General features: G+C 38.1%; 1 protein-coding gene and 1 long non-coding RNA gene across 6 annotated transcripts; one reads left to right on the top strand and one right to left on the bottom strand.

Moving 5' to 3' along the window:
* Positions 1 to 18,386: 18,386 nt before the first annotated feature.
* On the top strand, positions 18,387 to 21,256 carry LOC134809615 (uncharacterized). The gene is made up of 2 exons (XR_010155842.1): positions 18,387 to 18,505; positions 18,843 to 21,256. It is a non-coding gene; the product is annotated as an uncharacterized LOC134809615 (long non-coding RNA).
* A 57,364-nt stretch (positions 21,257 to 78,620) lies between these two features.
* On the bottom strand, positions 78,621 to 130,496 carry TSC22D2 (TSC22 domain family member 2). 5 transcript variants are annotated; one of them, XR_001713727.4, is made up of 5 exons: positions 127,423 to 129,812; positions 115,618 to 115,689; positions 100,362 to 100,518; positions 81,619 to 81,670; positions 78,621 to 80,366 (listed from the first exon to the last, which is right to left on the bottom strand). XR_001713727.4 is itself a non-coding variant. In XM_016942154.4 (4 exons), the coding sequence occupies exons 1-4, from the start codon at positions 129,378 to 129,380 to the stop codon at positions 80,106 to 80,108; spliced, it is 2,343 nt and encodes a 780-aa protein (XP_016797643.1). In that variant the 5' UTR covers positions 129,381 to 129,804; the 3' UTR covers positions 78,621 to 80,105. The 5 variants fall into 5 exon arrangements, 3 of the variants coding, with proteins under 3 accessions (XP_016797643.1, XP_009444956.2, XP_016797644.2); XR_001713728.4 differs by lacking the exon at positions 115,618 to 115,689 and having other exon boundaries at positions 127,423 to 130,496; XM_016942154.4 differs by lacking the exon at positions 100,362 to 100,518 and having other exon boundaries at positions 127,423 to 129,804.
* Between the last annotated feature and the right edge of the window lie 1,075 nt (positions 130,497 to 131,571).

The following is a 131,571-nucleotide window of genomic DNA, read 5'->3' as shown; positions in this document are numbered from 1 at the left end:
GCCCCATCCTAGGGTATAGGACGGTACAAGGACACCACACCAGTGCACCCTTCTCTGTGCCAGACCCATGCAAACCAGGCGAGTATACTCCAAACCAAATCCAGTCCCTGAGTAGAGATAGCTTGTTCTCACAAAGGAATTCCCCACTGTGAGTCCACACCATTTTGACTATCATTTAGGATGTGGTGTGGCTGCCAAACCAAGTCTCACATTGGGCAAAGGAGACTCCAGCACCCTTTTGGGAAAGTGTCATCCATGGAGCCACACAGAGCACCCTACTCAGCACATTTAGCTTCTGGCACCCAGAAGTGCCATGAGACCAGGGTAAACCACCAAGACGCTGCAACTTTGTTTTCTGTTTGACATGTGCAGCACCAATAAACGCACAACTGCAGATCCTAAAGCACAAATACATTCGGGATTGAGATAGATTGTAATTGCAGATAAAGCCTAAATCATAAAGGTGATTTTACAGTGGGAGTATCCAAGCATGTTTCTGCCTAGCTCCAGCCCTAGTTACTGGTGCACAACCTGCCTGTTAATTACTCGTGGATTAAGTGGAGAAGAAATGTACCACAGACAATGAATGTCATCCGGAAAGTCATTTGTTCTTTCTTGAGAATAGTATAAAGATGTTTTTCAAGGCCAGATTCTTTTCTTTTTGTAAACATCCCACTAAAATTCATCTATGTTGCCAAATACACACAGGGAAAGCTGACCCAGCAGAGTTTAATACTCAGCCTGATTTTGTCCAGGCGCGGTGGCTCAATCCTATATACTCCCAGCACTTGGGGAGGCCAAGGCAGGTGGGTTGCTTGAGCTCAGGAGTTCGAGACCAGCCTGGGCAATATGATGAAACCCTGTCTCCACAAAAAATACAAAAATTAGCTGGGCTTGGTAGTGTGTGCCTGTGGTCCCAGCTACTCGGGAGGCTGAGATGGGAGGATTGCTTGAGCCCTGGAGGCAGAGATTGCAATGAGCTGAGATCACACCACTTCACTCCAGCCTGGGCAATGGAGCCAGAACCTGTCAAAAACAAAACAACAACAACAACAACAAAACTCAAACAAAAACAAAAACTCAGCCTGATCTAATCTGCTACTCAGAGTGTAGGTTGAGGACCAGCAGTAACCTGGAAGCTTGATAGAAATGCAGTGTCTCAGACACCCCACCAAAGGCCCACTGAATCAGAATCTGCATTTTCACAGGATCCTCAGGTGATCTATCTGCAAACAAAACTTTGAGAAGTATTGAAAAGGGCCCTGAGTTCTGGTTCCAGCTCTGGCACTAACTAGTTCCATAGTCTTGCATCCCAAAACCTCCTTGAGCTTCATTCATTTCACTTGAGGAAAACGAAACACCCACCTGCCTCATACAGTGAAGTCTAATGATGGTAAAATCACTTTGAAAAATTAGAAATATTCTATGCAAATAAGATACCACTGACTTTGTGAGCTGCAAAACCAATAGAGCTTTGATAGGGTGAAGGACCTTCCTGACTAAAAACAAAAAGAAATCATAGCCTTCATATTGATATTTGGCTTGGCTGAAAGTCACCTACCATTCTAGGATCACTAGCTATTTGTAGATCTCAAATTGTACTTTTACCTTTCCAAAGTTTTGCCTTCCAAATGGCTTCTCAAACTGTATAGGACTATGCATCATATTCTGCTATGTAGCTTCCGCTAAAAAATGTTTTGCATGTAGCAGGTTGAGAGCATATTGGCCTCAAAGATTACTCTTCCACACTAGTTAGCCCTGCTTTAGATGCTCCTATGACACCCCTTTTGTTACCTTACATCAAAATTGCCATCAGTGGGAAGTGCGGTGATTGTACCTACAGGTAATGCCATCCTGGACATGAAAAAGGCACTCGGCAAATATATAGGCTCTTAAAACTTGTCCTTGAAAAGTTGAATTCCCATTAAAAGAAAACAGAAAAATGTTTAGAGAAAATATATGGAATTTGGCCTGGATGTGGTGGCTTATGTCTTTAATCCCAGCACTTTGGGAGCCAAGGTGGGAGGATTGCTCAAGCCCAGGAGTTTGAGACCAGTCTGGGCAATGTAGTGAGACCCCATCTCTATAAAAAATAAAATCTTAGCCAAATGTGGTGGCTCATGCTTGTAGTCCCAGCTACCTGGGAGGCTGAAGTGGAAAGATCGCTTGGGAGGTCAAGGCTGCAGTGAGCTGAGATCACACTACTGCACTCCAGCCTGGGTCACAAAGTGAGACTCTGTCTCAAAATAAGTAAACAAAATGGAATTTGATTTTATACCTTCCTCATTTTCAAATAAACTTAGATTTACAGAAAGGTTGCAAAGATAGCATAGAAAGTTCCTGTATATCCTTTACTCCACTTCCCCTAATATTAACATCTTATTATATCCATGGTATATTTTTCAAAACCAAGAAATTAACAGTACAGCAATAATAGTTTAACTAACTTAGGACTGTATTTGGATTTCACCAATATTCCACTAATGACCCTTTTCTGTTTCTGGATTCCCTCAAAGTTACCACACTTCAATGTAGCCTTCAGTCTTTTTGTTTGTTTGTTTGTTTTTGTTTTTGGGGGTTTTTTTGAGAGTGTCTCTTTCTGTCACCCAGGCTGGAGTACAGTGGTGCGATCATTGCTCACTGCAGCCTAGAACTCCTGGCCTCAAGTGATCCTCCTGCCTCGGTGTCCCAAAGTGCTGGGATTACAGGCATGAGCCACTGCACCTGGCCCTCTTTTTTGTTTGTTTGTTTTTTAGTAATGAGCAAATTGTGCCTCATATCAGATATCAGATAAAAATTCAGTATGCTAGATTTTTAAATATTTTAATTATAAAAGGTTCAAATATACATGAAATAACATGAGATGTCTACATGTCATTATCAATATGCCACAGTTGTTAAAATTTTGCCATATTTGCTTCAAATCTCTTTTTAAAAATATAAACAAAATGTTACAGGTAGGATGAAAATACCCCTTATTTGCCCCCTAAAGTCAATGTAGGCTATTTACATATTTTTCTGATACTTTTAGAATACATGTATACATTTATAAATAAAACATACCCTTGAACACTTTTAAGATTTAAAGAGGTGGTATCAAACTGTACATTGTCGTATGAAACTTTACACTCAACATCATTTTGAGGTTTCTTCAGTGGATCTGTTTCATTCATTTGAATTGCTTTATAGAGTATACTTTTTATAAATAAGCCACATTTGTTTATCTAACTTCCTTATGAGGGATACTGAAGTTGTTTCCACTTGTTCCCACTTGTTTGCAATGTGGGTTGTAATGAATATGGGTGTTTATATTAATATATTTTCTCCTTGTTTAACTGTATACAGAATTTCTCTAGTCTGGAATTTGGAATGTCTGGGCATGAGGTACGTACATCTTCAAATGTATGAGGTATGGTGAAATTGCTATCCAAAAGAGGGTACAAAAAACATTGTTTCCACTAACAATGTGCAAGAGTTCCTCTATCCTCAAGTGCTTGCTAAAATTTCATTTTATCAGATATTAACTTTTGCCCATCTAATAAGAAGGTAAAGTTGCCTCACTGTTTTAATATGCATTCTCTGATTACTAGTAAGGTTGAGTAACTTTTCAAGTGCTGGCTCTGAAGCCTGGATTTGTATCTGTTTTCTGTCACTTTGTATCTATATGACCTTGGGCAATCTAAGCCTCAGTTTCCTCAACTATAAAATAAAGATTAAATGAGCTTATATATGTGAAACACATAGAAATGAGACTGTTGTAACAAGATGCCCTGGATTCATCTGAGATATTTCCTTCTCTAAACTTGGAATCAGCCTTTTTTCCCAGGAGTTCTGGTTCTTTTTATCAGGATATGGTATTTAGAGATTTCAACCTGGACTCTAGGGGAGTCCATTGCAGCTGTGTTGTTACTGCTTCTAAGACTTTTAGTGAACATAGCTTATAAAATATGTATTTTTAAGAGAAAATTTATGCTGTTATTTATACTGGTATAATTTATACCGATATTTCCAATTCAAATGTACGACTATAGGTTTTCATTTATGTCTTTAATTTTATGTTTGTATCCCTTTAAAAAAAAGTTTTTTTAAAGAGACAGAGTCTTGCTTTGTCACCCAGGCATGTTTAGTGGAGTAGCTCACGGAAGCCTCAAACTGCTGGGCTCAAGTGATCCTCCTGCGTAAGCCTCCTGAATAGCTAGGACTACAGGTACTCGTCACCATGGCTGGCTAATTGTTTGTACTTTGTTGTAGAGACAGGGTGTCACTATGTTGACCAGGCTGGTCTCAAACTCCTGGGCTCAAGTGATCTTCCCACCTCGGCCTCCCAAAGTGCTGGGATTACAAACAGCCCCTTTGCCCAGCCTTCCTTCCTGTCTTTCAACAATGTTTTGTAGTTTTCAGAATGTAAGTTTTGTTCTTGTTAAATTTATTTCTAAGTACATTATTCTTTTTGATTCCATTGTAAGTGGAATTTTTTCCTTAATTTTATTTTCTTTTTGCTCACTGCTACTGTATAGACATTCAGTTGTTTTTGTATATTGATCTTGTACCCTGCAACCTTGTAGAGCTCATTTACTAGTGCTAATAGTTGTTTAGTGAATTAGGATTTTCCACACACAAGATTGATCTGCAAATAGAGATAGTTTTACTTCTTTCCTTTCCAGTCTGAATGCCTTTTCTTTCATTTACTTGTCTAATTACCCTGGTCAGAATTAGCCTCCAGTACAATATTGAATAGACGTGGCAACAGTGGGCTGGGTGCGGTAGCTCACGCCGGTAATCCCAGCACTTTGGGAAGTCAAGGTAGGTGGATCACCTGAGGTCCGGAGTTCGAGACCAGCCTGGCCAACATGGTGAAACCCCGTCTCTACAAAACATACAAAAATTAGCCAGGCGTGGTGGTGCACACCTGTAATCCCAGCTACTTGGGAGGCTGAGAGGAGAATTGATTGTACCTGGGAGGCAGAGGTTGCAGTGACTGGAGATCTTGCCACTGCACTCCAGCCTGGGCAAAAAAAAAAAAAAAAAAAAAAAAAAAAAGCGGCAACAGTAGACATCTTTGTTTTCTTCTGGATCTTAACAAGAACAAGAAAACATTCAGTTGTTTACCATGAAGTATGATGTTAGTTGTGAGTTTTTTGTAGATGCCCTTTTTCAGGTAGAGATTTTGGTTTGCTAGTATCTCTGTAGAATTTTTACATTTATGTTCGTAAGAGATCTTGGTGTAGTTTTCATTTCTTGTTGTGTAGGTTTTGTTATCAGGGTAATACTGGCTTCGTAGAATAAGTCGGGAGTTGTTCTCTTTGGTTTCCTGGAAAAGCTTGTGAAGAATTGCCATGAATTCTTTGTATGTTTTGTAGAATTCACCAATAAAGCCATCTGGGCCTAGGCTTTTCTTTGTGGATAGTTGTTTTGTTACAAATTCAATTTCTTTTTTTCCCCACCTTTAGACAGGGTCTTCCTCTGTAACCTAGGCTGGAGTGCAGTGGCACGATCATGACTCACTGCAGCCTTGACCTCCTGGGCTCAAGCAATCCTCCTGTCTCAGCCTCCCAAGTACCTGGGACTACAAGTGTATGTCACCACGCCCAGCTAATTATTTACTTTTTGTTTTGTAGAGATGGGGCCTCGCTATATTGCCCACACTGGTCTCAAACTCTTGGGCTCAAGTGATCCTCCCACCTCAGACTCCCAAAGTGCTGGAGTTACAGGTGTGAGCCACTGTGCCCACCCACAAATTCAATTTCTTTACTTGTTAGAGGTCTGTTCAGATTTTTGGTTTCTTCTTGATTCAGTGTTAGTAGTTTGTGTCTTTTTAGAAATTTGTTCATTTTGTCTGTTATCTGCTTGGCATACAGTTGTTCACAATATTCCTTTATAATCATTATTATTTTGTAACATTAATGGTAACATTTCCTCTTTCATTTGAGCCTTCTCTCTTTTTCTTGGTTAATCTAGCTAAAGGTTTGTCAACTTTGTTGCTCTTTTAAAAGAACCAACTTTCAGGTTTATTAATTCTCTCTATTGTTTTTCTGTACTCAATTTCTTCAATTTCTGCTCTATAGCCCTTGGTATTCTTGACTTGCCTGTGCTGGCATGGAACCTTTGCTATATGAATGGGCAGGAGTGATGGGGATTGGACCCAGTATTCTCAGTAGATTCTGTATCCCACGAGTGGGGGCTGGGTAGAAGAAGGGGGCTCCCACCTTTCGGCTACACCACCCAGAACTTAGCCTTTGCAACAGGTAGCTGGGAAAGGAGGAGAAATGGAGACATGCTGCCCTGATGGGAAGATACTGCAGCCCTCTAGATGGGAGGTGAGGGCAGAGGGAGCCCTGTGTTCTTGGCTGTGTCTACCTGGAGTAGGGTTCCCATCACTCTGAATATGGAAGGGGAAGGAAATTGGTCATGACTCAAATGCCATAGACCCTTACCATTCCTAACTAGTTTTAGTAGGTTTTCTTTTCTTTTCTTTTCTTTTTGAGATGGAGTCTCACTCAGTCACCCAGGCTGGAGTGCAAGTGGCATCATCTTGGTTCACTGCAACCTCCTCCTCCTGGGTTCAAGCGATTCTCCTGCCTCAGCCTCCTGAGTAGCTGGGACTATAGGAATGCACCACCTCGCCCAGCCAATTTTTGTATTTTTTAGTAGAGATGGGGTTCCCCCATGTTGGCCAAGCTGGTCTTGAACTCCTGACCTCTCAGGTGATCTGCCTGCCTCGGCCTTCCAAAGTGCTGGGATTACAGGCATGAGTCACAATGCCCAGCCAGTTTTAGTAGGTTTTCTCGAATAAATGTTTCTTCATTTGCTGTATGGCCTTAAGACCATTTCTAGAGAATTTAAATTTTGTTTTTTAATGATTTTCACCAGTTTCATTGTGGAGTGGGTCCATGGAGGTCCTCAGGTTGCCATGCCAGAAAGAGAATCTCAGTGGTTGCTTTTATATTTTTAATTCAGTTTAGTAACTATATATTATATTTTCTTGGTTTTAATATCAAATCTATTAAACCAGGTATATTCAGAGAAATCTAGTTCTTATTTCTTGTTTTCTTTCTTTGAGACAGGGTCTTACTCTGTTGCCCTGGGTGGAGTGCAGTGGCATGATCACAGCTCACTACAGGCAGCTTCTACCTCTTGGGCTCAGGTGATCCTCCCACCTCAGCCTCTTGGGTAGCTGGGATTATAGATGTGTGCCACCATGCCGGGCTAATTTTTTGTAATTTTTTTGTGTGTGCTGAGATGGGGTTTCACCATGTTGCCAGGTTGGTCTCCAACTCCTGGGCTCAAGCGAAATGTCCACCTCAGCCTCCCAAATTGCTGGGATTACAGGTGTGAACCACCGTGCCTGCCTTCAGTTCCTATTCTTGTTCTTTCTACTTTCTTGTCTCTTCCTATTGATAAGGTTACAATATTTTGTGAGATTAATATGGCATAACATTCACCCTTTTAAAGTGTACATTTCAATGGTTTTTAGTATATTTTACAAAGCTATGCAACCATCATTACTACCAAATTTCAGAATACTTCATTTCCCCAGAAATAAACTTTGTATCTATCACTCCCTTCCCCATACCTATTGATGTTCATTGCTCCTCCCCGTTCCCCTAACCTCTAGCAACCACAGAATCTACTTTCTCTCTAGATTTGCCTACTCTGGACTTTTCATATAAATGGAATAATACAGTATGTGACCTTTTGTGATTGACTTCTTTTACTTAACATAATGTTTTCAAGGCTCATTCATTTTAGAGCATGAATCAGTACTTCATTCTTTTTGATATGTTTCCCCATTCATCAGTTGATGGACATGTGGATTGTTTCCATTTGGGGGCTATTATGCATAATGTTGCCATGAACATTCATGTACAAGTTTTTGTGTTGGACATATGTGATTTCTTTTTTCTCTTGGGTATGTACCTAGGGGAACAATTCTTGGGTTTTAGATAACCTTTTTTAAAAAGGCTTTCTTTTATGCTTTTATTAAGAGATAGATAATAGAGATAGGGATATATAAATATTCACTTTCTTAGATAAATGGTAGGATTGCACAGATACCCTTTTCTTTATCTTGCTTTCTCCACTTAAAATATATCCTGGAAACCAAAATCAAAAAATATATATCCTGGGCATCAGCCCATGTAAGTGTATAGAGATATTCCTTACTTCTTTTTATAGCTCCATGATCAGGATGTGCCATGATTTATTTAACCAGTCATTATTCATAGACATTAGTTTTACAGTCTCTTGCCATTACAAATAGAACTGAAATAAATTACCTTATGTATTATATCTTTTCATATTTGTGAAAGTGTGTTTTTAGGATAAATTCTTGGAAGTAAGATTTCTGAGCCAAAGGATAAATGCAGTTCAGTATTATCAAATTCCCTTCCATTGAGGTTATTCTGTTCTATATTCCCTTCAGCAATGTATCAGAGTGACGGTATCCCTATGTGGTTACTTTTTATAATGTACTATATATGATTAAAAATAATAGGCCGGGAGTGGTGGCTCATGCCTGTCATCCCAGCACTTTGGGAGGCCAAGATGGGTGGATCACGAGATCAGGAGATCGAGACCATCCTGGCCAAAATGATGAAACCCCGTCTCTACCAAAAATACAAAAATTAGGTGGGCGTGGTGGTGCGTGCCTGTAATCCCAGCTACTCGGGAGGCTGAGGCAGGAGAATCGCTTGAATCCAGGAGGCAGAGGTTGCAGTGAGCTGAGATCGCACCACTGCACTCCAGCCTGGCGACAGAGCAAGACTCCATCTCAAAATAATAATAATAATGATAATAATAATAATTTAAAAAGTGTATTCTCTAGTTTTTGGTGCCAGTTCTGTGTTTGTTTCTTTGTTCAAGTTGTTAATTATGTTGTTTACATCTAGATTCTTATCAGTTTTTTACTTTTTGATAGAGATTTATGGACTTGTAAATTTCTTCCAATATTTCTGTATATTTTTCTTTAAATATTTTGAGGCTCTGTTAGGTATATTCAAATTTAGAGATATCTCTCTGATAGATTATTTCTTTTTCATTATGTAACATCCATCCGAATCTCTAATAGTGCTTTTTCACTTACAGTCTATTATATTTGATATTACGGTTACATATAATCTTTAGTGTATATATATATATAGATAGATATATGCACACACACAGATATGTATATACTCAAATACATAGTTGGTCCTCCATATCTGTGTGCATCTGTGAATTCAACCCTCCAAAGATTGAAAATATTCAGAACAAAATTCCATAAAGTTTCAAAAGGCAAAACTTGAACTTACCATGCCTAGTACTGTGTTGAATTTACATGAATGAAATGATATGCAGGCATTGTGTTAGATGTTGTAAGTTATCTAAAGATGATTTAAAGTATATGGGAGAATGCCATATACTTTATTATATATTCTATATATACATATATTGAATATATATCAGGTTATATTCAAATATTGTGCCATTTTATATAAGGGACTTGAGCATCCACAGATTTTTGTATTTGCCAGGGTCCTGGAACCAATCTATGGATACCTAGGGCAACTGTATACATTCAAACATACTGAAAAATACATATTCAAATATATATTTATATATTCAAATAATATGTGTAATAAATATATGTATTCACCTTTCTTTTGGATGCAGTTTGCATCCAAAAGTATTTTTTTCTACTCGTTTATGTTCAATCTCTCCATGTCCTTGTGTTTTAAGTATCTAGTATAAACATGTGGATTATAATTATGTTTTTATGTAGTTTAAAAATACTGTTTAATTCATCTGCATATATTAAAATTAGTAATGTTTTGGATTTATTTTTACTATCATATTTATTGCCTTTCTGTTTACTGTACATTTTAGTTTTTATTATTTTGCTTACTTTTAACTTCCTTCTGTTGGATTGATTGGGATTTGGGATTTCCAGCATGGCATATTCTTTTTTCTTTCTTTCTTTTTTTCTTTTGAGACAGAGTCTTGCTCTGTCGCCCAGGCTGGAGTGCAGTGGCGCAATCTCGGCTCACAGAAACCTCTGCCTCCTGGGTTCAAGCGATTCTTGTGCCTCAGCCTCTCAAGTAGCTGGGATTACAGGCATGCGCCACCATGCCAGGCTAATTTTTGTATTTTTGTAGAGACAGGGTTTTGCCATGTTGGCCAGGCTGGTCTCGAACTCATGACCTCAAGTGATCCACCCACCTCAGCCTCCTGAAGTGCTGGGATTACAGGTGTGAGCCACCATGCCCGGCAACATTTTATTTACTGTAGTGTTTACCTGTGGCTCTTCTATTTCAGAAACTGGTGGTGATTAAGTTGTATTTCTTTCCTCTCTCCCACTTTAGGGATAATTTGAGAAAGTCTTAATTTGTAGAAATTAATATGAAATTGTTTTTTCATTTAGAAATCATAATTTACACTTACATAAAGTACAGAAAACTGTAGCTTACCATGTAGATTTTGGGGGGAAAATGACATTTTTATCATAATCTTTTGTACTGGAAAAATAATATATGTAATGCTTACTATCAAAAGATAGACTCTTTTGAATAACCCCATTATTGGGGAATACACGCCAAAATATTTAGGGGTAAAGACCCATGACGTATATAACTTACCCGCAAATAGTTCAGGAAAATAATTATATCCAGAGAGAAAGAGAGAGAAAATAATGAAGTGAATGGTATAAAATGTTGAATAGGTAAATCTGGGTAAAGGATAAATATGGCTGTTTTTGGTAGTTTAAAAAATTTTTTTGCAACATTTTGTAACTTTGAAATTATTTCCAAATAAAAAGTTTTAAACTCCATATTTAGCAAAGGATTACAAAAATCTCTTCTTTGTGAAATTTTTCAATCACATTATATTTTAAAAAGTGAATAAATGTTAGTATTTTTATAATGATTGGGTGCCCCCCAGTGTTCAATTTTCGCAACTACTAATCTTACAAATTCAAACCCAACTTCCTACAGCTGTATTTAGAAATGCCTTTTTGTTGATTTTTTTTTTTGTGGTGACAACGTAAGATTGTTGTTTTTTCTTGAGACACAGTCTTGCTCTGTAACATAAGGTTACGAGAAGAATGTGTATAATATCAACATTTGTAAAAAAGAAAAATAGCCACAAGCTACTAAAATATGAAACCAGACCCATGCATTATGATATCAAATGCAGATTTCTGCCTCCCCTAGGACCTTAATCAGTACACAAACTAGTTAAAACTGGGGGTTTATACATAGTCCATGATAATTATAGGGCATAGAATTATTCAAAACATCCATTTACTGGAGGTGAAGTGGTCACAGCAGGAAAACTAGCAACACATTTTCTCCTTTTTTTCTCTAAACAGCAGATGTTATTGTCTTTCATCCAAATAAATTCCTTACGACAAAAGAACAAGTAGGCTTAACATTTGTCTTAAGGTAAATCAGTATCATAAGTTGTGAAAGAAACACACAATTTTAAAACAAACATCAAAAATCAGTCTGCTTTAACAAACTTCACTCATTCTGATGATCTTTTAAGTCTTCTTCCTGGATTGTGGCTATCATCCAAATTGTGCAGCAATTCTCTGAAAAACTGGAATGTAAAATGTTGAGTTCAATTTAAATATCCCCGGTGTCTTCATCATTTCCAGTGTCATTGACTGGATTTAGGCATCCTCTCCTGGAACAGACGTAACCTGCTTTGGACAGTGGTTTGTCCTGGAAGCTCAACTTGGACCTTTAGATGTCCAGCTTTATTTGTAATGTAATGTAAAATTATGTAACTTTGTTGTCTAGTAGTCTTGCAAGCCCAGCCATATAATGTCCGAAGTCTTTATCCAAACTTTTTCTTTCAATTTCTTTTGACCAACAAAACATGTTGTTTCGGTCGGATGCGGTGGCTCATGCCTGTAATCCCAGCACTCTGGGAGGCAGAGGCAGGCAGACCACCTGAGGTCAGGAGCTCGAGACCAGCCTGGCCGAGACAGGAGACTCGCTTGAACCTGGGAGGTGGAGGTTGCAGTGAGCTGAGATTGTGCCATTGCACTCCAGCCTGGGTGACAAGAGTGAAACTCCATCTCAAACAAACAAACAAACAAACAAACAAAGCAATGTTGTTTCTAACTGTCCATTTGCCAACATGTAGATTATCTGAGCTTACTGGTCCATTCTCCTTCTCAGATTCATTCTCATTTCAGATTCATTCTTGTTCTTACCACCATACCTATTTTTACCTTTGTTCTTGGGCAGAGCTGGGTGGAGGGCTGGGTCTCTATCTCCCTCTGTGGTGTGTGGGCACAGCAGTTACAGGAGGCCTGATACTGCGTATGGGAGAACGCTGGCGCATTTGGGAGAGCGTCCATTTGAGATTTCCTTATGGTATTCTCCCCTCTGTGTTTTTCATAGTTACATGCTCTATCTCTATTCTCTCAAAAACACCTTTTAAACATAATCAGGTATATTTGATGAAGTCTAAAATGAATCTTTATTTCTACTTTCTTCTTGAACCAAAGACTGTAAAATACTTTGATTTCAATTATCTCTTCCATATTTTACATTAATGTCATCTAGTATTTTTGCCCAAATTAGCTATTATTATTGTTTTTTCTAAGCATGTGCTTTTTTTGTTTTTACGTTGCTTATCATTCCTTCTTGCATCTTATTCTTTCTGGATTCCATTTTCTTTTTCCTGAAGTACATTCCTTAGTGTTCTTTCAGCAACTATCAATGACAAGTTCTTTCATCTCTTCGCATGAAAATGTTTTAATTTGCCTTCTCTCCTGAATGAGTTGGGTATTCACTTCTAGGCTGACAATAATTTTTCCTCAGCCATGAGATGTTATTCTATTTATTTATCTATAGACAGGGTCTCACTCTGCCGCCCAGGCTGGAGTGCGGTGGCGTGATTGTGGCTCACTGCAGCCTCAACCTCCCTGGACTCAGTGATCCTCCCACCTCAGCCTTCCTAATAGCTGGGACTACAGGTGCATGCCACCACATTCGGCTAATTTTTGTATTTTTTGTAGAGATGGGATTTCATCCTGTTGCCCAGGCTGGTCTCAAGTCACCATGGTCGCCGATCAGATTATTTCCTGGCGTCTCTATTATTGCTGTTACAAAGTCAGTTATCAGTTTTATTGTCCTTTTTTTTTTTTTTTTTTTTTTTTTTTGAGACAGAGTCTTGCTCTGTCGCCAAGGCTGGAGTGCAGTGGCACAATCACAGCTCACTGCAGCCTCAACCCCCCTGGACTCAGTGATCCTCCCACCTTAGCCTCCTGAGTAGCTGGGACTACAGGTGTGTGCCACCACACCCTGCTCATTTTTGTGTTTTTAGAAGAGATGGGGTTTCACCATGTTGGCCAGGCTGGTCTTGAACTTGTGACCTCAAGTGATCTGCCCATCTCAGCCTCCCAAAGTGCTGGGATTACAGGTGTGAGCCACTGTGCCTAGCCAGTTTATTGTCCTTCTTTGTAGTATATATTTTTTCTCAGCGTCTTTAAAATGTATTAAAAGACTTTATCTTTGATTTTGGTGTTTTGAAGTTTCACTAAGTTACGTGGGACAGTAGGTCTATTTTACTTTTCTAACTTTGTGAACATAGTGATCTTTGAATCTGGGGTTTATGTCTTTCACCAAGGCTAGAAACTTTTCTGCCCTTTATCTCTTCAAATTTCTTCGTTTTTATTTCTTTGTTTTATTTTATTTTTCAGAGACAAAGTCTTTCTCTGTTGCTCTGGCTGGAGTGTATTGGCACCATCAGGGCTAACTGTAGCCTTGACCTCCCAGGCTCAGGCCATCCTCCCACCTTAGCCTCTCAAATAGCTAGGACTACAGGCTTGTGCCACCACTCCCGGTTAATTTTTAAATTTTTTTTTTGTCGAATTGGGAGTCTCATTATGTTGTCCAGGCTGGTCTTGAAGTCCTGGCCTCAAGTGATCCACAGATGCAAGCCACTGTGTGCCTAGCTCATCTCTTCAAATTTCTCTCTCTTTCCTTCCAGAATTCTCTTCTTTCCCTCCAGAATTCCTATTAAAATATGTTTAACCTTCTCGTGTTGTCTTTATGTTTCCTAATCTCTTCATTGCAATCCCTTCTTTTTATCTCTCAGCAATATTTTGGGTCATTTTCTCATCTGCCTCCTAGCTTGATAATGATCTCTTTAGTTTGGTCTAATGGGTTGTTTTGCTCGTCTTTTGTGGCTTTGAAGTTCCGATAATTCCTTTTCACTTCTAAAATTTCTTTTTTTTTTTTTTTTTTTTGAGACAGGATCTTGCTTTGTTGCCCAGGCTGGAGTGCAGTGGCACAGTCTTGGCTCACTGCAACCTCCTCCTCTCAGGTTCAAGCAATTCTCCTCCATCAGCTTCCCGAATAGCTGGGATTACAGGTGCCCGCCACCACGCCTGGCTAATTTTTGTATTTTTAGTAGAGACGGAGTTTTTTCATGTTGGCCAGGCTGGTCTCAAACTCCTGACCTCAAGTGATCCACCCACCTTGGCCTCCCAAAGTGCTGGTATTACAGGTGTGAACCATCATGCTCGGCTAACTTCTAAAATTTCGATTTGATTCCTTTTAAGATTTTTTCTGCAATCTTGCTTGTTTTTTAAATAAGGTCTTATTTTCTTTGGGTTTTCTTTTTCTTTTTTAATTATTTTTTTAATTTGGCTTTCTTCATACCAGAGGTTGTGATTTTTTTAAAAACATGTTTTTAATAATTTTAAACATAATTATTTTATTTTCTTCCAGTTTTTTTTTAATTGTCTCAAGTTTTGGTACTTGTTTACTGACTCTCACTTATGGTGGAATAATTCATTGTGCTTTAACAATTTTCTACAGTAGCCCATCTTTAGTGGGGGCTGTGTTTTCCTTGAAAATTGTCAGTGGCTTGAATTGTAGAAATATTTTTTCATAAACGGGCATTGGCTTTGCAAAGAGCCATGGGACCCAAGGATATTGCGAATCTCACATTATTTTATGTTAATTTTTCAGCCGAGGTTTGGGGGTTAAAGTTCTTGGATTCTAAAATTTTTACACCGGACTGGGTGCGGTGGCTCACGCCTGTAATCCCAACACTTTGGAAGGCTTAGGTGGGTGGATCACCTGAGGTCAGGAGTTTGAGACCAGCCTGGCCAAAATGGAGAAACCCCGTCTCTACTAAAAATACAAAAATTAGCCGGGTGTGGTGGCAGGCACCTGTAATCCCAGCTACTTGGGGGGCTGAGGCAGGAGAATCACTTGAACCCGGGAGGAAGAGGTTGCAGTGAGCTGAGATTGTGCCACTGCACTCCAGCCTGGGCAACAGAGCAAGACTCTGTCTCAAATAATAATAATAATAACAATAATTTTACACCAGATCTGAGTTGAGGTAATTAGGCCCAAAGTTTTAAAATTCAAATAAATAAATACGTTTTATTTTCTGGACTCCAAAGTCCAGAAAAGAGGAAGATAAGCTTCCTAAGCATCTTTCTGACTTGGTAGTAGATACATTTCATGCTGGTCCACTTTTTAACTCAAAGATCTCAGTTTATTCACCTTCACCTCCCTAACCTTTGTGGATTCAAGAGTTTATCTCTAGTCCCTTTGTAGCTTCTAGGACAGCCACAGGATTATCTGCTGTGCTCAGTTTTCCATTCCTTCTTCACTCTGGCACTTGGAGATTCTCCTTTATAACTTGTGAGTTTAGCTACTCAAGAGAATTATTGTTGTATTTTATTTAGCAATTCTTTGAACGTAGGGGTAGATTTTCCCAGTCCTCTTATTGAAATTGGAAGGCTTGACCTTGTTAAAGGATGATTTTCACTTTTTTTTTTTTTTTTTTGAGACAGGCAGGAATGCAGTGGCACACTCTGTCACAGTGGCACTGCTCTGTCATTCAGGCAGGAATGCAGTGGCACAATCACGGCTCACTGCAGCCCTGACCTCCAAGCAATTCTCCCCCTTCAGCCTCTTGAGTAGCTGGGACTACAGGCATGTGCCATCACATCTGGCTAATTTTTTATTTTTATTTCTATTTTTATTTTTTGTAGAGATGAAATTACCCCCAAAGGATGAAATTACCCCCAAAGGGAAAGTGGACCACTTACTTTGAGTCCCTGCCCCCTTATCCTTCCTCGCTGGCTCCCAACTTGGCTTCCTATGCAGGACTTATTTGTTCTGGCTGTTAGATCTGTTCTCAGACAACAAATTCTACCTCAATCCTTCACTTTTCACCTGAGTCATTCAGAACATCATTGGTGATGTTCAGTCACAGGGAGACAGAGAGTTTGTACGAGGGGAAAAAAATTTTTTTTTTAAAGTGAAATTAACACAGGGAATTCACTATGTTGTCCAGGCTGGTCTCAAACTCCTGGGCTCAAGTGATCCTCCCGCCTTGGCCTCCCAAAGTGCTGGAATTATAGGCACGAGTCACTGTGCCTGGCCAAGGATGATTTTCACAGAGGGGTAAAATTATGACTCTATACAGATATAAAATGAACATGTGTTAAAGATTTTATTTAAGTCATTATAAATGAAGAAATAGTAAGATGTTAAACAATGAGTTCAAAGGAGAAGTCAAAGAAGCACAAATTTATGTGGAGCAAAGCAATACTGAAATGAATTTACAAATGGATGGAGAAACTGACTTTTTCAACAGGGGGCAGAAAATTGGATCTCTAACAAAATGTCTTTGTAAACAACACTAACTTTGCATTGTTATCACTTATTGACAATTTACAGAGTTGTAAAATAATTCAAAAGCAATGGAAAGGTACAATCAGATAACCTGAAAGGTGGGTTCTAAATAGTGCTTAGTTTTCCATTTGAGATACCCAATAATCTTTTTTGCTATTTCCAAATGTTCTAACCTTGGATTTTATAGGAATTTTTCCGAGAAGACTTTGTTATATTTTTTACCTTCATAGTGAAAGAAAACAGTATTTTTTCCTCTATCTTTTGCTCAGTTGATAGAGCCAAACTTTGGAGTAGGAGTCAGGGATAAAGCAAAGGAACTATAGTCAGGTACTGTATAGTAATGTTTTGGTCAACATTTGACCACATATATGACGGTGCTCCTATAAAATTATAATGAAATTGAAAAATTCCTATTTCCTAGTGACATCATAGCTGTCATAAGCCATCGTAATGTCATAATGCAATGCTTTAACTTTTCTATGTTTATATATATTTAGATAAACAAATACTTACCATTGTGTTACAATTGCCTGCCACATTCAGTACAGCAACATGCTGTATGGGTTTATAGCCTAGAAGCAATAGGCTATACCATGTAGCCTAAGTGTGTAGTAAGCTATGTTATCTAGGTTTAGTACAGCATAAGATGTTTACATAATGGTGAAATTGTGACGTATTTCTCAGATGTTCCTGTTAAGTGACACCTGACTGCACTTTAACATCATTCTTCCCATTTTCTCCAGAAACTTCTGAGAAACTCTAAGGGGCCATTAAATGAACACTTGATTCTAGCCACTGTCAGGGAGTTACCTATTAGGTGCTTTATCTATTTATGGAAGAATTGGTGATGGGCAGTAGGGGGCTATTGTTGATTTCTGGGATATGCACAGAGTATAAATATTTTAAGGTTCTGGGAACAGAAAATCCATTCTTCATTGACCTATGCCAAACAGCTCCCTGTGAAATGCATTTTGGAAACCACTGCAGAAACTTGAAAGATGAAGTTACATTCAGGATTTTCATCTAGATTTCAAGGTTGGGCCTTATCACTTTTGTTTCTAGGAAGGAAGATTCAGCAGATTTTGCTCCTATATTATCAGAGTTCTGAAAACACTTTGGGGACACCTCTGTATGCCCAGCCCAGGGAACTCTAAAGGCATTAGAGGGATAACATGTTTTGAGATGGGATAAAAGGCAAGAGAGATGACCTCTTCCTCTAGCAGTGGGCGAGCAGCTGGCTCTGCTTTTCACTGATTTTATGGCTTTGTCTGTGAAGGAACAGCAGTGTTCCACAGAGAGGCGCTTGACTGAGACAGTTGCTGTTACTGAGCAGAAGAGAGCCAGGGGGTGCAGTAAGATGTGGAAAGCATTCTGTTTCCTCTAAATGTGGGAAGAAATGAAAAACTTACAGGGGAGAAAAGACTGATAATTTTGCTCTGAATACTTAAGTAGAATCTGAGGAGTGGAAATAATAGGTTGAAGGATATGTGCATATTATAATCAGTGTCATGTAGTTCCTGTAAATTAATTTCATAAAGCTTATATGGAAACAAGGTGACTTGGTAACATGGAAATCAATAATAAGTGAGAAGGGCAGGACATAAAATATGTGTACTGATATATACATACTAAAATGGGAAAAGAATATGAAAATATTAGCTTGGTGGATTTTTTTGTGATAGGGTTATGTGGGTGTTTTTTAAAAATGTCTAATATATTTGTTTGTTTGCTTGTTTTGAGACAAGGTCTCTGTTGCCCAGGCTGTAATGCAGTGGTGTGATCAGCTCACTGTAGCCTCTACCTCCCCAGCTCAAGCAATTTTCCCACCTCAGCCTTCGGAGTAGCTGGGACTACAGGTACCAGCCACCACACCTAAGTAATTGTTTAACTTTTTGTAGAGATGGAGTCTTGCTAAATTTCCTAGGCTAAATTGTTTCTATTTTGATTACTATGTCCATAAAAATAATTTGATAATTTTAAAAAGCGAAACTAAAGAGGAAAAACATGTGTTTGCTTATTGCTGTAATTATTAGTTGCAAGCTATCACATTTTACCTTTATGTATAACCCTGAAGTGTATTAAATAATATATGGTGTCAAATTACTTAGGTAATGGTAGGAAGCACCTACTATCCTGTGGCAAGATAATTTTTAGACTTGTTATTTGTGTTCTCTCCAAATTTCGGTTCCGTAGGGCTTTCAGGAATGTTGCAAGATTCAAAGAAGAAGCAACCACAATTCAAACGTTCTCCCGACCTCTTGTAAAAGCCGGAGAAGCGAGGAAACCCGGCATTGTTGAGGGTGGGAGAGCGGAGCTGCCAGCTGCTGGTCCCCTGGAGCTGGGGGTGGCGCGGCCGGGGTTTGGGGCGACCCTTTGGAGGAGATCGCCGGTACCCCAGCGAGGTGTGGAGGATGAGAGCGCCTTAGGACCACCGCGAACGACCACCCTGAAGAAGTCAGTGGAGGTCGTGACAGACTGCAAGCGAGACCCATTCCATTTCCATCTGTGCTGCAACAGCGGAGAAGGAGAGACGACACACGACCTAGATCACTCCGGGAGGGAGGGTCTGAATTAAGGTGATAGTCCGAGTTTGTGACCTGAGATTCATACTACAAACCCCGCGGAGAACAAGGAGGAGGACCGAGAGCTTTTTTCCCGTGCTTATGAGCTGAAGCCAGGTGTTTGAAGTGTTTGATCTTCTAGAAAGCACTTGCCCACCTAAAGTAATTGGGTACAGCTGAGGTTCTCAAACTTGAGCGTGCACCACAATCACCCGAGGGGTAATTAAAACCTGGAGTGCACTTTGGGATGCCGAGGCGGGCGGATCACGAGGTCAGGAGATAAAGACCATCCTTGGCTAACACGGTGAAACCCTGTCTCTACTAAAAATACAAAAAATTAGCCGGGCGTGGGGGCGGGCGCCTGTAGTCCCGGCTACTCGGGAGGCTGAGGTAGGAGAATGGCGTGAACCCGGGAGGCGGAGCTTGCAGTGAGCCGAGATCGCGCCATTGCACTCCAGCCTGGGCGACAAAGTGAGACTCCGTCTCAAAAGAAAAACCAAAAACAACAACAACAAAAACACCTGGAGTGCTGGGGACCCCATTCCCAGAATTTCTGATTCAGTGGGCCGGGGTTGGGGCCCGAGAATGTGCATCTCTAACAGGTTCTCAAGTGAAGCTGATGCTGCAAGTCCCGGAACGGTGCTTCGACAACTGGTGAATGCTATGCTTTTCAGATACTTTGATATCAAACTTTTGCATGGCTGCAGCTACCTAAAGTGGTGTGTCAGTTTTACCAGAGGTTACTTTTCACTTAATATTGGCTTGGTTTATTTTCAGGTTTAAGAGTGGAGTGTGTTATTAATAGATCCATTTACAAGGCTCATTTGGAGGAAGCTGTTCCAGTGCTTTCACTTACTTTATAGATGACCATAATTTTTGGAGATTTCCATGATATAATTAAAACTATGTCTTGGTCATTTGTGTGACCTCTTTCAGTTTATGAAGTTTTCATCTATGTTATCTTGTTACGGTATTGCTCTTAATGTAAATATTTTAAAATATGCCTTTGTGTCTTTTTAGCAGCACTCCCATGAGGTAGAGCGATTGTTTTGCTTTTATGGTGTTAGTCACAGATCTAGGCTTAACTTCACGTTGTTTCCCAGTGAGTATATGTGCAGGTAACATCATAAATGTTATAAAAAGGGTGTGGTTACTGAATAATGAGAGGAAAACCCAGGCAATACAAAGGAGTTTTAATTATATGACTCTTTGAGACTTCAAATACGTAGGCCTGCCCAGCTTGCTTCCTGGGAACCCTCCTTCCTGATAAGCCTTCAATTGGAAAGAGAAAGAGGCCTCAGCCATAAAGGAAAACCTTTTTAGAGGGGTTCTGAGACCTAAAGGTCCAAGTTCCGGCACTCCCTGAAGCCACAAGGTTTCTCTGCCTCAAGGTTTCTCTGAAATCAGTTAGTGACAATCGAAGGCAGTCATGAAGAGGAAAAGTTAAAAATATGCAGACTATGTGGCCCTGGAGAAGAGGAGAGAAGCATTTTGATCCAGTTTGCTTCAGTTATAGGGAAGTTCCCAAGCTAACTAGATTGGTGGGATAGCACGTTTTATTTTATCTATACAATTTTTGTTATTGTGCTTGAACTTACATAGTAAAGTGAACAAATATTCAGTGTACAACTAAATGAATTCTTTAACATAGATGTATTCACAAACATACATACTCACACTCACTCTTGTACCCACCTTCCAGATTAAGATAATAGAGCATTCCCAAAACCACAAAAGGCTGCCTTATTCCTACTCCCAGCCAATACCCCAAAAGGTAACAGCTGCTGACTCTCGCCATTGAATGGTTTTACCTGTTCTTGAACTTTGTATAAATGGAATCATACAGTATGTACTATTTTGTGTCTGGCTTCTTTCACTCAACACTATGTCTGTTAGATTCATCTACACTGTTGCATGTAGCAAGAGTTTGTTCTTTTTCACCTCCAACCTGATCACCCCATTTCCCCAGCCCCAGGAAACCATTAATCCACTTTCTCTCTATAGATCTGTCTATTCTGAAAATTTCATATAAATGGAATCACAATATTTTGTCCTTGTGACTGGCTTCTTGGCATGTTTTCAAGGTTCATGTTGTAGCCTACATTAGTACCTCATTTCCTTTTATTGCTGAAAAATATTGAGTATACCACATTTTATTTATCCATTCATCAGCTGATGGGCATTTGGGTTGTTTCCACCTTTTGGCAATTGTGAATAATGCCGCAATGGACATTTGTATACAAGTTTTTGTGTGGACAGTGGAAATATGTTTTCATTTCTCTTGGGTATATATGTAAGAGTGAAACTGCTAGATCATATGGTAACTATATTTAACTGGTTCAGGAGTTGTCAAACCATTTTCCAAAGCGTCTGCACCGTTTTACATTCCCACCTGCCAAAGCCAGTCATTAGCATTGTTTCTATAGATATTAAATTAACTAAAAGTATCCCTTATGGGAAACGAAGGGATGGGCTGAATTAAAGGAATAGGTTGGGCTAGTTAACTGCAGCAGGAGCATGTCCTTAAGGCACAGATTGCTCATGCTATTGTTTGTGGCTTAAGAATGCCTTTAAGTGGTTTTCTGCCCTGGGCAGGCCAGGTGTTCCTTGCCCTCATTCCGGTAAACCCACAACCTTCCAGCATGGGCGTTATGGCCATCATGAACATGTCATAGTGCTGCAGAGATTTTGTTTATGGCCAGTTTTGGGGCCAGTTTACAGCCAGATTTTGAGGGGCTTGTTCCCAACACCCACCAGGAGTGTATGAGGATTCCAATTTACCCACATCTTCACCAAAGCTTGTTATCTGTTTTTTTTATTTTAGCCATCCTAGAAGGTGTGAGTGGTATCTTACTGTGGTTTTGGTGTACATTTTCCTGATGGCTAATGCTGTTGAGCATCTTTTTGTTTGCTCATTGGTTATTTGCATATCTTCTTTGGAGAATGTCTCTTTAGCTCATTTGCCTGTTTTTTAAAAAATGGGTAGTTTGCCTTTTTATTATTGAATTGTAATAGTTTCTTATATATTCTAGATATAAGTCCCTTATCAAATATACAATTTGTCAAATTTTTATCTCATTCTGTGGATTTTCTCTTCACTTTATTTTTTAACTTTGATTAAATTAATTAATTCATTTAGAGACAGGGTCTTGCTCTGTTGCCCAGGCTGTAGTGCAGTGGTGCAATCATAGCTCACTGCAACCCCAAACTCCTGGGCTCAAGTGATCCTCCTGCCTTAGCCTCCCAAGTAGCTGGAACTACAGGTGTGTACCACCATACCTGGCTAACTAATCTTTTCACTTTTTTGATAGTGTCCTTTGATGCCCCAAATTTAAAAATTTTGATAATGTTTACCTTCTCTAATTTTTCTTTTGTTGTTTGTACTTTTGGCATCATATGTAACAAACCCAAAGTCATAAGATTTATGCCTATGTTTTTTTTCTAAGAGTTTTATAGTTTTAGCTCTTACATTTAGGTCTTTGTTCCATTTTTGAGTTAATTTTTGTATGTATTGTAAGGTAGAGGTCAAATTTCATTCTTCATGTGACTATCCAGTTGTCTCATCATCATTTGTTGAAGACTATTCTTTTCCCATTGAATTGTCTTGGCCCCCTGTCAAAATCAGTTGAACATCATTGTGAGAGTTTGTTTCTGGACTCTCACTTCAATTCATCTGTAGGTCTAGCTTTATGCCAGTACCACTATCTTGATTACTGTGGCTTTGTTGCTTTGTTGAAAGTTTTGAAATCAGGAAGTTTGAGTTGTCCAACTTTATTCCTTTTTTTTTTTTTTTTTTTTTTGAGACAGAGCCTCGCTGTCACCCAGGCTAGAGTGCAGTGGCACAATCTTGGCTCACTGCAACCTCCACCTCCTGGGTTCAGTGATTCTCCTGCCTCAGCCTCCTGAATAGCTGGGATTACAGCGCATGCCACCATACCCGGCTAATTTTTGTATTTTTAGGAGAGATGGGGTTTCACCATGTTAGCCATGCTGGTCTCGAACTTCTGAACTCAAGTGATCTGTCTGCCTCAGCCTCCCAAAGTGCTGGCCCAACTTTACTTTTTATCAAGATCGTTTTGGCTATTCTGGGTCCCTTGTAATTCCATATGAATTTTTCGATTTCTACAAAAAAGCCATCTTGTATTTTGACAGTGATTGCATTGAATCCATAGATCAGTTTGTGGAAACATTGCTATTTTAAATTAAATATTAAATCTTCCAATCCAAGAAAATAGGATACTTTCCATCTAACTAGGTCTTCTTTAATTTCTTTCAACAATGTTTGTGTTGAGTGTACATTTTTGTTAAATTTACTCCCAAGTATTTTATTCTTTTTGATGTACTTGTAAATGGAATTGTTTTCTCAATTTCATTTTCTGTTGGCTCAGTGCTACTCTGTAGAAATACAATTGATTTTGTATATTGATTTTGTGTCCTGCTACTTTACTGAACTTTTTAATTAGTTCCAGTAGTTTTTTAGTGGAATCTGTAGCATGTTCTACCTACAGGATCGTACTGTCTACAAATAGAGAGAGGTTTACTTCTTTCCAATCTGTATGCCTTTTACTTCCTTTTACTTCTTGCCTCACTGCTCGGAGGCTAGAACTTTCTGTGTAGTGTTGAATAGAAGTGTTGAGAGTGGACATCTTTGTCTTGTTCCTGATCTTAGGAAAATAGCGTTTGTCCTTCACCATTAAGAATGATATTAGCTGTGGGTATTTTGTAGATGTCCTTTATCAGGTTGATGAAATTCATGTTTGTTGTTGTTGTTTTTGTTTATAATCAGTTTTAGCTTGCTGAAGAAAGTCCACTTCTATTCCTAGTCTGTTGAGTGATTTTACCATGAAGAGCTGTTGAAGTTGTAAATATTCTTGTACATTACTTTTTGGGTACATATTAAGTACTCATTTCTGTTGTGGCTATAACCAGGACTGGAAATGCTGAGTCATAGGGTATGAATAAGTTTAGCTTTGGTGGACATTGTCAAACAGGTTTTTGTTTGTTTGTTTGTTTATTTCGAGACAGGGATCTGGCTCTGTCACCCAGGCTGTAGAGCAGTGGCTCGATCATGGCTCACTTCAATCTCTGCCTCTGGAGCTTGAGCCAACCTCCCACCTCAGCCTCCCAAGTAGCTATAACTACAGGCACGTGCCACCACACCCAGCTAATTTTTTTTTGTTTTTTTTTTTTTTTTTTTTTTGAGACGGAGTCTTGCTGTCTCCCAGGCTGGAGTGCAGTGGCGCGATCTCTGCTCACTGCAAGCTCCACCTCCTGGGTTCACGCCATTCTCCTGCCTCAGCCTCCCAAGTAGCTGGGACTGTAGGCGCCCACCGCCACGCCCAGCTAATTTTTGTATTTTTATGTAGAGATGGGGTTTCACCATGTTGGCCAGGCTGGTCTCGAACTCCTGACTTTGTGATCCACCCACCTCGGCCTCCCAAAGTGCTGGGATTACAGGTGTGAGCCACCATGCCCGGCTAATTTTTGTATTTTTTTGTAGAGGTGTGGTTTCACCATGTTGCCCAAGCTGGTCTCAAACTCCTGAGCTCAGGTGATCTGCCCGCCTCAGCCTCCCAAAGTGCTTGGGATTACAGGCGTGAGCCTCTGCATCTGTCAGTTTTCTAAAGTGCTTGTACTAATGAACACTCCTACCAGCATCTTATGAGATCCCCAGTTGTTTCTACAGGATGCTGCTTTATTAAACCCCTCACTAAGGGTACCATCTCCTCACCTTTGCCATAAAAAATAGGGGACAACTGCATGCCCAGCCAGCACTATGGCTACGGGCAGTGGTTCCCATACTTTCACAAATGCAGGAGTAGCAGAGTCAGCACTTCCATGGGCGCTTTGGTGGGAGCGGTTAGTAGAGTGGGGAAAATGAAGGGTTTTAATCTTTGCCAACATAAGATGTGAAAAATAACACATTTTTGTTTTCAATTTTTTAAAACTATTAATGATATTGAAACAAATTTTCATAGCTTTCTTGGTCCTTTGTATTCTGTAGTTTTTTTGTTCATGTTCTTTGCCTTTAAAAAATAAGATATTTGATTTTTTATTGGGGTTTAAAGTCATTGTTCTATTATTGTAACATTTACACATTTTTATTAATATTTTTCCAGAACCTTTGTTTATTTCGGTGGTTTTATTTTATGGATGTAGAACTGCCAGTACATTGCCAACTCCGTATGATTTTTGGCATTGGTGTCATGTTAAGAAAGGCCTTTCTCATCTAGAAATATACAAATATTCTATCTTTATCTCAGTATTCTTCTCCGTTTTTTGAGAAAGAGTCTCGCTCTGTTGCCCAGACTGGAGTGCAGTGGCTCATCTCGGCTCACTGCAACCTCCACCTCCTGGGCTCAAGCAATTCTCGTGCCTCAGCTTCCCAAGTAGCTGGACTTACAGGCACGTGCCACTACGCCAGGCTAATTTTTGTATTTTTTGTAGAGACAGGGCTTCACCATGTTGGCCCGGCTGGTCTCAAACTCCTGACCTCAAGTGATCTGCCCACCTCAGCCTCCCAAAGTGCCGGGATTATAGGTATAAGCCACTGTGCCCAGCCTAAACATTTATTCTTTAATGTATCTGAAATTTATTTTAATGCATGGTGCAAATTGGGGATTTAGTTTTATTTTTCTTTAATATGGAAAAAATATACAACAGTCTGTGAGTTTTCATTACCTTTAACAGAGACTGTTCATCTTTGCACTAAAATTGATTAAGAGATAATTGCTACAGATTTGAAAAGAGAAGTTGTACATTTTTCCTGAATAAAGTGGTGATATTTTTTCATTGTAGGAAATTTGGAAACCATAAAAATATCTAAAACCTAAAATCAAAATGAGGTAATGATACTTGCCTCGACTTCAGTCTTGTCTCAGTCCTGGCTCCACTCCTGTGTATTCCACGTGCACACTGTGGTAGCTTTCCACGACCACAATTTCATCTCTTCTTTCCTGTTATCAGGTGAATTGGTAACCCCAGGGGCTGCTGCCAATCTCAGTTTGAGTTCCTGAGAATGCAACTAATCTTAGTTAACAAAAGAATCATAGAGTTAAAGGAGATCTTGATGATTTCTTTCTATTCATCCTTTTGACTTTGTGCAGGATGATACCAACAACATTCCAGAAAAACTTCATTCTGAGCTTTTGCATTCACCCCAAATTTCTCAGATGAAATGTAAGCTTATCCCTGTTTGTCCCTTTCTCAGATCGAATACACAGCCGCTGCTCATTATCTCTTATGGGATATTCTTGCATATATTTCGAGACTTTAGCTATATTCACAGGGTCAGAGAGAGGCAGAGTGTCTTCCTATCTGTAGGACAGCAGTGGTGTCCTGAATTGACAAGGAGCATTTTCTTATTGAATTCATCTCTCCTTGTTGAAAGAATGTTATTTAGTTTGGCATTTATGAAAGCAGATGTTGAGGCAGACTACCTAGGTTTTATTTTTGTGTGGCCTCAGGCAGGTCAACCACTCTTTCTGGGCTTTTTTCTCTCAACAAAAATAAAAACATTATTATTTCTGGCCTGGTGCAGTGGCTTGAGTCTGTAATCCTAGCACTTTGGTAGGCTGAGGCAGGTGGATCACTTGAGCCCAGGAGTTCGAGACCAGCCTGGGCAATGTGGCAAAACCCCACCTCTACGAAAAATAGAAAAAATTAGCCAGGCGTGGTGGCTTGTATCTCTAGTCCCAGCTACTTGAGAGGCTGAAGTGGGAGAATCACTTGGGCCTGGGAGGGCAAGGCTGCAGTGAGCCATGATTGCAGCACTGCATACCTCAGCCTGGGTGACAGAATGAGACCCTGTCTCAACAACAAAACAAAAAAATGAAGAAGAAGAAATAAAAAAATAAAAAATAATTAATATCTACTGTCTAATAGGACTGTTTTTATTTTTTATTTATTTATTTATTTATTTTGAGACAGAGTCTCACTCTGTTGCCCAGGTTGGAGTGCAGTGGCACGATCTCAGCTCTCTGTAACCTCCACCTCCCAGATGCAAGTGATTCTCCTGCCTCAGCCTCCCAAGTAGCTAAGATTATAGGCACAAGCCACCATGCCTGACTAATTTTTGTATTTTTAGTAGAGATGGGGTTTCGCCATGTTGGCCCGGCTGGTCTTGAACTCCTGACCTCAAGTGATCTGTCTGCTTCTGCCTTCCAAAGTGCTGAGATTACAGGTGTGAGCCACGATACCTGGCCGGTATAGGACTGTTTTTAGACCCAAGTATAAAGAAAAAAAGTGTAGGGTTCTTATGTGGCACTTTGGCTTTTTGAATTAATTTTTTTGCATTTTTAAAATTATGGTAAATATATAATAATTTATCATTTTAACCATTTTTTCTTTTATCAGTCATCGTTAACTATTTTTAATTGACATGTAATAATTATACATATTTATGGAGTACAGTATGATATTTCTGTACATGTATACAATGTGTAATGAATGACCCAGGATATTTATCATATCCATCACCTCAAACATTTATCATTTATTTGTGTTGAGAAGATTTAAAATCTGTTCTTCTAGCTATTTGAAAATATATGTTGTTGTTTTATTGTAGTCACCCTATAGTGCAATAAAAACACTAGATCTTATTCCTCCTATCTATATGCGCTTTCATTTCCATCACAAAAAGCAGCTATCCTCCTTCCCTGCTCTTTCTCAGCCTCTAGTAACCATTCTTCTACCTCTACTTGTATGAGATCAACTCTTTTGGCTTCCACATAAGGGTGAGAACATGCAGTATTTACCTTTCTGTGCCTTACTTATTTGGCTTAACATAAAGCCCTCCAGGGTTATCCATGTTGCCATGAATAATGGAATGTTATTCCTTTCTAAAAAATCACTAAGTAGTATTCCATTGTGTATACATACTACATTTTCTTTACCCATTCATCTGTTGATGGACACTTATGTGGATTCCAAATCTTGGCTATTGTGAATACTGCTGCAATTAACATGGGAATGCAGATACCTCTTTGACATACTAATTTCCCTTTCTTTGGATAAATACGCAGTAGTGGGATTGCTGAATCATATAATAGTTCTATTTTTAGTTTTTTCAGAAACCGCTGTACTCTTTTCCATAATGGCTGTACTGATTTACATTCCCACCGACAGCGTATTTAAGAGTTCTCATTTCTCCTCATCCTCACCAGCATTTGTTATTTTTTAGCCACCCTAACTGGGGTGAGATAGTATCTCATTGTGGTTTTGATTTGCATTTCTGTGATAATTAGTAACGTTGAGCATTTTTTCATACAGCTATGGCCATTTGTATGTCTTCTTTTGAGAAATGTTTATTCAGCTCTTTTGTTCATTTTTTTATTAGGATTACTTCTCCTTTGCTATTAAGTTCCTTGTATTTTCTGGATATTAATCCCTTGTTAGATAAATAATTTGCAAATATTTTCTCCCATTCTACAGGTTGCCTCTTCACTTTGCTGACTGTTTTCTTTGCTGTGTGGAGGTTTTTAGTTTGATACCGCATCTGTCTATTTTTGCTTTTGTTGCCTATGTTTGTGAGGTCTTCTCCATATGATTTTTGCCTAGACCAATGTCTTGAAATATTTCCCCTGTTTTCTTAAAATATTTTCATAGTTTTGGGCCTTACATTTAAGTCTATAATCCATTTTGTGTTTATTTTTGTATATGATGAGAAACATGGGAGTCTAGTTTCATTTTTCTGCCTATCAATATCTAGTTTCCCCGGCATGATTTATTGAAGAGACTGTCCTTTCTCCAATAATGTTCTTGGTGCCTTTGTTGCAAATGAATTGGCTGTCAATACATGAACTTATTCCTGAGTTCCTTTGATCTATATGTATGTTTTTATGCCAGTAGTACGTTGTTTTGGTTAGTATAGCTTTGTAGTATATTTTGAAGACAGGTAGTTTGATGCCTCTGCTTTGTTATTTTTGCTCAGTATTGCTTTGGCTATTTGAGGTCTTCATAACTCCATATGAATTTTAGGATTTTTTTTTCTATTTTGGTGAATAATGTTACTGGTATTTTCTTAAGGATTGCACTGAATCTGTAGATTGCTTTCGGTAGTATGGTCATATTAATTCTTCCAATTAATGAACATGAAATGTCTGTCTATTTTTTGTGTCCCCTTAAATTTATTTCATCAGTATTCTGTAGTTTTTGTTGTAGAAGTCATTTACCTCCTTGCTCAAATTTATTCCTAGGCATTTTAATTTTTACAGCTATTGTAAATGGGATTGCTTTCTTGATTTCTTTTTCTGCTAGTTCATTATTTGTGTATAGAAATGATCCTGATTTTTGCATGTTGATTTTTGTATCCTGCAACTGAATTTATCAGTTCTAAAGGTTTTTGTGTGTGTGTATGTGTGGAGTCTTTAGGTTTTTCTATGAATAAGATCATGTCATTAGCAATGGTGGACAATTTGACTTCCTCTTTTCCAATGTGAATGAATGAATGCCTTCTATATCTTTCTCTTGCCTGATTGTTCTGGCTAGGCCTCCCAGTACTGTCTTGAATAATAGCATTGAAAACAGGCGTCTCTGTTTGTTCCCGTTCCTAGGGGAAAGGTGTTCAGGTTTTCCCCATATATGACCTTTCTTATGTTTAGGTATGTTCCTTTTATGCCTAATTTGTTGAAGAATTTTTATCATGAAGGGATGTTAAATTTTATCAATTTTTTTCTGCATCTGTTGAAATGATCATATCATTTTTGTTTTTTATTTTGTTGATGTGATGTATCATATTTATTGATCTGCATATGTTGAACAATTCTTGCATCCTTGGGATGAATCCCTTGTGATCATGGAGACATGATGTGTTGTATATCATTTGCTAGAATCTTGTTGAGAATTTTTGCATCTATTTTCATCAGGGATATTGGCCTGTAGTTTTCTTTTTTTGTTGTGTCTTTGTCTGGTTGGGTATCAGAGAAATAGAAATAGTGGGCTTATAGAATGTGTCAGGAAGAATTCCTTCCTCTTCAATTTTCTGGAATAGTTTGAGAAAAATTGGTTTAGTTCTGTTTATATGTTTGGCAGAATTCAGCAGTAAGGCTATCCAGTCCTGGAATTGTCTTTGATAGGAGACCTGTTATTACTGATCTAGTAATACTGATTACTCATAACTGGTCTGTTCAGGTTTTCTGTTCCAATCTTGTACATGTTCAAGAATTTATCCATTTCCATTAGATTTTTCCAGTTTGTTGGTATGTAAGTGTTCATAATAGTCTCTAATAATTTTTTGTATTTCATGATACCAGTTGTAATGCCTCTTTTTCAGTTCTGATTTTATTTGTGTTCTTTCTCTTTTTTCTTGGTTAATCTAGCTAATGGTTTACCAGTGTTATCTTTTCAAAAAATGAACTTTTTGTTTTGTTGATCTTTTGTATTTTTTAAGCCTCAATTTCATTTGTTTCTGCTCTTTTTTAATTCTTTCTACTAATTTGGGGTTTGGTTTATTCTTGCTTTTCTGGTTCTTTGAGATATATAATTAGGTGGTTTATTTGAAATCTTTCTACTTTTTTGACTTAGGCATTTACTGCTGTAAACTTTCCTCTTAATACTGCCTTTGCTATATCCTATAGGCTTTGGTATATTGTGTTTCTATTTTCATTTGTTTCAAGACATTTTTAAATTCCCTTCTTAGTTTCTTTGTTGACTCATTGGTTGTTGAGGAGCATGTTTAATTTCCATGTATTCATAAAGTTTTGAAAGTTCCACTTGTGATTGATTTCTAGTTTTATTCCATTGTGGTCAGAAAAGATACTTGGTATGCTTTCAGTTGTTTTAAATTTGTTGAGACTTGTTTTGTAGCCTAACATGTAGTCTGTCTTTGAGAATGCATCATGTGCTGATTTTTTTAAAAAAAGTATACTCTGCAGCTGTTGAATGAAATGTTCCATAAGTGTCTATTAGGTTCATTTGGTCTAAAGTGAAGTTTAAATCCAAAGTTTCTTTGTTGACTTTCTGTCTAGATGATCTGTCCAATGCTGAGAATGGGGTATTGATGTCCTCAACTAATACTGTAGTAGAGTCTATCTCCCCTGGTAGATCTAATAATATTTGGTTTTTGTATCTGGGTGCTCAAATGTTGAGTGCATATAGATTTACAGTTATATCCTCTTGCTGATTTGATCCTTTTATCATTATATGATGACTTTCTTTGTCTCTTGAAACAATTTTTGACTTAGTCTATTTTATCTGATATAGGTATAGCTACTTCTGCTAGTTTTTGATTTCTATTTGTGTGGAATATCTTTTTCCATCCCTTCACTTTCAATCTATGTGTATTTTTACAGGTGAAGTAGTTTCTGGTAGGCAATATATTGTTGGGTCATGTTTTTTAATCCATTCAGTCAGTCCATATCTTTTAAGTGGAGAATTTAATTGGTTTACATTCAAGGTTATTATTGATAGATGAAGATTTACTCATTTCATTAAAAAAATTGTTTTCTGGTTGTTTTGTATATTCTTTATTCCTTTCTTCCTCTCCTATTATTTATGATTGTGGTTTAGTGGTTTTCTGTAGTGATAAGGTTTGATTCTTTTCTCTTTCTCCTTTGTGTATCTGCTCTACCAGGGAGTTTTATACTTTTGAATGTTTTCATGATGGTGATTATTGTCTTTTTGCTTACAAATATAGGAATCCCTTGAGCATTTCTTGGAAGGCTAGTCTAGAGGTGATACATTTCCTCAGTTTTCCCTTGTCTAGTGAGGACTTTATTTCTCCTTTCTGAAAGATAGCTTTGCTGGGTATAGCTTTCTTGACTGACATTTTTTTTTTCTTTCAGCACTTTGAATATATCATCCCATTCTCTATTGGCCTGTAAGGTTTCTGCTGAGAAATCTGGTGCAAGTCCAATGGGGAGTCCCTTATATGGGACTTTTCACTTTTCTCTTGCTGTTCTTAGAATTCTCTTTATCTCAATGGGATCTAATTAAACTAACGAGCTTCTGCACAGTAAAAGAAACTATTATCAGAATGAACAGGCAACCTACAGAATGGGAGAAAATTTTTGCAATCTATCCATCTGACAAAGGGCTAATATCCAGAACCTACAAAGAACTTAAACAAACTTACAAGAAGAAAACAACCCCATCAAAAAGTGGGCAAACGATATGAACAGACACTTTTCCAAAGAAGACATTTATGTGGCAACAAACATATGAAAAAAAGCTCATCATCACTGGTCATTAGAGAAATGCAAATCAAAACCACAATGAGATACCATCTCATGCCAGTTAGAATGACGATCATTAAAAAGGAAACAACAGATGCTAGAGAGAATGTGGAGAAATAGGAACACTTTTACACTCTTGGTGGGAGTGTAAGTTAGTTCAACCATTGTGGAAGACAGTGTGGCGATTCCTCAAGGATCTAGAACCAGAAATACCATTTGACCTAGCAATCCCATTGCTGGGTATATACCCGAAGGATTATAAATCATTCTACTATAAAGACACATGCACACGTATGTTTATTGCAGCACTGTTCACAATCGCAAAGACTTGGAACCAACCCAAATGCCCATCAATGATAGATTGGATAAAGAAAATGTGGCACATATACAACATGGAATACTGTGCAGCCATAAAAAAGGATGAGTTCATGTCCTTTGTAGGGTACATGGATGAAGCTGGGAACCGTAATTCTCAGCAAACTAACACAAGAACAGAAAACCAAACACCGCATGTTCTCACTCATAAGTGGGAGTTGAACAATGAGAACACATGTACACAGGGAGGGGAACATCGCACACCGGGGCCTGTCAGGGGGTGGGGGGCTAGGGGAGGGATAACATTAGGAGAAATACCTAATGTAGATGACGTGTCGATGGGTGCAGCAAACCACCATGACACGTGTATACCTATGTAACAAATCTGCACGTTCTGCACAGGTATCCCAGAAGTTAAAGCATAATTGAAAAAATATTTAGAAACAAACAATTCTCTTTGTCTCTTTGTCTTTGACTATAATGTGCCTTGGGGAGGACATTTTCACGTTGAATCTATTTGGAAACTTTTCAGCTTCCTGAATCTACGTGTCCATACCTCTCCTAAGACTTGGGAAATTTTCAGCTAATATTTCATTAAATATGTTTTCTACACCTTTTGTATTTCTTCTCCTTCTGGCATTCCTATAATGTGAATATTTGTTCACTTAATGTTGTCCCATAAGTCCTGTAGACTTTCTTCACTGTTTTTCATTTGTTTTTTTTGGAGTTTTTTGTTTTGTTTTGTTTTTTTCTGACTGGATAATTTCAAATGACTTGTCAAGTTCAGAGATTATTTTTTCTGCTTAATCAAGTCTGTTATTGAAACTCTCTGTTTTGTTTTCTATTTTATTTTTCAGCCACACAATTTCTTTGGTTCTTTTTTATGATTTATCTTTGTTGAATTTCTCATTCATATTGTGAATTGTTTTCTTGATTTCATTGAATTTTGTATCTGTATTTTCTTGTGTCTGTTAAGTTTCCTTAGGATCATTATTTTTGCACTCCAGCCTGACCCTGACCAACAGAGTGAGACCTCATCTCAAAACAAACAAAAAAGTCATTATTTCGAATTCATTTTCTGGAAATTCATTGATTTCCTTTTCCTTGGGGTCTGTTACTAGAGAGTTATTATGTTCCTTTGGTGTGTCATATTTCCTTTTTCATGTTTCTTGCCTTTTTGCATTAGTGCCTATGCATCTGGTAGAACAATCACTTCTTCCAAACTTTTTAGAATGGCTTTTATAGAGGAAGACTCTCACCTGCAGTTGAGTCTTAGTGTGCTGATTGGGAATGGTGTGGTGACTTTGTTTCCAGGTAGGTGCAGTGGTATAGACTCTGTTCAGCTTCTTCAGCTGTGTGCAACATCAGCAATAACTGTAGGCACCTCATTTGTCTAGGCTGTAGAAGTTTGTTGTAGAGACCATAGTGGTGTAGGTTGTTGATGTCCTTAGTAGCAAGGAGTTTGGGGAATCTTTCTCTTTTCATGGGGATACGATGGAAAGACATAGCCAAGATGATCCCTTTTGGTGTCAGGTCTGACATGGCCTACAAACAGCCACAGTGGTATTGGGTTCCAGGTGCAGGTGTTTGGAACAGCTGTGGGGCCAGGGTCCTAGGCTCAGAGTCTCACAAAACTATTCTGGTACCTGGGTCTTAGGGTACAAGTTTTCTCTCTGTGGCTGTGTTGGATGTAGGTTACCCACACAGCCAGGATCTATGACTCTGGGATACCCCCTAGCAGCTCAGGTTCAGGGGGCCAGGTTATAGCTATGATTCTATCACTGGAGGGAAGCACACAGCACTGGCCTAATTCTGGGAGAGAGGTGCTCTGAAGGTTTGGGCCTGGGTAATAGGGTAAGCTACAATTTGGGAGCCTGAGCCAATAGGGTTCAGTAGCAACTTGGGTCCCAGGGGTTGAGGCACCATGTAGTGTGATGCTAGACCCTGGGGTGGTAAGGCTTGGCAGTACCCCAGACTCTATGAGGCCAAGTGCAGTGGCAACAAGTACCCACAGAATGGTGGAGCACAGCTGTTGTTTGGGATCTGGGGGCCAGGGACCATCACAACAATGACTCCACTCCCTAGGGAAAGAAGTGTCTCCGCAACTCATTCTCTAGGCTAGTCCAGCTTCAGAAAAGCAGATTACTAGATTTGGTTTTCCTGTATGGCACTGTGTCTCAGCTCAGCCACTGCTTCATTTCCTTGGAACATGGGTTACTATGTCAGGTCAGCTCCAGGATGTGCATCTGCTCAGTTCAGGTAAGGCACTAATTCTCTGGGAGTGATATGCCACTGCAGCTCAGGCCTAGGAGTGTGACTGTTCTGGGTAGCCCAGCCACCATTTCCCTGGAATGCAGGGCACTGTCCCAGCTTAGGTACCAGGATACATGACTGTTCTGGGTGGCCGTGGCACCATTTTTTGAGAGGCAGTGTACTGCTTCAACTTAGGCACCAGGGAGGTGTGGCTGTTCTGGGAAGCTAAGGCATCATTTTCCCAGGTTGCCTGGTGTTGCTTCAGCTTTAGTACAAGGGGGAAGGGTGCAGCAGTGACTAGGAGGGTTATGTGAAGTGGCTCTGCCAAAGCACTGTTTCTTAGGAGGCAGTGCGCAGCTTCAGTTTGAGTCCTGTGGGGTAAGGCACAGCAGCAACTAGGAGGAGATTTTGGAGGAGCTCTGCTAATCTACCATTTTCTCAGGTGGAGGTGCATGGCTTCAGCTCATGCCCCTAGGGATAGGGTGCAGCATCAACTGGGAAGGGCAGGTGGAGCAACTCCACCAAGACACCGTTTCACCAGGAGCGGGGACACAGCTTTAGGTCTGGCCCTGAGGGGCCAGGCACAACAGTGACTAGGGGAGGTGGCTGAAACAGCTCTGCCTCAGCACCTTTTCCCCAGGAGGGCATATGCTGTTTTAGCTGTGGTCCCTAGGTGCAGGGCACAGCAGCAGCAGCAGTGACTGTGAAGGGTGGATGGAGTAGCTCCACCAAGACACACTTCCTCCAGGAGGGAGTGTGCTACTTCAGCTCCAGACTGAGGGGGCAGGCTCCGCTACAACTATGAGAGATAGATAGACGGTTCTGACAAAGTACTGTTTTCCCAGGAGGGATTTTACAGCTTTGGCCCCAGAGGGAAGGGTGTAATAGCTGCTTGCAGCTCAGCTTGGGGATGTGAGGCCACCAGGTGAAGGTGGTTTGGTGCCTTAGTCTCAGGGATGAAGGCATGCCATGGCTACTTGTACCCAGAGCAAGTCACACTCCAACATTTGTTCATTTGCTCCAAGATAACATAGTGCAGTAGCCCTGAGGGCCACTAGGGATAGGGCACAATGTCAGCTCCTTCTCTGGGTGGGAAGCACAGCTGTGGGGACTCCAGGTGGCTCCCTCAGCTGGTCTTAGTGCTTGTGAGAACTGCAGGGGACCCCAATGGTGAAGACTTTCCATGTCCAAGGTGTTGATGGGGGCTGCTGGGATCCTCCTGCTTACCTTTTTGCCATGGGGAGAGGTTTCTCCTGGTTCTCTGCTGATGCAGCCTGACATATGTGGTGGTGGAGTCCCTTTGTTTCCTTCTATTCTCTATGTGGCTACCCTCAGTTTCAGTGCTCACTTGGTTTTTTGTCACTCCTTCGATGTTCTCTGGTGCTATTCTTAAGTTATTTTTGTTAAAATGTAGTTGTTTGTTCATTATTTTGGCTGTCTTTGTGGTGGGGATGAGTGTCAGAGGATTTCACTCTATTTTATCCCATTTTAACTATTTTTAAGGGGAAGCCTAATTTTTAAAAAATTGTGGTTAAAAAAAAAAAAAAAAAACACAAGACCGGGCATGGTGGCTCACGCCTGTAATCCCAGCACTTTGGGAGGCTGAGGCAGGTGGATCACAAGGTCAGGAGTTCAAGACCAGCCTGGCCAACATAGTGAAACCCCATCTATACTAAAAATACAAAAAATTAGCCAGGCATGGTGATGGACACCTGTAATCCCAGCTACTTAGGAGGCTGAGGCAGGAAAATCACTTGAACCCAGGAGGTGGAGGTTGCAGTGAGCTGAGATCACACCACTGCACTTCAGCCTGGGTGACAAAGTGAGACTCTGTCTCAAAAAAAAAAAACCACACACAAAATTTACCATTATAATCATTTTTAAGTGTACAGCTCAGTAGGGTTAAGCATATTCATAATTATGAGCATGTGTCAGAATGTCCTTCCTTTTTATGGCTAAATAATATTATGTATATGTAAAATATTAAGGCATCATATTCCATTGCATGTACATACCACATTTTGTTTATCCGTTGATGGATAATAGGGTTGCTTATACTTTTGATTTTTTAAAAAAATAATTTTTGCTATAAGGAATACTCTTGTGATTTGAGGACAACATTAACTTGAAGGAAAGGTAAATGGAAAAATAATTATGTGCCACTTCATGGCATTTATTTATTCTAAGCATCTACACAGTCTTAGAAGAAAGTCTCTCCCATTACATTGTGTTAGGCTTTGTGACCTTCTGATCACTTGTGTTACCCACAATTGTAATCCCCATCGTCCCCATGTTTTGTGGGAGGGACCTGGTGGGAGGTAATTGAATCATGGGGGTGTTTCTCCCATGCTGTTCTCATGACAGTGAGTGAGTCTCACGAGATCTGATGGTTTTATAAGTGTCTGGCATTTCCCCTGCTTGCATTCATTCTCTCTCCTGCCACCCTGTGAAGAGATGCCTTCTGCCATGATTGTAAGTTTCCTGAGGCCTCCACAGCCATGCAGATCTGTGAGTCAATTAAACCTCTTTTCTTTGTAAATTATCCAGTCTTAGGTATTTCTTCATAGCTGCATGAGAATGGACTAATACATGAGAACAGTACTGAAGAGAGTGAGGTGCTGCTATAAAGATACCTGAAAATGTGGAAGCAACTTTAGAACTCTGCAACAGACAGAGGTTGGAACAGTTCAAAGGGCTTAGAAGAAGACAGGAAGATGGAAAGTTTGGAACTACCTAGAGACTTGTTGAATGGCTTTGGCTAAAATGCTGATAGTGATATGGACAATGAAGTCCAGGCTGAGGTGTTCTCAGATGGAGATGAGGAACTTGTTGGGAACTGGAGTAAAGGTTACTCTTGCTATGCTTTAGCAAAGAGGCTGGTGGCATTTTGCCCCTGCCTTAGAGATCTGTGGAACTTTGAACTTGAGGGAGATGATTTAGGGTATCTGGTGAAAGAAATTTCTAAGTGGCAAAGTGTTCAAAAGGAAGCAGAGGGCAATAGTTTGGAAATTTTGCAACCCAATGAAGCAGTAGAAAAGGAAAACCCCTTTTCTGGGGAGAAATTCAAGCCAGCTGCAGAAATTTGCATAAGTAATGAGGAGCTGAATGTTAATCACCAAGACAATGGGGAAAATGTCTCAGGGCATGTCAGAGAACTTCACAACAGCCCCTCCCATCACAGGCCCAGAGTTCCAGGAGGGAAAGATGGTTTTGTGGGTCAGGCCCATGGCCCCACTGCTGCTCTGTGCAGCCTTGGGACTTGATGTCCTGCATCCCAGCCATGGCTAAAAGAGGCCAAGGCACAGCTTGGACCACTGCTTCACAGGGTGCAAGCCCCAAGCCTGGGCAGCTTCCACATGATATTGAGCCTGTGGGTGCAGAGATGTCAAGAATTGAGATTTGGGAACCTCCACCTAGATTTCAGAGGATGTATGGAAACACCTGGATGTCCAAGCAGAAGTTTGCTGGCGAGGGGGAAGCCCTCATGGAGAACCTCTGCTAGGGCAGTGAGGAAGAGAATTGTGGGGTTGGAGCCCCTACACAGAGTCCTCCAACTGGAGCACTGCCTAGTGGAGCTGTGAGAAGAAGACCACTGTCCTCCAGACCCCAGAATGGTAAGTCCACCAACAGCTTGCATTGTGCACCTGGAAAAGCTGCAGACACTCAATGCTGGCCCATGAAAATGGCTGGGATGGGGGCTGTACACTGCAAAGCCACAGAAGTGGAGCTGCCCAAGGCTGTGGGAGCCCACCTCTTGCATCAGCATGCCCTGGATGTGAGACATGGAGTCAAAGGAGATCCTTCTGGACCTTTAAGGTTTAATGAATGTGCTCTTGGATTTTGGACTTGCATAGGGCCTGTAGCTCCCCTTGTTTTGTCTAATTTCTACCAATTTTTTTTTTCGAGACAGAGTCTTAGTTTGTCACCCAAGCTGGAGTGTAGTGGCACAATCTCGGCTCATGCAACCTCTGCCTCTGGGTTCAAGTGATTCTCATGCCCCAGCCTCCCAAGTAGCTGGGATTACAGGCACCTGCCACCATGCCCAGCTAATTTTTGTATTTTTAGTAGAGACAGGGTTTCACCATGTTGGCCACGCTGGTCTTGAACTCCTGACCTCAGGTGATCCGCCCACCTCAGCCTCCCAAAGTGCTGGGATTACAGGCATGAGCTGCTGTGCCTGGCCAATTTCTCCCATTTCGAATGTACATATTAACCCAATGCCTATACCCCCACCGAATCTAGGAAGTAACTAACTTGCTTCTGATTTCACAGGCTCATAAGCAGAAGGGACTTGCCTTGTCTCAGATGAGACTTTGGACTTGAACTTTTGGGTTAATGCCAGAATGAGTTAAGACTTTGGGGGACTGTTGGAAAGGCATGATTGTGTTTTGAAATGTGAGAAAGATGAGATTTGGGAGGCGCCAGGGGCTGAAAGATATGGTTTGGCTTTGTTCCCACCCTAATCTCACCTTGAATTTTAATCCCCATAATCCTGACATGTCATGGGAGGGATCCAGTGGGAGGTAGTTGAATCATGAGGGCAGTTTTCCCCATGCTGTTCTTGTGGTGATAGTGAGTGAGTTCTCATGAGATCTGATGGTTTTATAAGTGTCTGGCATTTCCCCCTTCTGGCACTCATTCTGTCTCCTGCCACCATGTGAAGAGGTGTCTTCCGCCATAATTGTAAGTTTCCTGAGGCTTCCCCAGCCATGTGGAACTGTGAATCAATTAAACCTCTTTTCTTTCTAAATTACGCAGTCTCGGGTATTTCTTCATAGCAGCGTGAGAATGGGCTAATACAGAGAGGTTAAGTATCTTTCTCAAAGTAACATTGGAACTAAATGCCGGTGCTGGGTTATGAACTTTGGCAGTCAGTTTCAGAGCCCATGGGTTTAAATCAACCTTTATAATATGAAGTAATGTGTTTGAGGATTTGAAGTGGGTAGGCTTGCAAACATTTTGCATTTGCCTGTAGTTATAAAAACTCAGAAATGCTTAAGAAAAAAGAAATGTTGTTAATATTAAGCCAATTGTGCATTTTATCCCACGTCTATTTTCATTTACTGGCCCCCATTGGGGACCAGAATGATGAAGAATATCACCAAGTTTTTTTAATTAAAAAATTTAAAGAAGACTCGCCTCTCACAACGTGGAGTATTCTTGCATATTTTCATCTTCTACTTCCCTTTCTTTTGAATCCTCCATCAATCTTCAGTCAAAGTAGTATCTATTTCATGCACTTTGATCACCCATGAAGAAGTGGTTTATTATTATTTTTCCTCTCTGAAGAAGGGCCCTGTGTCTCTCTCTCTGCTCCACTGATGTTGTAATCTAGGCTCTTCCAAGAGCAGAAACTAAAATATTGAGAGGTTGCTGCTTAAGTGACTATACATTGAGACAAAACGAGCTCCTCTTGGATCTCCACACCTGTGACCATGACAATTTAGAACAGAAGAAAGGTCTTGAACCCATACCATGGTATTTCATCAATTCTAAGATGCCACTGATTGTAGGAAGGACCATTATTTTATATATCACTAAGAACAAAAAGGAATGTTGCCAATTAAACTATGATGCGGTGTCTTAGCTGTAATACTTATGCAGTAATTGATTATACTAACCTCTCATTGCTTTGACAATTCTTTCATCTATTCTGAAGAATTTGGCAAGATCTCCAAATATATTCAGGATGCATTTCATAGCATGTGCTATGCCAATGTTTCTCAAATTTGACAGGGCACATACATCACCTGAGCATCTTGTTAAAAAATGTTAGGTTCTGACTGCGTAGGTCTGGGGGTAGGCCTGAAATTCTGCATGTCTGATACATTTCCAGGTGGCACCGATGCTGCTGGTTGCAAACCAGTCATTGAGTAGCAAGGTGACAGGTCGGTCACCTTTTACATACATCTCCCTAACCAAATGTAGCTCCTCTTCATCTACCTGTGGGTCTCTTCCTGTCTTAGATCTCATAAACTACTTGCTTGTTGCTTTATAGAAAAACACAGGATTATAGTAATTCCTCTAACAATGAATATTTCCTTTACAAATAATCAAACTTACTTTCCACCTTTGCTAGGCCTATTCTTTGTATGCCTTTTTGTTTCAGCATTGAATTATACTGTAAAATTTTTGAAGACATTTTAAAGAGCACTTAAGCTGAACATATCCAATAGGAACAATGCACACGACTCAACAGAAGTGAAGGTATGTAAGCCAGGTGAAGTGGCTCACACCCATAATCCCAGCCTCTGGGAGGCTGAGGCAGGAGGCCAGGAGTTTGAGACCAGCCTGAGCAACATAGCAAGACCCCTGTCTCTAAAACCTAAAAAAGAAAAATAAATTAAAAATTGTAAAGTGAAGAGAATATAAACAACTATGACCAGGTTCATGAATCACAGGCAATGACATCTCTATCACAGCTACTGCCTGGCCAACAGCAAACACAAGATACCATCAGATTGTATGACTCATCCCAATTTCTCTGCAGTATTAAAATAGGAAAACGGTAGAATTGTGAAACACCGTATATTTAAAAGAGCAAGACAGTAAGAGGGCAAGAAAAGATATAAGAAACAAAACTACATAAAGTGCTTTGCATTTATTTGTTCATTCATGTTTTCTTTATTGAGTATTGACCATAGGTAAGGCAGTACATTCTGAGGTAATAGTGGTGAACAAGCAGTTCCCCAGCTCCTGCCCTCAGATACCTTACAATTCAGCAGGGAGACTGACATTAAGGAAATAGAGTCAATCCTCATTATTTGTGGATTCCAAATTTGTGAATTTGCCTTTGGGTCAGTCTACTAGGGCTGCCATAACAAAATACCACAGACTGGGTGCTTGAGCAACAGAAATATATTTTCTCACTGGGGGCTATAAGTCCAAGATTGGGGTGCTAGAAAATTTGGTTTCCAGTGAGACCTTTTTTCCCAGCTTGCCGTTGGCTGCCTTCTCACTATTGGTCATGTTGTGAAGAGGGAAGGAGAGATACAGAGACAGGAGAAGAGAGGAAAGAGGAGGGAAGGAGGGCTCTCTGGTATCTCTTTCTCTTCTTATAAGGGCACCAGTTCTATCAAATTAGGGCCCACTCTTATATAAGACTGCATTTAACTTTAATTGCCTTCTTAAAGGTCTATCTCAAAATACAGTCACATTGGGGGTTAGGGCTTTAACATATGAATTTTGGGAGGATACAGGACAGTCTATAATAGCCTGCCTGCTAAAATTTACTTGTAACCCCCGAATCAATATTTGCAGCACTTCTGTGGTCATTTATAGACATGTGCAAAGCAGCAAGAAATTTGTATTGTCTATTGCACACATTCCTGAGGCTGAACAAGGTGACTCCCTGACTTCTTATTTCGGCTCCCATATTGTAAACAAGTATTCTTTTTGTGGTCTATTATTCCCATATTTTTCTCATTTTTGTGCTTTTTGTTGGTGATTTCACAGTTTAAAATGGCCCCAAACATCGTGCTCAAGTGCTGTCTAGTGTTCCTAAGCAGAAGGGTGCAATGTGTCTTACAGATAAAACGTGTTAGATAAGCTTCATTCAGGTATGAGCTGGCCATGATTTCATTGTTAATGAATCAACAATATATATTAGGCTGGGCGCAGTGGCTCATGCCTGTAATCCCAGCACTTTGGGAGGCTGAGGCCGGTGGATCACTTGAGGTCAGGGGTTTGAGACCAGCCTGGTCAACATGCTGAAACTCCATCTCTACTAAAAATAAAAATTAGCCAGGCGTGGTGGCATATGCCTGTGGTCCCAGCTACTTGGGAGGCTGAGACATGAAAATTGCTTGAACCTGGGAGGCGAAGGTTGCTATGAGCTGCGATTGTGCCACTGCACTTCAGCCTGGGCAACAGAGCCAGACTCCATCTAAAAAAAAAAATATATATATATATATATGTATATATATATAATTTCATTATATATATATTTCATTATATGTATATGTGTGTGTGTGTATATATATATACACACATATATATATACACACATATACATATAATGAAATTCTTTAGTGGCAACACACCTAAAACAAGGTTGTGTATTGACCAGTTGATGAAAATGTGACCAGAGGTTCGCAAGATCCTAACTGTATATTTCCCCTAAAAGCAGTGGTTCAATATTTGCAACTTCATGGAACACGAACTACCAAAAATAACAATAACTGTAATTGAAATTAATTATTTAATTGCAATGTGAAGACACATTATAAGATTCTATGAGAAGGTTCTATAGAAGCATCATAAGGGTCTATATTTAATATATTCATTCAACATATTTGCAGAGTGAAAAAATACTGCATATCAGAAAAAATAATAGATGAGGGGAGAAATTAACATTGGAGTCTCATTATGCAGTATATAGCTCAAAGTGTGATAGGCTTTCATGAGTCCTGCTGGGTATTGTTTATTTGTTCATTTTTTTGTGTTTTTAACAAAATAAGATTGCTACAATAGTAGGACTTTCAAGGCTGTGAGTTTTTCAGTTCCAAATTTGGAATTTACACTAAAAACTGTGAATGCATCTGGAGTGGGGGGAGCCAGGGGACTGGAGGGCGGCAGCTTTTTGCTGTGGTGGATGAAGATAGGAGGTTAGGGAAAATACCCGCCCCTGGTAGAAAGTAAACCCAGAAATAAATTTGAAAATTAAGAAGTTTCTCTATTCTTGGTTCCTACAAGGAAGCAAAACAAAGAATGAAAGGCGTAGATCAGTTTTTAAAGTTTTTGTGATAATTACCTTTTTTCCCGTTTGAAAACATTTTCTAATTAAATAATTTGATCTCATATACATAAGGGAGGCACTGAAGTGATTATTTTTCCAGTTCCATTAAGGGCTTGTGTTCTGACTTACAACCACCAGGTGGAGACAAAACAAAACTAAAGTATTTCCCATATTTTGAGCTTTATATTGAATTTGAGCAATTCTTTAAATCAGGAGTATGGGAATTTTTTTTTTCTTTTCTCTTGTGAATAAGCCACTGACCTCACAGGGCCAAAAACTTCATAGATCAAAGATCACATACAAATTCAAAACAAGCACAATTTTTGAAGAGAGCCATAATGTGTTCAAATCAATATCTGTTAAAATTAAAACTGGGAAACATGTATCTTTTAAATAAGTTTTTAAAAAGTAAATATATTTTCATCCTGCAGGAGCCAGATTAAAAAAAATAAAATTTCCAGGTGACACTATGGCCAGTTAGAGAATGTGAAAGATGAAGTAGCGAAAAATAGGAAAAAACAAAACAACAAGGAGAAGAAAGAAAGAGGAAGAACAAAAAGCAGACACAGACACAGACAGGCATACACAGAGTGAAACACTAGTGGCTGAAGCTGGCCTAGAGTGTGAGATTGACACACAGAGACAGCTAATGTCCATGCCTGTTATGGGGCCAGCATGGTTTTGATCCTTCTTCTCCAAGTGTACTGAGGGTATCCGGGTCAACAGTCCCACAGAGCTCTTTAAAAGGCTGATTAACCTCCAACCATCCCCTTTCTGAACTGGTTCTGCTTTTATTTTCAAACTTCAAAGTTTAATTTCAAAATGAAGATTTCTCTTTCCATCAAAATTGAAAGATTTTTCCCACTCCATGTAAAGGGGGTAGGAAAACCCCTTTAAAAACTCGAGTTTCTAAAAGTTCCCTCTTTGTAACTTTAGAAATTTGGGGGTGATATAGTTAATATTCACAGGTGGTCAGGTAGCCTTATTCCTATTATTTTTTATTTGGGGGTTTCTCATTTCATAGTAGTTGGAAGTTATAATTCTAGTGGCCATATAATTGTTCTGAACCTTATTGACAATCAAACCTACTGTGTGCACGTGTGCGTGTGCTAGCAGTCACATGCCCGTGTGCCTATTTAGAGCCCTGTGAAGATGTTCTACCACAGGAACAAAGACAGAATTTCCTCTCTGGGAAGATGGGGTAACAGCAGACCCTTCTGTCTGCCTATTGAAGGATCCAAAAGTTTCAGTCACCATAGCTCATCACAAAGAGGAGGAAATGGCCCTCACTCTGCAGTTCACTTCTCATTATTTACAAGGAACTGGATGCAATGAAGTTAGGAGCAAGGTCCCAGTAATGAGCTGAACTTCTCCATGAGTCTCATTGTTCAGATGAAATGTGGGGCACAGTTTGTCATTGTAACTAGAAAGTAATTGGCGGGGGGGGGGGTATTGGAACGAGCCTGTTTTAGAAAAACTCATCTCATAGGCATTGTGAATCATTACAATTTACCACATTTGAGACTTTGGTAAAAGTATATGAAAGTTGGTAGCCTTTTGACAAAAATGTCACATTTCTTCCTATAACACTTGGGGAATTTTAAAAAATTGGAGCAAAGGCTGGGCGCGGTGGCTCATGCCTGTAATCCCAGCACTTTGGGAGGCCGAGGCAGGCGGATCATGAGGTCAGGAGATTGAGACCATCTTGGCCAACATGGTGTAACCCCATCTCTACTAAAATACAAAAAAATTAGCTGGGTGTGGTGGTGTGTGCCTGTAGTCCCAGCTACTCGGGAGGCCGAGGCAGGGGAATCGCTTGAACCCGGGAGGCGGAGGTTGTGGTGAGCCAAGATCGCGCCACTGCACTCCAGCCTGGTGACAGAGCAAGACTCCATCTCAAAAAAAAAAAAAAAAATTGAAGCAAAAAAATAAAAAGCCAACACTGTCTTGTTATTTAACAAGTACCTACTTACTTTTTAAGAGCATTAAAATTGCCTCACTGGAAGCCAGCTGTGTGACCTTGGGCTACTCATTCAACCTCTCTGGGTGTCTGAGTCTCAAAGGTGGAGCATGCAGTCCTGGGGACATGGGCAAGATGATCCATTGAGGAGCTGGAGGAAATGTTAGAAATTTTACTTATAATTTTCCGTCTAAAATGTAAGGGAAAATGTTAAGCTTTACTAATATTTGGTATATGGATTGACTGAGTACAAGTATATAATTTGTACATGTACAAATTAGGGGGTGCCTGTTCAAAAATGCTTTCCTGTTACTGGTTTATGATTATAAAATATATGGAGATTACTGACCTATATCATTCAAAGATTAAGCCAGATTTGGTGTTTTTTTTTCTTTTTTCTTTTTCTTCTTTTTTAGACAGTCTCACTTTGTCGTCCAGGCTGGAGTGCAGTTGGTGCGATCTCAGCTCACTGCAACCTCTGCCTCCCAGGTTCAAGTGATTCTCGTGCCTTGGCCTCCTGAGAAACTGGGATTACAGTTGCGCACCACCACAGCTGGCTAATTTTTGTATTTTTTTTTAGTAGAGACAGGGTTTCACCATGTTGGCCAGGCTGGTCTCGAACTCCTGACCTCAAGTGATCCAACTGCCTCAGCTTTCCAAAGTGCTGGGATTACAGGCGTGAGCCACTGCGCCCGGCTGATTCAGTATTTTTTCAGATTGCCAGTTACAACCTGCTTGATGGGTTGTGCAAACAATTTAGTGAATTTTTAAAGAGTGAAATAAAATATCAATGTCATTGCTCATAGTAAGAATTAGGTGTTGTCTGTGAAAATTTACAGATGAACACATGTGTGAGTACTGGGTTCTGATGTAAGGTGTATCTCCCATTGTGGGTCATCTTTTGAAAAATTGAAAGCAACGGGTGAGAGCAGTGTTTCTCAAAGTGTAGTCCTCAGACTATCAGCAGTATCACCTGGGCATTTATTAGAAATGCAAATTCTCTAGGCCCATCTAAGATTTACTGTATTAGAAATGTGGGGTGCAGTCCACAGCTGTTTAATGCTTAGGTGATTTTTTTTTTTGGTGTAGTTCTTTTTTTATTTTAGTCAACTATTTTCAACTCTAAAATTAAAATAAAAAAATAGGGCGGGTGCCATGGCTCACACCTGTAATCTTAGCACTTTGGGAGGCCGAGGTGGGCAGATCACTTGAGGTCAGGAGTTTGAAACCAGACTGGCCAACATGGTGAAACCTCGTCTCTAGTAAAAATACAAAAAAATTAGCTGATTGTTTTGGGGTCGGTTGGGGGGAAGGCGCCTGTAATCCCAGCTACTTGGGAGGCCGAGGCAGAAGAATCGCTTGAACCTGGGAGGCAGAGGTGGTAGTGAGCCGAGATCACACCACTACACTCCAGCCTGGGTGACAGAGCTCAAAAATAAAATAAAATAAAATAAAAAATAATAAAAACATTGTATAATGAAAGTTTACCTTTATGATATCTTCTATTAACCTCAGCACTATTTTTACCTTGTATTTTTATATGTATTTTATGACATATTTTTGCCTTTTGCCGTTTATTTTATTTTTTAATCTAGTCAATTTGACACCTAGCCATTTATTTTAATTTTATTTATTTTTGTTTATTGTGGTAAGAATACTTAAAGTGAGATCTACCCTCTTAACAGATTTTTAAGTGTGCAATACATTATTGTTAACTATAAACACAATGTTTTACAGCAGATCTCTAAAACTTATTCATCTTGCATAACTGAAACTTTATACTTATTTCCCCCTCCACCCATCTCTGGGCAACCATCATTCTACTCTCTGTTTCTATGAGTTTGACTATCTTAGATACCTCATATAAATAAATCATGCAGTGTTTTTCTTCTGTGACTGGCTTATTACACTTAGCACAATGTCCTCTAGTTTCACGCATGTTGTCACATATGGCAAAATTTACTTGTTTTTTAAGACTGAATAGTATTACATTGTATGTATATGCCACACTTTCTTTATCCATTCATCTGTTGATGGACATTTCGATTATTTCCATATCTTGGCCATTGTGAAAAATACTGCAATGAACATGGGAGTGCACGTATCTCTTCATGATCTTGATTTCAATTCTTTTGAATATATACCCAAAAGTAGGACTGCTGGCTCATATCAACTGAAGAATAATGAGGTTCATAAATTTGGTAAGGATAACTTCATTTCTCATAAAGTGTTGCAGCCTGCAGGGTGAGCATTCTGACAGGCTGGGAAGCATAGCCTCCAGCCAGAAGCCAGAAACAGACACTTCTAGGGAGGGGCAAAAGGAACAGGAATTTATGCTGACCAGAATCGCTGAATATATATATTTTTACTAAGCTAAAGGAGGAGTCATGAATATTTATGAAAGGAGAAACTTGCACATGCATAATTGAGCTTCACACCTTTCCATGGAACCCATGTTCAAAAAATGATAGTATTAGCATTATCTGAGGGTGGAGTTTTTGGCCCTCTGATATCAAAAGGTGAAGCAGAAGACACACAAACCTTTACTGTGCATCCTCTGTAGACTGGTCAGAACCACTGTACAGTTGGTGGTCTCTTACCAAGAAGGGGAATGCTAATTGGTTGTTTTGTTGAAACTATAAAAGAGACCGGCAGTGCAAGGCAGTTGGCTGATATCAGAGGTGGAATGAGTCCAAAGGGCTGGTTTCTGTTTAACCCTTAGGAAAGAAGGCCTAATGACAGTAGGAAGGGAGGGAGAACAAGGTGTGTCTGAACTCCCATCATGTTATGGCTGGAACATAGCTCTCAAGTTTTCTCTGGGGTCCCCTTGGCCAAAAGGGGGTCCTTTCAGTTAGTTGGGGGGCTTAAGATTTCACTTTTGTCAGTCATATGGTAATTCTATTTTTAATTTTTTGAGAAATTACCATACCATTTTTCATAGCAACTGCATCATTTTATAACCCCACCAACAGTGTACAAGGGTTCCAATTTCTCTGCATCCTTGCCAACACTTATCTTTTGGTTTTTTTGATAATAGCCATCCTAACATGTATGAGGTGATAACTCCTTTTGGTTTTCATTCAGATCTTCCTGAAGATTAGGGAAGTAGAGCATCTTTTCATACGTTTCTCAGTCATTTGTATGTCTTCTTTGGAGAAATGTAGTCCTTTGCCCATTAAATTTTTTTTTCTGTTGAGTTGCAGAAGTTCCTTGTATATTTTGGATATTAATCCCTTATCAAATATATGATTTGTAAATATTTTTCCATTATGTAGCTTGTCTTTTCATGCTATTGTTTCCTTCCTTCACTGTGCAGAAGATTTTTGGTTTGATGTAGTGCCATTTGTCTAATTTTGCCTTTGTTGCATGCGTTTTTGGTGTCATATTCAAGAAATCATTGCCAAGATCAATATCAAGAAGATTTTTACCTGTATTTCCTTCTAGCAGTTTCATAGTTTCAGTTCTTATGTTTAAGTCTGATATGTTGATCTAAAAGGAAAAAGCTGAGGCAAAATTATTATAAGTAGAGAGTTTATTTGGGCCAAACTTGAGGATTGCAACCCAGGAACATAGATTCAAGTTGCCCTGAATATACATTCTAATTAGCAACAGTTACAAGTAGGTTGTTAGAGGAAAAGAAGAGGCCATTCCTAAGTTGCTTACTGAGAATTTACACTAAAATAACATGAGCTATTTATTGCATATACATTGTTCTTTTTATCACAAATTCCAGGAACATGAAGATGATGGGGGAGACAGCCAGTCAGGAACAAAATACCTTTAAACAATCGTCCCAGGCATGTGTGTGGGAGGGGGATACAGGGTAGGTAGAAGGGAGAATGATTGAAGTCCCATATGCATGTCTGTCTGAACCTGCATACCTCACAGAGCTCAGATGGCTCTGAGTTTTCTTTTTTCAAATCTATTTTGAGTTTATTTTGTATATGGCATAAGATAACGGTCCAATTTCATTTTTTGCATGTGGATATCCAGTTTCCTTGGCACAAAGAGACTGTCCTTTCCCCACTATGTGTTCTTGGAATCCTTGTTTGAAGATCAGCTGACTGTATATGCATGAGTTTATTTCTGTACTCTTGACTCTTTTCCATCGGTCTATAAGACTGTACTTATGCCAGTACCATAGTTTTAATTAATATAGCTTTATAATGTATTTTGAAACCAGGAAGTATGATGCCTCCAGCTTTGTTCTTCTTTCTCAAGATTGCTTTGGCTACTTGGTGTCTTCTATGGTGCTATATAAATTTTAGGATTTTTCTTTCTATCTCTGTAAAAAATGCCATTAGGATTTTAATAGAAATTGTACTGAATCTGTAGATCGCTTTTGGTTCAATTCATGAACATGGTTTATCTTTCCATTTATTTGTGTCTTTTAACATTTCTTTAATCAATGATTTGTAGTTTTCAGTATATAGTTCTTTTATTTCCTTGGAAAAGCTTATTCCTAAATATTTAATTATTTTTAATGCTATGGCAAATGGGATTGTTTCCTTATTTCCTTTTCAGATAGCTCATTGTTAGTGTATAAAAACTCAACTAATTGGCTGGGCATGGTGGCTCATGCCTGTAATCCCAGCACTTTGGGAGGCTGAGGCGGGAGGATCACCTGAAGTCAGGAGTTTTAGACCAGCCTGGCCAACATGGCAAAACCCTGTCTCTACTAAAAATACAAAAATTAGCTGGGCATGGTGGTGTGCACCTGTAATCCCAGCTACTTGGGACGGTGAGACAGGAGAATAGCTTGAACCCAGGAGGTGGAGGTTGCAGTGAGCTGAGATCGCACCATTGCACTCCAGCCTGGGTGACAGAGCGAGACTCTGTCTCAAAAAACAAAAAAAAACTCAACTAATTTTTGTATGTTGATTTTGTATCCTGCAACTTTACTGCATTTGTTTATTAGTTCTGACAGTTCGTGTGTGTGTGTGTGTGTGTGTAATTTTTGGGATTTTCTACATATAAAATCATGTCATCTACAGAGATAATTTTACTTCTTCCTTTCTGACTTGGATGCCTTCTATGTCTTTCTCGCCTGATTGCTCTGGCTAGGACTGAAGTACTAGGTTGAATAGAAGTATTGATAGTGGTGCTACGAAATTCCCTCTTAGTACTGCGTTTGCTGCATCTCCTAAGTTTTGGTATGTTATGTTTTCATTTTTATTTGTCTTGAGATATATTCTAATTTCCTTTTTGATTTTTTTGACCCAGTGGTTATTTAAAAGTATATTCATTTCCATGTATTTGTGAATTTTTTCTTTTGTTTTTGATTTCCAGTTTTATTCCATTGTGGTTGGAGAAGACACTTGATGTGACTTTAATCTTCTTAAATTTGTTGATACTTGTTTTGTTTTCCAAAATGTGTACTATTCTAGAGAATGTCCCACGTGTACTTGAGAATAATGCATATTCTGCTGTTGTTGACTGTCATGTTCTGAATATGTCACTTGGGTCCATTTGAAATATAGTGTTTATTTCTGCTGCTTCTTTATTGATTTTCTGTCTGGATGTTCTATCTATTATTGAAAGTTTGATATTAAAGTCTGCTACTATTATTGTATTACTATCTATTTCTTCCTTTAGGTCTGTCAGTGTTTGCTTTATATACTTAGGTACTCTCATGTTGGGTGCATATATATTTATAATAGTATATCTTTCTGATGAATTGTTCTGCTAGTCATTATATAGTGACTTTCTTGTTCCCTTGTGACAGTTTTTGACTCAAAGTCTATTTTGTCTGATATAAGTATAGCCATTCATGCTCTCTTTTGGTTACCATTTGGGTGGAATATTTTTTTCTATCCCTTCACTTTCAGCTTTGGGGGTCTTTGATTCTAACATGAGTCTGTTATAAACAGCATATAATTGCATCTCATTACTTTATTTAATCCGTTCAGCCCCTCTATTTCTTTTGATTGTAGAATTTAATTCATTTATGTTTAAAGTAATTACTGATAGGTGAGGACTTAGTATTGATGTTTTGTTAATGTTTTCTTTTTTGTAATTGCTCTTTTGCTGTCTTCCTTTGTGATTTGTTGATATTTTTCTTTTTTTAGTGATACGCTTTGATTTCTTTTTCTTTTATGTATCTATGATAGGAATTTTCTTTGTCATTATTATGAAGATTACATAAAACATAATTATAACTTTCTCTTTTAAGCCGATAGTTTCAACTGCATACAAAAACTAACTTTGACTTCCATATACTTTGTTATTGATGTCATACTTTACATCTTTTTATATTATGTATCCATTAATACATTTTTTATATTTATAGTACTTTTTAATATTTTTGTCTTTTAACTTTTATTGGAGCTAAAAATGATTTACACGTCATGATTATACTATTACAGTATTCTTTATTTGTCTATAAATTTACCTTTACTGAGTTTTATGCTTTTATATGCTTTTATGTCACTGTTTAGTGTCCTTGTATTAGTTTGTTTTCACACTGCTGATAAAGACATACCCGAGACTGGGTAATTTATAAAGAAAAAGAGGCTTAGTGGACTCACATTTCTACATGGCTGGGAAGGCCTCACAATCATGACAGAAGGCAAAAGACATGTCTTACATGGCAGCAGGCAAGAGAGAATGAGAGCCAAGTGAAAAGGAAAACCCCCTATAAAACCATCAGATCTCGGACTTATTTATCACCATGAGAACAGTATGGGGGAAACTGCCCCCATGATTTAACTGTCTTCCACTGGGTATCTCCTATAACATGTGGGAATTATGGGAGCTACAATTCAAGATGAGATTTGGGTGGGGACACAGCCAAACCATATCAGTCCTTTTTTGTTGTTGTTGAGACAGAGTCTGGCTCTATCACAAGGCTGGAGTGCAGTGGCATGATCTCAGCTCATTGCAACCTCTGCCTCCCAGGTTCAAGCAATTCTCCTGCCTCAGCCTCCTGAGTAGCTGGGACTACAGGCATGTGCCACCATGCTCAGCTAATTTTTTGTATTTTTAGTAGAGATGGGGTTTCACCATGTTGGCCAGGATGGTCTTGATCTCCTGACCTCAGGTGATCCGCCCGCCTCAGCCTCCCAAAGTGCTGGAATTACAGGCGTGAACCACTGCACCCAGCCCATATGAGTCCTTTTATTTCAACTTTAGGAATTCTCTTTAGCTTTTCTTATAAGGCAGGTTTGGATGGTCATAAACTCTCTTAGCTTTTGTTTGTCTTGGAAAGTCTTTATTTCTCCTTAATTTTTAAAGGACAGTTACGTTACGTATAATGTTCTTGGTTGACAGTTTTTTGTTTCAGCACATTGAATATATCATTTCACTGTCTTCTGGCCTGCAAGGTTTCTGCCAAGAAATCCACTGATTGTCTCATTTGACAGGGGGCAGGGGGTGGGGGTGGGGGGCTTGAACATGATGAGTCACTTTTCTCTTACTGCTTTCAAAATTTCTCTTTATGGCTGAGTACGTTGGCTCATGCCTGTAATCCTAACACTTTGGGAGGTCAAGGTGGGAAGATTGCTTGAGCCCAGGAGTTTGAGACCAGCCTGAACAACATAGGGAGACCTTGTATCTACAAAAAAATACAAAAAATTAGCCAGTTTTAGTGGTGCACACCTGCAGTCCCAGCTACTCAAGAGGCTGAAGTGGGAGAATCACCTGGGCCTGAGGCGGTCAAGGCTGCAGTAAGCCGTGATTGCACCACTGAACTCCAGCCTGGGTGACAGAGTGAGACCTGTCTCAAAAAACACAAACAAAATTTCTCTTTCGCTTGATTTTGTGTGTGTGCATGTGTGCAGCTGACTTTTGACAACTTGACTATAATGTGCCTTGATGCTGACTTTATAGGGCTCATTCTATTTGAAGTCTATTTGAAGTCTTTTGGGCTTCATCAATCTGTATGTCCATTTCCTGCCTCAGATTTGAGAAGTTTATAATCATTATTTGTTTTTTAATTTTTAGATAATTATTATTTTAAAATGTTTTATTTTAGATTCAGAGGGTACATGTGAAGATTTGTTACAAGGGTATATTGTGTGATGCTGAGGTTTTGGCTTCTAATGATCCTGTCACCCAGATAGTGAACATAGTACCCAATAGGAAGTTTTTCAGGCCTTGTTTCCCTTTCTCCCTCCATCTTTTGGGGTCCCCAGTGTCTATTATTCTTATCTTTATGTCCATGTGTACCCACTTATAAGTGAAAACATGCAATATTTGGTTTTCTGTTTCTGCCTTAATTTGCTTAGGATAATGGCTTCCAGCTCCATCTATGTTGTTGCAAAGGGCATGATTTTATTCTTTTTTTATGGCTGCATGTTATTTCTTTAAATAGCCTTTTTGTTCCTTCCTTTCAGGACTCCCATAATGTGTATATTGGTTCACTTGATGGTGTTTCGTAGTTTACTGAGGCTTTCATCACTCTTTAAATTTTATTTCTCTTTGCTCCTCTCACTCAGTAATTTTAAATTACCTGCCTTTGAGTTTGCTGATTCTCTCTTCTGCTTGATCAAGTGTGCTGTTGAATGTCTAGTGAATTTTTTAGTTCAGTTATTAAATTATTCAGCTCCAGAATTTCTGTTTGGTTCTTCTTTATCACTTCTATCTCTTTATCAATATTTTTGTTTGGTATATGTATTGTTTTCCTGACATTTTTTTAAGTTGTCATTCTGTGTTCTCTTGTGACTCATTGAGCTTCTTTGATTGTTTCAAATTTCTTATTAGGCAATTTGCAGATCTTCATATCTTTAGGGTCAGTTACTAGAGATTTCTTTTGTTCATTTGATTGTATAATGTTTTCCTGATTCTTTATGTTCCTTGTAGATTTGTGTTGGTTTCTAGCACATTTGAAAAAAATAGCTGCCTCTCCTAGTCTTTATGTACTTGCTTTCACTGGGAAAAATCATCACCAGTTATCCCAGACAGAGATTCTGGGTCTTTGTTCCTAGCTGTGCCAGGCATCATCCAGTCCCCCCCCCCTTTTTTTTTTTAGATAGAGTTTTCGCTCTTGTTGCCTAGGCTGGAGTGCAATGGCATGATCTTGGCTCACTGCAACCTCTGCCTCCCCAGTTCAAGCAATTCTTCCGCCTCAGCCTTCCAAGCAGCTGGGATTACAGGCGTGCACCACCACGCCCAGCTAAGTTTGTATTTTTAGTTGAGATGGGATTTCGCCATGTTGGTCAGGCTGGTCTGGAGCTCCTGACCTCAAGTGATCCACCTGCCTCAGCCTCCCAAAGTGCTGGGATTACATGTGTGAGCCACCGCACCTGGCCCTTTAAAAAAATGTCTTTTGTCAGTTCTGTCACCACTCTGTGTGAGGTGAGATAGAGCCTGGCCCTTTGGGCAGTACACTGAAAGGTGGGGATGTTGGGGGCATGTTCCATTTCCCCCTCCCTCCTGGAGGACAGATCTCAGTTCTGTGCTGTCTCTATGCCTCTCACAGCTATGCTGGCCTTGGGAAAGTGCCTGTCCCCTTAGCTGCCCCAGGGATCTGGACTATGTAGTTCTTTTGGCACTTTTTGTAAAATGAGATAGAAGCCAACTCCATGGGTATTATACTGAAAAAAAAAAAAAAGAAAAGAAAAAACAAGGACATTGGATTTTTGCCACACCATCTCCTCCAACCCCTCAAAAAGAGTCCCAATCCCTCTCATTGTTGAGCTATACAGCTTGGGGGAAGGGCTGATGCAAGTAAAGTGAAATTGCTCTTCTTACCCAATTCAGTGCAACTGATGTTGATTTTATGCTTGTCTACAGTATTGTAACTTCCTAACTGGATTCTAGAGTTCTTATAAAGGCATTTTATTACTTATATCATTGTTAAATCTGTGTTTTTGTGGGAAATGAGGGTTGAGACTTCCTATTCTGCCACCTTGCTATTGTCACTCTCCAGGTGATTCAGATGAATGCTAAAACTTGGAGCCACTGGTCTAGAGCGTTTCTTGGACTCAGCTGGTTGCAAAAACTTAGGACTCTATTAGATATTTGTTTAACTAAGGCAGTGTTTCTAAAACTTACTGATCATAAAAATCACCTGGGGTGATTTTAAGATACCTTCCAGATCATAATTAAGCAGTTCTTGGGGGAGGGAAGGCCAAGGAATTTTACTTTTAACAAACATCCTTGGTTTGTGACTCTTGTGATCAGAGAAGTTGGGGAAACACTTTACCAAAAAATATGAAGATTAGAGACAGAGTGTGTAGATAGTAACTATTTCACAGAGCAGAAAACAGTGTTATAGAGAAACCAAGTATAATTAACGGAAGTAAGCAATTTAAAAGAGAACCCAAAAGGCTAAGAATTTTCTGAATATTTCTAAACTGAATGAAATGAACTTTGTTTCATTTTGAGTGCTGAGACTAAGATATTCTCTTCTGAAAAGCTTGCTCTGAACTTTTTTACAGCATTTCAAGTCAAGAACATGGTAGATAAAAGGGCTAGTTGAAATGAGTCTTACATATCAATAATATCTATTCCTTAGGCAGGCATCTCCTGCTCTTGGACTCAGGGAGCTTGAAGCATGCACAGAGGAGGTGCTCTTAAATTCCTTCACTGCTGGATTAGGCAGATTTCACAGATGTTGTTAGGCTAAGGCCTCACTTTTAAAAGTAACTGTCAGCCGGGTGCAGTGGCTCATGCCTGTAATCCCAGCCTTTTGGGAGGCTGAGGCAGGTAGATCACAAGGCCAGGAGTTCGAGACCAGCCTGGACAACATGGTAAAACTCTGTCTCTACTAAAAATACAAAAATTAGCCAGGCGTGGTGGTGCATGCCTGTAATCCCAGCTACTCAGGAGGCTGAGGCAGGAGAATTGCTTGAACCTGGGAGGAAAGGTTGCAATGAACTGAGATCACGCTACTATACTCCAGCCTGGGCAACAGATCAAGACTCTGTCTCAAAAAATAAAAAAAAATAAAAAAAGTAACTGTCACAGCTTAGTTTTCTTACTGCTGAAACTGCATTCCCAATTGATTTTAATTAAATATACATCTTTATGTTAGAAAAATTATGTCTGCCCATTATAAAAATATTCAATAAAAACCTCTGATACCCCTTTCTTCTCTGCCCTAGCCCAAACTTAATCTTTGCTGACACTTTGGAGGATATTTTTCTGATTTTTAAGTACATATAGAGTTTAGTACATAAAATTATTACTGATGTATTCCATAATTCTTCAGTAAAGCTAGGTCCTGAATATTCATATGTATCTTTACATATCTAGGCAGTTCTTTTGGGCACTAGGTGATTTTAAATGTTTAACATTTACCAAATGTATTTGAACACTTTAAACATTAGGATGTATTTTAACTGAATATCTACAAGAGTACAAGGCAGATAATGTGTGCTTGGTTTGATAGAGACTAAAAAATGTCTCCTGAACAGATTATTACTGCAAGAAATTATATAAATAATGTATTGCATTTAAAAATCTTTATAACAAGAACAATAATAAAAATGAAAAATTAAATCCTTGTATTTCTAAGATCAATATAAGTCTCATAGTCACATTAATAAAATATTTTCATTTTGTTTTGTTATAAAATGTGACCTAAAAGCAAACTATTAAAATAATAGTGTTTTGGGGCCATTTTATCCATAGTGTAATAGCTGCAATATTGTTTTGGGGTAAAAATTTTTTATGTGTCAGAATGTCAGATTTGTTGCTACATATTGTCTCATCATAGCACAATATAGAAAAATCCTTTTTTTAAATATATATAAGTACGCTGTAACAGAAGAAAGAAGGGCATGGACAGGGTACAAGTATTTTACAATCTCTATGTATTCTTGATTTACATGCTCTAAAAAGCCTTAATTATATCATCTTTTATAGCTCTCTGTTGATTTTTCTAGAAATTTATGGGTACTATCATTCATTTTTATGTTTAACCATTTTGCTCTTTTAACTCACCCACAGATTTTGAACTATAAGATGGTTTTTCATTTCTTCTGTCAGCCTTAGGTTAATGAGGAACAAGTTTGTATGTGTTTCATAATACCATAAACATCAAATAATAACCTCAAATATGTGTGGCAATTATGAGATAAGACACCTGGCAATGGAGCCATCATACAGGAGGGGATGTGCAATGAGACAGAAGTGTGTGCTTCCCAGCATGTGTGCACTCAGGAAATAGTCACACACTTTTGCATGAGATATTTTTCTCCTTCCATTTCCTGGTATTATGGGATAGGAAGCAACATTAGTATTCTCTGAAGCTTTATGGTTTAGAACACAATTGTTATATTTAGCAAGGGAATAAATAAATACAGATAAAATGCTATAGATTTAACTTGTGGGTCCAGCTTCTGATATCAGAGTCAAACTCTTGAATCTGGGTTATTTAGCCTAGGACTCAGGCCCAAGAGAGGATATTCCGTTACGAGATATCTATGACTAATTCAATTAATACTGGGGGACACGGTGGAAATATATTACTTTCAACAGGCTTTATAGCTTTGTTTTGTAGTCTACGGAAGCATTTTTCTATATATTACCTCATTTAGCCCTTAAAAACACCCTATGAAGTAGGTATTGCTATTTTACAGATGAGGAAACTGAGGCTCAGAGTGGTAAAGTGACTTGTGCAAGGTCCCTAGAATTCAAATTTGTATTTGTTTGATGTCAAAGCCTGTACTTTATTCACTATGGTGGGATTCCCTATGCTTCAGTCACTTGGCCACCATTAAGATTTTTGCTTTATGTACCACTGCTTTATTTCTTAAGATATATTTTTAAATTGACCCATTTGGGGGGCATTATAAGCATATTTTATTTTATTATTTTTTATTTATTTATTTATTTTTGAGACGAAGTCCCACTCTGTTGCCCAGGCTAGAGTGCAGTGGTGTGAACCCTGCTCACTGCAACCTCCATCTCCTGGGCTCAAGTGATTCTCTTGCCTCAGCCTCCTGAGTAGCTGAGACTACAGGCACATGCCACCACACCCAGCTAATTTTTGTATTTTTAGTAGAGACGGGGTTTCACCATGTTGGCCAGGCTGGTCTTGAACTCCTGACCTCAGGTGATCTGCCTGCCTTGGCCTCCCAAAGCGTTGGGATTATAGGTGTGAGCCACCGTGCCCAGCCGTAAGCATAGTTTAAAAGGAAATTTTAGATTAGTGGTCTTTGAAGTGGGGTACAAAGACTTTTAAAAAGGAAATCAGGCAAGAATAGTTTTAAGGCAATCAATTTTCATATCTTCAACTTCCATAGGTACTCTTTCCTAACACAGTTCTACTGAGAATGCACCCTCTCTTCCTTCCTCTCCTCATACAGTTCTTACTGTGTGGCCTTTCCCTGGAGCCTAAAAAGCTCTGGGGTTCAAACAAATGGACAATTTGGAATATCACCTTAGGTTTTATTGACTAGGTAACAAGTCCTTTTGCAAAGCAGGAATTTCTCAATTTTTGATTTCAGCAAAATTGAAGAAAGACCTAATTGAGTTTTTAGCTTGTTGATCATGAAAAATAATATCTGAAGAGCAATCACCATGTAAACTTTGGCATAGAACTAAATTCAAAGATTGATGTTGATGTAACAACATTCCCATCCTTATCTACTTAAGTCAACAAGGTTTTTCAGAGCCAAGATCTATAAAAGTGAAAAGTAGAAATAGAATTGATGCTTGAAACAAAACTAACTCAGATTTAAAAAAAGAAATAAAATTGATGTTAAATATGTCTTGTTCAACCATCAAGTAATTTTTTTTTTTTTTTTTTTTTTTTTTGAGATGGAGTCTAGCTCTTTCTCCCAGGTTGGAGTGCAGTGGCATGATCTCAGCTCACCCTCTGCCTCCGGTGTTTAAGTGATTCTTGTGCCTCAGCCTCCAGAATAGCTGGGATTACAGGCATGTGCCATCACGCATGGCTGATTTTTGTATTTTTAGTAGAGAAGGTGTTTTTCCCTGTTGCCCAGCTGGTCTCAAACTCTTGGCCTCAAGCCATCCACCTGCCTTAGCCTCCCAAAGTGTTGGGATTACAGGTGCAAGCCACTGTGCCCAGCAGCAAGTAATATTCATCCATGGATACATGAATTAACTTTAAAAATTACCAGCCATAGGCCAGGCATGGAGGCTCACGCCTATAATCCTAGCACTTTGGAAGACCAAGGCGGATGGATTGCCTGAGCTCAGGAGTTTGAGACCAGCCTGGGCAACACGGTGAAACCCCATGTCTACTAAAATACAAAAGATTAGCTGGGCATGGTGGCATGTGCCTGTAGTCCCCAGCTACTTGGGAGGCTGAGGCAGGAGAATTGCTTGAACCCAGGAGGCAGAGGTTGCAGTGAGCTGAGATCGTGCCACTGTACTCTAGTCTGGGCAACAGAGCAAGACTCGGTCTCAAAAAAAAAAAAACAAAAAACAGTTTTTAGAATAATCTAAATACTATATTCTTTGCATCTATTAGCATTTGTATTAAAAGTTTTTGCCAACCTAAAAACATGTAAAAAAAAAAAAACATGTAAAAGTATACATAGGGCTGGGTGTGGTGGCTCGTGCCTGTAATCCCAGCACTTTGGGAGGTGAAGGCTTGAGCTCAGGAATTCAAGACCAGACTGGCCAACATGGTGAAATCCTGTGTCTACCAAAAATACAAAAACATTAGCCAGGTGTAGTGGCATGCACTTGTAGTCCGTTACTGGGGAGGCTAAGGTGGGAGAATTACTTGAACTCAGGAAGTGGAGGTTGCAGTGAGCTAATAAGTGTGCCACTGCACTCCAGCCTGGGCCGACAGAGCGAGACTCCATTTCAAAGAAAAAAAGAAGAAATTCTGTTAAGCAAGAATTCTATATTCAGCAAAATTATTCTTCAAAAATAAAGGAGAAATAAATTCTCAGGCAAATGCATTGCCAGTATACTTGCTTTAAAGAAATGATAAAGAAGATGCTTCAGGCTGAAAAAGAATGATACCACATAGTAACTCAGATTCATATATAGAAATGAAAAGCACATGAAAAAGCAAATAAATGGGTAAATAGAAAGGAATATTATATATATGTAAATATATAAGTATATATATAAATCTTTTAACATTTTTATAAAATGTAAGATTGCATAAAATGATAATTATAATCTTGTATTGTTTGAGTTTATAACCTTGAAATAATATATATGACAATAATAAAATAACAAAAAGGGGGGAATGCAGCTATATTGGAGCAAATTTTTGTAATTTTACTAGAATTACATTCATATTAATTTGAAGTAGATTTTGTTAAATTAAGATGCATATTATAATCCCTAGAGCAAACACTAAAAAATTTACAAAACTCAAATCAATGTAATAATTTTTAAAAACTAACAAAGGAATAAAAGCAGCACACACAAAAATATCCATTTAACACAAAAGACAGTAAAGGAGAAACAAAGGAAGAAGAAACACATGGGACATAAATAAAATAGTAAAATGGAAGACAGAAATTGAACCATATCAATAACTACATTAAATATGAACAATCTAAATGCTATGCAAAAGTCAGAGATTGACTGACTAATAAAAGCAAGATCTAACTATATGCTACCTACAATAGACACATTAGATTTAAAGATAAAAATAGGTTGAAAGTAAAAGGATGGGGAAAAATGCCATAAAAACAGTACCATAGGAGAGTTGGAGTGGCTATATTAATAGACTTTAAGACAAGACATATTACTAGAGACAGATGGATGCTTTATAATGAATATGTAACAATTATAAATGTATATGTTCCTAACAACAGAGCCCCTAAATACATAAAGCAAAAGTTGATAGAATTAAAAAGAAAAACACTATTCAAAGAGACTTCAATACCCCATTTGATAGAAAATTAGTAACGATATAGAAGACTATCAACCAACCTGATACAACTGACATTTTTAGAACACCACACCTAATAACAGCAGAATACACATTCTTTTTAGTGTACATGGAACATTCTCCAGAATAGACTGGATGCTAGGCCATGATACAAGGCCCACATTTAACAGAATTGAAATCATACAAAGTATGTTCTCTGACCACAACAGGATTAAATTAGAAATGAGCAATAGAAGGAAATTTGGAAATCTCCAGATATTTGGAAATTAAATAACATGCTTTTAAATAACCCATAGTCAAAAAAGAAATCATGAGGGAAATTAGAAAATATTTTGCGTTGAGTTAAAACAAAAACACACACAAAATCAAAATTTGTGGCATGCAGTTAGTGCAGAGAGGGAAATTTATAACATTAAACACATTAAAAAAAGAGAAAAATCTTAATCTAAGCTTCCACCTCAAGAATCTAGAAAAAGGAGTAAAATAAACTCAAAACAAGCAAAAGGAAAGAAATAATAAAAAGTAGAAATCAATGAACTTGAGAAGAGAAAGTAAAAACCAATAAAAATCATGTTCTTGGAAAAAAGTCAACAAAATTGAGAAATCTTGAGCTAGACTAACCAAGAAGGAAGAGAGAAATAGAATATTTTCAAAATCAGAAATGAAACGGTTCATCACTACCAGTCCTATGGAAATTAAAGAGTTCACAGGACTGCTATGAACAAATTTACATTAACAAGTTGGAAAACTTAAATGCAAAGATTCTTAGAAAGATACAAATTACCAAAACTGAACTAAGAAGAATTAGAAAATCTGAATCTACCTATAACAAGTACAGAAATTCATTTAATAGATAAAATGCTTCCCATAAAGAAAAGCTTGGGTCCAGACAGCTCTGTATTCATTTCCTATTGCTGTATAACAAATTGCTGTAAATGTAGAGGCTGAAAATAACACCCTTTTATTAGCCCTCAGTTTTGTATTCCAGAAGTCTGACATGGTGAGACTAGAAATCAAGATGTCTGTCAGACTGAGTTCTCATCTGGAGGCTCTGGAGAAGAATCACTTCCAAGCTCACTTAGGTTGTTGGCATAATTCATTTCCTTGACCTTGTAGGAGTGAGATCCCCATTTTCTTGCTGGTAGTCCCTCAGGGGCTGCTTTTAGCTCTTAGAGGCTGCCTGCATTCCTTGTCATGTGGCCTGCTCCATCTTCAAGCCACAATAGCTCATTAAATATTTCTAGTGCTTCAGATTTCTAGCTTTCTCTTTTTCCATCAACCAAAAATCTTTCTGCTTTTAAAAGGTTCATGTGGCTAATCTCCCTTTCTTTAAGTCAACTGTTTCATATAACATAAGCTAATCATAACAGTAAAACCCATCATATTTACAGTCCCAGGGCATTTTAGAATTCTGCCTGCTGCAGCTTCATTGGTCAATTCTATCAACTGTAGTTACAATGGCCAAAACAATTTTGAAAAAAAAGAATAAATTTGAGGATTTATACCATCTGATTTCAAAACTTGCTATATAGCTACAGAAATCAAGACACTGTTGTATCGGCATAAAGATAGGCATATAGCTTAACAGAATAGAATTGACAGAAATAGAGTTTATATTTACATTTGAAGGTTTTACATTTATAGTCAATTTTTGACAAAGGTACCAACATCGTTCAATAGAGAAAGGATAATCTTTTCAACAAATAATTCTGGATCAATTGGATATCCATAGCAAAAGGTAAATTCATACCGTTGTTTCATACTATATACAAAAATTAACTCAAGAGGGATAAGAGACTTACATGTAAAAACTAAATATATAAAATTTCTAGATGAGAACATAGGAGAAAATCTTCATGATGTTGGGGTAGGCAAAGATTTCTTCTTAGACTCAATGTGAACCATAAAAGAAAACTTTGATAAATTGGATTTTGTCACATGAAAACTTTCTGCTCAAAATGAAAAGGCAAGTCACAGACTGGGGGAAGATATCTGCAGTACTTTGATGAAAGATTGTGTATAGGATATACAAAGACATTCATCTTGGCTGTGATTGTGGTTACATGGCTGTATACTTTTTCAAAACTCAGCAAGCTTTATTTAAAATGTGCATTTTAGTGAATAAATTATACCTCAATAAAGCTGATTAAAATATATTAAAAGGATATCTTATCTTATTTTATTTATTTATTTTTTGAGATGAGTCTCGCTCTGTCGTCCAGGCTGGAGTGCAGTGGTGCAATCTTGGCTCACTGCAACCTCTGCCTCCCAGGTTCAAGCAATTCTCCTGCCTCCCAAATAGCTGGGATTACAGGTGTCCGCCACCACACGCAGCTAATTTTTGTATTTTTAGTAGAGACGAGGTTTCACCATGTTGGCCAGGCTAGTCTCAAACTCTTGACCTCAGGTGATCCGCCCACCTCGGCCTCCCAAAGTGCTGGGATTACAGGTGTGAGCCACCGCACTCAGCCTAAAAGGATATTTTAAATAATATTTACATGCTTTGATTAGTCTCCTTGGAGCACTGCAGCTTAACCATTTTTTGCTTTTTCACTCACTCAGCTTTTCCCCCTGGGGATAGGTAGTTTTTTAGCTAAGTGGAACAGAGCGACACAAGGGGTTCAAATAAAAGATATATAGCCCTGTGGCATCTTATCAGAATATCAATATATTTGGAGGCTAGACTGGTGCAGTGGCTCATGCCCGTAATCCTAGCACTTCAGGAAATAGAGGTGGGCAGACTGCTTGAGCTCAGGAGTTCAAGACCAGTGTGGGCAACATGGCAAAACCCTGTCTTTACAAAAAATACAAAAATCAGCCAGGTGTGGTGGCATGAACCTGTAATCCCAGCTACTTGGGAGGCTGAGGTGGGAGGATCGCTTGAGCTTGGGAGGCAGAGGTTGCAGTGAGCTGAGATCCTGCCACTGTACTCCAGCCTGTGTAATAAGAGTGAGACCCTGTCTCAAAAAAAAAAAAAAAGAAAAAGAAAAAAAATACATGTATTTGGAGGCTAAAAGGAATCTGGGTTTTGGAGCTAGGGAACTGAGTTTCTACTCTGATTACATATCAAAAAACCCTAGCTTTACCCTTTGTGAGCCTCAGGTCTCTGCTTGTCTACAGTGAAATGCCCTACCCATGGCTCAGCGATTTGTCTTACTCACATGATGTGAAGGTAAAGGGCTCAAGAAATGTTGGCCACTCTTATTCTAAAGAAATTCTCATGTAACTAGACAAAGATGTATAGAGAAACAATTTTGATTACAGAAAAAAACTGAGTGCCATCTAAACATCCATGAGTAGGGGACTGTTGTGATATGACTTATTATACAACACTATGCAGCTATTTAAAAGAATAAAGACAATCTCTATGTTCTGTCATGAAAAGATGTTCGTGATTACTGTAGATTTGTACAAAGCAAGTTGAAGAAAAATATGTTTAGTATAATCTCATTTATGGTAAATGAAAACACAAAATGTGTGTATCTCAATTATGTGCAGAGAAAACTTAGCAGTTTTACTCTGCAGAGTGGGATTGCAGATGAATAGAGAGGGGAGATTTTGCCTTGTTTTTTTTGAAAATTAACTTCTTTATTGAAATATTTCAATGAGCATGTGCTACTTATTTTTTTTTGAAGTTTTTTTAAATTATATTTTAAGTTCTAGGGTAGATGTGCACAACATGCAGGTTTGTTACATATGTATACATGTGCCATGCTGGTGTGCTGCACCCGTTAACTCGTCATTTACATTAGGTATATCTCCTAATGCCATCTCTCCTCCCTCCCCCGACCCCACGACAGGCCCCAGTGTGTGATGTTCCCCTGTGTCCAAGTGTTCTCATTGTTCAATTCCCACCTATGAGTGAGAACATGCGGTGTTTGGTTTTCTGTCCTTGTGATAGTTTGCTCAGAATGATGGTTTCCAGCTTCATCCACGTCCCTACAAAGGACATGAACTCATCCTTTTTTATGGCTGCATAGTATTCCATGGTGTGTATGTGAGCATGTGCTACTTATTAAGAAAATACACCTTTCATTTTTTTTTTTTTTTTTTGAGATGGAGTCTCACTCTGTCATCCAGGTGGGAGTGCAGTGGTGCCATCTCAGCTCACTGCAAACTCCGCCTCCCGGGTTCAAGCGATTCTCCTGCCTCAGCCTCCCGAGTAGCTGGGATTACAGGTGTGCACCACTAGGCCCAGCTAATTTTTGTATTTTTAGTAGAGATGGGTTTTCACTATGTTGGCCAGGCTGGTCTCAAACTCCTGACCTCAAGTGATCTGCCCACCTCAGCCTCCCAACATGCTGAGATTACTGGCATGAGCCACTGGGCCCAGCCAGAAAATATACATTACTAACAAATAAACAATCAGCACCAATCCTCTTGAACTGAGAGTGTTCTGATTGAAGTCTGTTTGGTATTTTGTGGATGGAGACTTACCTTTCTTCATTCCAAGGAGTGTATATTGTCATATATTGTTCTCTTTTGCCCATCCCAAATGGCCATCTCTTGAATCACAGAGCTGCCTAATGAAATCAAGTAGATGAATCAATGAATAGGAATAAATTGGGTACAGTTTCAACATAATTTTTTCCAGAAAAGGGGTTCTTTCTTCCTGTGACCTCTAACCTATTTAAGCACAATGGGGAGAAAAATGTGGGCTATGGCCTCCCATGGGCTGGAAACTAGTTCTACCACTAATCTGTCCTGAGATCTTGGGCAGGTCACAAGCTCTCTGGATTCTCTGAACCTGTTTCCTTATCTGTCAAATGAGCCAAATACTTGCTTTCCCAAGGCTTACTAGGGTAGTTGTGAGGTTCTAAAGAGATAAAGGAGGAAAAATACACCTGAGCCCAGGAGGTTGAGGCTGCAGTGAGCTGTGATCGTGCCACTATACTCCAGCCTGGGCGACAGAGTGAGACCCTGTCTTAAAGGGAAAGAAAAGGAGGAAAAATAGATTTTTGTCAGGAGTGCTGTAAAACTTGGTAGTGTTATTATTTGGAGAAGGTGATTAAACCTATCTAGGTGACCTTGGATTTATCACAGGTGCTATTTCCTGGGCCTAAAAATTGCCTAGTCTTTTTCCCAAGCTTTTAGTCAAAAAGCAGTGAGGAGAAAGAGCATTGCTTCAACCAGATGCCTAGAAAGGGGTGAGAAAGAAAACAAGAGCCAGCATTTACTGTATGCTTGCTGTGGGCCAGATCCAAGTTACATGATTTACATATTTTATATTGTTTGATCCTTACAACAAGGCTATGATTTGGCTATCTCAGGCTACATTTAGAGATCAGAAAGCTCAAGAATAAAGAATATGTAAGATAGGTGTGAACCCTCATTCATTCATTTAATAACAGTACAATCATGTGCTGCATAACAACATTTAGGTCAACTGTGGGCCGCCATCAGTAAAGTCACAGGGCAACGCTTTACTCACATGTTCGTGGTGATGCCCGATGTAAACAAACCTACTGTGCTGCCAGTCGTATAAAAGTCTAGCACATACAATTATGTATAGCACATAATACTTCATAATGATAATAACCATGTTACTGGTTTATATATTTACCATACTCTACTTTTTATCTTTTAGAGTGCAGTCCTACTTATTAAAAAAAAAAAAAAAAGGTAGCTGTAAGACAGCTTCAGGCAGGCCCTTTAGGAGGTATTTCAGAAGAAGGCATTGTTCTCATAGGAGATGACTGCTCCATGCATGTAATTGCCCCTAAAGACCTCTTCCAGTGGGACAAGATGTGGAGGTAGAGGGCAGTGATGTTGATGATCCTGATCCTGTGTAGGCCTAGGCTAATATGTGGGTTTGTGTCTTAATTTTCAACAAAAAAGTTTAAAAAGTTAAAAAATTTTAAAATAGAAAAAAGCTTATATAATAATATAAAGGAAGTATTTTTGTACACTTATAGAATGTGTTTGCATTTTAAGCTAAGTGTTATTACAAAGGAGTAAAAAAGTTAAAAAAATTTCAAGTTTATAAAACTAAAAAGTTACAGTGGCTGGGCATGGTGGCTCACACCTGTATTTCCAGCACTTTGGGAGGCCTAAGGGAGAATCTCTTGAGGCCAGGAGTTCGAGACCAGCCTGGATAACAAAGGGAAACTCCCATCTCTATAAAAAATTAGCCAGGCACAGTGGCATGTGCCTGTAGTCCCAGCTACTTGGGAGGCTGAGGTGAGAGACTGCTTGAATCCAAGAAGTGAAGGCTGCAGTGAGCCATGATCATACCACTATGCTCCAGGCTGAGTGACAGAGCAAGACCCTGTCTCAAAAAAAAAAAAAAGGCCGGGCACAGTGGCTCATGCCTGTAATCCCAGCACTTTGGGAGGCTGAGGCGGGTGGATCACGAGGTCAGGAGATTGAGAACATCTTGGCTAACACGGTGAGACCCCGTCTCTACTAAAAATACAAAAAAAAATTAGCCGGGTGTGGTGGTGGCTGCCTGTAGTCCCAGCTACTCGGGAGGCTGAGGCAGGAGAATGTCGTGAACCTGGGAGGAAGAGATTGCAGTGAGCTGAGATCATGCCACTGCACTCCAGCCTGGGAGACAGAGCAAGACTCTGTCTCAAAAAAAAAAAATTACAATAAGTTAAGGTTGATTTACTATTAAAGGAAAATGTTTTAAAAATAAATTTAGTGTAGCCTAAGTGTACAGTGTTTATAATGTCCACAGTAGTGCACAGTAATGCCCCCAGGCCTTCGTATTCACTCACCACTCACTCACTGACTCACCCAGAACAAATTCCAGTCCTGCAAGCTCCATTCATGGTAAGTGCCCTATACAGGTGTACCATTTTAAATCTTTTATACTGTATCCTTACTGTACCTTTTCTATGTTTAGGTACACAAATACTTACCATGTGTCACAGTATAGTATCAGTACAGTGACATGCTGTAGTTTTATAGCCTAGCAGCAATAGCTATACAATATAACCCAGGTGTGTAGTAGGCTAGATCATCCAGGTTTGTATAAGTACACTCTATAATGTTTGCACAATGACAAAATCCTAACGACACATTTCTCAGAATGTATTCCTGTTAAGCAATACATCACCGTACTAGTTACCAGGAATACAATTGTGAATAAATAAGTAGAAGTCTCTACTCTCGCAGAACTTACCCTCAAACGGGGCTCAGTTTGAAGTTTCTCAGCTGTCAAAGGGCAATGAGGGGATTCTCATTCCATTTTATACCACTCAGTTTCTGTCTCTAAGTACTGGCACCTTCTCACCCCAAGTTTCCTAGGCTCTTCACTTTAAACCCCCTATGTAGGGCCCAGAGCCTCTTCTCCTCCTCCCGCTGGACCTCCCCTCCTGGGGCTGACATTCTCCTCCTCCTCGTAGAACTCCCTTCTGGGGGATGACATTCTTGAGTATCCTGGGGTAGAAGATTGTTGTAACCTTTTTTCCCTCCCAGAGTGTGATTATCTGAGCAGAGGAAGCCTCCAGGAAAGCTGCATTACCAGATGAGTCAGCTGTCATCACAGCCATTACCTAATGCTGAACTGGGATGGGTTCAGGAAGCTGAAGTCAGTGAATATAAAACTAAGACTCACAGGTTTGGAACTCAAGGTTGCTGGAAGCAAGAGGCTGGCGGTGTTTCCACAGCTATTGCCAAGTCTCTGCTTGTTCACTCTCTCCAGAGAACAGAACAGGGAGGTCTTCAAAAGTTCCATTTTAAAAGAAGCTGGTGTTTCTGAGAAGGGACTCTCCCTTTACAGTTTTTCTCAGTGAATGCTTTAGCACGAATAGACTACTCGGGGCAGGATGGAATAGGGGGAGGGGAAAAGAACAGGAGACAACGCTGGCTGGAGAATGGTAGGTAAGAGGAGTCATTAATAGGAGAGTCCCACAGACCTAGGTTCTCGTGCTGACTACCTAGGTTCTTAAGCTAATGTCCCAACACTGAAACCTCTTAGTGGGTTCCTTATGGGAAAGACCATTAAGATGATAACAAAATTGGTCTGCGTGAAGAATCAAGACACAGATACCAAAGGAAATAGAACACATCGGCACCAGAGTTGCTGATCTGTATTGCCTTGCTTAGAAGTATTGTTGCATGTTGGCCGGGCGCGGTGGCTCACGCAGGTAATCCTAGCACTTTGGGAGGCCAAGGTGGGTGGATCACCTGAGGTTAGGAGTTTGAGACCAGCCTGACCAACATGGTGAAACTCTGTCTCTACAAAAATACAAAAAATTAGCCTGGCATGGTGGCGCATGCCTGTAATCCCAGCTACCAGGGAGGCTGAGACAGGAGAATGGCTTGAACCCGGGAGGTGGAGGTTGCTGTGAGCGGAGATCGCGCCATTGCACTCTAGCCTGGGCGACAAGAGCAAAACTCCATCTCAAATAAAATAAAATAAAAAGTATTGTTGCATGTGCTAAATGTTACCTACCCCATGCAGCCTTTCTTAGTAAACTTCCTGGTTCATGGTCAGATTGTAAGGATAGTATGTCTAGTCTCTGTGTGGCAGAAAGTAAACCCAGAAAAATCCACTGCTCATTTCTGTAACTCTTCACTCTCTGAATCCGTGGGCTAACAGACCTGCTTTTCTTACCTGCAGTTGCTTCTTCTGAACTAGCCCCTTCTCTGCCCAGACATGGGCTTCCCACCCCTATTCCCTCAAGGTACTCTTCACTTAGAAGTTACTTCCAGACTCAGCAGTAAACAGACAAATCTTCAGGTCGCCATTTCCTGTTATCAACTTTTTGGGGGCTTTTTCCTGGCTTCTCTCTACTAACACCTGAGTCATAGCATCCTAAATCAACTCACTGCATTCTCTTTTCCTTCTTCCCAGAATAAAATATCAGAGTAAGTCTTCCCTAATCATGCCTTATTTATTTTTATTCCTTTGTAGGTACTCAACTCATTATTTTGAAAACTGGGAAATAAAAGGAAAGAACTAAGTCTCTCCCTTTCTTATACAAACTGTACCACAGGGTAGCTGAATAGTTGGTAAGGGCAAGTCTCTCTTCAGAGAAGTATTTAGCTAATGAGTGAGAAGGGATAATAGAATTAATAGGCTAATGGGTCTAGGTAATGATTATCAATGCTTCCAACATCACAAAATAGAGACAGACATTATATGATGGAAGTATATACCACCACTTATGAATTAATCTTGACAAAATATAAATCTGATTAAACTTCTAGAACTAATTTAGGAAATACAGGGACAGAGGATTCTATAAGAATGCAATTAGGAAAACTCAGACTTCAGAAAAAACTATGGGGCAAATAACTGAGATTCTTGAAGAATTTCAAGATGAAAAGAGAGGTATGGGGAGCCCACATATTAAAAGAGACTTTAGAGGAATGCCAACCAATTGCAGTGTATGGACCTTATTTTGATCCACATTCAAACAAATACACCATAAGAAATTTATGATAATCAGGGAAATGTGGACATTGAGTAGATTTTTAGTAATTTAAGGAATTGTTCATTTTGAGGTGGGGTGATGGTATTTTAGTTATAATTTTTCTTTAAAAAATCTTTGTCCTTTAGAGGTATACGCTGAAATATATATGGATAAAGTCTATGATATCTTGGATTTCCTTCAAAATAATCCAGAGGATCATGGATTCTTTCTAAGTATTGGCATTCTGTCACCCCAAGTTTCCTAGGCTCTTCACTTTAAGCCCCATATGTAGGTCCCAGAGCCCTTTCTCCTCCTCCCCCTAGAATTCCCTCCTGGGGTTCACATTTTCCTCCTCCTCTTGGAACTCCCTTCTGGGAGGTGACATTCTTGAGTATCCTGGGGAGGGGAAATGAGTGGGAGTATAAATAATGCAAGATTGGCCATGAGTAGATAATTGTTTAAGCTAGGTGATAAGTACATGGGAGTTCATTATACAGTTCACTGTTGTATATGGTTGAAAAATCCACAACAAAATGATAAACAAAATTGTAAGGTAACCACTGGAAGAATGTATCTGGAATGTATAACTTCCCAACCAAAAGAGGGATCAAAAATGAATAAGAAACAACTGAATGAAAGCCAAGAAAAGGGAAAAAGGGTGTGTGTGTGGCGAGGCAGTGGCCGGTGCGGGGGTGGGGTGTCTAGAAAGCATTTTAAGGAGAAAACATGAAATAAGATGGCAGAAATACATCCAAATATGCCACTGATGAAATAGACATGGATCAAATTTTTCTATCAAAAGACAGATTGGGTTAAGAAATTAAAAATTCAAGCCAGAAACAGTGGTGGATACCTGTAGTCCCAGCTACTTGGGAGACTGAGGTGGGAGGATTGTTTGAGCCTAGGAGTTCAAAGCCAGCCTGGGCAACATAGCAAGACTTCATCTCTATAAAAGAAAAAAATTGGGAACACTTATTCTATTTTATGGAATGAAGTGTTGCCTGGTTCAGAAAAGAAAATTCAACTATATACTTTTTATAAGGGAAACTCTTTATAAAAAAAAAAGTGAAGTTAGAAAATGAAGAGATAGAAAACTACTAGAGTAATGAAATGATCATAAAGAGAAATTAGGAGTAAAGCAGTTCAATAAGATATGGGATAGAATTAGCAACAAAGTGATCATCAATGACCTTGACAAGAACAGTTTCAGTGGCACAATGGGAGCTAAAGCCAGACGGCGTTTGTGATAAGCTGTACGTGGAAGAGGAAAAAGTGGAAAGGAAGAGGAAGGAGCTGAAAAAGCAAGTGGAGGGAACATATTTTCAGTTAGGGGAGGTGGGCTACTCATTTGTTGGCCAGTTATTTATTGAGCCTGTATAAATACTGATGTGAAAAAGCCATGGGAGAAGGCGAAGTAGAAGAAACAGGTAGTGGGGGAAGATATTCCTGGGGAGGAAAGATGCTGAACATGATGAGACCCCAGGTACCAGGGGAAACATTAGCAGCAGACAAGAAGAAAACACATTATTTTATTTTATTTCTAATTTATTAATTTGTCATTACACAAACAATACATAAATGCATATTCAAAAACATCAAACATTACAGTTAAAGCTAATGCACGCTACCAAACTACTGTTGACAGTTTGGTTAGTATCCTTCCAGACCTTCTCTCTATATAATACACAAATATGTACTTGTAGAAGTACACTATACAGTATTTGTGTGTGTGTGTGTGTGTGTGTGTGTGTGTGTGTGTGTGTGTGTGTGTGATGTGATTTAACATCAATAGTATCATATGTATTACAGGTATTGTCTTTCAATTTTTCCCCCAAACTTTTAACATTGTCTTCTGGAGATCCTTCCATGCCAGACATGTAGGACTCTCTCTTTTTCATTGATACTTAATACTTCATCATGTGTACCATAGTCCATCCTCTTGATGAGTATTTTGGTTTTTCCAATTTCATAGTATTACAGTAGCTCCCCCATCATGGAGGATATTTTCCAAGACCCTCACTGAATGCCTGAAACCATGAATAATACCAAACCCTCTATGTACTATGTTTTTTTATGATCTGATAATAGAAACGACTAATGGGCATTATAATGGGTATATAATGAGTGTATACATTGTGGATACACTGGACAAAGGGATGATTCCTGTCCCAGGCAGGATGGAGAGGGATAGTGAGAGATTTTTATTATACTATGCAGAAAGGTTTGAAGTTTAAAACTTATGTTCGTTTCTGGAATTTTCCATTTAATATTTTTGTATTGTGGTTGACCTTGGATGACTGAAACCTCAAAAAGTGAAAATGCAGATAAGGGGGTCTACTGTACAAGCAAAGGTGCAATTGACATCATTGTACAGGCTATCTTGTGAACACATGTATGTTTCTTTAGGACATTAAAAGTTGGAATTGTTAGGTCACAGGTATGTGACTTTTAAAATTTAATGGGTGATACACAATTGTCTTTAAAAGAGGCTGTGCCAATTTGTTTGCTCACTAGCAATGTATTCCTGTTTTTCCACACCCTTTCCAGCTTTTGATTTGTATGCACGCTAAATATTAGTTGGATCTGAGATGGTTTCTTGTGTTTTAATGTGCACTTCCCTTATTTTGCTGAGATTGAGCATCTCTTTATAACCTATTTGTAAAGTTCTTTGCTTATGTGCATTTTCAAATGGACAGGGTATATAGCTTCATAGCTTCCAATTTCTAAAAGGGAGTAACCAAAAAGTAGAAGACTAACTGCTAGTCTAGCTAGAATTAACTTTTGTGAAAGATCTAACTTTATATTTCTTCTAAATTGTTATGCTATCCCATACTATTTGTTGAATAATCCATTTTTTCCTTACTAATTTGAAATGTCACTTTTATTACTTACTCAACATATTATTTGTGTTTCTGGATTCTCAGCTGTATTAGAGATTTATTTTTGGTATCAGTCACCTGAGTTATTCTTAACTTGGTTCATTAAATGGTAGCTGATTTTGTCAGCCAAGATAATAAGTGTCACTTGTTGCTTATGAGACAATAGACAATATAATTCATGACACATGAATCCTATTCTAGTTAACTTTGATTTAAATCAATTTCATTATCTACAACTTAGAGTATTAAAAATGTGTAAACTTTTCTCAGATTAGTTCCTCTTTTTTAGGGAATACTTCATAGGCTCGATGTCGAGGTGGAAGGCTTTTCCCCTCCTTCTAAAAGTATTATTTGATGTTAAAGCTTTCTGGTGATTTAAAGTTGTTTCCTGGCAATATCAAAGGATTTTTACATGGGATGGCAATATTACTGTTGATTTATAAAAACCTTTCATTTAACAAATGATATAAGGTTCACAAACTATAACATATACTCTGAATAAACAATATGGCACTTTAACTTTTACACTTACACTGGACTGAGCTCATTGGAGCACACAAATCATGTCCCATTCATCTTTCTATCCCCAAACATCCAGTACAGGTTGCAGCACCTAAATTGAAATAGAATTAAATTGCATGTCAACATTTTTTTAATAAAATAAAAAAAAGAAACCTAAATTTCTTGAAAACGTCACTTTTAGGGTTTTACAAAGTCATACATGTTTCTTTTTATTAGCCACTGACCTGTTATTATTTCCATCTCAAGTGTGGGGAAAATGTTCCCTTGCTGTCTCTGATCTTCCTCAGGTATGACCTATCTATAGATACATTGCATGCCTGTGAAATGACAGCAAGAACTGTGATCCGGATAACATTTGGATTGCAGCAGGCAAGAGTATTTTACAGTTGTTATATGGAAATATTGTAGGCATGCAAAAGAATGAAGAGATGAACTTAACTTTTTTATGGAAAAGTTGAACTGTGGCATTTGCCTTGTTTTAAAATTCAGTTGTTTTTATGATCTAAGTTAGCACGCCTTTCCCTTCCCTCCAAGGGCATAAATATGGCTTCTGTGGACAATGTTGTAGTCTGTAAACTTAAATACTATGGACCCATGACAGTAGACAATGGGAAAATTCCCCAAACTGCCTAGTCTATCAGTTTCCCTGCTGAGAATGAAAAATAAAGCTAACTCACTCACCATCCAGGTATGCTGAACAAATTCAACAACTAAATGGACTGCGCCAGTGCAGAATACCAGCGTCTTACTTTGCCATCACCAATCTGAAAATCTGTCTTATTTTTCTTATTTGATGATTCCATGGCGGGGTTCGGGGGGGTGGTGGGCAAGCAAGAATGTCTGTGAACTTTAACTTGCTTCAGAGTGCCTCACTTAGCATTTTCATCTATGAACACAGCATGTCATACCAATTGTACTCCACAAAAGATATAGTTACAGTAGCACTTGTATAAAGTAATCCTTGCAACCTATGAAGGAAAGCCATACATTTAAAGGGATCTTGCTGTAGAAATTCTGTGAACTGGTACAGAAATACAGGACAAAGATGTATCCTGAAATACTGAAAAGGAGTAAATGGGGTGCAAGTATACATCACTAAATAATAAACTATTACTATTGCTAGAAAATAGAAATATGGATTATTAAGAGGCTTGAAGCAGAAGGAGGTGGGAGAAAAGGTCTGGTTTTGGATAGGCAGGAGACTTAGAAAAAAGAAGCCTGCAGGACTGACCTATGTCAAAGAATAAAAGGCTAAAGCCTAGCAAAACCTATTCTGCCTTGGGCTGTCAGTACCTACAGTGGGGGCCAGAACCTGTATTATCCTTTCCAGGGAGCAAGGAATAGATTTTAGGGAAAGGCTTTGGAATCAACATCCTAATCCTAGTCACCATAAAAGGATTCCATTTAGTTTACCTTTAGGGTAGAATTGAGAGACAGGCATAGTGACAGCAAAGCTTCCATTCCCCAACCCTTTTGTTAAATTCTTGAAATCCCTTTAAGGAAACAAAGACTTTCATTTCACAGATTTATAACTGTTGGAAGGAAAAGACCGAGTCAAATTTTCAAGTATGAGTTGGGACTCTTTAATCTTTTTTTGGAGGGACAAGAAAATAGGCAGCTGGGTGTGGTGGCTCACGCCTGTAATCCCAACACTTTGGGAGGCCCAGGCGGGCGGGGGAGATGACTTGAGGTCAGGAGTTCAAGACCAACCTGGCCAACATGGTGAAACCCTGTCTCTACTAAAAATACAAAAATTAGCCTGGCATGGTGGCACACGCCTGTAATCCCAGCTACTCAGGAGGCTGAGGCAGGAGAATCGCTTGAACCTGGGAGGCGGAGGTTGCAGTGAGCCGAGATCTTGCCACTGCACTCCAGCCTGAGCACAGCAAGACTCTGTCTCAAAAAAAAAGAAAAAAGAAAAAAGAAAATAGGCACCTGATACCTGACACTGGGAATGGGATGTTCATTGTGGAGAGGAAAATGGTACAGAAAGACCCAAGACAAACTTCCTTCATGACCTTCACAAAATTGCCTATGTAATTTTGCCCTTTCATTTATTTTCCGGATTGTCATCCCTCCTAAATTATTTCTCAGCTTCCAGTTTCAGCTACTCTAACCTACCTCCCATCTGCCACTGGAATTGTGCACATCCAGCATAATTTGAGCATAGTATCCCATTGCTTAAAACCATTCAATAAATCATTCTTGCTTTCTGAATAGATGCCAAAATACTAGGTCAGTGGGGAAGTCACTGCCTGCCTGTCTCCAATGCAATTCTGTGGCTGCCCTAGGAGCCTTGTTTATACTTTTAAGCCATTGAGTTCTCTTTTCTTGTGCTTGGAACACCCTTCCCTCTGGCTCTTATGACCTTCAAGACTCTGGTGTCATGTTTTTGAGGAAACCTACCCTGACAAAACCATCCCTGACTGTACATAGTAACAAGTATTCCTCACTGCATTATCAGTTGGCTTATTATGTCCTCAAATTGTCAATTTTGAGGGCTGGGTTTTGTCCTTTTCATAGGATTATTAAAGAAAATTGAGCCATGTCACAAAGTGCTTGCCACTGAGCCATAAAGCTTCTTTTAAAAATGTGACTTCAAATCTTAAAAATTGTTTCCAGACAATTAGCTATTTCTGGTTCTGCAAAGATAAATTTTCAAGAACAGAGATATTCTGGTTCTATTAAGACTTTTTTTTTTAAAAAAAAGGTCCATGAATTACTGGAGTTTGCAACTTGGAGAAATATAATCATTCACCTGTGAAAATTCTTGTGACTAATGGCAGCTGTGATCCCCAGTCACTGGAGGCTTGATTATAAAACGTTATCTCAATACTTCTAATTAGCATAGGATATTATAAATAGAATTGGAAAAATTCAGCTATTTTGGACAATCAGGAGTTAAGGAAACTGTATATTTAATGCCTCCTAACCCCTACTATTTGTTTTTGGTGTGGCAAACTGTGAGATCACATCGGAACAAACTAAATTTTATTTGGGGAAAGTTAGGTTTGAATTGTAGACAATTACCATATCAGAAAAATTTCTACTTATGATTTACCGGCTAAATTAAAACAGAAAAGCTGATGTGGGACCTTGCTCTATGGGCATTACACTGACAGAATTAGATAGATGGCATTCCTGTAAGACTGTGCCTCCAAATTGGGATCTCAATCAGTTAATATTTACAACTATTTGGAGCAGGAGACTAAATCTCCCAAGCTGAATTGGAAGTTACTTAAGATCCTAAACAATCAGCTGGGGGAAGGGTTGACAGTAGGGATAGTTTGGATTTTGAGGGAAGGAGGGGATGATGGGAAAGCAGAGGGCAGACACCACAATAATTCTGCATTTTTGAACAATGGACCATGAGTTGAGTATCTTCTCCTGTCGTTACACTGGAAAGCTTATTATTTAAGGCTCTTGATACATACTGCCAAATTACTTTCTAAAAGTACACAGGAAAGCCTGTCTTTCTATGTTAAGTCCTGCTACTTAGGACACTTATTACAATTCGCTAAAAACATTAATTTGCATTTCTTAGGTTACTAGAGGTTGAACCTTTAGAAACTGCCATTTATCTCTTCTGTGAACTACCCATGTTTTCTCTCCTTTTCTGTTTTTCTTAATATAAAAGTAGTAATAACTGCTGTTACCATTTTAAACCTTATTATTCATTTCCTTGGAGACTATTACTTTGTTTATAAAGTGTTTTTCCAGCCCCAGAATCAAAATGGAATCTATTTTCACAAAAATCCCAACTCTTTCTAAGACTAGTTTTTCTCCACCTGTATTAAATATCACATGTCACAGTTAGCACTGGAGGGGCACAGCCAGCAAACCTTTTCGGTTAACAGTCCAACAGTGAAGTTTCACATTCCATTAAGTATCTCACCTGTAGCAGCTCTACTTGGAATCTTACTACACATCCTTAGGGTTGCTTACTCAAGCCTATGTACTTAGTTCCTTGATTTATAATGTTATTCATTAACATTTTGTTCAATGTCTTGCAGCACAACTAGAATAGAAAATATTTGGCAATCTCATGTACATCCCAATTTTATGCCTTGTTTGTGGCTAATCTGATTAAATTTTTACTTCAAATAAGTCTTTTAACACGGAGAACTAACTACTGGTTCTCATTAACTCTGATTGATTAGCTAGCTGGCTACAGATGCAGTGCATGTTAATTTCTACAGGCACCTTTCTGAATTCAAGTAAAAGTTTTGGTAGACAAGGATTTCCTACTTAAGTATCACTAACATAATATGAATATTGAGTACAAATATTGCTCACTATTTTTGCATTCTTTAAATTGTTTTACTTTGAAAATTTAAGAACTATCAGTAAGTCATTATTAACAGGTCTTTAAGGAGTATTTTGAACTGTGAAAATACAAATCTAGTCAAATTTTGAACACATATAGAGCCAAATATTTCAACAAAACTGCAGTTTAATTTCAGAAAATGTGTTAAAATATATATTTATACATCAATTTCTGACATACACTTAATGTGTTAGTATACACAAAATGATGCTTTCTTTTGAAACTGTATTTATGAAATGTACATTTTAATTTAAATACTCAGTATACACTGCACTTAATCTGCATGTTGCATTTATTAAATACATTAAAATCTGCAATGTAACAAAACATTTTCTGCATACGAAATTCAAAACACCATTTTAAATGAACAAAAGATGGCTCACTTTTTTTTTTTTTTTTTACAACTAGTGTATTGTACACTAGCTCAGCTCCACCAAACTACCTGTTCGTTCTCTTTTATTTGACATTGTTCACAGACTAGTACATATTACAATAAGAGTGCTGGATAAAAACATGAGGTACGAAAGTGGTTCAAAGATTATAGGTCATGCAGATCATGCTAGACAGTAAAGAAAATTGTGACTGAGAAAACACTAAATAAAAATACATAAAGAATGTGCATTATTAAAAAAAAAAAAAGACAAAAAAAAAAAAAACAACAAAAAAAAACCCAAACTCCATTACACAGCTTTGCTTCTTTGGTTACAAAGTAGGTTGAACAATTTCACAGCTTTTTATTCCCACCCGAAAAAAAAGTCATACGAAATGTTGAAGAGCAGAGGAATCGTGGCAATTTCTCTTAGAAAGTAGAAACAAATGAACAAAGTTTTCTTCATCAAAATAGCCCAATTATTTATTATATCACAATAACTGGTGACTACCTGTACAGTTGCACTATGTTCTTCATACTTACACTATACAAAATTTACATTCAAGCTGGGTCTTTACTACTGAAAATAAATACCATAAGTAAATTGCCATTAGTGTTAGAAATATGCCAGGATTCTTTTGTTCAATTATTGCCTAAACGTTTTATCTATTAAATGCAATCCTGTCTTTCACTTCCTTTACTGATACTTATAATTATTCAAAAAAATTAAAAAAGTTCTGTGACATTGTTCATGTACATTATGAAAATAGCAGCCCTGTAATAAATAAAACACAAATAAATGAAAACTTATGTAGGCAAATGTTACTGAATCAGAAAGAAAAGTGGCTCTTTAGATGAACTGTTATTTATAATGTGATAGGAAGGCTCAGGGTAAATCCATGGGTAATAGGAAACATGGGAGAGCCACCAAAACTCTTAAAGACCCCACTCATGCGCACCAGGTAAAATGCAGACTTTGCTCGCTTTAATAAACCCCATCTATTATTCTCCTTGTGTACTGATGACATAGAACTGGACATCAACAGCGCTGCATGACATCTCAGAGAGAGGAAAAGCTTTTGTAGAGTGATTGTCTAATACTGAAAAGGCCAAACACACAACCAAAGCATGGCTACTTGCTTTCGTATAAAGTGGAAAGAACACCAGTGGCACACAAGGATAGATTGCTTTCAGTTTTTTTCTTAATGAGGCTTAAGAAAGCTTTATGCTGAGGAGACATTCGGCTGCTGTGGAGGTTGCGTTGGCTGCGGAGGCTGTGCTATCACTGCTTGCTGTTGAGAAGTGCTACCAGGATTGGCCTGTTGGGTTGGGAGTTGGGATAATTGATCATTGCTTGAAAGAGATTTTAACAGTGCATTTTCTCGTTCAAGTAAAGAGTTTCTTTCAACTAATTCTTTTATTTGTTCCTTTAAAACTTCCACTTCTTCTCTTACTGCATACATCAAATGGCTTTTCACCAGATCCTGTGAAAAACAAAATTAGGAATGTCAAAAGAGTGAAAAGATAAAGGTGGTGCTATCTGGTTCTGGCCTACTTGGTGCTAAGTTTTTATACTAGTTTTCCTGCTCTTGCTTTTAATGTTTCTGCTTTATCTTGACCGAGCCTATGGAAGATGGGTTGGAAAAAATCCAGTTCCCAACCAGAGCAGTAAGCCCAGAATTTTCTTTTCAAAGTTTGGGACGATTTCCAAAAAATACTAGCTTCTTAAATTGTCAACTAAGCTTAGAATTAAAAAAAAAAAAAAAAAGTTTAAAATCACATGCTTAAAATGGTAGATCAAGAGAACAAAGGAAAAATATTCCAACGGAAAGCTGTTTGATGTTAAACTAGTCATAGTACTGCTTTAAAGTGATCTGTAATTTTGGACTTTAAAATTTTAGTATTTTTAAAAAAATAGTTTGAGACTAACAGTCCTGTAAGGTCTCACACCTGTAATCCCAGCACTTTGGGAGGCTGAGGCGTGTAGATCACCTGAGGTCAGGAGTTTGAGACCACCTTGGCCAACATGGTGAAACCCCGTCTCTACTAAGAATACAAAAATTAGCCAGATGTGGTGGTGTGTGCCTGTGCTCCCAACTACTCAGGAGACTGAGGCAGGAGAATCACTTGAACCTGGGAGGTGGAGGTTGCAGTGACCCAAAATCATGCCACTGTACTTCAGCCTGGGTGACAGAGCGAGACTATCTCAAAACAAACAAAAATACCAACTTTTTTTGTAGAGACGGGGTCTTGCTATGTTGCCCAAGTTGGTCTCAAACTCCTGGCCTCAAGTGATCCTCCCACCTCAGCTCAGGTGCTGGGATTACAGACACAATCCACTGTGCCTGGCCTACTTATAGCTTACTTACAGTCTACTTCAATCAGACCTCCAGCTGTTTTTGCTTTAATACTCTTTTTCGCTCTAAAGTATTTTCAATGCTGAAATATCTGGGGAACATATTGTCTTTAAATATGTATGCCCCCTCACCAATGGCCCTTATCAATGATAATGCACGAAATGTGAGATATTCAAGTGGAAGAAATATCTACTTAAATAGTATTTCTAGACTAAAAGTTCTCAACGTTCTAGCATCTTCAACTAAATCTCATTATCAAAAAACATGATTTGGTCATCTTTGGTTTAAATAACTTATTTGTTTTCTAAAACTGACAAAAGCTAAGTGTTCCATACAACCAACAATCTATGAAATGGGAGAACTGTAAACTTTTACTTACCATTGCTTGTTCTATTTTGTTGTCAATGGCTACAACACCTCCCCCAGATGCACTGGAAAAAATTAGAATATGTTATTATTCTAAAAAATTTAACCTCCCTTCCAACTCTTAAAAGAATGTAAAAGACATTTGTGTTTCACTTAAAACCAAATATACAGTAATTTAAAATAGCTTATTCTGTTCTGACAATTTCAGTACTCAAAGCTCTCATTTCTAAAATGAAAGTCTCAGTAAATAGATGATTTCTACAGGTCCTTTGTAGTGCCAACATTTCTAATTTGCCTGTGATATATGTATGCTACTTTAAAACTAACTCTCAATTGTATTAAGAATTTCTCTGTTCAGTGGTTTTAAAAGGATACATTTTAAATGGGCAGTGTCTTCTCCGTATCTCTTAAATTTCTTCATTAACCAACTATACATTCTAATTGCCTTTCATGTAGAAATTCCAATAATTACTTATTGTAGTAAAATTCAGATGATGGCTTGACTTTTTTTTTTCTAGTCCCTCCTCTTAGTAAGACTTTTCTGGTATAAGTTTTATACTTTAACATCTAGTTTTTTTTAAAAAACTTAATGGCTTCTAAAAATGGTTCAGAAAGTCTTTGGGCAGGATTGGTTAACAAGAAACTCAACATTCAGCCAGGTGTGGTGGCTCACGCTTGTAATCCCAGCACTTTGGGAGGCCAAGGAAGGTGGATCACTTGAGGCCAGGAGTTCCAGATCAGCCTGGCCAACGTGGTGAAACCCCATCTCTACTAAAAATACAAAAAAAATTAGCCAGGCGTGGGGCGGGTGCCTGTAATCAGCTACTCAGGAGGCTGAGGCAAGAGAATCGCTTGAACCCAGGAGGCAGAGGCTGCAGTGAGCCGAGATCACGCCATTGCAATCCAGCCTGGGCAACAAGAGCAAAACTCCATCTCAAAAAAAAACAAAAAGAAACAACATTCTGGCAGACCTACATGTATTTGACTGTAGGTTACTTGCTGGCAAAAATCACCTATAAGGTATGTGTGGTTTAGATCAGTTCTTCTTGGGAATAACTGAAAAGTTATCCAGCCTGTAAGCACATTCCAAGTTCAAATATCACCTTAGCAATTGTATGATAATAACACAGAAGGCTAATTGTCCTCTTTGGTGGTTTATATTCTACCATGTATTAAGTAGTAAGAATAGCTGGAATTTATACCCTTTTATTGTTTTTTAATGAATTTTATTTCTAAAAACAGTTATTAGGTTTTTAAAAATTACTCTTGTAAAGAAAAATCTGATACTGTAGCTTATTGTATCAATACGAAAAGATAATTTTCATATGTTACTAAATATTCTTCATAAAGTATACTCCACCTAAGATTTTAGTGCTAAAATACCTGGAAACTACTTTACTTTAGATGGTGCAGACCCACAATGTTGTATCAGATTGAGGCTCAGAAATATCCTGTCCTATGATATCCTGCTATTCACTTCCTATGTGACATCAGCAAATCACCTATTTAACTTCCCTGGATCTGAGTTTCCCCATCTGTAAAACAAAGGGGTTGATGTCAATACCTCAATGGACTTTCCACTTCTAAATCCTTGAAATCTTGAATCATTACATGGGAAACTAAGTTTGTTTATTTGAGCATTAACCACATTAATTACAGCATACTGCTTTCACTTCTTGCTGCTACTATTTCTAAGATGAAAAGAGGTTTTGTATATCTAATATCTAGAAAGGATTTATGGATCATTAACAAATACTTTATATGTGCTGGGCTTTAAATGCTTTTAGTGAGCTGTGCAAAGTATGACTGTATGTAACTATAAACTACAGAACCACTAAGTAAACCATAACGCTTTAGTATATACTTCAGTGCCAGATACCATGCAGACATATTCACCACAAATACCGAACACATTTTGGCAAAAAAGACGGTGACAGGCATTTAAATTAGTTTGCTTGGGAATCCCAGATTATACTTTCTATATTTTTATTGACATGACAAGGAAAGATTGAATTACTTTTAAGTCATGTCATGACTTAAATCATTTGATTCCTTCAACACATTTGGTTTAAATAGCACACCTTAAATACTAACTACAACATCAGTTTTATGTATTAACAAGCAGTAAAAAAACCAAAAATTACTGGGTTTTTTTTTGATAATTAAAATCAGTCGGCGAGTTTTAGAATGATTCCCGTAGCTAAGGAAGAATAGTTAGCATGCTATTCTTTGAATGCTGACCTAACAAACTCTTGTCCTAAGATCTCTTTTATGAGACAACAGAAGAAACAGGTTTGCAAGGTATAAATAGATCATGATGAAGATGTATCCCTTAAATGGTGTTAATATTTCAACTGTTAGGTGTTGTACTCTAATAGAATAAATCAGTGTCAAATATAATTACTACCACTATAGTGACCTTTAACTATCTTGAAGGCTATTATTCAAGAATTCTATAACCTACTGCAGGGGTCTCAAACTTTAGCATGCACCAGAATCATCTGGAGGTCTTGTTAAAACTCAGGTTGCTGGGCTCCCCCACTCAGAGTTTCTGATTCAGTAGGCATGGAACCAGGAATCTGCATTTCTAACAAGTTCCCAGATGATGTGGAATCTACTGTCTGACTATGCTTTGAGAACTGCTGGCTTACAAATGAAAGTTATAGGAGGAAAAATTAAGAAGCCTAATTCTATTTTTAAAACTTTTTAGCCTGGCATATAAAATTCTTTATGACTTTGACCTCTGCCTTATACAGTCTGTTTTCCTCTTATACTCCATCTGCCTATTGTGTTATGGTCTTATATAACTATTTGTAGTCTGTGGAACATATGTTCTCTCGGGTTTCCTTGGCTTTGCAGAAACTGCTCCCTCAGCTGGAAATGCTCACAGTTCCAATTCATCTGGCTATCTTAGACCTGTCCCTTAAGATGCTCCAGTGCCATCTCTTCTGTGATGCTGTTTGATTTTCTAAGGTAGAGCCAATTACTCCATCCTTTCTGGGGTCTACCAATCTTCGCAAACTTTTTATAGTGCAAAAAGGCAGAATAGTAAATTCTGGCTCCTCCATATACTCACTATATGAATTCTGGGAAATTATTTAACCTTTCTAGACCTCAGTTTTTTCATTTAAAATAAGGATTATATGCCAATTGTGAGGATTAAATGAGTTTACATAATGCATAGTACTTGGCACACTGAGCACTCAATACAGACAGTGATTACTTTGAGTATTGTAATACTACCACTGTTGATCCTATTAGATTGAGCTCTTTGAGAAAGGTTCCATAACTTCTTCATCTTTGTGAATAAGTGAATTCAGTGCTTAACACATAGTAACTCAATGCATACTGATAGTAATTAGATATGATAGATTTGAAACAATTAATGGTTCATATGAGGAAGGCATTAAAATTTTTTGAGTTCAGATAAATCAGTTCTCAAAGTGTAGTCCCTGAACCAGAATCATCAGCATCACCTGGAAACTTGTTAGAAATGTAAATATTTGGACCCACCAAGACCTTGTTAGAAATGTAAATATTTGGACCCACCCCAGATTTACTCTTGGGGCGGGGCCCCGTAATCTATTTTAACAAACTCTCTAGGCGATTCAGATAGAAACTAAAGTATGAGAACCACTGCTTTAGCCATATTTACGATGAAGATACCAATATGGTAGTCTTAAGCAAATAAGAGACTATTTTATTTCAAGATCCCAGAATATGGTTTAAAAATACTGTTTCAATGAGGGTATCAAGATGTTTTCTATTATGTTCAAAGTTATCATAGTGAGATTTGACTCTTTTAAAATGAGAAAGATCAACTGAAGCAGAATCAATAATTTCCTTCCTTCACCTAATGTTATAATACTATATACCTTGTTTTCTTTTTAATTATTATATTCAGCACATTATATTTTGATGGTTAACCAGTTTCCAAACTTAAGCTCCCTAAGAAAAGGCTTCCTGTCTTTACTTCCAGCACAAAGTATATATACCCGGTACCCTACAATGGTGGTAGTATAAATATTTCAGATTAGTGTGTATGTATAGATACATACTCAAACTGAAATAAGTCAATTTTAAATCAAGTGTTACAATTACTGCTACAGAAGCATGAGGGAAAAATGAGTTCAGAATTTTCTTTTTTAAACTATTATGGTAAACTGGAAATGCTAAATAAAGTCAAAAGATAATTTTTAAAAATAAACTTTCCATTTACTATGAATCATTCTTAGAATAAAAATCAAACATTTATTAGCATTTACAGATGCATTAAAAATTGTGGATATGGAGAGAATGAACAGAAATATAGAGCTGTGGAAAGTAAGAAAGACCTACAAGAAAATATTTATTTACTGGAATTGCTGCTCCAAAATAACTAAATGAGCTTGAATTCAGTGTTTAAAGCTAATTATACTTACACTCACAGAAAAAGTATAACTCAGAGTATCAATGCTACAGTAAGGCAGGTTGGCTTTCCATGCTGTTCATCTTTTAATTGATCCTAACTGGCTCTCCACCACAGCTTTTCCTCCTAGGTTTCCTTACTCTTACCATGAGATTACTTGCAACATTACTGAGAAAGCAAGAGGATGGATGAAGAATTTCCAACTTTGTCACAAGTTAAAATCACTAAAGAAAAAGGTAATCTAATTTAATCTCTCTCTCTTTTTTTTTTTTTTTGAGACAGAGTTTCACTCTCGTTGCCCAGGCTGGGGTGAAATGGCGCGATCTCGGCTCACCGCAACCTCCTCCTCCCGGGTTCAAGCGAGTCTCCTGCCTCGGCCTCCCGAGTAGCTGGGATTACAGGTATGTGCCACCACGCCCAGCTAATTTTGTATTTTTAGTGGAGACGGGGTTTCTCTATGTTGGTCAGGCTGGTCTCGAACTCCCGACCTCAGATGATCTGCCTGCCTTCGCCTCCCAAAGTGCTGGGATTACAGGCGTGAGCCACCACGCCCAGCCTTGATCTCTATTTTTAAAAAACTATGAGAAACCAACTTTTTTCTTTATCTGCAGTAATGTGGACAGAGACATGGTGACTACTTATTTAAAATAAAAAAATTCAGCCCGGGCAACATAGTGAGAACCCATGAAAGAAAAGAAAGAAAAGAGAAAAGAAAGCAAGCCCATGGTCCTAGTTACTCAGGAGGCTGTGTGGGAAGACTGCTTGAGCCCAGGAGCTCAGGGTTCATTACTGCACTCCAGCCTGGGTGACAGAGCCAGATCTGTCTCTAAAAAAAATAAGAGAACTACTTCTCTTTTTCAAAATGGACATATTTTGACTACTTTGTCTTTCCCTAGATATAAATGCTAATTAACAAATCAACAAGATAGAGGAAAAGAACACTTAATGATTGTCTATTTTAGGGCAGGCACACCTTTATCTTAATGAGTCCTTACAATAAGCCTGAGCAACATTCTCATTTTACAGTTGAGGAAAGTGAGGTCAAGTAACTTGCTCAAAGACACAATACTAGGAACAGGATTCAAACCTGGACCTAATGTCAAAACACACATATTTTCTTCCATAATAGTAAGACTGTGAAAAAATAATCTCTAATGACCTGAAATAAATCCAGAATTATGTATATTATTAAGAGTGCTTTAACTAAGTACCAAATGTTAAGTTGTGAAACCATAAGCATGGATCCAAAGATTAAACCATGCTCAGAACATGCCATTTATCTTATCTGGCAAATTCCTAGAAGAGGTTCAGCTCTGAGAATAAGGGAGGGAACCTCTTAGAAAAGGCACTTGCTTAGTGATCTTTTTATAGCTGATACAGTTTACCTAATTGCTAAGAACGAAAATGTTCTTCTGGTTTGTTAGAAAGCTGAAGATGCCTTAAAAATTTTATGTATCTTTAATTAAAATACTGCAAAAAATAAATAAATAAAATAAATGCCTTGCTTTACTCAAAGACTCCTCTAACTTTGCATTGAGTTACAATCACAACTATAAATGCACTACAGGAACTCTCCAAATTACACAATCAAATCTTTTGTAATACAAACTCCTTTAAGTTGGTAAATCTGGCATACTTCATGCTCACACCCCCTTGCCCAAACCAACTAAAACTGATTCTTCAGAAACTCACAAGTAGAAGGAAGCTATACCTTTCTTTGGGGGCAGTCCTAAGGAATCATACACTGTTTCCAGTAAATCATCTATAACTTTTATTCCACCCACTCCCATCTCCCAAAATAAGCACTGTAATAACATCATTACTACTAAAATGCATTAATTCTAACCTGGGTAACATTTTGCCTATTCTCTAACAAATGCATGTTTTATTTTTTTAGAAAGAAAATTAAGAAAATGCGAGTCACTGATTACAAAGGAATAAATCTAATGAATCTACAGTTCAGTAAACTTGTGAGGTTAAATATAATTTTAAAAATCCACCACTCTTCTGTAAGAGGAGACTAAAAAATATTTACAGCTTAATTTAAGAACAAATAACAATTTTCCTTTCAAAAGGGCCTAAATAAATAAAATTCATATAGACAACCTCTGGCTGAATGCAAACCTCTATGGTTAAGAATAAAACTTGGGTGAAGTTAATAATAAATTAAACTAAGAACTCAAAATGTTATGTTATTCTAATTATTGACCATCAGTTCTACCAATGTAAAACAAATAATGTTTAATTTCATGATAAAAAAAAACCCAAAATGCCCCATAGAGATTATTATTAGCAGTAACACAAAATAAGTTATTTTAAAGCTATTATTCATCCTGAGCAAGCAGGTAAAATTTCTACTTACAAAACTTAAGTGTTACTTTTTCTCAAGTAGCCAGTCCTGCAATGGTGTGATGAATGCCTTTACCAAGGAACTATTAAAAACTCAGTTAAATATTTATATAATGATTGATATTTATTGTCAGCATCTTCTACAAAAACCTTGTTCACCAATGCCCTCAGCATATTTTATATTTATCTTGTTAATTTTAGTCAAATGACTAGCCAGTAAAGCGTAGATTAAAGAGCATGCAATCTATACGAAGTCCATCTCCTACCTTAGACCCCCTTTGTCTAGAGTCAGTCTTATCATCTGTACTAAGAACTTTAAATAAACACATTTAATTAGAATTTCTTTAATACTTTGGTGGGAAAGGACTATGTAACTGCATGTCTAATTTTTTTTTAAAGTTAAAAAGTCTCTAATAAATTTTCCTAAAATCTGTTAAGACCAGATGCCCAATAGAAAAATGGGGAGAATTCACACTGAACATTAACAAGAAAGACATGAAAAAATACTCAACATCTGAATCATAAAATAAAAATACAAATTAAAACTATAATGTAATACTATTTTCCAAAACAGATTTCTCTCCTTTTCTCTCTTCTCTCCCAACCTCCCCTTAATTATTCACTCTCTGAGCCAGCAATCATTCATCTTGGAATTTATCCTCTAGATATTTTATATACACAGCAAATAATGTTAACAAGGCTACTCATTACAACACTGTTTATAACAGCAATGCTTCTGGTTAAATGAATCATGGTGTAGCCATCCATTCAATTAAATAGTATGCATCTATTAAAAAACCACAAAGATACTTTTCTAGTACTGAGATGGGAACAATGTATTCTGGAGATCTTTAAAAGTAAAGGTACAGATGTGTGCACAATACATTATAATTTACATTAAAGAAGATAATATACATTGATTTGCTTATATACACATAAAGAAGGATATACACACATTAAGAAAGTGGCTGTTTGGGAAGGCAGGCGGATGCAGGACAGAGATAGAAGCAAGAGTACTTTTACTACATTTTGAAGAACAATGAAAAACATGTTCCAAAATGAAAATGACTCATGAAGGAGTTATCTTTTACAGTGTAAACTCCAGACATGAACAAATGGCAGACAGGAAAAGCAATGACAGAAAATAGGAAAGGGAGAAAGGAGGGAAGAGGTGCCAACTCTATTTTCTCTAGCAACTATTTCATTCTGCAAGATAAGGTACTATATTCAACAAACAAAATAATGATCAACATAAGTGATATTTGTGATTTGTAAAAATCCTGTTTCTTGGTTTAGAGTGAATTATAACCATCTGAGAATGTGATGTAAATTATGTTTATAGCTCCCAGTACAGCGATTTCTGTTTATTCAAAGTAAATCTGGTAAGCAAATGGTAAAAATTTGTGGTAAAGATCTATAATACAAAAAGTCATGTAAACTTACACAATAAAAATGTTACATTAAAAATGTATCCCCTAATTATATATATATATATACAAGATTAAAATTAACATTATCTTCTTTTTCCAGATCTCTTTCACATTTCCAAGTTATGATATTTTGGGGGGATCATTTTAATATTTGGTAGTAAAATTCTGATAAAATTACTTTTTTCTTGTAGAGCCATTTTAAAGAAACTTCGTTTTAAAACTAGCTGAACTAAAAATCTATTAAAACATTCAAAATGGAAGAGATAAGAATTTAGTCTGGAGAAATTGAAGACTGATACAAAAGTAAAATTTGCACAGCAATTTCACTATTACAGTCCAAATATTCCAAACAAACTAAGTTTAATTAATATCCTATTTCAAGTTAATAATTAAATGTTATATTGGAATTACATTTATTTAAGATACTTGACTTTGTGTGCTAGCTAGTTGTTGTTTTTATAGAGATGGGGTCTTGTGATGCCCAGGCTGGAGTGCAGTGGCATGATCATGGTTCACTGCAGCCTCAAACTCCTGGGCTCAAGCAATCCTCCTGCTTCAGTCGCAGTCACCCAAGCAGCTGGAACTACAGGTGTGCACCACCATTCTCAGCTGATTTTTAAAATTTGTTGTTTAGAAACAGGGCCTCACCCTGTTGCCCAGGTTGGTCTCTAACTCCTAGGCTAAAGCAATCCTCCCACCTCGGCCTCCTGAGTAGCTAGGATTACAGGAACCAGTCATCCTACGTAGCATTATTTCTTATTAGATGAAATCATTATTTCTTAATAGACTAACAATAGGCAAAGTTTAACAGGTTGAAAAGATTATTTCCTTCCTCTGAGTAAGACCTAAGAAAGGACAGGAGAAAGGGGTATGAGGAGGGTGGCATTTTCCTTGATATTGAAGTACTTAACATTTAGAGCAGGCTCTCTTGAAAGAGATTTCATTTTACTGTTTACATAGCAGCAACTACCTAATCTGATGACAGCACATTATTGAGGAGTGAATAATACATACCAAGGGATGTAAGCCCAAATTAAAAACTCGACACTATAATACCTGCTACTTTAAATTATTTCTTGGTGACTGGAAAAATAGTGTAAGACTGACAGTTACCTAGACTTAGATGTACACTGGTACCTCAGAGGAAAAACAGGGTGAGAGGGATTAGAACATATTTCAAGTGTCAATTGAAGCACACAGAATCTTGAGAGATCAGTGAGATGATAAGGGAAAGAGACTATCTGTGACAAAGAAAATGCTAAGGATGCCTGGGGCTTTATTCTTGGAGCAACTAGGAGTTGGCTGGTGTATCACAGAAAGGTGGCTAGATTTGGCGGGGGGATGAAGTGGGGTGGGGAGTAGGTGGTGCAAATAAAGCACTGCAAATAAAGACGAGAAAAGAAATTTAAGTTTCACTTGGGACTACTGAATTTGGAGACATGGAAATGTAGAATCCTATTGGAGAAATATAGAGAGAAGGCTGCTGGAAATAGGTATTGAGAACTCCAGAGTAATCTCTGGCCTAGAAGTCTAGATTTGAAAGTTGTAAGAATGCAGTAGGCGACTCAAACCATAGGAGAAAACAAACTTGCATAAACAATGAAAAGACAAGTGGGGCCAAAACACTGGAGAACACTAACATGTAAAGAGTCATGGAAAAAGATGGGCTTGGGAAGAAACTATTCTTAGGAATGCTACTTATTCTTTTCATCTAATGGCCTCACATTTGCCTCCTCTTTCTCAAGCATTCAACATATTATTTCTTTTTATTAAAGTCATTCTTGTTTAGACGCCTTGTTTAAATATCTTCTCAATCCCATTTCTACAGTGAGGCCTGACTAAAGTAAAAATGAGACTATCCCCTTTGGTATATGTATATACCAAAAGCCAAATACCAGTGAAAAGCACATAATTTTTGCTCATCTTTTCATTTTGCCTATTTCTTTTCTTTATGCCTATTTCTTGAAAGTGCAGAAATGTTAGTTAAAATAGCTTTCTAGAAAAAGCATAATTCTATGAACAATATATTTGACAAAGTAAAATTATATTAGGCTAGTCACTAGAATTTCGTGACTAGAATTTGCTCCAAAGTTATTAACTAATTTTTCTTTGCTACCAAGTCTCCTTCCTAATCTGCCCCCCAAAGTCCAAGTACAGTAATAAATAAAGGTTGTCAAGGGACCGTTTCAAAATAGGGCTAAACTCAGAAGAATATCATGGGGTTTTTAAAGAGACAGTTGCTTGATTCTGATTTAGACTAAAGGGAGAGTACAAGCATGGCCATCATTCCTTAATGAAATGAACAGAATATATCATATTGGGGGTGGGGGGAAAGCCTAGTCTTTATTTTTAATAAATCAATGAATGTTTTCCATTTGGAATGTTTTTTAAAATTATAGTGGCTTGGGTTTGAGCAAAGAATTACATCTTTCTTTTTAAAAATGTTTTGACTTGTTTGTAAAGACAGATCTCACTCTGTTGCCCATGCTGGTTTCAAACTCCTGGGCTCAAGTGATCCTCCTGCCTTGGCTTCCCAAAATGTTGGGATTATAGGCGCGTGCCACCGTACCCAGCCAAGGATTACATTTTTCACTTTCAACAAATATAAAGGCAACACTCTAAATACAGGCCCTGAAGAATTAAAGTTGTCTACGTTTCAGTTTATTATCTCTTGTCTAAAGTATTTTTTCTTCTCTACTTCATTCTGGGGTCAGACATTCTAAGGGGTAAGACAGTTTCTCACTCAGCAGTTGTCTAAGCAAAAAGTTGAATTCACACAGAATAATAAAATGGCTTAAAAGCATAGACTTTAGAATTAGACTAGCTGATTTTTTTTTTTTTTTTTTGAGATGGAGTCTCGATCTGTTGCCCAGGCTGGAGTGCAGTGGCACGATCTCAGCTCACCACAACCTCCACCTCCCAGGTTCAAGCGATTCTCCTGCCTCAGCCTCCCGAGTAGCTGGGACTACAGGTGTGCACCACCATGCCCAGCTAATTTTTGTATTTTTAGTAGAAATGGGGTTTCACTGTGTTGGCCAGGCTGGTCTCGAACTCCTGACCTCGTCATCCGCCTGTCTCAGCCTCCCAAAGTGCTGGAATTACAGGCGTGAGGCTAGCTGACTTTTAATCCAAACTCCAACCACTTACTAGTGGGGTGATCCTAGCAAGTTAACATACTGAAACTAGTTTCCTCAACTATAAAATGGGATACAGTTGTACATATCTTAAAGGACGGCTATAAGGATTATGTGAGACTGTTTACAACAGTATGCACCAACAACCCAATTAGTTCCTTTTATCATTTGGATCAATTTGGACTTTGACACTTTATAAGGTCTACTTTCCCAGTGTATCTTGGGAAAATTAAATAAGAGTTAATCTCCCAAGGCAGTGAAACATGAATAAAAATCAATTATGATTAGTATTAAGAAACAGGTTTTATATTTGTTTCACCCAAAATAAAATCCTAGTTATTCCTTAATTGATTTTTTGTATTCAATTAAATGTTAAAGATTTAATGCAGCCACAAAATATATGTTAATAAAAATTGTTTGACTTGATTTACATTTACAAGGCTTATTATTATTATTATTATTTTTGAGACAGAGTCTTGCTCTTGTCACCCAGGCTGGAGTGCAATGGCGCGATCTCTGCTCAGTGCAACCTCCGCCTCCTGGGTTCAAGCGATTCTCCTGTACAAGGCATATTAAACACAGGATTCCCGTGGATTGGACATTAATAACATTCTTACGGATCTTCTTTGGGATCTCGATGTTTCATTATTTAGAGTAAAATAATCTTAACTTACTGTGGGAAATTTTTCCAAAGCCCACTGAAATATAACTAATTTAATTCAAATAAAAATTTCCAAAAAGAGTATTTAAAAATATCCCAGGTCTTCCTTTAGTAGTGTTATATGAAAATTCAACAATAAATATTACTAAAAGCAAATAAGAAAAGTGGTATAACGTGTTGTTTGCTTTTAAAAAAATTATTACCCTAGCTGAGAATCACTGCTTTAGAATTACTTTATTCAAAGGGATTCTGACATAAAGTAAAAAAATAGCACTACTATAAAATCTAAAGGGTCGTTAGGTTTTTTTCACTCAAGCAAAACTGCACTCAAGTAGGCACATTTTCAGAGACAAAAAGTTTAACATCTAAGTTTTTATCATTTCAGTCTAGATTCATGTCCTTGAATTCTTTTAGGTAATAATTCTAATAATTTAGACATGGTGAATGACAGAATTTTACAATAGTTTGTGTGAAATCTTTTATGATGAATTCTACACTTACATCATGACCTGAAATTTGTTAAATCGATTTAGATTCCAGAGATAAGACTGTCACTTGAGATGGAATGCTCCACCTACATTTTCCTTAGCCTTCTTCCTTTCTTGCCAACAGGCTCCACTTCTCTGATTCGTCCATAATTTTTTTGTCTTTATCAAATGTTCCTTTCTCTTGAATTAAACCTTAAAAGCAGAAACTGTCCATCTCCAGGGTCTACTTATTACAACACTACTCTGCATATAATTGATAGTAAACATATTACTTGAAGAAAAAGACAGAATACAACTTACAATATATTATCTAATTATATTTTATAAGTTTGGTATAAACAGATGTTATATTGAGCTCATCATGCCAGGACAAAGATCTAAGAAATTAACCAACTATTTAAACTATTAGAAACTAATTAAGGGTATCGCTGGAACACAGTAAAATATGGGCAGACCTCGAGAATTTTTTTCTCCCCAATAAAGGTAGGTTTTTGATGTTCCTTGCATCTGGTTGTTACCTACTGAGAAAGAAGGAAAGTGCGCCAGTTTCTATGTAATATAGGCAACTGATGTAAATAGAAAAACGGGTTCAAGTTTGAGTAACAGAAAAGGGCTAGGCTCTATGAATTTCCAGGTTACTGCTGCCATGGCCAGTGAAACTTGGTAACTCCATATACTGATCATGGTGATGACTAAATCATAGAAGACTTCATGGATAATAAAGTGGATGTTAAAAACTTAATGATCTTAAGATAAAAACCTTGACAGAGACTTTTTTACATTAGAATCATGGATTTAAGGAGAAACCATTTGTAAATCTGGTGAAAAGCTTGATTGTATAATCATGCCTCATAAGTATCTATGTGTTCTCTCAGCTGACTAATCTCACTCTCTATTGAATCAAAATTAAGTCTAAAGGGTGAATTAAAAATCCTAAATGCTTTTGGTCAGATAAAAAAGACAATTCAAACTACCATGCCTTTAAGCATGACTCATGAATAAGTGCAAGTTATATGTAAACTAGATCCAGGAGTCTGAAGTCATTCACATTTATTTCACTCTTTTTACATTGAGGATCAGGTCACATATAAAGGTTTCCCATGAAGTCCTTGTATCATCACTAGAATCAATAAGTAGAGAAACGTCCTTGTGATCTCTAAGTTATTAAGCAATGTCTCCTTATCCATTTTTGAAAAAGAACTTTATGACTATGTACTAAAACCAGTGACTTACGGCCATGAACTGGAAACCACATTCTTGATTATAGCAGCTATGAAAATACAGAAATATCTAGAGGATGTACCCAGTTCAATGTCTCCACAGACTTTTTAGTGCTGCTTATATATGCTTTAAGTGATGGCAATCATCTGATTTTTCTGCTTCACATTTTAAGATTCCCTATTTTACAGAAAGGGTTTATGAGAGGTTTATAAATACAAAAAGAGACCAGGATGCAAAAGTAAGACATCACTGGAGGTATTCAGAGGCTGGATGACAACTTGAAAGGAACACTGTAGACATGATCCAAGTATAGGATAGGTGGTTAGAATAAATGACCATTAAATTCCCTTCTAACTCAGTTTTATAATTCAAAACTCACAAGATAAATTCTGAGAGGTGATATTAAATAAAAGGGCATTGGTTCTGGAGTTATACCCAGGTTTGAATCCCATCTCTCACCTTATTTTATAACACATAGTCTTGCTGTCTTCCAGGTTGGAATGCAATGGCGCCATCATAGCTCTCTGCTGCCTTAAACTCCTGGGCTCAAGTGATCCTTCTGCCTCAGTGGGATTACAGGCATGTGCCATCATGTCTAGCTAATTTTTCTTTTTTGCAGGTAGAGACAGGGTTACTCAAGCTGCTCCTAAACTCCTGGCCTGAAGCAATCCTCCTGCCTTGGACTCTCAAAGTGCTGGGATTACAGGCTTGAGCCACTGCACCAAAACTGAGATATGACTTTAGACAAGCTAATATTTAGCCTCCCCAAAGGACAATAATAGGACCGGGTACTGAGATTCAGTGAGATAATGCATTAGTATCTGGCATATGGTAAACACTTACTATGTTACCTAATAACTTGCCGTAATAATTTATAGTGGTCAAAATCTAAATGTCATGAAATACACAAGAAACACTGACTTAGGAGTTAGGTAATGTGGTTTCTACATTTCAGTCTTGTCTCTAATTGTATACAATAATCTCTAACATTATTTTCAGACACCAAATTTTGTGATGCCACATTCCAAAGGGGTTGTAATGAACTTAAACATTTCTCAGACCCTGGGGATACAACGTCAAATCAACATAATTCCAGAGTTTGTGAGTTTACAATTAGTGCAGGAGATATATAAGATATTAAGTGTGATAAGTGCTAAGACAGAGCAAGATTTTAGAGGGTGTTCTGGGGGCACATAAGCTCTTGGATCAGGAAAGAATTAGTAGAGGAAGTGCCACAGTTGGGTGGAGAAAAAAAAGATAGGTACAAAAAAATGTTCCAAGTAAAAAGAACAGTAGGTGCAGTTGGCCACATTAGAAAACTCAAACGACAAGGACTAGTCAGAAGGTTGTTGCATTTTCACATAAGAAAGGATAGTACACTGAATGAGGACAAGAGATGGATAGGCTGGCAAAACACTCAGGAGGCAGATATGGCAGTACTTTGTGATTAACCGGCTATGAGAGATCAGGTAAGTTTGAATGTAAGGAGAGATGCCTAGGCTGGAAGTAATGGGTTTGAGCACCTTAGAGCATACAGGTGACTTCCTATAGCATAAAGATGATATGTGCATGGAAGCCATCTATAAGCTCTTACCACGATGAAGAATGTAAGAAGACAGCATTCTGATGACTCCATTTATTGACTGATTGATTGATTGAGACTGAGTCTCACTCTGTTGCCCAGGCTGGAGTGGAGTGGTGCGATCATGGCTCACTGCAGCCTTGACCTCTCAGGCCCAAGCAATCCTTCCACCTCAGCCTCCCAAGTAGCTGAGACCACAGATGTGCACCACCACGCCCAGCAAATTATTTATGTAGAGACGGGGTCTCCCTATGTTGTCCAGGCTGGTCTTGAACTCCTGGGCTCAAGTCATCTGCCCACCTCAGCCTCCTAAAGTGCTGGGATTATAGACATGAGCCACCATGCCCGGCCTCCAATAATATTTAAAAGAGCAGACAGAAGGGAAAGCCTGCCAAATGGTCTGAGAAGCAACAACCAGCAAGGTAGAAGGAAAAACAGGAGGGAATGCTATCACAGATGTCAAAATATCAAATATCAGTTCAAAATTAAAAACGTATCACATATCAGTATTAGCTTTAGTTTTAACTACACAGTTTAAAAACTATTGAAAATCTACTTATCTACCATGATTGCAACTATTAATATATATGTATTCCAAGTCTGGGAATATGCAAACACTAAGATGGTAATTGTGTTAAAAACTTGGATTAAGTATGATTATTCTTATTCTATTTTCCAAACTTCCCAGTTTGAATTTTGAAAAGGCAAACATATTACTACTACAGAAGTCGGGGTACAAATGTATTTTATATGTTTATATGTATTTTATATATATATTTTATATATATATAAAAAGACTTTTAGATAGAATTCTCATATTCTGATGACCTATCAAGTTGTTTGTGCATTTTTAATCGTGGTGCTAAAGAAACAGTTTATACTAGCTCTGCAGACTATTTCAACATCACTCAGGAGCAAACAAATTCTTATGGTTTTAAGCAGTACTATTATTGCAGATTCAACCTTTTATTATTAATACTTAAAAACAGGGAAAAGGTTATAAGATGTGGAGCTCACTGGAGAGTAAAATTAAATCAACAAAAAGGATATGACAAAGTACAAAGGAAAACAAAACCAAAAAACCTCATGTATCCCAAAAAATTAATTTTTGCCTGATAAATGCTTTAAAAGTGGGCAAAAAAGGAGGTTTCTCAGTAGAATTAATTCGCAACTAAAGGCAAATGGAAAACTCTCACATAGCATTTAATAAGGGTTTTACATGCAATATATCCCACTATCCCAAGAAATATCTGCAGTTCAAAGCTGCTTTTTAAATTAATGCTTCCTAGTGTTTGCTGTTTATAAATCCTAAATATTAAAGGGTGAGTTCCTTAATAATACTATTGTAATAAGTACTAAGACTTTTCTAAAAAAAAATACACATATATTTGCTTATATTCATAAGTATTAAACCTGAAAAAGAATTTATTTTTTAATGCAATTAATACTTAACTTTTAGATAGTAAGCAACCTCCAACATTTATTTTTTGGCAAATACTTTAAAAGATAGTTTTGTAATGGAGGATGACCCATTGCTACTTAAGTTCAAGATAAATCAAATTTATGAATTCACATCTTCATACAATGTAAAATTCTCCTTTATCTTATCCTTCAAATTTTCAGAGGATACCAGCATACTGATACCCAGGTTCCTGTCAGTAATAAGATTTGAATTCTAGCTCCACCACTCAATGGCTATGCGACTTGAGCAAGTTACTTAACTTCCCTAAGCTTTCAATTTTCTTCTCCGTAAACTGAGGATATTGATAATATCTATTAATATATGACTTTGTGAAAATTAAATGAGATAATGTGCCAAAAATATTCAGCACAGTGCCTGACACTCAATAGCCAAAACACGACTACTCTGCAGAAAAATCCAATTGACCTTTGAGCACAGAGACTGACAGTACGAAATTCCTAAACTAAATGTGGCTTGGCTCTGATTTGTCCCATCAGTCTAATGGGCATTTATAGTAACCCAGCATTGAATAAACATCAGTAGAAGTCATATGACCAATGTTCTTATTAGAAATTTCTTTCACGACTCATACTTAGGTGTCTAACAAGGATTGTCCTTTTGACACAAAACATTCACTAGCAATGTTTCTTAACTGTTTTTGACAGATGAAAATTTGACAAATGCTCTGAAAAAAAAATCTGACAAATGCTCTGAACCTTTCACAGAAAAGTGAACATAAAAAAATTCTACCCAAAATCTCACATGGTTCATGATCTCCTGAACCCCAGCCACTGACTACTACATATGGATATCCTATACTAGAGAAATTAGAAGTTATTTTCCTGATTATCAAAGTTATGTAGATTATAGAAAATAAAGAAAATAGAAAAGTATACGGAATAAGAGATAACTTAATTAGTTTGTTGTATTTCCTTCCAGACTACTATTGATTGCAATTACTGGCTTAAGGGACTTAAGCTTACAGAATGTAATGAAGTCATGGAATACTATATCAGAAACAATTTAGAATATTATTCAAAAGGCAGAATGGGCAAAGGATAAAATAACATATCTCTGGTTAAGGATAAAGTTGGAATATATATAGTGGCCTGTTTAGCTGATATCAACCCATACCTTCTGGCTTTTTTGGAAAATAAATAATTTCAAATAATTCTTGACTGACATGCAGGATATGCATACCACACTTTAATGAAAATATGAATTCTACAATTATATCACCTTGGACAAATAATCCAGACTCCTTTTCTTCATCTGCAAAATACTATAATCTTGAGATTAAAAGGTATAAGGTCTTATCCTGAGCTAAACTCTATCCTTCCAATGGTCCCCCTACAAAATACAGCTGTGTAAAACAAAGCAAAATAAGAAACTGCACAAAACAAAGTAGTTTTTTTCTAAGCAGAATACAATACTGAGAGAAAATTAATTTTCGGGGAATATAAAAAATGTGCAATGACTTCTAATATATCATTTTCATATGATATTGGCATCTTAGGTATTCTCAATGTAAGAATTGAAAAAATTTTCTTGGCTTTATTTTAGACATTTAGAGGAAACATGTCTTTTATTAAGAAATAAAATCCCCAAAGCAATAAAATTAAGCTGTATGTTATTAAGAAAATGGATTTTTTTTAAAGAAAAGATGAATATATTATTTCTCAAATATCTCCTGGTATAACACCTAAAAAGTATTTGGGTTCTTCACTATATTGTAGGCATCTACAGCAGATGCAATAGCAATATTTTAATAATCTTACTATAATACAGGATTTCACTTTCTTTTTTTAAACTGATGTATTTACTAAACACCACTGCAAAGATACGGCCTTCAGCCTCAAGAGACTTCGAAAGGCTTACATACTCCAAGTATTTAAAATTCCAAGTTTTAACTTATATTTAATACTATACTCTTACACAATGTGCTCATTTTGTTCATAAATATTCATCTCAATACAATAACATCAGGTATAATACATAAAATCTAAGCCATTAAGTCTTACCAATTTATGACCTGATGACACTCTTGTGGACAACATTCAGTCCTTAGAAGCTAGAATAACCCTCCAACCATGTGAGGGCATCACAACTTTTAAACTTTCGGCTTTCGATCATTATTATGTCACATTCCTCCTCCGATGCTGAATTCTAAAAAAAATTCTAGCAAAGAGTTTAAGTAAATAAATGTTTTAATCAAATAGCCTTTAAAAATCTTTTATAGCAAAATTTTATGTTTTACCATGATTATACAACTGATATTTTGTACTTTAAAAAATGAAAATAAATTTCATATTTGATCTGGAAAATTCAAACTTCAAATTTCAACATGGATTTTCAGGCCATCAGGATACTTGTTAGTAAAGAGTAAAGTAGAAATGGAACCAATTAAAGGCTTAAGATCATGATCCAGAAATTATGATTTAACACCATAACCTGATACAGACAGCTTTGTAGTCCTGTAGAAAGGCATTTGAGTTATATTGTTTGGTCCACATCCATGTATATGAGTTTCTTATTTTATTTTATTTTATTTATTTATTTATTTTGAGACGGAGTCCCGCTCTGCCGCCCAGGCTGGAGTGCAGTGGTGCGATCTCAGCTCACTACAACCTCCACCTCCTGGGTTCAAGCAATTCTCCTGCCTCAGCCTCCCGAGTAGGTGGGATTACAGGCACGTGCCACCACGCCTGGCTAATTTTTTTTTTTTTTTTTTGTATTTTTAGTAGAGACGGGGTTTCACTGTGTTAGCCAGGATGGTCTCGATCTCTGACCTCGTGATCTGCCTACCTCGGCCTCCCAAAATGCTGGGATTACAGGCATGAGCCACCATGCCTGGCTGAGTTTCTAGACTTATAGCATGGGTGGCTGGATCAGTAACAATCCATACCGATCATTTAAGTGCTTAAGACAGAATTCCATTTCTATATCTAAATCTTCATCTGTCTCTACTACCCCCAATTTTGAAAATAGACAACATAATGGCAAGAATTAAATTTTATTATGTGCTTTATGTAACCGAATAACAATGTATCCTATGCAGCGGTGGTCCCTATTGCTCACCTGTATATGGGCACGGAAGAAAACTGGAGGTAGGAAGATTTAATAATGGCAAAAATCACTTCATTAAAAATATCCTGTTAAATTTATTAAATTTTACCAGAAAGCTTTCAATTGGGCATCTATGTTAATCACTGAATAACATCATTAATAACATTTTCTGTCTGATAAGAATGTACATTTATATTTTTAGTTGCCAGTAACCCATAGGAAAGGAAACCCATAGATTTGTGGGCATAGTTTTGCCTAAATTAATCCCCTAAATAAAACACTATAAAGGGGCGGAAGGGATGGGGGAAAGAAAAGGGCCCTTACTGAGGATGATCAATACGCATAAAGCTATAGAAAACTGAAAGACAGCATTGTAAAGGAAACTCTGCAGCTATCTCAAAAGATACTTGACCCAAATGTACAGGTTGGGTCATGCTGTTACAGATTTTAACTTTCAGTGGAACTTTTCTATTACACATGGTCACTTAAGTCTCTCACATAGTCTGAAAAACTATTAGAATTTTTCCAATATAATCTTTCCAAATGTAATCTCACAACACATTTGACTTCAATATAAATCATACAACTTTATTTTGTCTTCTGTGAAAGCACAGCTTTATAATGTAATCACCTGGTGAAGGCAAAAATCCATATTTATGAGGATAAGTGGTCGTTTAAAGTTGTGGTCATTTCATTAATGTATTACCAAATGTTTTAAGAAAGTTTTAATAAAATTCTTATCTCCTATCAACCAAAATACTGTAATTTTTAAAATCTTTTGAAGATTTACTTTTTATAGGACAAATATACAGTCATATTTAGTAAAGTAAATACTTCCTGAAATACTTATCTATAATGCTGGTAAATCTGCTTGTCTGCAAGGCTTTAATTTAAGGTCATTTAAAGGGCCGACTGCTTGACCTTTTGTTAAAGGGCCGACTGCTTGACCCTTTGTTAAAGGGCCTGCCAACAAAAAAAGCCTTGTTATGGTAAATGCTTGGAAAGTCTTTTTGGAAGATACAATTAAACCAGTCATATGAAGCAGTTATTTTACTACGAAACTTACAAAAAAAAATTTTAAGGGTGTATACATTACACAAATATATGGTTAAATCAGGACTTTAGAGCTGTATACGTTTTAAAAGATACAAAAGTTATATATCAAAATTTTCCTAAGCATATATTTTCAAAATTAGTTGTTACCAAGTACAGGGTCATATTTCAAGAGTTTAAGTCATTAAATTCCAACATGTAGGACATCCTTATTAACAACCTGAAATGAAATTGGGTAACTAAAGTACAGATGAACAGCGTTCAGATTAACCAGATACCCTTCAAAATTTAAAATTAGAATTCTTCCTAAAAATGAATATTTAATGAGAAAACTGTACTAATATTATCAATCATAATCTTGAATCTCTGGCAAGACTGCTACCAAAACCAAATCCCAAATATTCCCTACAGTTATTTATCATTTCCTTTTGTGAGAAGGTGAAACTATATTAAAATAAAAAAACAGTGAAAGGGGAAGAAGGTAGATGATTTATAATTTCCAAGTAATTACTTGAAAATGGATATGCTAAATCAAACAGGTCTAAAAGAGTTCCTAAAGGAACTTGGTTTTTTAATGAATGTGCTTATCTTAGTTTGATAGAAAATTTTGTTTTCAGGTTTAAACCACATTTCCTTAAAAGATTCTGAAAATTCTATAAGACTACCCACTAATATAGCCAGATTTTCAACCTGCTGTTCAAAAAAGTTCACTACATTGTTTGGAGAAATCCTAGCCATGATAAACCAATGCTTGGTCAGAAATACTTAGTTTTAAATGGAGAAAGGGGGGAAACAGGGCAACCCTTTATGTCCTCCAATAAATTACACAGAGTCATTCCATAGGTTATATATATTGAAAAAATAAGCTTTAAAATATCAAAGATAAATTTACTTTAAAAATTAGTACAAATGTACCTAAATAAAATAAAACTGCTAAGAAGACAGTATGTTCCAAAAAATTAACATATAAAAAGGCCGGATGCAGTGGCTTACGCCTGTAATCACAGCACTTTGGGATCCCACAGAGGTGGTGGATCACCTGAGGTCAGGAGTTCAAGAACAGCCTGACCAACATGGAGAAACCCCATCTCTACTAAAAAATACAAAAATTAGGCAGGCATGGTGGTGGGCGCCCGTAATCCCAGCTACTCGGGAGGCTGAGGTAGGAGAATCGCTCGAACCCGGGAGGCAGAGGTTGCAGCGAGCCGAGATCGTGCTATTGCACTCCAGCTTGGGTGACAGAGCAAGACTCCATCTCAAAATAAATAAATAAATAAATAAAAAGACACATAACACACAATGACAAGAAACTTCATATATCTGTGGTTGAGCCAAGATATAATTTAAGACACAATTAGCTATGCCAGAAACTAAATATATATAAATATATGTATACATATATAAGCATATGTACATATATACACATACATATATAAGCATAAGTACATGTATATACACATATATAAAGTGTTTGGTATGTTATGCATTATAGCAAATGCACCTATTGGTAGAAGAAACACCAAATACACAGCTTAAAGAATTTCATTAATACACCTTTGAAAAACAGCTCTAAGAAGACAGGCTATTGGTATTTTTAACATGTTTACTCTCAAATGATTTATACACTTGATCCTTTCAAAGGAGTAGAAACAGCTTAGAAAGAAGGCAAAGGAAAAAGATATTGAAATTAAAGGTAGAGCTCCCTCTAAAAATGGAAAATCAAAGGAAGTGGAAGCCAGTTACATAATACTCAAATATATGTATAATAAGGAACTGCATGCTTTGTTAACAGAAAGCTGAATATTTGGGTTGGACACAGTGGCTCACATGTGTAATCCCAGAACTTTGAGAGGTCAGGGCAGGGTGGATCACTTGAAGCCAGGAGTTTGAGACCAGCCTGGCCAGCGTGCTGAAACCCTGTCTTTATGAAAAATACAAAAATTAGCAGGGCGTGGTGGTGGTGCCTGTAATCCCAGCTACTCGGGAGGCAAGAGAATCACTTAAACCTAGAAGGCAGAGGTTGCAGTGAGCCAACATTGTGCCACTGCATTCCAGCCTGGGTGACAGAGCAAGACTCTGTCCCCAAAAAAAAAAAAAAAAAAAAAAAAAACCCTCCTATTTTTTGACTCTGAGCTTAATAATAGCTAACATAAAAGAAATGGAACATTTATTTATACATTTATTTGAGACAGAGTCTCGCTATGTGGCCCTGGAGTGCAGTGGTGCAATCTCGGCTCCCTGCAACCTCTACCTCGTGGGTTCAAGCAATTCTTGTGCCTCAGCCTCCCAAGTAGCTGGGATTACAGGCATGCACCATCACACCCGGCTAATTTTTGTGTTTTTTGTAGAGATGAGGTTTTGCCATGTTGCCCAGGCTGGACTCAAACTCCTGAGCTCAAGCAATCTGTCCACCTTGGCCTTCCAAAGTGCTGGGATTACAGGCATGAGCCACTGTGCTTGGGAGAAACAGAACTTGTAAAGAAACCATAATATATTATGCTTTTTGAAGAGTTGATATCTCTTATTTCTTGAAACAAAAGTAGTTATGACTACTCTAGAAAAATACATTTAGCAACATTTTCTGGACTAAGTACTATCCAAAATAAAAACAGCTACTGCAAATAAACGCAGAAATTTTCTGAAGACCAATGGTTAGCATCACTGTAAACAGGAGTGTTATCAGCCAGACACTGCAACTCTTTTCCCTCCTTGTTCCCCTTCCGATACTGTGTAGGACTAGGGAAAATATACCTTCTTTATCACCAGGCAGATATGCAGAAAGATGTTTCTGTCTTCTACGACAAAGGTTACATATATTCTGAACATCTTGCTATTGGTAGAAAATACGTAGCTACTATGGATACCGCCATTAGCACTGATACTGAAATTACAAATAAAATTCTCAATATGTGGCCACATAAATAGCTGGGGACACTGACAGCCATGCTGTCTGCATACATACTTTAACTTAGTGAAGACACCACTATTTTTGGGCCAAATATCACACAATTAAAAAGTGAAAAATACAATAGCACCTTCCAAATCTTTTAGTATTTATAACCAACAATCTTCAAACTTTGAAACAACTGGGAGATAAACTGGCATAAAAATGTTATTTCTTGAGGATATTTACTAATGGATAAACATTCTAAATTATTATCACTTATTTAAATTTATTTCTGTCAAATATGAAAAATACTTTAGAAGTAGCCAACTAAAGTTTAAACACAGGAGCTAATTTTTGGTAAGCTAAGGCATTTAAAAGCTCTGTATCAATCACAAAAATTTAATATATTCCCTGATTTGAGTAACTTGGAATATACTATCAGCATGTTTATGCACACAAACAAAAAGGATGTCAGGCTAGAATAGAGTCAGTCATCTCTTTCTTCTACCTCTACCTACCACCCCAAATCTTAATAAAAATAAAAAACTAAAATAATTCCATTAATATTTCTTTCTTCCCAAAAGGTTGCCCAACTGCGGATTTAAATACAACTGAAGAGGTGTGAATTTAAAATTTTAAATTGCTGAGGACTAGAATGGAAAACCAACAACAATGACGAAACCCTAAAAGATGTTCTATGTTTATCCTGGTTCAACAATTCCAGGTTCCTTAAATTTCTTTCTTGTCTGAACAAGTTCAGTTATTTATTTATTTATTTTTTTTAAAAAAAGCTCTTCAATAGAATTTTAGATTCGGTAGAAAAAAATACATCGAATTTGGCGAATTAGTTCACATGTACAAACATACATACACTTTTCTGTTCTATTCAAAGCCTTGGTTTACCTAAAATCTATTTGGTGAAAAGAAAAAAAAAAAAGAATTGAATAAATGAATAAATAAATAAATAATAAAGAGACCTTACCAGCTATTCCCACCTTTTTCAAAACTGTTTCTAAAATTTCACCTGAAAATAATTATCAAAACATCTCAAAATAGGCTGGGGTGACTTAGGTTTAGAAATTTATTAAATAACATATTAAATTTACTAAAGAGGAAGGTGGTAAACATATGGGTGGAAAGCATATATAATGGTGGGTGAGCAGTTAAGAAATAATTTCTCTTTGCCAATTCTGAAACCTGGTAATGTGTCGAAAATAGATGTCAGAATGTTTAGTGTCCCACTTCAGCTAGCCATAGAAAAGCTAAGAGAAGAGATGTTTAGGGTCCAGTGAAACACCACTTCGAATAATGAGATTTAGATTTGTGGTTAAAAATCTCGCAGCAGACAAGCCACCTAACACAACTACCAGAATAAAACTAAGAGGATACAACAGTATATACAGGATAGCAATACATAATTTGCAAACCCAAGTGGTGATGTAAAATGTCTTCAAATTACACTATTTTTTCCAACTCAAAATAATTAAAAGCCCAATTTAATACATACATATAAAAATCACAGTACAGAAAGGGAAGTACATGAATATACTTCAATTTCTATTCTAAGGGACACATTAATATCCAAATGTTCTCCTACTCTTGCCACCCACCACCCAACTCTGAGCAATAAAAGACCTCCCCTTATAAAACTTCACCAATTCTAGTAGTCGTTTCAGCTGGATTTTAGGCAGTACTCCCTTGCCTTTCGAATACTCCCAATAGTACAAACTAGCTAAGCAAGTACATTTTTTTCCTAGTATTTTATCCAAAAACATTAATACTGCATTTTTTATTAAATATTTAAATTTTAAATAATCCTTTAGGTGACTAACACAAGTACTTACATATTCAAACAAGACAGGAAGGGAAAAAGACAACTGTTTAATTAAGTATAATTGGTGAACCTATACTGGCTCTTCCAACAGGTTAAAAAATGGTTATGAAGGACATTATTGTAATAACTGACAAAATCTGAATATGCACTGTATATTCATATTTGATAATAGCACATTAATATAAGATACCCTGAATTTGGTAATTATATTGTTGGTAAGAGAATAATCTTCTTAGGAAACATAAGCTGAAGTATCTGAAGTTAAATGGATATGGTATTTCCTATCTACTCTTTTTTTTTTTTTTTTTTTTTTTTTTTTTGAGACAGAGCCTCACTCTGTCACCCAGGCTGGAGTGCAGTGGCGCGATCTCGGCTCACTGCAAGCTCTGCCTCCTGAGTTCACGCTATTCTCTTGCCTCAGCCTCCCGAGTAGCTGGGACTATAGGTGCCTGCCACCACGCCTGGCTAATTTTTGTATTTTTAGTAGAGATGGGGTTTCACCTTGTTAGTGGTTCCTAAAATAATATGTTAGGATGATAAAGCAAATATGACAAAATGTTAACAAACACTGAATCGTGGTAAGAAGATTGAGTTCTTTGAACTATTCTTGTAATTTTTCTGTAAATTTGAAATTACTTCAAATTAAAGATTCAGACCTTTCTCTTCTTTTTGATTAGAAAATAATATCCTCAGAATGGTCTAATCTCTAAAACCAATCATCCTCTTCAGACTTCCTTCTGTTATCTAAATGCAGGTGGTATTGCCTAAGGTCCTGGCTTGACCCTTTACCCTACTCTAATCCTTGGCAACCTTGGCCTTTCCTAAAGCTTGAACTCTAATAAAACATTCTCAAATCTCAACTAGCTTTAATTTCTATACCAAGCTGCAAGTCTGCAGCCTCAGCTGCACCCCAAATATTTTCACCTTGACTTTGTACCAGCTTATCAACTCATCCAAAAAAACAGCTAAAAACAAAAACCTCATCACTACTTTCTCCTTCCCAAACTAATTCTTTCACTAATACTTTCTAACAGTACCAGCATTCCCTCAGTCAATTAGGTTTGGCACTTTGGAGTCAAGTTTGACTGCTCCCCTATCATGACCAATCAGTTGTAAAATCCTGTAATTCCTATCTCATCCCCATTGCCTAATTCAGGCTTCAGTACCTTTCTAGAATCTCTGTCTCTAATCTAACTGCTCTCCTCTCCTGTCTTCAAATGTTATACACCTACCAAATTTAACTTTATCCTTACCATGTAAGGCCAGTACTTCCATAGTGGTGCACAATATTTCCTCTAACTGGAATGTTCCCTTCCCCTCAGTTCTTTAATTCTGCTTGACCAAATTCTACCCACCTTTCAGTTTCCAACTCAAAAGCCACCTCCTGAAGAAGCTTTGACCAATCCCTCCAGCTGTACTTGAGAGATATGAAGTGCTTACATTTTATATGAGTTATTACTTTCAATCATGTGATAATGTATTTACCATTTTCCATATTAAGACCAAGCTCACTGAAAGCAGTTACTAAATCTTATTGTTTCTTCTAGTATTTAATTATAGGAGAACAAACTTTTGCTGAGTCAAGTAATTGCAAACGTTCCTGGTATTTTCCCTTAGCTTCATTCTGAGTTACTCTAAAAAAGTGAGATTTTTAAGGCTTTAGAATCTTTTGGTTGGAAAAGGTGATCTAAGACCACTGAAGATGGTAACAGGAAAATGCCTTAAATAGCAAGTAACTATAATTGGGGACAAACACGTATTGTTAAAGAGACTACTTTATAATATGACCAAGCATCTAATACTTTACTGAACTTCCCAAGTAGCTTTTCAGAACACCGTAGGCATGAGTTTCAAACAGTTTTAAGTGGCTTCTTTCATCTTCCATTAAAATCCCAATGACCTACCTTCACTACACTCTACATACAATTTATTTCTTTCCTACACACTATTCTTATTTCCAGATCAACAAGAATTTGAATTATATTTTGAGAGCATCAATTTCATAACCAAGCATGTGGCTTTTAAAAACTTGGAGACCTGGTTTTCCCTACAGTCCTATGACTATGCCTAGACTGATGCCCATTTATATATATAGTCCATGATTTCTAAATGAAGTTAACCTTAAATTCTGCCAGTCAGTCTGTAATGTGTAGTTATTTTTCTCCATGAGTTACTCTACCTCCCCTTGGCACCTGGGTAGGAAGAATTCACTAGTTTTTAAGATGCTGCTGAAATCATCAGCATGGTGATAACTGGTGCCTAGTTATTTGTGGGGCTTCATTTACCACCACTCCTATGGCAATTCTCATTTCCAAATAAGCTTACTGTCACTCATTTTCTTCTGAGGGAAGCTCCATTGGTTTCTCTATTCAGATCAACATTTACTGCCTCTGACATGGAATTCTTCCCTAAAAAAGCAGAATAGTTTGCTAGCCTTCCATTCCTTAAGCAAATACACAGCTCTTTCAGGTTTACTGATAATCACAGCCAATAATGACGAAACAGAAGTAAAGGAGTTCAATTCCAATGCTTGTACTTACCTCTTTTCTTTTCCATTTAGAAAAGTTGGGGAAATAAAACTCCAGAGTAGGCATTTTAAATGTAACTAAAATTAAATTTCACTTAAAATCAGCATCCCTGGTTAACAGACAGGAAGATAGTTGTATTATTTCTAGTGATGGCAAGACCAGTTCCCAAGGGATCTGTTTACTTTTCAGTAAGCTCGCTCAGGCCTGCCTGTTGAAATACCCCTGGATATGCAAATAGAGTATAAAGAAATTTGGTTTTCTAGTTAGTTTTGTATTTAGAACAACTGTTCTGTAGAAATGTAGTACAACAGATTAGTCACCATCATTTCAACATCACCTAAAATCACATTAGTTTTTGTGGCAGCGCTGTCACTTGCTAACCAATACTACAAAATGCCATTAACACACATATCTAAGTATTTTTTTTTTTTTTACTATACCTAGTCAACCTAGGTTTCAACCTCCCTGAATTTACATATAAATTCTTCCAATTTCTTGATTTCTGTATTTGTTTCAGTTAAATTTATAAATGCTGTCATTCACAATGGCTATCACTTCCTTGATTTAATGTCATCTGAACATAACCACGCCCTGAGGTTTCCATCTAAATCAGGGATCCAAAAATGAGTTTTAGAGGGAATATATAAAGCTTTCATCCTCTAAGTACCAGTGATTACCTGCCCCTCCTACCCTGGGCCTGCCCCATCCCCCACTTAAGAACTACAAACTAAACTACTGATGAAAACATTTATATACGTGATATGAAAGAGTCCTGTGAGAATAGCAACTGTAGTAAGCACTGCAGAAAAGGTGGAAATTTGTAGGCAGTCTTAGTTAACTGACTCTCCACACCAGTAAGACCAGACTTGCTACTCCCTATGTTCAATAAAGGAACAGTGCTATATTACAAATTAAAATGGAAGACACAATGACTAAACACAATGTGGAATCCTGAATTGGATCCTGGAACAGAAAAAGGACACTTACAAAAGTGGAAAACTTGGTAAAATTAAAATAAGATCTGTAGTTTAGTTAATAGTATTCTATCAATGTTAACTTCCTAACTTTGATAATTGTACTAAGGTTGTACAACATGTTAACATTAAGGGAGGCTAGGTAAAGGACATACAAGAAGCCTCAGCACTATTTTTGCAACTTTAAATCTAAAATTATTTCAGATTAAAAAGTAAAATAAAAGGAAGGAAGGAGAGGAAGAGAAGAAGAAAGGAAGGAGGAAATGAAGGAAGGAAAGAGGGAGGGAGGGAGGAAGAATAAAAGGCGACAATCATTAAAAAGCTATACTATAATTTTTAGCTTCTTGGACTATCCTCTACTAGATGTCTTTTAGTGGAACAGGTTGAAATATAATCAGATAATAAATTATGTAAGTACTAGGTACAAATTAGTAAGGAATATATTGGGGTTGGTCACAAAATGGTTCAGGTACATATCCTCAAGATACTTATGCATAATCACTAGGAGAGAACATTTAACCAATACCAATCTCCAACAAATAAGCTACTTGAGTGATTCTTTAAAATTATATAGTCCATATCTACAACTATGCAGAACCATACAGATGAATCTCAAATACAATACTGGATGAAAGAGGTCAGACACAAAACACATAGTGTATGGTCCTACATATATAACACATTAGAAATTAGGATTGGGAGGGGAAGTGACTGATGGGGGGCATGAAGAGGACATGAAAGGGGCTTATAATATTTTATGTATTGATCTGGGTGCTGGCCACACAGGTGTGTTCAATTTGAGCTATACATTTATGAATGGTGCACTTTTCCGATACAAATTATACTTCAATAAAAAAATTTTACAAGTCCTATCACCAAGCATTCAAAAACTAGATCAGCTAAGTTGCATAACTTGAGTTTTACCATTTGGGATAACAAGTACTGGTGGATGTTAATGATGGACCCAAGATTCTTAGAGATGAGCAAAACAAAATAAATTGTCTCATATGGTACCAATGGTATTTATGACATAAACAGCTTAGTTCTAATTTATTCCTAGCTTCAAAAAAAAAATCTCATAGGAAACAATGATAGGAAATACTGGAAGGCGTTCCCTACACAAAATACTTGAGGCTATTTAAATAAGAAGACTTTTTTTATCCAATAATTTTAAAATTAGAGGTAATAAGTGAATAATCACTGTAGAAAACAATTTGAGAGATCATCAATTATCTAGTAAAAAAACTTAGGATAAACTTACTAGACTTTCATTTTAAGTTAATAACCCATGTCTACTACTTTCCTTGTTAACTTCTCTCTAAATACTGGTGCTATCATAAGGACAGACAAGCAGACTCAAGGGGATGTACACCTAGCAACTGTTCTCTCACTTGTTTTAACTACATTTATGCATTTCTTAATGAAGACAAAAGCCCTGCAAGTGCTTATCGATGAGGTTAAAGCCTTACAAGCTACCTGATTTCTTCCTTTAGTCTAGCTGAAGTTTCTTCCCCTTAGTACTCCTTTACTTTAGTGACCTGGTATTTAGAAGAGGGTAAAATTGTTTGCTATAAACCCTTATGCTGAGCTTTTGTAAACAAAGGACTCCCAATGAGAACCTGCTTGACGCTCCCCAGTGATCATCAGGATAGGTTTCTAAACTAATTCTGCCAATTTAACAAAGCAATGCCAAGTATTAACTTTGGAAAACTGTTCTTTAGAAAATAGGAAGTCAAATTTTAAAGTTACTATTCTCAAATGCCAGTAGGCTAGGATCTCAGGAAAAATTAACTCCTCCATAGTAAGATAATCTCCCAGAAAGCTAACTATGGAAGTTATAGTATTTATTTTAATAAAGAGTCAACTCAAAACAGTTTGGGCTACTGAAGAAAGGGTTGGATTATTTTTGCGTTATCAGTATCTACTGTCCCTACATTTGAAGATGGTTCAGCTGATTGATTCCCTGAGGGCTCTGCAAATGGCAAACAGAGAAGACAGAAACCATGATGGCACCTACACAAAAAGGGAAAGGAAGGCTTGAGGGTAGCTTCAATTTTAGTACAATAACTGAGTAAAGCACTGGATATAAATGGAAGGAGAAATATCTAAATATAGGCAGAGGCAGGCTGCTTGGTGAAAAGTCTATTAATTTGCCAATTCTAATTTAAATATGGAAGGAAACAAAGGGGCCATTAGAGAACTTTAAGTCAATATGAGAAAGGTATATTAGTTACTTACATTTTGATTAAAAGATATTCTGCTAAACTGAAAGATTCCTGAGGAAAAAAGGAGATTCTTGTCTTTCTAGTTAGACAAAATCAAACTAGGGATATTCAGCTATTTAGGGTAGGTCTACTGAAAATGGGCACTTAAAAGCTGCCCCTACTGAAAATGATTTCCAACATTTCATAAATAGGAGCCTAAAATTTGTTATCTAGTAATAGCGAGACAAATTTATGCCTCAAAATAGATAGATAATGTAGAAGATAACATTAGGGACTTGCAGTCCCTTAAACTTCCAAACATCTTTTTCTTTTTGAGATGGAGTTTCGCTCTTGTCACCCAGGTTGGAGTGCAATAGCGCAATCTCAGCTCACTGCAACCTCCGCTTCCCAGGTTTAAGCAATTCTCCTGCCTTGGCCTCCTGAGTAAGCTGGCATGTGCCACCATACCCAGCTAATTTTTGTATTTTTAATAGAGATGGGGTTTCACCATGTTGACCAGGCTGGTCTCGAACTTCTGACCTCAGGTGATCCACTTGCCTCAGCCTCCCAAAGTGCTGGGATTACAGGCGTGAGCCACTGCACCCAGTCTATGTCTCTCTTTAATAGGAGAATCACCCCTGCCAAATACCTATTTGCCAAATTAGTAGTAAAATAAAAAAAAAATCCTAAATTTATAATAGTAAAAATGAACAATGTGATTTGGTGATGTCCAGAACAATCAAGGTCAGAAGTTATATTTAATATTTTTTAAAGCTTAACACACACAAATCTTCAACCCGTTTGGAATAAACGGTCTCATGATACTTTATTAGCTGATATACCTATCAGTAATTCTGTAGATAGTTGCCAACTGAAAGTGTAGACTATTAAAACTAATAAAGTTAGCCATGATTGCTCCTCTCAGTGGAAAATTTAATAAGCTAGTTGAAAAGTTAAAAGAAAGCCACTAGTCAGTTTCCATTGGGTTGGCCTTGTCACCTTAGTACCAACGAGGCCAACTTACAGTGAAGAATGGCTGATCTGATTATATTTTGATTTTATTATATTTTGGCATTAACACACTACAGACAAATATCCACTAACTTCTTTGGCTCTGAACAACAGGCTCCAAGGAGGAGAGAAAATAAATATTTTCAACCCATGAGAAACCATAGATACGCAACTTGCCTCATTTCTGATACCTTAAAAGTTTCAGGTATCTAAAAAAAGAAAACATATAAGGAGTATTTAGCTGTAACAACAAATGATGTACAGGCAACTTCTATGGTGGTTTTATTATGAAACAAAATAAACCTTTCAATATCATATTCAAATTATCAAAAATATAGCTCAAACCTTCCTACACTGATAAAAATAATATATATCATTCACATCAACATCATGACAGCTCAAAGTTAGCTATTTGAAATAAATCATCATACTTTTGAAAGCTACTCTTATTACATTTCTAAACAGAGTGCTATTTTTCCTTTTTCTAAGGGAAACTATAAAGCATACCCCAAAGTACTCACATTCTGGCTACATTTGGAAAACTATTTGAAAGATTAAACCTTCATGTTTATCTCATCTCACAATTTACATTTATGTATTAATTTAAATGGCTAGAAAACTATTTAAAAATTTATTTTATAAACATGGTACTACAAATTTTAAAACTTCCTGTTCTAAAAGTAACTATTTCAAAAGATTTCTGGAACACACCATCAAAAAGATACTGTTAGAAAATTTCCCTAGAGTGACACACACAAGCAAATCAAGCCGAAGAATTAAGACTGTTTTAGCATTTCTAGGCAATGTGTATCATGTCTTAATATGACATGTACATGCACTTAGCAATACTCTTTTCTAATGAAAGAGATGGAGTTGAGTTCATGAGTGTTATCCAAAACTATGCCAGAAGACACAAATGCGTTGCCAGGCAGAGTTAAAAGAATCTAACGAGCTTTCTGTGAATTTTAAAAACATTGTTTGAACTCAACTTCTATTAATTAAACACAAAGTGATGGAATGCTAATAAATATTCAGCAAAACGATTGAACAGAGCATACACTACTTAAAATGTGTGTTAAGCAGAAAGATAAACCAAAGTATCTTTTGCCATAAAAGAACTCCAAGACTTCATTCTGTATTTTTAAAAGTTAACAGTAAAATCTATACAACATTTCTGTAAGAAAGCAAACTGTTTTAGGGGCTTACAAATCAGTAATGCAGACCTAGTGAATTCTAGCAAACAAACTTGAAGTTAAAGTTTCTTGCCAAAAATTAAACAATGATTACTTTGATACCTTGGTCTTGTTCCTCCTCCAATTTCATAATTTGAAATAACATTTTGCTTTGAATCACTATGGCTTTTACAGAAAAAAAACATAAAATAGCACAAAAATTAAAATATAGTTTATTTTATAGAATATGCATTTGCATTAAAATACACTGGGGAAGTGACTATTTCATAAGAAAAATTCAACACAGTATGAACCCTTCAAAAATATAGATATACTTAAAGTACACAGGATGCAGAAAAGTATGTTTACTTTCTATATAAAATAGAGATTGTCCTTTTGGTTTATTTTGCTGCTTTGTCCCATGCTAGATACCATGTGATTTCCCCCCTAAAATAACAAAGATCAGTTTTAATGAGAAACCAGTACAGTGCAAAGCAATTCATGCATACAGTTTTGCATGTATGCATTCCATATGTAAGTATTCATACCTATCCCAGAGGCTCTTTGATTCCTTTAACGTGTTCAAATGGAACGCTTGGTAGAAAGCAGTTGAAGGATTCCTGTGAGATCCGAGAATCAAATGGAAATGAGGTTGAGAACGTACAGTATAATCACTACTTTTCAAAAGAAGATGGAAGATTTTAGATTTCTAATACAGTGTAACTTTTAATAATAAAAAGATTTAAAAACCACATAAGTTTGCTTAAAACAACACTTTAGAAGAAATTAAAAACTGGACAAAATCCAGCAGACTTCAACAATAATTCAGGATCACAGTTATAAAATAAAGAGGTAATGCAGATGAAACTAAACACTAAGTAGCATCCAATTTTGTGTGCGTGCATATAAATGTGACAAATTCATAGCCTAATCAACACTCTTCTGTATCAAATGCCTTTATAAATATCTATCTTGTTTAGCAGTTTAACAAGGCTGTTCTTAGGTATTCATATAAAGTAAGTTAAGCTATATCTTCACAATGTAAAAACTTTTCTTAGGCTCTGTTAAAAGTAGCAAAGGTTTGATTAACAATGAAGAATTCTTTCCTGGGTTGGACTTGACACATTTCCACCTTCAAAATCCATTTATTTATATGTGTTTTTTCCTCGTCTAGGGCAAAAAATGGCGCTGCAATTGTTTGGCAGCTTTCTGATTCTAGCATTGGTACAGTGTTACTTTAGGGGTAAAAGCCTATTTATCATAATTATCTTTCATTTCTACCATTCCCTAGGGCTTTCACCATAGACTCTTAACTGATGGGCTCTTCTGGACTATCTCCCAGTAAGTATGATTCACTTCAAATCTAGGGACTGGTTCCACGGGGATTTAAACTTTTGACAAACCTGTTCCCTCCTCCTCAGCAACTTCCATAGTCTCCCCCACCTTCAAACTGTACATCTGGAAGCCAAAAAAACTTTGCCACATAACTTTTAAAATTCTTAGCCCATGCTGTAGCAGAACAGCAGCAGTTAAGAATGTGTTTATTAGGTACCACACACTATTCTAAGTGCTTTACACTCATTAACTAAATTCTGACAACAGCCCTAAGAGGTAGGCACCATTATTACTCCCATCTCATAGAGGAGAAAACTGGGTCAGATAGAAGTAACTTGCCTTACATCACTGAGCTAGTAGGTGGCAATCTAGTTCCAGAGTTTATGCTCTTAAACCACTACACTAAACACATAGCAGTGTTAAAGTTTGACCTCTTTAAGTCTGTCTCTTTATCTGTTAACTGGTTACATTACTACCTAGCTTTGCAGGCTAAAGAACTGAGACTAAATGTAAAGTTCCTGGCATACAGTGAATCATCAATAGCATTATTTTAATCTACAAAATGAGGTTTAGATACAACATGGCAATTCTGGGGTCCTATTAAGAGCCTTAAAGTCTGTGCAGAATTATTAGTACAATAAAAAAAAATGACTTCCAAGATGCCAGAGAATCACCAAAGTAACTGTTTGATTAATTAGGAGACTAATACGTGTATTTCTCATTGCTTGCCCTACTTCAACTCCTTTCTATTCTTTTAACCCTTTCTCCGCTTTTCTCCTAACTAGGTCTAAGGCAATCAAAGGCACTGATTAGACCTGCTAATAACAAGAAAAGCTTAAGAGGCTTCTACCTACTGTTTATTTAACGGCTTACATCCTCTTAAGATGTATTTGTCAGGCCACTTTTTTCGCTGTACTTAGAAGTCAGTCTGCCAAATCAAATGAAAACTAACTGAACCAATTGAACATTCAATCTGGTTTTTTTTTTGGTTGTTGTTTCTTTTTGTTTTATAAAAAAACAGGCTTGCCCAGGAACATATGGGAACTAGTTTGCTATCCTCAAAGGTCTGTTTGGAGACCTCCAGTTTAAATGGAGTGACTCAAAGAGGAAGGTAGTATATACAAAAGAATAAGAAAGAGTATCTTGGAAGTTATTCTGCAAGTCTACAATTCAAAATTCATTAAAGAGTACTGACAATATATTTATAAGGATGATATTCTTTAAAAGAACTTTATTATTTATTTATTTTTTGGAGACAGAGTTTCACTCTTGTCGCTCAGGCTGGAGTGCAATGGCACAATCGCGGCTCACTGCAACCTCTGCCTCCTGGGTTCAAATGATCCTCCCGCCTCAGCCTCCCGAGTAGCGGGGATTACAGGCTCCCACCACCACGCGCAGCTAATTTTTGGTATTTTTAGTAGAGATGGGGTTTCACCACGTTGGCCAGGCTGGTCTCAAACTCCTGACCTCAGGTGATCTGCCCGCCTCGGCCTCCCAAAGTGCTGGGATTACAGGCATGAGCCACCACACCTGGCATCTTTAAAAGACCTTTAGATCCTCTGACTTTGGAAATACAAATATTTAATTTGAATCAAATTCATATTCCAGGTAAATTGGTTCCAAATGAAGTCATATGACTTGTTATAAAATTCCAGCAGTTTTACAGAATAGTGCAATATCTCTTAAGTCAAATGTAAAAGTGAAAAATGAACATATTTGTAGTTAGTAGTAAATACTGGGATGTGGAAAGAACCTGTGAAATAAAATACTGTATAAATGGACCTAAAGTTTTCAGCACATATTAGAATACACTTGATTTGCAAAAGCTAACAATTAACAATCACTCTTTCTACATACATTCAAAGTGAAGAAGCCACAGTACATGGTTTTCTATAGTACACAGTTACACAATCTATGTACTACATAAAACTTTAAACAGTCTAGATTTTAAGGGTAAAAATTTAGATAGTCTTATAAGCTATGAAATTTTGTTTCTGGGATACTATAACTGGGATGTTATCCATAAACTGAGGGGTTTGTAGCAAACAGCAACAATAATTAGTCTCCAAACACTGACTAACAGATTAAAGGAGTCAAGTCTGTGAAATCACTGATCAAGGAAGTAGAAGGGAAAAGAGCCATTTGTAAAGATTGAAGGGCTTGATCATCAGAGAGACTTCTATTTTGGAATGGCATAAAATTGAGGAGATTAAGAGCCCAAGGAAAAGGCTGTTAATGGGATCATTTCAAGGTTACAGTCCATGAAACCTGAAAGCATGAAGAGGCAACTGAAATTAAAAATTTTATTAGAAGGAAATACTGACTTTTTATGCAGCTGTGGTCACAAATTCTCTTCCACTCAAGAAATAAAATTTGAAACCAGCTTTTTAACAATTTATTTGATATTAATATAAACTACCATTCTAAATATAGAGCCAACGAAGCAATTCTAGGAAGACTGAGATGTGGTTTACACTGTACTTCAGCCACCTAAACAAAAATGCTGTTTTCCTATTTGTAAACATTCTTTAACATCACTGAACAAAATACATTCTTTTCTCTCTGACTTTATATACTCAATAGTCCATCACATTAATTTCCAAGTATGTGAAAATACTACATCAGAAAATGACTCAAAGCATGTGGCATGTCTACCTGTTTTTGCAAGACACTATCTTTGTAGGGTAACTAAGTACAACAGGGAGAAAAAAACAAACATTCCATACCTCAAAACTAAGCTACAAAAATTGTCAAAGCTTAAAGCATAAGGTACTTGAGCACTCAACAAACACCTCTTTCTCTTAATCTATGCCAAAATTCGACTTCAGAGATCTCTAAATAGAAACCAGGGACATACAATATGAAGAATATCAACAAACACCATCTCCAGTATTATTATCTGGGGAATTTAAATGATTAAAAAAATCCTTTAGGTAAAGGGTTACAACACAACAAATCAGAGGCTATGGTAGTTCTTCCTTCTTCCTAACTTATTGTGTGCCAAGTAATAAAACAAACTTCTAACTCTGGGAATATTCAAAAGCACTGGCTTTAGGTTAAAGGTCTGAATATGAGTCTATGCTTTGTCACCCAATACCTAGGTGACTCAAATTTTAAGAGTCTCAGTTTCCTTAATCCATAAGAAAGGGGGAAGGGAAGAAACCACTTTCTTACAAATTGTTGGAAAGATCAAATGAAAGTCTATATACATAGGACCTGACACAAGTAAGCTTGCTTTGTGTTTAATATAAGGTTAGTTTCCAAATTATGCTACCTATAAATCAAATTTTGGTAGAGTATCTCAACATGTACCAAATGTTCTGACATTATCAAGGTAATATTGAGGGAAACAGAATACTTAAACTTAGAGCCAGGGGTACCAAAATATTTAGCACATTTCATTAGGTAAGAATTCTGATTTTTGGGACTCAGCGCTCCGAAGGTATTCCCTTAACACAGCTTTATCATAAGATTATAATTTAAAATGCAATAATCACTAAAAGGATACTGAAATCGTTTCAAGATATATATTATTTTAACAATAAAAGCTTCCAGAAATACCTTTAACAGCAACTTACTATAAAAATCTAAATTTCTTACCATGACATTTAAAGTCCTTCACTCTGGTTCTTGTCAAATTAACAATACCATTTTCCAAATGATAGATTCTCACTCTTTCACATCATTATACAAACTGCCTTTTACCTCTGCTTGGAAAACTATCCCCTTCTCTTCTTAGTGACCTAATCTGAATGACCATTTTAAGATTTAGTTCAAGAGTTAGCCTCAAAAGAATGTACAAGTAATAATGGGTTACTTCTAAGGACAAACAGGGTGGCTGGAGGACAGAGGTAGCAGAGAGGCTTTCGATTTTACTCTTTTATATATTTTGAGTTTTGAACTATATAAATACCTATGCAGAGAATAATTTTTAAATAGACAGTCTACTACCCTCCCAATCCCAATCTGATCTGATGTCTCAAATTGTTCCCATTAGCACCTTATATTACTCCATCACCACCTACAATGTATGTCAAAGTATACATCTGATCATCATTTTCATGATGATGAAAATGCCTGAGATCTAGGAGGGCAGCATAGTCTCATATTTGTATTCCAGTGCTCACTACTCACAGAGCATCATGAAAGCTGAATGACTGATAAGCTGTTTTAAATGTTTTCTTGGGCAATCAACCTACTTAATGAGTATTTACAAACTTCATTTATTGCCACACAATAGTCAAGTGGCAGGAAAGGGGTAAAAAGAAGAAAGTTTAAGTTTGCAGTTCTCTCATGAAGCACACTTGAATGTATGGTCTCATATACATAAGGCTAGAAGGAATCTTAAAATTTGACAAAGTCTCAAAAAAGAAAAACAGACAAGTGAAATGACTTGACCAAAGAAACCAGCTAAATGATAGAAGAGCCAGGACTGGAACACAATTCCCTATACTTCTTACAACATCATGACTCCTCTAGACTAAAACATCATCTCCTTTTTTCTGACTACATCGATACCATACAATTACGCTTTCATATTAAAATGGAAGATTCTTGGTATGATCTATAACATGTAAAGGGGTGATCTGGGAGAGCAGTTTGGACACTGAAATATTAACATTACTGTGATATACGTTTGCCACATATATTATGTTACAGACTGTTCAAATTACTTGCACACATCATTTAATTCCTTAAAACTCTCCCAGGTAGGTACAATCCCCATTTTTCATAAGAGGAAACAAGGCATCTATACCAACTAGCTCAAAGTCAGATGTAGCAGTTAGATTTTAGCCCGGGTATGTCTGACTCTACTGTCTCTGTAATGGTCATTCACATATGTTAACACATAATTAAACACGCTACTGGTTTTATTTGATCAAAACAGCTCCTCCTTCCTTTGTTTTGTCTTCAAAGACTAGGTAGACGGTATACCAAGCAAAGATTTGTTTTGCTTTAACATATAAAACCACTTGATAAAAACTAAATACTAACTCTACTTTAGAAACTAGCGGCTTTACACTTACCTTTGGGAATCCTTTATTCAGATTAAATTATATACTTGTGTAATAAGATGAACAGCCTAAAACTAACATTTAAAACTATGCCATCATTATTTACAATAATTGACACATTAATCACAAACTCCATCTTCTACAAAGCAATATTCTTTAGACAAATTTTAGGAAAGGCTTATGGGAAAAGAAGCTTTAAGTAATTTAACATTTAGACTTTACTTATTTGTCCTGCCTACCCTAATAATAGGTATATGTCCCAGGCAAACACTAATAAAATTAACTCAGTTACCTGCAGAACTTTCACTAACATCACAAATAAATGTACTACTTAAAAGGATGGAAGCACTTTTTCTTTTTAAACAAAAATTAGCTTGGGTACAAAGGAATCAAACTAAATACTAAATACTAATTATTTAAGTCTGATTTGAGGCTTTAAATTTGAGATAAGCAATCTAGATGAAATTTAATTCACCTGATTTAAGAGCAGAAATTATGCAATACTTTCATACAGGAAACAATCCATCAATATACCTTTAATATTACTAAACCAAATTTGAAGAGCATACCTCAAAGTATACTTCCTAAAGTCATGGAATAATGTATAGGAATGGTGCAAACTGGCTACTGTTCCTACCTTTTTATGAGGGACACCCAGTTTTTGCCCTAAGCAATGCCAGATTAAGAATGTAACAAATATCGAGTAATTTGATATGTTCAAGAATTGCTGTGGAAAAGACATTATACCAATGATTCAGGTATACATATTCTCTGTGGACTCAATACAATACCATCGAAAATAGTAGCCTCAAATCACAAGCCCACTGGTTTAGTATAAAGAAAAACCATACACTTAAATAATTTATTCTAATTTAGGAGTTTTGCTACACATACCCCTTAATTAAATATGATTAATATTTCTTACTAAAAATCTGCTTTTCCAATTAAGGAATTACTTACGGAATATCATTCAGGCTATGTTTAACCAGACAGACCTGCTTTTGTAAGGCCTCTCCTTCCTCATACTTTAAGTATTTAAAGAGTAATGCAATTAAGAAATAAACAGAATCTTCAGAAAAGGAAATACACACTGGACTAAAACAATTCTTCAAAGAAAGAATTAGAACACCGTTCCTCAGTATTCACAAGTGTTCCTATCTCTTTTGAGACTATATTTCATGCCACTCCACTGTACTTTCTTCCATTTTGATTATCTGCTATCATTCTACACTTCCCCTTCCCCAACTCCTGCCATTTTAGGAAAGGAAGGTCAGATTCCTTTTATACTTTCCTAACTACCATTCCTTTATTAGGAAACAGATTTATTTGGGTTTCTCTACTACTTGATTGGTGGGGCTGCTATTTGTTCATAACTGCTTCTGATCTTTTCTGGTGCAGAGAAAGACAGACTCCCATTCCTAATTGGGAAGTACCAGATTCATACATCCAGTACCATATTTCACTATTTCCAAATTAGTGCTATCAGAATTATTTTTTTTCTTTTTACAGACAGGGTCTTGCTGTGTGGCCCAGGCTTCAGTGCAATATTATAATATAGCTCACTGTAGCCTCCAGCTCCTGGGCTCAAGCGATCCTCCTCCTACAGCCTCCCCAAGTAGCTAAGACTATAGGTGTTGGCCTCCAGACCTGGCTAATTTTTAAATGTTTTGTAGAGACAAAGCCTCGCTATGTTGTCCAGGCTGGTCTCCAACTCCTGGCATCAAGCAATCCTCTGACCTTGGTCTCTCAAAGTGCCAGGATTACAAGGCATGAGCTACCGCTCCTGGCCCAGGATTCTTAAAAATGAATTGGCATTATATTTATTCTCAGGAAGTAGAGGACATATATACCCCTACCACCAGTCCTATATAAAATGACTTCTCATAAAGGTGATTTAGTTCAGGGGTTGTGATCTCCTAAAAAGAAAAAACAAGTGTTACTAAAATAGTCAGCTGGAAATCTGTATTATTCACACACATATAAGCCATCATGTTTTCTAAAAAAATTTACCAATGTTTGGCCTATATGATTTAGTGCACATAAAATTTTATACAGTATGTGTCACTGTGAATATAAAAGGCCACACTCCTACAGATATAGCTCATGGTTTAGGAATTTCGGGTAGTTTGGAAAATCGTAAGCCTTTTTGGAAATCTGTCATTTCTTTTATTTCAAGCCACGTTTATGAATAAAGTATGTTTTAGTAATCCATGTGGTATCCATCAGTAATCCCTGATGAATACATCAGTATCAGTTTTTATGCTAAACAATGTCACATATATACGAATTTACATTTTTACTACTAACTCCTCAGTAAGAACACTCTTAAACGTGTAGATAGGCATAGGATAGTATCTAGTATGTGATTCAGACATCAACTGTAAACCTACAAGAGCAAAATTACCTTCACAATTTAACAGATAAATGTCAGCTTCCAAGAAACAGAGATTCAAGTAAGAAATTTCCATCTTTAGAGACTTCAATTCAGTGAGCCTTTCATACAACAGAGGTCGAAGACTGAGACAGTTCTGCCTCCTGGTATACATTTACTTAATCCTCTCACTTAAACTTCAAGTAAAAAAAGCAGCAGAATTTGGTTTAAAATATATATAAATGTACAAACAAAATGTGTATTTATGGCACATACCAGGACACACCACTTAACATTCACAATGTATAATACTTTATCAGTGATCATTAGCAAACCACACAAATAAAACCATTAACAAGACATAGAAATATCTGCCACCAAAGGATCCTTAGAATCAGGTTTTCTACAGTCTTTTGGCCACAGATGACAGCTCACAATTGCAGCCATTCATAAGAGTTCCTGGAATGCGGCCTACAGAGTTCACATTGGTTGGCTATCTATGGAAAGTGATCTGTACTGTGTTCCTTTTCCAAAAGGGCCAGTAATATTTTGCACCTCCTCTCATTTACAGGAGACTGTTAAGTGTGTACGTAGTTTAAACAAGTTTTGTAAAGTTCACTATAAAAGTAGCTACATATTTAAGAACTGTATTTTCAACCATCACATCCACCAGTTTACACAAAATCAATTTGAAGAGTCTCAACAACTGACCATAAACCTTTCTAATGAAAATGGCCAGAAAGATAAACTTTATGGTAATTAATAATGTAGAGTCAATAGGCAATGCTAATTGAGAACTTTTTGCATATACAACCATCAGCCTTTTAAAGGTGTGATAATATTAAGATGTATTACTATAAGGCCCGGTTCTTTAATTATAAATGATCTCAAAATTAAGCCAATATAGAACTTTGCATTAGGTAATGGAACCAAAATCTCAAGATAAGAGTTTTCAATGTGTCAACCTAAACCACCTCAATCTTTTTGTTAATTTCCCATTTTCCTTTCTTTTCTCAAAGAAATAGACTGTTTACTAAAGTCCTAATTTTTTTTAAAAAAAGCATATATCTTATTTACAAATATTTCCTTAGGATCTGAAATTTGTCAAACTACTTGCAAAGTTTAAATCACAATTAGTCAAGACCTCTCACTCCAGTTGGTTTTATTTCAAATTTGAAAACATGCAGATTTTAAGGCGGCAACCCAAAATCACATTAAAATTAAAATTTTCAGTTAAGATAGTAGTCTCCTCAAAAGTACTCATCTCAGTAATTTAAACATATGCCTGGAAAACTGTTATTTAATTTCAAACACAAAATTTTAAAATACCCTGTTCTTTTTTTTTTTTTTTTAACCAAAGCTTTCTATTAAAAAAAAACAAAAAACAAAAAACCCAACTATTTCTACCTAATGGATTTATTCCTTCACCAGGTATGTTGGACCAGTGACAAAACAGTCAAATGTGTAAGATTACATCTTGGAAACTAGCATGTCAAGTTAAAAACCAATGAAAGACTGTAACAAAAATCAGAAATGAACATTGGTAAGCAATGTAGATTTTAAATGATTGGGGCAAGGGAGGGAAGTGTCATGTTTAAAATAGGACTGCACATACATCAAAACCCCTGCACTGAATTAACTGTGGCAACTGGTAAGAACACTGATACAGTAGTATCTGTAGTTCAACCATTCACAAATTTGGAAATGAGAGTTTTCAGATTACCGACTCTTAATACAGTAAGAGGAAAAAATAAATGCATTTTTGATGTCATACCCTAAAGAATACATTTCAGTTTCCATCTATCAACAGAAGTCTCTGCTTCATGCCTTATCATCGTACTAAAGTTCTGAGGAATCTAAGTATGGATGCTGTAAACTGAGAGAGGTGTGCACAGAAGGGAAAATGTAATCTGCATTCTCGGGTGGAGGGGTGTGTGTGTGTATAGAAAGCGGGGTAGCTCAGGAAACCAGTCATCATTTCTTGAAGAGATATGGGCAGTATACAGGAACAGAGGAAAGCAAAAGGTTATCTGCCAACTTATCAGGAAAAAATTGGCTTGTGGCAGCTAGAAAAGTGAAGATGCCTGTTGATTATTACCAAAGGTGAAAAAATAAACTCAATCTGTGTTACAGGTGTGTCCCTGTGTGTGACAATGGGAGCAACTATAAAAGTAGAGGGATTTTTCTGAGTGGCTTGTGGAGTCAGTTTACTTAGTAGTCCCATACACACAAAATTTCTCAATGACTAGCTAGCTGAGCTCACTTATGGACACGTGGTATTCTCTAAGCGTTCTCAAGTGAAGAAAGACTCCCCATAAGCAAGTCACCTACAAAAAAAGATGAACTTTAAATTACAAAAAGCAGAGAAGATGAATGAATTTCAGTCAGTGAGTGTTTTTCAAACCACAGAAGTATATAACAAAAATACAAGGCTAATTAGAAATGGGAGGTTAAGAAATGTGAAGGAACTCAGAAGAAACCATAGGAAGAGAAAGCTTTAACATACATGTCATTGTATTCTTCCACATACTAATTATTCTGGAAATCCATAATATTAGTTCGTATCTTTTAAAAACACCTAAAATTAGCCTCTCGCTAAACAAAAACCCCAGCAAAGAAATGTCTAACTGTGAAATTCCTGAAACTTTTTCTATAATTTTTAAATATAATTTTAAAACATTGCAACAAGTCAGCTTTTAAAATTTTGCAATATGTATGTCAAATTTACATGTGACATCTCCTCAAAACCACAAAAATCCTCACTAAACCATAACCAAACATCAGCTGTTGTGGCACTGGTGTAGCAATACACCAATTCTTATTTAGGCCATTAAAAAAAGCATCCCTAAATACAGGGAGCCAATTATTAACATTTACACTTTTATTATAAAATTACTCTTAATTTTAAGAACTGTAGCTTTCACTACACTTAAAGGATCGATCTCAACCTCCCTTTCCTATAGTAAATAGACTGATGGAAGGTAAGAATATCTTTCCAGTACATTTTTTGCTTAACAACAAAAAAATAGTATCTTAGAGAAGTCCCTGGGAAGACTCGTGACCTTGTACCTCCTTTAATCAAAAGGCTGAACTAAGTATGATCTTCAAAGCCGGATTTGACATTTCACCATTCTGTCTCCAGCCTTTCCAGATACACTGGAGAAGATTCCTTACATGGATTTTTTTTTTCACTAGAGGACCTTCTGGTTTTCCAGAAAGGAAAACTTGTAGGTAATATTATGTCTCAGCCTCAAAACTCACACTGACAAATCTCTCTGCCTTACGTGTTCAAGTGTGATTGATATGTAAGAAAAGGACAATTCTATGGGAGCATAACACACTAGCTACCACCATTAAATGGTAAGCATTAAGCTTAAATTCACCTTTTTTTGAGTAAACAATGTTGCATCCCTACCCATTTTAGTGCTTTTAAACACCTGTGACAAGACCAATTCGCTCATTACACCCTTTGACATCAGCATCAGCAATCTAAATCAATTTTACCAAACACTAAATTTTGTATTTAAAAATGCTAAGGGCCTCCGTTGACAACAAATCTCCCAAAGTTGCATCCTAAGCTACAATGTTGGCCAAGCATTTCTATCAAATATTTAAAATAGAGATTTCCATACCTGTCTTCATCACCATCAACAGGAATAGCTATGCTGAATACAGAGGTGGCCAGACTGTTCATAGGTGTTAACTGAAGGGGGTTTGCCAGGGAATCTGCAACAGGCGGCTTCACAACAGGCTTATTTTCAGCAATGAGAGAAAGTGGTGGTTGAGGTAGGGGTTCTGATTTTCTTCTAGTATCGTCGACTTGCCCGACTAAAGGCTGGGTCTGAGTTTGAAACTGGCTTAGGTCAGACTGTGGTAGACTTGTTGGTGCGCTGTGTGTGCCTGGCGCTAAGGGCAGCCCAACATGCTGGATTATGCTGCTGCTCCTGCTGACTGGCGTATGGCTGCTCAGCTGTTGCGACTGGGCCAGAGGCGCGGGTACATTTGGCATAGTAACAGAAGTGGTAGACACACTAGGCACGCTTGGAGCGGGCACGGCTGCAGGCACGTTTGGAACTCCGGGCACCACGGCGTGAGGGCCACCAGGTACGGCTGACAGCGGACCACTGCCACCCATCTGCGGCGGAGGCACGGACTGGGGCTGCCCAGCCCCCGCAGGACCCAGGCACGGCTGCACCACGCCTCCCACAGTAGCCGGGGGCACTCCAGTCGGCTGACAAGGCGCGACCTGCCCGCCTTGCGCTGGTCCCGTCCGGGGGGCCATGGCTTCGCTGGGCTGGGAAGACGCGCCCATGAGCTGCGCGCCCACCGAGGAAGCATTCTGGCCGGTGCCCACGGGAAGGGTGGCCGCCGTGGCGGGGCTCGCTGCGGCGCCGGTGGACGAGGGCTGCGCGGGGCTTGGCGGCTGCAGGCCGGCCACGTGCTGCTGCAGGTACTCACTCTGGCCGGAGGGCTGGACGGGCAGCAAATGTCCGGGCGGTATCTGAGGCTGAGGATACGCGAACTGCTGGGGCTGCTGCGCCGCGGAGGCGCCCACTGCAGGGCCCGGCTGCGGAGGCAGGGACATAGCCGGCTGCGCCAGGGTTACATTCGTCGGCGGCAGAGTCTGTCCCCCGGGCCCCGCTCCCTGGGGCTGGCTGGGCTGCGCGGCTGCCATCATTGGCTGCGGCCCGGTCGCGGCTCCCGGGAACGGCGGCAGCGGAGCCGAGCTTTGAGCCACAGCCCCACCTACGGGTGGCGGCGGCGGCTGTGGCTGCCCAACGCTAAAACTCTGCGGCTGGGCCGGAGTGGGCTGGCTCATTTTCTCCGACGGGGGTAGCTGTGACACAGCAGTCAAGGAGCTGTCAGTTCCCGACTCGGGCCCGTGCGCCCCCTGCATGGAGGCCACTACTACCACCACCGACCCTCCGGTGGCGCCCAGGCCGCTGTCCCGCTCCGCAGTCTGGTCAAAAGTACTGCTGTGTCTAATGCAATCCCCGGATCTAGTCAGGACGCTGCTGTCTGAATCCCTCTCATAGTATTCCATACACGTCCATCGGCCGCGTCTATAGGGCTCTCCGCTCCCGTGGTCCAGCTTGATCACGCGAAAACGGGAACTACATGTGGTGGGAGGCTGAGATGGGGCTGCAGTCACTGGCCCGGCGGATGAGCCCGCCAGCTGGGGGCCGCCGGGTGCTCCGGTGGCGGGGGCCGAAGTGGCGGCCGCCGCCAGGGTACTGGCGAGCGCCCCAGACACGCTCCGGGCCGAAACGACTCCTCCTCCGTTGGCGGGAGCAGCAGCCGCCGCTGCCAGCTGCCCATCTAGGAGGAGGTTTGGGGAGACGGTCCCGGGAGTCTCCGCATCCCCAACATTGTTAAGCGTCTCTTCCGAAGAGCTGCGCTCGCAGACCTCCTCAGGGCCATAATCCGTGGCCCGAGAGACGTCGAAAATCTCGGAGGAGACGTCCTCTGTGCGTGACTCGTCCGGGTCGTCCAAGCTCTCGGTGTCCTCGGTGATGCTAGTGGCCACCTGGGCCGTGGTGACACTGGTGATCTGGAAGCAGCTCTTCTTCTTGGCCGGCATCTTGGACATGGTGAAGAAGGCTGGAGGGCAGAGAGGCACGCCGGCTCCTCTGGGTCCTGTCGGAAACCGGGGAGGGCAGTGCACGGGCCCCCAAAGACAAAGTCCGAGTCTGCGCTGGGGTCTGAGGCCCGTCGCTGTTAAGAGTCACGGGCTGATCCAGGCGCTGGCCGCCCGGTGAGACATCCTCCTCCTCGTTTCCTTCTCCGTGTCGGTCTCTTCGGCTCTGCCCCCGTCTCAGTCCCGCGGCGGCTCCTCCTTCCTTTTTAGCTCTCGCAGCCGCGGCGCCTCAATTCAATTCCCTCAGAGGCGGCGAGAGCGCGAACCCAGGGGCGGGTCGGCTGCTTCCTCTCTCGTCTCCGGGCAGCCGTGGTCAGTCCAGCTCGGCGCTCGGCGCGGTCAGCAGGCCTTGGCTGGGGGTGGGAGTGGGAGGGCGAAGAGGAGGAGGAGGAGGAGGAGGAGGAGGAGGAGGAGGAGGAGGAGGAGGAGGAGGAGGAGGAGGCGGTGGCGGTGGCGGCGGCGGCGGCGGCGTGAGGGGCGGTGCTGCCCCGCTCGGGCTCCTCAGGCCGGTGCCGGCGTCAGCGCTGGGCTCTCTGACTGAGGGAAGGAGCGGCGAGTCCGGAGTCGGAGATGCCTAATTCAGCCGGGAGCCGCGGGCCGGAGCTGGCTGAAGGGCCGCGGGCGGGCGGTGGGGCTGTGGCGCGGGCAGGCGGCCCTCCCTCCCCGGCTCTAGCCGGAGCTCAGCCCCAGGGACATGTCGACTGCCTCAGGCGGAAACCCGCTCTGGGGGAGGGGAAAGCCGGCTCGGTCCTCCCCTTACAGGGGGAACCACCCCTGCGGGCGGGCGGCGACGGCGGTCTCGGCCTCCCCTCGCGGCTTCTCTCAGAGAGGGGCGGCGGCGGCAGACCGCTGGCACGGGACCGGAGGCGCCCCGGCTGTGTGAGGTAGCGGTGGTGGCTTCTTCAGCTCCTCCTCGGTGCGCCCAATTCCTAAACCCCGAAGAAACTGAAATTCAAACTGCTGAAGAGGCGGCTGCAGCTCCCTCCGCTGGGCCAAGATGGGGCTGAAATGGCCGCGCCAGGGATGCTGGGAGGAGCAGCAGCCCCGCTGCCGCCGCCGCTGCCGACTAAAATGCCGCCGCTGCCGCAACCACCGCCAGCGCCGCAGCCGCCGCCGTTCCGTGACGCACCGGCGTCGTGACGTCACCGCTCCGCCCCCTCCGGTTTCCTGCAGTTTCGCGTGGAACCTGGGGTGGGGGGCAATGGGCGGGGCTAAAGGTTAAAAAAGGGAGCGGTTTCTTTATTTAAAATTTTTTAAATTTAAATTTTGTGTTGTAGGTTCTTTAAGCATTGACGAGCTAAAGACCATTTTAAATTCTAAGCCTAGGGAAGCTTACAATGGAACTAATCAGATGTTTTTATGTCGGTTTGTTCCGAGACAGTGGAAGACTGGAGGTCATGTGCTTGTGTCTAATGTTTAGCAAAATCTTAGTGAAACGAGGGCGATAGGAATGGGGGCTGGGGAAGACTTAGATGGGATAAAAAGAGGTGCGGCTGGAAGAACTAAATCACTTTAAAACTTCTGAAAATAAATGTTGACCATTGTAGTCAGAGGAGTAAAATGTTCAGAGAAATGGGGATGATTAAACAAGAACGACAAGCCAGATTGAGTCAGAAAATTATCTTCCTGCCAGAAATTCTGTCTCCAACAACGGCATCAGGGGGTGGTTACTTGCCCAGGGTGTAGTCGGTTTTTAAAAAGCTTAAGGGTTACCAACATATTCCTAAATTTCCTGAATTTGCTGTGATTCCAGGATTCATTTAAACTCTTGAGACTGTTTTACTTTCGGCACGAAATCAGCTCATGGGCTTTATAAATGTAGAACCTACTGCATTATAGTTCTTCTTTTTGTTTATTCTAAAACTGTTAGTAGCAGCCAGCGTATTATATGATTTGGATTGGGCCATGAACAACCGTAACGAGTGATAAAGCACCCTTTCCTGTTCCAATGCAAAGAACAACTATGAAAAGAAAGTACTGGCAAATTTATCATCTGGTAGTTAGTTCCTGGCCAAAGAAAATGGTAAGGCCATTCTTTTAAGCAGTTAAAAAAAATGGGGATGGGCTCTTAAACTTTGGCATACTAAGGCCATTCTTTTAAGCAGTTTAAAAAAATGGGGATGGGCTCCTAAACTTTGACATA

This window comes from Pan troglodytes, chromosome 2, assembly GCF_028858775.2.
Source record: "Pan troglodytes isolate AG18354 chromosome 2, NHGRI_mPanTro3-v2.0_pri, whole genome shotgun sequence".
Classification (NCBI taxonomy): domain Eukaryota; kingdom Metazoa; phylum Chordata; class Mammalia; order Primates; family Hominidae; genus Pan; species Pan troglodytes.
The sequence above is the reverse complement of the archived record's forward strand: the minus strand, read 5'-3'. Positions and strand labels throughout refer to the sequence as shown.

Bases quoted from the DNA above. Each gene is read 5' to 3' on its own strand.
- TSC22D2 (XM_016942154.4), bottom strand. From the start codon at position 129,380: ATGTCCAAGATGCCGGCCAAGAAGAAGAGCTGCTTCCAGATCACCAGT. The intron at 115,690-127,422 runs GTATGGAAATCT...CGGATCTCACAG, and splicing joins GTTGATGGTGATGAAGACAG to GAATCCTTCAACTGCTTTCT. The intron at 80,367-81,618 runs GTAAGTAAAAGT...TGTTTTTCACAG, and splicing joins ACAAAATAGAACAAGCAATG to GATCTGGTGAAAAGCCATTT.